The sequence below is a fragment of the Pezoporus wallicus genome, unplaced genomic scaffold (genome assembly GCF_028554395.1).
Source record: "Pezoporus wallicus isolate ANWC-B61680 ecotype Strahan unplaced genomic scaffold, APGP_CSIRO_Pwel_v1 contig_7293, whole genome shotgun sequence".
Taxonomy (NCBI): Eukaryota; Metazoa; Chordata; class Aves; order Psittaciformes; family Psittacidae; genus Pezoporus; species Pezoporus wallicus.
The window spans coordinates 2316025-2460203 of NW_026637242.1; the positions used below are offsets into that span (position 1 = coordinate 2316025).

The following is a 144179-nucleotide window of genomic DNA, read 5'->3' on the forward strand; positions in this document are numbered from 1 at the left end:
ATTTGAGAGCTAGATCTAGCTAGCTATTTATAGAGCGACATCTGAGCACCTTCCAAATCACTGAAAAATCTCCAGGCTGACTCATTTTGTCACTGGAACCAGAGGATGGAATTTCAAAGTACCTGACCATGCAAATCTGCCCCCTTGCATATCCAGCAGGATAGCAAAGGGTAGTGCGTGCCTCTGGGTAGATTCTTTGGGGGCACAAAGGGAAGTAAATCCATCAGAGTCAATGGAGAGGTTCTGATTTATATCAGTGGAAGAGCAGATGCCTTGGGGGAACTTTGCAAATGCTTTACTCACACATTCCAGTTCATCAGGAAATTTCTCTTGCAACGACACTGCAAGATGCATGTGTGTGCATGTGTGAAGATAGCAAAGTTGGTTTTTTTTCTGTCACTGGGTGGGAATAGCTTTTTCCAGGCTGCTTATGGACTGTATGCCAGCTTATTCAAACACTAGGTCTTTCCCCACCTTCCTGTTCCATGCTCTGGTGTCCCCACCTTTCCATGCTCATGATCCTTATTAAGCCTGCACTTACTGGACCCCCACCTTTCTCATTTTTCCATGGCCAATGCATCTTCTTAACCTCGTGTTCTGCACCACCTACATACCACATCTCTGTCATCCAGCACTTGTCCTGGCAAAGTATCAGGCACCACAGCACATGATATGGAACAAAAACTTAATGCCACAGCTGCCCACATTGGAGGTCAGCAGCTTCTCTGTCATTGCTGTAAGCTGGGAAATATTCAGGAGGTGTCCTTTCACTGCATTGTTCTTTCTCTTATTGTAAAACTCTCTCAGTAGTACTCAGGGATTTATTGTTTTTATTCAGTCCTCCTGGAGATCATTTGACAGAGCTCATAATCTTTTTGTGCACCATCACAGAGTATAGCAGGAGGTAAATGCTGACCAGCATGGGTGAGAAAGGAGATGCTGACAAAATTTCTGGGTGTTTGTGCAGTCTCCTTGACTGAGAGGAACAGGACACAGACATGCAGTTGAGCAAGGTATGTGAGGGAGCATTACAGTTCTGGGCATTATGTGATCCTCATCACTTCCGGAACAAAGGAAACATCTGCATAACAAGAAAGAGTATTTAAGAAGACCAAGTCCACTGACTGTTGAAAACTGTTCATTGCCCTTGGTTATATCCCTGGCAAGGCACAGAGGAAGGAAAAAACTCCAGTTTTCAGGCAGGAGGTGGTGGTAGGAGACAACTGCTGTGGAATGCTTACATGACTTATAAGGCACGCTCCAGCTCTCTGACACCTTGGTATTTTTCTGCAGGATAGTGTGAAGTGCATGCACTTCTTCAGGATCCGGTGTTTGTGTGACTCCCTGGTACACTCTGGGCTTCAGAAGGTAAGAAACTGAGCCTAGTGAGGTCATGGAAAAACACCAGGGAAACGATGCCTGACATGCTCTGCCTTTCCTCAGCCTGTGCTGTTTCTGTAATCCTGACCTCATCCATTTCTCTGGTGTCCAGCCTGGATCCAGAGATGGTAACAGAAGCTTGTCATCTCAGTTTGCCTGTCACTTTACCAAGCTTCAGAGAAGTTGCCAGTGTGAAGGCACTGACTCCCTGCTTCCTCTGCTCATGTGGCTGAAACACCATCAACTTTAATGCTTCCTTCTCCCTGAGCCTCTGCTCCAGGTCCACAGCAATGAAATAATACGACTTTACTCCCTCCTATTTCCTCTGCTCCCATTAGACATCCACACTCTCTGTACTACCTCTAATAGAAATTGGAGAACGTGGATTCCTACTGAAGAGCATCTGTTTCTCTTTAATTAAGTCTCCAGTTGTTAAAGGGTATCAAGTGTGCCCTGCGCTGAGAGAGGCAGATTTGTGGGACTTGATGAAACAGGAATGCACAAAACTGGAGAGGTCTGTTAGGTTGGGGAGAGGCAAGAGTACCACCACGAAGCAGGGACTGTCAGAGGACCTGCTTAGATAAGACTCCCTGCTCCCTCTGCGGCTATGCTACACGCTGCAGGCTGTGGCACCTACAGGAGGGGAGAGCAGAATTTAGGGTCGTATTTGTCACACACACAAGGCAAAATGTGATCAGACTCTGCCAGCCTGTGTTGCCCCTCCTCATTGCTCCCCACAAAGGGGGGCAGAAGCCTCTACCGCCAGGCAGTGGGAAGAAACTGGAAGTCCACAAGCAATCCAAGAACGGGTGCCAAATCCCAGGGGAAGAGCAGTACCAGCTCTGCGGCAGGTCAGAGCCATTGCTCCCCACCCAGGACGTTGCCAGCGCAGGCAGCTGGTGTGATATGCCTCACACCCACAGAGCAAATTGCTGGGACCCCTCCTAATCCTTCATCACCTTGAGATCCTCCTTTGGTTCCTCATACATGCTGACAAAGAGTTGGAACCATCAAAAAGGTGACGGAGCCCTCCCAGAGAGGAGAAAGGAAATAGTGTGTTTAGGTAAAAAACTAAAATCTTCCATTTCAAATGGAACTATCAGCAGCTTATTGCCTACAAGCAAAGGCCTTCCCTTTCAGGACTTCCAACAACTTAAACCAATTGTTTTGACTCACAAGGAGATTCCAGCCAGAACAATGCTCTCGAATGGTAGGTTTTGCATTTGTTGAATCAGCATCTCATAGCAGAAAACTTTGCCTTTGGAAAGTTTCCAACCACCTCTGCTTTGAAAACAGTGCTTTAGGGCAAATCACACTGCCACATCAACACTGAATCATAGTTCAGATGGAGATAGAAACCTAGAGGATTTCCAGAGTAAGTTGTTTCACCACACCCTTGCTGAAAAATCTTTTTTCCACTTCCAGTTCTTGCAAAGGGCGACCAGCATTGTTTTAAGTGTTTACATGGTTGCTCTCTGTGAAATTAACATGATCATTCTCACCACCATAGGAGCTTATAGGCAATGCAAATAACTCGCAAGGGAGAGTTTTAGAAGCACTAAAAGCAACCAGGATAAATGGTTAAATTTAGCTATAACCCCAATGACAAACTCTATTCTAACAAACAAGCTTAAACTGTAGATTTTGTGGAAACACCAGAATATCAGATATTTCCAAGTTTTGTAAAAGCAAGTTGCTTTGAGCACATATTCCGTTGCTCTTTGCTCTTTCATGCATCATTCTACGGTCTCTGTTCTATCAGAAGGTAGGTACTGAGAAGTAAGCAAAGAACTACCTAAAATTGTGAACCAGGCTTATACAGGGCATTTGATGATCATCTGCTTTTCAAAAGTCACCCTTTGCCAGCCTTGAACTTCCAAAGGAATTCACTTTCACCATATCCCTGCTCCATAGGATAGCATTGTCTCCACTGACTTCACTGTGAACCATGGTGCGGTACAGAAGACTGAGCACAGTTCATCAGAATCTCAACCCCCAAACCTGAACTTTAAGACTATTTTCTCTCTTTCAGTTGTGTGCAGCAAGTCTCAATATGTCATTGTCAGTGGGAAATATGTAACCGCACTGAGGGAGGAAAATAATGGGAGACATGAAAATAACTGAGACAATGCAGAACTGCCAGAACCATGGCTGCTGCTCAGGACAACTTTAAGGTTTGACATTATGCACAGACAGGTAAATTTTCATTTCTATATGCATTTTCATTTGGGCACAAGAAGTAGCTCAAATACACACGCCACTCTTTTTATTATCATATTGTGGAGAAAGTGTGAAAACTGCATTTCACTAGTGACTGTTTCTGGAAGAGGAAGAAAACTGAAGTCCCCACCAAACTCTCTAAAATGGGTTAAATGAAGACACTCCGTCAAAAATATTGAATACACCATGATAATATAGGGAATTACACAAACCCTTAGCCTGCTGGAACCTCTTTTAAATTAGGTTTTTCAAACTTTTCTAAAAGCTTCTGTAGGCTTTCAACAAAAATAACAGAAGCCTAGACACAAAGTATTTTTTTTTTTTCTCCATGCTGAAGAGTTTAAGGAAAAAACAAAACCAAAAATGAGACAAAATGGGGGAAGCAGTTTGAGGACCAAGGCTCTACCTGTTTCTGGGCAGCTAGCTCCTCATGCTCGTGCTTGGCCTGAGAGCCTCAGGGCTTCAGCAAAACTTTGGATCAGGCCTTAAACTCTGTCAAACAGGTTCTTGGCTGGTCTCAACCCATGCTCCTTTGTTAAGTCTTCAGCACCCTGTAGGAGAAAGAACTTTGCCTGTTGCCTTGTGCTGAGTGACTTCCTACCGCTTAGTTCAAGCTGGAGCAGCAAAGCCCTGAGCCTCTGCTGAAATACACAAAGCTGCCTAAGGGACTGAGTTTCCCAAGTCTTGTTAAAATCAATGTCTCAATATTCTCCAGGCTGCCTGAAAGGTTTTGGCGAAGCTTCATCAGTAACATAGGATGAAATATACCATTTTGCAATGGAAATATTAATTAGTTACTATTTCTGAAGTGGAAATCTTTCATGTTACTGTATCTCTGTCTTTTCTTATCTGCAGTATGGGCTTTCTGGCCCTCCTATCTACTCCAACCAATATTTAACATAAACCTGGAGTGCAAAGCCGGCACTGACATCTCAGAGGATGAGCCAAGTGACTATCATTCAAATATTTATTTCATGAGAAGTCAGAACATTTTGCACTTTCCTCCACAACTCTTTCAAAAGCAGCTCATTTCTTCTTCCTGGAAGAGTGCCCATTGTTCATTTGACGCTAAAGATAGGGCTTTGCTGTTTTCTTTTAAGTCAGCGATTGGAGGGTGGAGAGCAAAGAGGGAGTTAAGCTTTATTATGCTGCCTTGTCAAAAGGATACAACATTATGCAAAAGGAATGATGTGGAACAAAAAATTACTTTCTTTTCCATGCATTCTTGCTGGCATACAGATTTCAAACCATATTCTTCCTTTGCTTTGCCCGGTAGATTGGATTTCAGATGGCTGTGTCAATTAAATGGTAGGCACTTTGTGTGCCTTGCTGCCTCAGTCATTTAAGAAGCAGCAATCAGTTTTCTGTTGCCCTCAAAATTTCCAAATTAATGAGGCAGGAGGGTGGTGCTGTTTGTCTGATTTTAAATCTATCTTGAATATGCATTTCATCTCTTTGGTGTTGGAGTCTGGAATGAACAATATTCCCTCAGAGTAAAGACATGCAGAGTGTTACATCCACAGAAGGGTAAGTGGGGCACAGAGGCACTGAGTGATTTGCCTGAGGTCACACTGTGATTGCATGAAGAAACAGGGAGTCAGGCTTACAGCTTCCTTATCTTTGAACTGGAGGCAAACACAGAGGGACTGTGTGATCTACCAAGAAAAAAGAGGACAGCTGTTTGCTTTTCTCTGTGGCTTCATAGGATAAACCAGAAGGCACTGAGTGATGCCCCTCCTGATTTGTGTTTTTCTTTTTTACAGAGTGTCCCTACCTCCCAGCTGCTTGCCTCACTGCAGCACATTGTGCAGTGAAAGTTCTGAAGCACAAGTCTTATTGATAAGTGGCTGAGGGATATAGGGGTGTTTAGTCTGGACAAGAGAAGGCTCAGGGGGGACCTTATCGCTGTCTACAACAACCTCAAAGGAGGTTGTAGTGAGCTGGGGATCGGTCTCCTCTCACAAGTACCAAGCCATCGAACAAGAGGTAATGGCCCCCGGCTGCACGAGAGGAGGTTTAGATTGGATATTAGGAACAATTGCTTCAGTGAAAACACTGGAACAGGCTGCCCAGGGAAGTGATGGAGTCACCATCCCTGAAGGTATTTAAAGGATGTGTAGATGATATGGCTTAGTGGTGGACCTGTCAGTGCTAGCTATACAATTGATGGTCTTCTCCAATCTAAATGATCCTATGGGTCTATAATAGCAAATAAAGTGTTTCCTTCTGTGTTTTCATCATCCTTCAAAGTGGAATCCCTTATGGCTGAACAAAGCTTGCACGGTGCACAGTGGGGAATGCATGGCAGACTCCTAGTGAATTCCAGAGCTGAACATGATTAGTTTCCATGTAGCTCTGAGGAATTGTACCAGGAAATTACTAACACTGTAAATTGTCTCAAATATGCACTTACTAAAGCCTTTAAAGAGCAATTACTGTATGTTAACTGAACACCCATCAACTGTAAAAACAGCAGTTATGTGGGTTTAATAAGTATATAAAGGAGAAAATCTCACCGCCCTGCAATTAATTTTAAATCACATTCAAAGTGTAACTTGTACACTTATTGCTTATCAATACATAAAACATGTACAGCATGTTAAAACATTTAATTAGCATTTACACAGGCTAAAAGTTAAGTACCAAATTATCACTAAAATACTGTTGAGCTCTTCATTAAACATGTGAAACAACCCCCCCCAACAAGCAATGTTCAAGTCGTTCCAGCAAGTAGGTGCTTTCAGCTACTCTTCAATGATTTTATATCAGCAGTGTCCCATGCTCTATCTTTAACATTCATCTATTATCCAGTTTCCCTGTCTCCAGAATCACCTTTCTTGTAATACAGGACATTCCCAAGAAAGCCAGAAGGAAAAGAAAGGATAGAAGGATGAGATGCTCCTGAGCAAGGTCTTCGGCTCTCACCTCTGTTAAGCTGTATTTAAAATCTAACCAGTAAAAGCTATGTTTATAGCGATTCACAATGCGGAGGACTTCATCAGTAGCTATAAGCAGATCAGGAGAGAGAGGAGAGTAAATCTGCCGTGAAGGTCTGCACCTGAAAGAGAAGATTAGTGTAAATGACACCATGAGGCAGGCCTGTGCCAGAGGCTAAGAAGAGGGGAGCTGAAACTGGAGAGCTGGAGGCCAGCACTGAAAGGAGGAAACCGAGTGACTAGATATCACCAGGATAAGAGTTTGAAGAAGTACAAAAAGGAGCTGAGGGGACACCTTAGAATTGCAGTTAATATGGATCCTTACTAAGGATCCCAGAGGGAAGGAAAATAATTGCCAATATATGCCACTGGGAACTTCATCCAATCACCCAGTCTGTTGACAGAAGGAAACCACAACACAGAATTACCCTTTGTTTAGTTTAAATCAGCTGCCAGAATGCACATACACCACATGAAAGGCGAAACCTGAACATGTTCCCAGAATGTCTTCCTTAAAAAACCATCTGCTGCCCAAGCTAATGTTACCGTCCTCCCCATCACAATTAGTTTTGAAAGGATAAATTCCATTTTCCACGCAAGATAACATCCTCACCTCAGCAACTTGGCAGCCTTAAGCAGCATAGCTTAAGGCTGTCAAGTGCAGTCAAGAAACAGTTTTCTTCGCAGACGCTCTCAACTGTGCATACAGAGTCACAGAAGAAGCACAGGTATAGAAGGGGTTTGCAGGCATCTAGCATGTCCCATCACTCTTCTGAGTCTGTGAAAGGTCATGGACTTGTACCACTGACCCACAGAAAAGTAGGGATTGCTAATGGTCATCACAGAGCTGCCAGCAAGCTGGATGGGTTGTTGGAGAAAGACCTGTGCTGTTGTGCTTCTCCACTTGCAGAACGACGTGGTAGAGAAAGGACATCCACCCAGCCACCTGACTTCTATGGGACAGGTGTGTAAGTGCCTAGTAGAGGTGAAGATCCAACAAGAGAGGGTCATGTCTTGGCCTCATACACACAAATGCATGGCTGCTTCTCACTAGAGTGGATAGAAAAACCTCTCTTTCCTCAGAAGTGTCTTTTAACAGACCCCAAGGAGGTTGGCAGATCTCTTCCCCCTCAGAAAAAGGGTGTCTAGTCACTAATTTTTCCTGAATTCTTTGACTGCATTTGATTGCATTTTTACTCACCTTGATAGTAAACATGAATTTATGATACCCCACCAGCTTCAAAGATGATCATACAAAATCCAAAAAATTGTGTGCCTTTCATGCACAGAGGTTTAACTTAACACACTTCCCCCCCCGATATAACGATACCTGTGCACTTTCTAACAATTCAGATTTAAATATGAGCAGTTGTGGGACCAAAAGGTGGGTAGCTCCTTGCAATGGGTTGACCTTGGCTAGTGACCCAGCTGCTCAATTGCTACCCCTGCTCAAAAGGACAGGGGGAGAAAATATGTCAGAGCTCATGGATCAATGTAAGTATAGGGAGATCACTTTCTGTCATGGGCAAAATGGACTCGTCTTGAGGAAATTCACTGGGGTCCCACCCATGGGAGACAGTCCTCTACAATCTTCTCCAGCATGGGTCCTTCCCAAGGGGTGCAGTCCTTCACAAAGAAACTTATCCAGCATGAGTCCCGCACAGGGTCCTAGGTCCTGCCAGAAAACCTCCTCTCCATTGACCTCAGTACCTGTCAGGAGCTTGCTCAAGCATGGACTCCTTTCCATGGGCTGGAGCTTCCTTCATGGCACATCTCCCTGCTCTGGCATGGGGTCCTCCCTAAGCACAGCCTGCATCACTCTGGCCTGCATCATGGGCTGCAGGGGAATCTCTGCTCCAGCGTCTGGAGCACCTCCTGCCATACTTCTGCACCGACCTGGGGGTCTGCAGGGCTATTTCTCTCACATGCTCTTATTCCTTTCTCACAGCTGCTGTTGCACAGCATTGCTTACCTTTCCTTAAATGCTATCACAGGGGCACTGTCAATATCACTGATGGGCTCAGCTTTGGCCAGCAGCTTCCATCTTGCAGCCAGCTGGAGCTGGCTCTGTCTGACATGGAGACAGCTTCTTGTGTCTTCTTACAGAAGCTACACCCTCCACTACCCAGGCCTTGGCACATAAACCCAATACACTCCCAATCCCTGGAAAATGATTCATGTCTTCAGTAACCATCAGCAAAAGCACCAGCAATTCTGATAAAATTCATGTCTTCAATAACCAGCAGCAAAAGTACCAACAATTCTGATAAAATCTAACTTGAAACATAACTAATTTGTGTCCTTACCAAGTGTTTGGACAATACAAAACTGCTCAAAGGAAACAAATAGTTTGGGTAAGGAATGCACTTCTCCTCTCTCCTGGATCTTGAAAGTCATTGGAGAAAAATCATACAATCACTGAACCATAGAACTGTTTGGGTTGGAAGGGACCTTAAAGCTCATTCAGTTCCAACCCCTTGCTATGGACAGCGACACCTTCCACTAGACCAGGTTGCTCGAAGCCCCATCCAGCCTGGCCTTGAACACTGCCAGGGGTGGATGGAATTTTTAGTCTATGACACAGCAAGTCAGGTCTACATTCATTGTTCAGGGAGTGTTATTCTTGCCCTGGCATGTGTTGCCAAGTTCTGAGGTGGGTTTAATGTCCTTCTATGCACAAGAGCAGATGTTCAGTGCGTTTTTCAGGGCTGCACCAGTTTTACAGTTAGCTTCATCTGGCATGATCTAGCTCCATCATGCAGACAGTCCCTTCTGGTTCTACATTCTTATGTGAAGGAGAAGGGAAGGTCTTCAGGCTAAGATCATGGACAAGGATCCTACTTCCCAGAATTCCCAGTTATGATAGGCCTCCCCAAGACAAAATAATTTCCCTTTCTTCCTATACGAGCTCTTCATCTAGAAAATGAAGATATTAAAACCTCCTTCTGCTCTGCCAGTAAGCCACCACTCGTTTGTCCTTTAGATGGTAAGAAGGTAAAGAGTGAAGTGTTTGTGCTCTGTTCATACTGCAAGCTCTTCAGGCACTACAAAAATACTTGTGTGACATGATTTCTTTATGCTGTTGTCATGTACAAAAGATTAGTGCCTTGTTCCATTTTTTTATTCCATCCTCTAACTCTAAATTACTCTTTTTGAGAGAGCGTTAGTGACAAAGGATACTAGCACAAAATACTTACAGGCTCTTGCTCAAATTATGACTACCATTAGTGAAAAGAAACATAAGAATTAAAATAATTGAGATACTTCATTAACAACAGAAGCTTTCCTAGAGCTATGGATCCTAGCACAAAATACTTATGGGCTCTTCCTCAAATTATGACTGCCATTAGTGAAAAGAAACATTAGAATTAAAATAATTGAGGTACTTCATTAACAACAGAAGCCTTCCTAGTGCTATGTATCCTCCATGAAGGGGACCTTGAAATGGTTGTAAGAGACATTTATTTTATTAAGCCTTTGTCCATCACTGGCATATAAACAAGAATTAAGGTTTAGGAATTTTGAGTGGAAGTTTCTACAACTCTTCCTGCTTTGAGAGGACTCAAAATGTAAATATTATAGATATAATGAATGTTATTTGTGACACAGAAAAGTTAGTCAAGAGAGGACTATCACTACCTTTAAAAGAAAGAAATCCCAGCCTGAAATTGGACACAACTGGGACTAACTAATGCTGTGCTGAAAATCTGTTGTTGAAGAAGCAAACAGGATTCCTCTCTGCTCTGAAGCAGCTAAAGATGTCTAGAAAACTAAACAGAACAAAGCAGGACAGCAATAAAACAGCTGCAGAGAGAGGTTATTTAGGAATCATCAATTTAGATGTTCAGATTAGAGATGGATGTGAGCCACAAAATTTTGATCAGGATTCAGACATGGTGTAAGTAAGTTTTCAGTCTGACACGACCTACCAGGGCTGGGCAGTATTCAGCTGCTGACTTTTCCAAAACTTATTTACAGTTCGGATCTGAGAGGATAGCTTGCACCAAGCTCCAGCTCCAGGAGATCAGACATGTCAGTACTGAAAAAAAATACTTGCCTTGTACCTCACTTCATCCTCTGCTTTGAGGTTTGTGAGAAAAAGCCGTATGTCAGTATGGATGGTAGTAACAGATAACCCCATGGACAAGAAAAAAAAGGAAGAAATCATATACCCTGACTCTCTGGTTTTGCATTTTCTGATTTAGATCATCAGCTTTCAGATGACAATAAAGATCTGGAAAAGATAAGCATAATGGCCAACTTTGAGATACTTCAGTCATCTTGATAAAAAGACAAACCAACTACATGTGCATTAGAACCAGCCATGAAATTGAGAAAGAATGACTAAACCACAGTAAACTCTCATAAAGCAGAAACTCAGCTAAGTGCTGGAGAACAGCTCATCTGTATGACATCCTTGTGGTTTCATTTACAGCCTTTGCTAGTGTTCATATCAGGATGGAGCTCTCTGAAATTGAACCTGAACATTTTAATTGAGAAATCCTGAAGGCTCATCTTAATCAAAGTTCCCCTTTTGCATGAAAATAGAAACTATTGGCTCTTTCCTGAACAGATTAACCACTGTGAGTACAGCACTTTGCGTTCTTGACTGATGGTGGTACCTGATCATGCTTCTACTTGAATGCAGTGTGTAATCACAGAGTTTGCTCTCAAGGATGAAACTGAGAAGAATGTCTACTTTTTTTCCTAGGCAAAGACCAAAAGATCTGCAGCAGGTGACTGAAGTTCTCTGTTGCAGGTGAATGAAGACATCCCATGAGACTTTTCCACGTCTGAGATTAGAAAGAAATGCCAGGAGATTCTGTTGGTCACCAGCACACCTATAATAATAACTCCAATATTAAGTCCTAAATCCATACCTTGTGCAATAGAAAGCATGATTTTCAGATGTTCTCAAAAACACTGAGGTGCTAAAGGGTGCCAGTGGGCCCCCTGAGACTTCCAAAAATCCCACACTGCCATTATGATTGTTGAAAGGCAAGGAGGCCGCCAAGGAATTAATGTGTTTTCTTACTTTTGCCACTATGTGTGTAAATACCATATTAGTTTGGAGAATTTTATCCTTTTTCCCTCTTCTATATCTCACTCTAATGCTTTGCCAAACTGCACAGTGTCCTTGTGAACAGCCCACTCACTCAGGGACAACATTCATTTGATATAAATTAATGAGAAAAGTGAATCTTTTAGTCAGCTTTCTGATAATTACATGGAAAGAAATCTAAGTTGCAGCATGAATCCCTGCAGAATAAGGTCCTAATTGCTAAACATGTACGTTGAATGGATTAAATAACAACATACACTTAATCTGATGATAAAAACGTAATTATACTTTTGTTGCTGTTGTTAGTTGAGTTAATTATATGGGATATGATATCTACATCTGATAGCCTGTCCTTCCTGCTTTTGGTGAACAAGACAGAAGACCAACCAGTTCCTCAGAGAAGGGTCAGGAACATTTCAAGCTTTTTTCTGTGACTGAGCAAAAGAAATACACATCCATTTTACGCCTCCCTTCCAGAATAGATCATAAGAACTGATGAAGGCAAGCACAAAGATACTGTTTTGATCGCCAGACAGATTATGTCTTGTCCCAACCAAAGCCTAGCAGACAGCTCTGTTTTCTTGACTTGCTGTGTGGTCTTCTCTTCCAGGAAGGGACAGGCTCAATCTTGCATGTACATAAGCCTGAGCTTCCTCTAGCACCAACAACCATGATATTGTTCTCAGTCTACTAAACACAATAGCCCAACCCCTACCAGATCCAGCATGGCCAGAGTTTTTCATCTGGTTACTGCAAGTAATCCTACAAAGGAAGGTGGAAGAGGTGATTACAGGAGCAGCTAAGGAATAGGGGAAGCAAACATCAGTTTCTAACATGTTTTCCAGAAGGAGACTCCTATAGTAATAATAGCAAGAAATACACCACAGCTGCAGCAAAGTTTCTCAAAGACCTTACTTCTTTGTGCAGGCAGCATGCTTTTAGTGCTGTATATTTATTGACCTATGAGAAACCAGATCTTTTCTATTTTTGAATGACTATTTTTACCTGAATGATGCGGTTTCAAAAATCACATACCTGAGGTCCTGAAGAGTCTAAGCAGAGGAAAACATTTTCTCTGGGAACAACAGATCAAAGACTCATTGCTTCATGGAGCTTGCCTTCTAATTGTCTACTGGTTCATACAGATCAAATCTGCCACTCTTTTTACCACAGCATCTCTGATAGGAGTCTTTGGTGACTTAGGTCCAAATGATTCCACAAAGACTGAAGCATCTTTGGCCCAGTGGCTTAAAATGATTTTCTTCAATTGCAGGGAAATTTAAAATTTCAGTCCAACATTTTCAACACAAGCTAAATTAATTTGAGGCATGGCTGGTAAATACATTTCTCTCTTTAAACACTACTGAGAGCACAACAGAACAGCTGCAAAGAGACACATTTCACTTAGATTTGGAAGTCATGCATGTACAGTTGGCTAGACTGAACTAAGCTCTTCATTAATAAAAGTGTAAACTCAATAGAGAATTCAAGAATCAAGCTGAGGCATATTTGCTTTTACACCAACTATTCAAAGAAGCAAATTATTTGAGAAGAGAAACATGTCTTTTCCCATTCCAGAAGCTGACTTCATTTTTTCCTAATCATCGTAGCTGAAATGAGTCAATTTGAAATCTCGACAGATTATTTTATATACATAAAAATGTGTTTTACAAACAACATCAGAATTAGAGAGATCATGCAAATAACTGTTGAGAAGCATTTTTTTGAAGGATAATAAAATATCAGCTTTTTTTTAACACAAATATATTTTACCTTCCAGTTCTCTTCAGAGAAACTGAGAGTTCAGCAAAATTTAAAATAGAATCAGTAGCAAAAGTGCTGTAACTTACATTACTATAACACAAAATGAATGTGAAAGAGGTAGGATTTATTCTGCTTCTGTGCATAAAGCTGTTGTCAAAACAGATTGAGACTTTCAATAGGGACAGAGTATTCTCTCTCTGCTCATCATGGGATTTCCTTTTTGCTTCAGGAGTCAAGACATTGAAGTAGATAGGGAACAGACCTGATCTGATCAATTCCAACATTCTGCTAGAACAAAATGGATCTCACAGTAGAAGAAAAACAAATAGTGCTACCTGCCATTTGGTTACATACTCCATCTGTTGCTACACAATGGAGTGCATTTCATAAGAAGTTATTTAATTTTGCTTACTTTCTGTGCTGTTTTCCTCATTTATTTCCATGTTGACAGAACTTTGGATTGGATTCCACCAGTTGTAACAAGCTAGAATATTGGCTCAATCACAAAAGCAAAACAAAACCAAAACCCCACCACACTGACACTATTCTGTTGGGTATTTCACTTGATTTGTAGCATATTGTGGGAGTACTGGAGAAAAGGAATTGTAGGATTCAAGTAATAACTAATTAAATAGTTTGGGCCAAGATAAAATGCAGAAATACAGATCAGTATCTTCCCTTACATGATAGTTATTTTCTACATCTAAGAGCTGCTTGGTGCAGTCCTCTGCTAATGGTGCATATAAACCCATAAAGAAAGTCTGGTAAAACTTGCTTTGATCCTGCTAAGAGATCATTGCTTTAGGAACATTATGTCACTGAGCACACGTTTAGATGGAAGGCATGCCTCTTGGTCAAAAATGATTTGACATAGGACAGACAGAAATGCTGCTCAGGGAAGAGTCTATGAGTCAGTGAGCACTTAAAGTGCTTACGGTAACTCATACTTTACCAAAAACATGGGCTAGCACAAAGTCAGAGGCAAGTTGGAGAAACTGAAAGTTAAGAGAACACCAAAGAAATAACAAAATAGGAAACTGAAATAGGAAATGGGCCTGGGAGGGAGTTCTGGACATCTCTGGTCCAATCACTTGCCAGAAGCAGGATTATTGCCCACAGTAGGCAAGGTCAGTCATGTATGCATGTATACTTTGTCTCTATGAGTCAAAAAACCCACCAGCAGTGAAGATATCATACAGTCATGGGTTGACCTGCCCAGTGCTGCACCATGCTTCAAGTAAAAAAAAGCTGTCCTTTAGTATCCTTTCCAGTAGAAAAGTTATCCTACTCAGGTTGTTCTACCTGAATGCTTTTTTCCTTTACAGCCTTATATGCCTATGTCCTGATGTCTGATATATCAGGCTTCCTTCTCTCCCTCTACCCTTACATTCCCACAGACAGGAAAATACTGCAAATGCAGCAGGAAAGACAATGCCTTCAGCTAGGCTCCCCGGACGCCAGTTGATTCCAATAGGCATCAGCCTTCTACACCAAGACTTTGGCCGGGATGACTCTTTGAGTTATACCACCCAGCCCCACCTTTGGTTCAGAGGGTATCTGCACCCACTCGTTTATTTGAGGACAGTTTGGTATGTGACAGATGAGAAGACAATAAAAAGTTTACAAATGGCATCCTGGAAAGACTGTAGCCTTCAAGGCTAAACTTTGTACTACAGACTGCTCAAACTGAAATCCCTGTTTCCAGCAGTGGTTGGTGTGTGGGCATGGAACTAACTGTGCTACAAGCAGAGATTTCTCTAAGATCTTAAGCCTATCTTGGACTAAAACATTCCCTTTTCCAAAACCTTCTGACCCAGAATCTTTCCTATATCAGTAATCTTTTTGCTTTGGAGCCAGACTGCTGGCTTTCATGGTGTAAAAGTCCTGTATTATCAGAAAAATACTGAAGAAAGACTTCAGGGTGAGGAAGAGTGAAGAAACTTGGGGCAGTTTTCATTGAAATGTGCTGAACATCTGCAGTGGTATTTAGATATTTTCTTGGAGACTGGAGACTGACTTCTGCTGTTTAAGCTCACATTAAGTCTTTTGTGTGACGCCAGTTTCCAAGATAACTGGGCCACAAGTATCAATGTTTCACCTAGTCCCTACCACTTCACAATGTGAAGACTTTCCACTGGAAACCCTACAGTTTCAGACCTACAATTCTTACTTACTGTGACCCTGCCAATCCTTGGTGTTTGTCCCCAAGTCACAGGGTAACCCCAACTGCTCAGCTCTTCTCCAGGGAAGCTGGGTGTTTGCAAGGGAGGGAGACAGCAGTTTCCCTTCCCATAGCAACTCCTGCAAAGCCTTTGCACCAGTGTGAATACGAAGGCAAAATCTTTGCATGGGGAGCATTCAGGCAATGCGCTTCTAGGCCAAAAGAAAATGCCAGCAGTCAGCTAGCAATAATGTGGCAAACATTTACCCAGACTTCTTAAGAAAAGGAAGGATAATGACCCTGGGAATACAGTGTGTGCAAAACACCAGTCGTCCCACGGCACAAATGCTTCATGTGGTGCCCGGGGCTCCCAGTTACGAGAAAGGGAATTGACTGGCAAGGCAGAGAAGTCATGTGAGTAAAGGATCACGTCAGCAACTATTTCCTTTGCCTCTTCCCTTCCACCCCCTTGTATTTCAATTCAGCACAGGAATATCAAGGCAGATGGTCCAGTCTCAGTCTGAAACCAAAAACTGAGGTGAATGGGGTAATGCAACTGTAATGCTCCACAAATCATCCCAAGGTCTTTCATTATATCAGTTACATAATTCCTGTTAGTGATGTACCACTGAGCAACCCTTTCTCTTTTTAAATTGGTGGAAGTGCAGGTTAGCTCTGGGCTATAACATATGACGCGCAAATGATTTTTAGGCCTCTCTTATGAGCAAGTATTTCCAGAGACCACTGAAAAAGGGCAACATCTAACATCCTAAATCACATTCTTTTTTTCCTCTGTAAACACAGGATAAAGAATTGAGTATTTTAACAGAGAAATATTTTGACTCCTATGGTGCAAAGTGGAAGCATGTAAAGCTATCAGGTGATCAAAGCTTTCATGCTGTTTAACATCATACACATTCAGTTGAGATCCAGTTCCAGTACAACCAAAAAACTACTTAAACTGGAAACAGGATCTGATTAAAACATACCCAGAAAAGCACCTCTGACATCTTCTGAATGAGCATTTATAAATATATTTAACAAATAAAGATACCAAGACAGCACCATAAACACCATTTTAAATTTTCAATTGAGAGAAAGTAAAAAAATAATGCCTTGTGCTCCATCTTACTGGACGTATGTTTGACTCCGGTTAACAACTGGATGTATGTTCGACTCCACCAACAACCGGATCCTGCACAACCCCAGTGCAGGATCCAGCAAGCCATCAGACATTGAAGTATACAGTATCCCTACTCATGAAGTGACTTAAGAGTTGATAATCCAAGTATCAGCCTGTCTCCATCTATTTTGATCTTTCAAGACAGCCTGCAAAATTCCTTCATTTCTATGTCTGGGTTCAGAAGGAGTCAGCAGACCTTGGCAGTATGCCCTTGACCTCTAATGGATGTTGGGCTGGTGGATATTCAAGGCATTCTTTTGTAGACCTGAGACCTATGTGAGCTAAAGGAATTCACTCCTTCCACTCCACTGCCCCCTTTTACTCTCCCTGCCTCGTAAATCTGAAATTCCTTGTAAAATAGGGGAGGAAAGGGTGCAGAATAGAAAATGTGCGCTTTGCTCCCTCCCAGAGCTGCTGATTGCAGCACCCGACACTTGTACAAAACTACCATCAGAGCACCCAATACAAAACCACACACACATGAGCGCACACTCTTAAAAAGTTTTTATTAATTTTCATTGTTTTTTTTTTTTTTAAAAAAACAAACCCGTCAGTGCAACAGTTCAGTATCCCCTTCCTATCCCCCATCAGTAAGCAGTAATTTTAAAATGAGGAAATACCGAGTGCTGAAGCCAATGGGTTAGCATTTTGCTATTATTTCCTTCTGTCAAACTCTGAAAAAGTCCTCTGTATAAATTAAACAATGAAAAAAAAATGTTATTTTCAATTCTATGTCATTACAGTCAACAGAATCATAACAATGCATCTAAAATGTGTGACCACAATATATCAGGTATACATTTTTGGGAAAAGAAAAAAGGAAAAAAAAAAATATGACATTCTAGACTTGTTAAAATGATAATGGTCCCATATTTTTTATTAACAGGTTAGCAAAACAAAATCCAATGGATTACAATATTTACATGTTATTTGAAAAATTAAGTAGTGATAAAAGCATGTCACAATCATTATTTCTTTTTTTTTTTTTTTTTTTTTTTTTCTTTTTTTTTTTTTTCCCATTTTTGGTAACCATTACAACCAACCAATCCAGGTATGGAACTGTTTAAATACATTTGAAATGAGGCCAATTAAAAAACAAATACAGACACAAAATGTGTATTTATACTTGCCCCTCCAATGTTTTTCCATGACCTTCCCTCCCTACTTTGAAAAATAAAACAAAAAAACCCCAACAAAAAAAATTCAAAAGTATCCCCCTAACACACAACTGATGAATCCCCAAAAGCAAAACACCATGCTTCTCAAGTAGCACTTATTCCACAAATGCAACATTTTTGCCATCAATTTTATGTGAAGCTCTCTAGGACACCCATTCCTCAGCAGCTTCCTATTTTCCCCCCTCCCCCTCCCCCAGATCCCCCCAAAACAAAAAAAACAAACAAAGACACATGCATTTCTAAAACTAGGTTTCAGTCAAGTACTTTCTACTTTTTGGAAAGAAACTCTTTTTTTTTTGTTTTTTTTTTGTTTTTTTTTTTTTTTTTTTTTTTTTTTTTGTTTTTTTTTTTGTTTTTGTTTTTGTTCACAACCAGAACATACCACAGGCACCAGATCCTGTATTCATTGCTCAGGCAAAATTCCTGTTAAGCTTGGTAGGCTTTCCACCCAAGAAGTGGTGCAGGATCCGCCATTTAGGTATGCAGGTACCTATCCATTCTACGCTGCTCCCCTCACGCTAAAAGCTAAGGAGGAGGGGAAAAACTTAGCAACTCCATCTTGAATTGAGTAAAAGTAGTTCTTCAGGCTCAATGTCATATGTAACTATTTCACCTCCGCTTGCAAAAAGATGTGTTAACAGACACCCCTCCCTCCCACCACATCAGAACAAAAAGAAAACACACACACCACAGACGGAAGAAAAAAAGGCAGCCAATCTTAACGAAAAGTTACTGGTGTGAGACTGATAGATGTTAATATGACAAGCAACAGAATGGTTATGAGGACCTATGTGTTTGGCCCGCGAGCTGCATAGCTGTGCCGTAAGTTTGGTTCTTTAGTTTTTTTAAAAAAAAGTTAAAACTTCTTTGTTATTTCCATGTTTAAAATTAACAACAACACAACAACAACAACAAAAAGTTCTATTCGCAAGATCTAGTCTCCTTTCCCTGTCCCCCCCCTCAAAAAAGAAATACTTGTTTTACATGAGAAACTTAATTGTGCTGTATTTGTAACACCTCAAAGACTGATAGAAAATAAACGTGGCAAACAAAACTGCACAATCAGTCACATGAAATCTATCAAATCCTAAAATTATAACTGAATACTAACAAACAGCTTACCTGGAATAAAGGATGACAATTCACAAACAGTTATCTAGGAATTAAAGTCTCTCTTTTTTTTTTGTTTTTTTTTTTACTAAAATAATTAAAAAAATCACAGTATTTTAAGAAATAAAACCCACACTGGGATTTTAAGCACAATTTGTTTTGCTTTCTTTAAAACTTTTTTTCTTCCTCCATTCACCAACTTGCCCAGCAGTCTCTCTACATTTAACCACAACAACAACAGGTAGTACTGACAAATGCAGAGATCTCCCTTGGTTAATTCTGAGGTACTAGGAAACAGGTGACTGTTTTAAGCAAAGCAGTTTCTGTTTTGTTTTTGTTCTCTTTTTTTTTTTTTTTCTTTTTTTTTTTTTTTTTTTTTCTTTTCTAAAGCAGTTGCATTTCAGTCTGGAAAAGCGTTATGTATTAAAACTAGAAAAACGCACACAAATTTGTGCGTTGAAGAGTTGTCCCCCTCCCACTTCTTCCATGCTCACGACGCTTCCATTCACAAACAATCCAAGTCTCCACTGCAAAGCATGATGTGTAATGTAGGAATACCGGGAGTTGCTTCATTAGTCCAAGATGAATGTAACTTCCCATCGTCATAATCCAGGAGAAGAGATGCAGTGATGTAATGGAGCCACTTATTCCATCACTTAAATAACTTTAATATACACACACTCACACGGGTACCAGTGCTTTGAAAATAGATCATTCAGTCCTAAAAGCAGCTTTATTTCTTCCTTCTGCCCACCCCACCCACCCACCTCACCCCATTCATCACTGTTCAAGTACGTTGAATAGAATCACACCAAATGCTTATTCGTTTTTGGCCTCTGAGTTGTCTTGGAGAGGTTTGTCAGCAGCTACCATGCTGACTGCTGTTTCACTGTTGTGGGAATAGTCCACCACCATTTTCTCAATGCCTTCTTTCTCTTCTGGCAGTGTGCTAACAGTTTCTTCTATGTCCTCCTTTGGCTGGCTGTCCTCACTGGTCCTGTGCTTGTTTTCGTTTAGTGCCCTGGAAAGCCGAATGGCAGAAAACAAACACTTACAGTCAAAGTGGAGAACAGCAAAGCCAATCTGTGCATATCACACACGGGAGAAAAACAGCTCACTTCCTAAAAACGTAGATGCAAGCAGCCCCACCATTGCCACCTCACTCAAAAAGGAGAGGCAGTTGAATGCAAGTACCAGTGGGACCTATAATATCCTAGCTTTGAAATCAAATCTTTGCTTGTTCTATAATGGGACTGATATGAGATAAGAGGGAAGAACCCCAACTGTGACTTTTAAAAATGCATTCCCCTTTCCCCAGTCCCTTGTAACCAATCAAAGGCACAGGAAGAGAGTACTTTTCCCAAAGAGTTAGTAATCCAATAGAATATTGTATAAGTTGAAACATTTCAAGCAGTCATATTAGGAAAACAAGATTAAGGAAAATATAAGTAGTATTTCCCATCCCATCACAGTTGTATTTGACTGCCTTCCACAGGTCAGGAACCTTAAATGAAATCTACTCTTTGAAGAACAACCCTGGCCAGCAAAAAAGATCTCTGCTACCAATGAGATCTTCATTAAAAAAGGAAAATTATTTCTTCAGAGATGTCTATCTTATCTGTGACGCGTAGCATCCCACACTACAAACTTCTATACAAAGGCAAAGATTTTCTCTATAAAGATGAACTAGTGAAGTTCACTATGCACATTTTAGGAGGAGTGCATTTTTTTTCGTCCCTTGAAGATTTTCTTCCCTTGATGACATTTCTCTGCACATAATTCTTTTCACTGTTATGCGAGTTTAGGTGCGAGCACGAGATATAACAATAAAGGGGGAAAAAAAACCCAAACAGTTCCTTCCTAGAACATCCCATGTAATTTTCTGCCATTTTTATGCTGCTCTGCTGGCTGGCAGAGACACTTAGGTAAAAGTTAATCCTGGCCAAGTGGTATTAACCTTGGGACGATCTCAAGTTTTAGAATCAGTTAAACCCTACAGTCTACAGTTACCCCAGGCAGCAGTGCTAAAAAGGATGAATAGGAACTTCCCATGCAGAAACATCTGATGACTGTGTCCACACCTGTGATAACAGAATTGTTCTTTATAGAATTGTGTTTGCCTTCATCACAGGGCTTTTTGGGAGGTAAGGAATAGGGTGGGGAGAATGCAGAGTGATCTACTGTTACCTTTGGTTGTCTTTCAAAGGAATGCAAGCCAACTTACATGCCATGTCTCAGCACATGTCGCTCCCACTCAGAGCCTTCTGTAAATGATCGGCCACAGAACTCACACGGGAAGCGTTTCTCTGGAGCACCACTCTCAGGAAACATCATGGGATCTGGAAAAAAAGACAACATAGCCCATGAATCCAGAAGAGGCAGGGCAAGAAGGAACCACTATGATCCTACTCTGATCCCCTCTGCTGCACCTTCTCATCCCTGAGAAACAAAAGGACTTACCTATCAAATAACTGTGTAAAAACATAACTCCCCCAAAGCAAAGCAACAGAACAAGTAACAAATCACAGGATCATAGAATCACAGACTGGTTTGGGTTGGAAGGAACCTTAAAGTTCACCCAGTTGCAACCCCTGCCACGGGCAGGGACACCTCTCACTAGGCCTGGTTGCTCAAAGCCCCCTCCAACCTGGCCTTGAACACTGCCAGGGATGGGGCAGCCACAGCTTCTCTGGGCAACCTGTGCCAGTGCCTCACGACCATCTCAGTAAAGAATTTCTTCCTAATGTCTAACCTAAATCTACCCTCCTTCATTTTAAAGCTATTCCTCCTTGCCCTATCATTACTTGCTCTTACAAAAAGTTCTTCCCCACCTTTCTTGTAGGCCCCCTTTCTGAAGTCTTAAAACATATCTGCAAATAAGGGTAACAAGTTTCTACTCCCTGTTTCTGTATTTCAACAAATGGCGTGATTGTGGAGTTTTAATTCATCAAACCTGGTAAGTTTAGGGCTAAAATGCCTTGAAAGCAAAATAAAAACACCAAGCCTTTCTATAATTTTTAAATTGGCAGTAAAATTTTAGGAAACAAAGTCTTCCTATATTTAACATGTGTTCCTTATAATAAACAGATATTCCTTCATCACAGTCTCATGGGTTAAGTTCTAAATCTTAACTGCATAGGTGTTTCAACCCGTCCTAATCTTTTATACAAAGTGCTTGGGGCCTCACTTGTAGAAGTCTCAAGCACCTAGTAATACAAGTGAAGTCACTGACAGCTCTGGGAGCGGTATTTCTGAAAGCCAAGCTCTATGTGAATGCAGCCAGCTTTAACAAAAGATGAAACATTTTCTCACAAATTAAGAAGATCACCACACAAGCCATTAAAAATAATTGCATGGACTATCTCACTTGATTCTTTTGCTGGAAATGAGACAGCACCATCTGCTCAGAGCATTAATTCCTTAGCAGGGATTATCTTGAGCAAGAAATCAACAGAATGTCTTTCTGACTCCTCCCAAACTACATAATAAAAGGGATTTTGCTTCATTTTGGTTTTGATCTCCACTCACTTGATTTCTTCACTCTCAGATGTAATCTGTTCAAGATCAGCCTATGAGCTTAAAATGCCCACACATTCCCTATTATCTGTATGAAAGTGCTGAAAATGTATTTTTGGGACACACTTCTCGTTAGTTAACCTTTACTAATGTTCTATATGAAATGATTCTTATAATGTTTTCTTTGCCTCTTCCCCCTGAAAGAAAAAGGAAAAACAACCCTTTGTATTTCTTTCTATCAGTGATTTATTATGTGGTTATCACAAAGCAAGGTGCTGTGTCAAGAAGACCAGAAAGTAAGTTCAGTTTACATATGCATTTTAATACCTTATGTGTGATGTAAATTTATAAACACACTGCAACACACAGACTAGTCATGGTACGGGGACAAATATTTATGGAGGGTAAAAGTTTTAAAGGCAAATGCTGTTGTTCTGTATAAGAATAGTATGGTAAACAATAAAAAGTTTATTCTGGATCTCTGTAGGAAGTTGATACGCAACACAGAAGCTGCTCTGCTCAAACAGGCAGCTGGGGTTGGTCAGCCTGAAGAAGAGAAGGCTCTGGGGAGACCTTGTTGTGGCCTTTCAGTTCTAAGAGGGGCTTCTAGGAAAGATAGACTTTTTATCAGAGTCTCTAGTGACAGGACAAGGGCTAATGGTTTTAAAGTGAAAGAGAGTAGATTTAGATTGGACACAGTGAAGAAATTTTCTACTATGAGGGTGCTGAGGTACTGGAACAGGTTCCACAGATAATGTGTGGATGTCCCATCAATAGATAGTCAGATTGGATGAGTCTTTCAGCAACTGGATCTAGTGAAAGATGGCTTTGCCCATGTCAGGGGGATTGATCTTTAAAGGCCACTTCCAACCAAAACCAGTCCCTGATTTATACTTGCAATTCCCATTAAGATTAGCAAGTGCTACTCTAGTAAATCCATCTCTTCAGAAAACACTGTTCACCCTACTTCCCAATCAGTGTTCATAGAATCATAGAATGCTTTGGGTTGGAAAGGACCTTAAGATCATCTAGTTCCAACCCCACTGCCATGGGAAGGGATGCCTCACACTCGACCATGTCGCCCAAGGCTCTGTGCAACCTGGCCTTGAACACTGCCAGGGATGGAGCACTTACCACTTCCTTGGGCAACCTGTTCCAGTGTCTCACCACCATCACAGTAGAGAACTTCTTCCTTACATCCAGTCTGAACTTCCCCTGTTTAAGTTTAAAAACAGTGTTTTAGTTTTGTTTCTAGGGATGTGAATTTCTGCTGCTTCTCTGGAGGACTATCAGAACTGCTCTTCTCTGGAGCACGCAGAAGAGAGGTAACAGATTGCTCAGACACCTAACCTCTCTGCAGTTTTCCTGCATCACACACACAAGCACTCATGGACATTTATTTTTGTCTACTATGGAAAAACACCTCTCGATTCCACTTTCTGCCAAGACCAAGACATAAAGGTCAGTAAAGACAAACAGTCCCTCTAGGCTGCAGTTCTACCAGGAAGAGCTGTTCTTTCCATGCTGTATGCCAGACACTCTCTTTCCCCTCCCCCCCCCCCATCTTCTTCCACCCTAGTCAATATATTTTCTACTATCCTTTATTAACAGACAACAATTCCCTTCCTTTCCCATCCAAGACAGCAGTTCAGCTCTGCTGAACTCTGTTGTTCACATGGGCAACAGCCCTTCTTTGGTTCACTGTCCAACAGCCCATTTGGAGAAGCAATACATTCTTCTTTGCACCTTCAGTACTGCACATACCAGCCTGAAGTCAAAGTGCAGAATCTAGGCAGCTGCTTGACTCACGGGAAGAAATCCTGGTTCTGACAGTCACAGACTTCAGAGAGGTCAGACAGTATTTGCTTCCAAATACTCAGAGCACACAGAGGCACTCTCAGCAAATCCCACTTCCTGCTAACACCACAAAGGCTAGAATTGCCAAAAGCACCCAAGTGGCATACAGGATTACACATTTTGATGTGGTTTGAAAGCTGTGAAAGCATTAGCCACTGTGACAGGCTATATTTAAAACCATAGTTCTGGTCCTCTGCTAACAGGGCAAACCATTTCTGTGTTAAATCCATCTTCCTAAAATCCACAGGGAGACGTCAGCATACAAATCAGCATTCAGCAACAACCACACCTTCAGTTCCTGTCTCACTGGGACATTGTTTGAAAGTGTACCTTGCATCTTGCACCTTTAGTAGTAATCCATAATTTCTCTAGAAAAATACAGTCAATACATCTGGATATTTTCTAAATATTCTTATTGTAGCAGAGAGAAAGGCTTTCTGTGTTTTCTACCTATTTTAGTGCAATGTATTGCACATGGTAACAAATTAAAAGGGATTAAAAGTAACAGTCGTGAAACACTGACCCTACAGGCCAGTCAGGCAAGAGTATCTGCAGATCAATATGGAAATACACATGATTTTTTTAGGCTGATTATTAGAACAAGCATGCAGAAATCATTTTAGCCAGTTACAGATCAAAAAAGCACAGACACAGGTGGAAGAAGTACAAAATAAAAATTAGCATTAAGACACTATCCCTTCCTTAATTATTGACCATATGAAACGGGGATAACCATTAGCTATTATCCTTGCAAATTTAAATGTCTAGCATAGAAAGTGGTATTTTTATTATTTCACAGTGTAACCTAAAGGAAATTTAAACACCGAACTTCACCTTGGGCTGTCCCACTCCCCATGGTGCATTTTACAGGGATTTGCAAGGCTTGGCAGATAGCACCTTCTTCCCCTTGATCTAGATACCATGGCTTCCAAGGTCACTTCAGCACCTGTGCTTGTATGTAATGCTAAGGTAATCCTCACAAGGACAGCCTGACTCTTCATCCCCTGCTAGCTGTGGGTCTATACAAAACATTAATCAGCCTGATACACCTGCAGCTAAGGTCCTTTAGTCATACCATTACACAATCACTGTTCAGATCATGAAGCAATGGGGGCCAAAGCTGTCCCTGAACAGACACCCAAGAATTTTTCCACAAGAGTTACTAATGTTGAACTTTGAAATGTGTATAGAATAAACATTCCTTTAGGTCTTTCTCTGATTTTTCTACTGTTCACCTAAGATCTTGTGAAGGATATTTTTCATAGAAACATAAACTGTTGCCTACCCAACTCACTTCCTTTCTTATTTAAGTAAAAGCTATCACTAACCACCCTTGAAGTCAAGTGCTAGTGATAAGTGCAGATTGAATTCATGCCACAGGGATGCTAAACAAAAGCCAAGATGCTGGGGTCTTGCTATTAAAAGGGAAGAAGCATGACCTGATCCCCTCCTATTCTGTAAACAAGCTGTGAATTCAGAAATGTCAATTCTTCAACATCTGAAAAGACGTAGGGAGATAAATTTTCTTTTGTCAGCTTGAAAGCTGAAAATTCAGGAGGAAAAAGATAAACACGGTAGAATACCTTTAGTTAAAATACATAGAACATGGCTAACTGCGTGCATCAGAATCGAGAGAGTGAGTGACTCCAGTAACCTGACATTCAGACATCACAGGGCTAAAGATGTTAAAGACTTGTGAGCACGTTGCATTTAACTGATGAACTGTGTTTAACTGATGAATTGTGCACTAGAGCAGGCTAGAAAACACACAGTTTATAACAGATACTGCAATAACCTGGTTTTCAAGGCGGAAGGTTGTTGGAAAGGGAAATCAAGAAACCCTTAGTTCAAAAAGATTCAATTTACAGAGAACTTTTCCCCTGCTAATCCAACTTTGACCAAACCAAAAGCATTAGCAAGCACATAGTCTACCCTTGCTGAAGTCAGTGTGATTAGTCTTAGGTATGAACTTAGGCACATATTTGAACACACAACGGTACAGGGCATGCAAGGAAGTGCCCTGGCTCCAGATCTGCTAACTGCAGCAACTGCAACAGGACTGACTCTGTCTGACAAGGAATGCTGGGCACAGTTAATAACAGCCCATAAAAAAGTTTGGCATTACCCCTTCCAAACTTCACTTGAACAATGCTGAGTGAAAACCTGACAATTTGTTACCAAAACAGAAAATCTGACAGACCAGTAAAATACTCCACTTTCGTAGTTTTCCAGGCTCTTAATCTGCATGGGCAGATAAATCACAGATGCTATCTGTGTTTTCTCATAGTACATATTTTCTTAAGAGACAGATAACTTGTAATAAGGATTAGAAACATGAGAGGAGCAGTGTCTTCACAAAAGCCCCATTCTCCTCCTGCTGCCATGCCTGCATGGCTCTACAGGAATGTGTTGTAGAGTCAACAGCTGACCTTGCTTGGTGAGACTGGTAGGGCATGTTGAAGTGAAAAAAAAAAAAAAGCCAAACCAAAAAAAGGTGCACTGACCTCTCTCTTCAGTCTTGGGGCTTAACTCTTCTTCTTCTTTTTCTTCTTCATCACTGCTGGAGCTCTCTATTTTCCCCTTCATTTGTTCCAACTGGTCCAAGTTAACACGTCCAACCAGCTCAAAATTACGACTCACCTTTGAAAGATACACTTTTTTCAGCAATCAGCACAATCCTCAGCTATTCAGAAAAATCACCACATATGTAAAACAAAACAGAGTACACCCCAAAGCCTGCTCAGTTAGGGGTGACATGCAGTCACCTGCTCAAATTAACATTCTTTTTTTTATTCTTCTTCTTTTGCTGCTGCTTATTCTGCATTTCTCATTTTTGGTTTTCAAAAATCAATGACATTCAGCAAACACCCCCCCCCCCCCCCATTTTTTCCTGGTTGCGATGCATTAAAACAAAATAAAATTCAAGAAATGCAAAACACTTTTAAGTGTCACCCCTTTTTATGGCATCATTCAACCACTGTGATCAAACACTACTATTGTACATCCACACTGAAGGGGAATTCTTTGTGACTGGTTCATTCAGCTTCATTCATGAGAAAGATGGGTCTTTTACTAAGCGCATGGCTGCTGTGTGCCACATACACTTTCACTCATTAATAACAGATTAATTTTCGTTACGAAGGGCTGCAAAGTGCTTTGCGAACTGATACACAGGCTATAATGGGAACACTTCACCCAGCAGTCAAATTCAGCTAACCCTAGGGTGAAACGCATCAGCTACTTAACAGCTCACAGCAGCAGCATGAAAGGAGCAGCTTAGGGCTCGGAAGTCAGGAACTCCACCACATCCAAGAGAAACAGCAGAGGAGCAGTCGAGATTTACAGCAGAGGCAGAGAGCATGGAGCATGACCAGGACACTAGGGCTAATAATTGTTGGATGACAAGCGCCCTCTGAGCTCATTGATCACTGCTGGGAAGGATTTTGGATTCATGTTTCATGCAAAGAGACAGCACTCCAGCAGCACAGGCACTGAGCCACAGAGGCAGACAGGATGGAAATGGAGTGCAGTACAACACCTCTTGCAAGATGCTGAATGAAGTATCAACACTCACTGCCCATTTTTTATCCCTCTGTGGGAAAGCGAATGTGAATGAACATAAGGACCATGTGAATCAGACTGTAGTATTTCTCCAAACAGCAAACTATCCTGGTGTGCAGATTCCTAGTACTACTCCATACAGGCAGCTGTGATGAGGTTCTCTTGACTTACAACATTACCCACTGAGATATAAACAAACAAGACCACATGCAAGGCACTTAATTCAAACCAGCTCATCCACAGGAACTCTTTAAAGTGCAATATATCACTTGGGTATCTAAGCCCAGAATTAGTGTGATATAAATTACCAAAGAGAAATGGGGAAAAGATATCCTGAACTACAAAACTCCATCACTGCACATTCAGATTGGAAGGGAGAGCCAAGTAAGGGAATAATTTTCCTAGCCTGATGTACTGTGTCAAAAGAATGAGGAATAGTGCCTCCTGGATATGCCAGGTGCCTTACTGTGGTGACTAGGAGGCGTGGAACATCTCATGTTAATTGCAGAAGACTCTCCAGAAGTAGTAAAGATGAGGGCAGATAAGGACAGCAGGTCAACATAAGTTTACAGAGTTCATTTTTATAAGACAGCCAAATACTTTTTAAGCATTACAAGTTTTGCTGGGAATTCTGATGCTAATTATGCCAATATAAATGTATTTGGCTGTGTCATTCAAATCAATGAAATAGGAGTGAGTTTTTAGGGAGGACCTGGGCAGCTCAGCTCCCTCCAACAGGTGGAAATATGACAAGGAAGCAATCTAACAAATACTCCAAAACACATTTCAGTTCTATAATTTAAGTGTTTCTCAGCTAAACAGCTCACAGCTACAGAAATTAAAAGCTAACAATCTGTGGAAAGCCTCTAAGGACTTCTCACACTGTACCAGGTTTGAATTCAGGCACCCCACAAAAACTCCAAAGCAGCCTTGACTTAGGACCTGGTTTTACTTGCTGTTTATCTTTCCCTTGTTAAATGTAAACAGGGATGTATTCACCTCTTTGTTATTAAAATATGCATGGCATGTCACTGCTGCTGCAGTTGCCAGAGCAATCTTATGTTTGGAATCTCCTGCCTTTTAGAGAGGCTGAATCACACAGCCATAATACTGTTTCACAACCTTTTTTTTTTTCCCTCTTTAAATAAACGTAGCATACACAAGAGCCTTTTCCAGATAATCATACTCTGCATACAACACTCTGCTAATTCTGATCAATCTGAACAGCTTTAGAAATCCTGAATTTTGAGTTTCTAAAGAAAAAGAAAGAAATAATAGAAAACAGAGGAAGTGAAGCCCAACATGGAATTAGTTTCCAGATTTAGGGAGCTATAAGGAAAAAAATGCAGTGTCAAGTTGGCTACTCAAAAGTTTACATGCAAGTAAACTAACAGAGCATTTGCAAAGAGACTGCTAGAAGTGAAAACTATCTGGATGTTACCTTGTGCTCATCTCGAAGATGAGCATCCAGCTCCTCTGTGTGTTTGGTCTCATAGTAGCAGAGTTGGCATTTGTAAGGTTTCAGTTCATTGTGCTTCTCTATGTGCTGCTGCAAGCTCTCATCACTGGAGCAGGTAAAAGTACACTTGTCACAGCGGAAAACAACTCCCTGCAAGTACTTCGACAGTTTGGAACGGCAGACTTCAATGGGAACAACCCGCTCTTCTGTAGGGACAGGACAACATTCACTTAACAAACCTCATGAAATACCACCTGTCAACAGTTTGGCAACTACCACCAACCCAAAGAGGAAGATCTGCTGTATGGATATGCAAGACATCTACAAAGGAATGGCAACTAAGCTGGATCAACACAAAAAAAACAAAATACAACAATTCTTTCTTCAATGACAAAGGTAATCCTCCAAGGCTACAGATGCAGGTATCATAAATGTAACTGCTTATGGGGTGAAGAGGTTAGGAATGCAGTTCTGGGGGCAAATGAGGCTCCATCTGTGAGTCAGAGTAGCAAAGCCTGGGAATACAAAACCAGTCATAAATCAGCCAGACTAAAAGTCCATTTTGGTTCAGTACTTGACAGCAGCAAGGAATGGCTGCTAGAAATGTAATAAACAGGGAAGCTGCAGGATGCTTCCCAATGCATCACCCTGCTGGCTCTATAAAAATCAAAGCTGGTATCCTCACCATCACACCTAAATCACCTCTGAAGTCTCTGAGGAAAGAGAAGGTAAGCAAGGCAGCACCTTTTCCTGGAAGAGGCTGTGCAGTTCAGGCACGGGCAGAAACCTCCCTACACACCCACAGCTTTCAGAAGGCTCTGATTCAAAATTGGCAGGCATGATGCACTGAAAAAGCTCTTGCTGAGTTTTCAAACTCCCCACTTCTCAAACAAAGCACTGACACTTAACAGAGCACCAATTAACTTCAGTCATTTGATAGAGCCAGAATCTGATGTGCATAACACTTACACACTACAGTTCCCCCAGCTGTATGCACAAGAGAAACCCCAAATTTGATCCTTCAGCTAAGGGTCACCAGAAAATCCTCATTTATGGCCTTCTGTTACTCAACTGACCTTTTGAACTAGAACACTGAAATTTAGTATTGTTGCTCCTTACGGACTGCAGATTAAAGGAGGAGTTTGATCCCCCTCATGCAGGTTCATCCCTAACAGCAGATTAAAACAAACAAATGAAAAAAACAGGCCTGAATCCCAGACATGGAGGCTAGTGGAACGTGAGACACAGCAATCCACATATGGATCTGAGTCAATGGGCTCTCATCTTTAGTGAGGAGGGTAGTATCATATCTAAGGACAACTACAGAAATGCAAACTTCTTTAGGGTTTCTAGAAGGTGGTAAAAGCTCCATTGTTCATTCACTTTCGGCCAATTCACCTGTCACCACTGCTCACAAGACTTTTACTACAGCCGAACAAAATAGTCCATCTTGCTCAACTTCTCCTGAACACAAAAGCTGTCCTATCTTGTAACTTCCTCCTTGGCTGCTTCAAAAAGTGGAATTTTTCCCCCAAAGCTATGCCTTTGAAAAAAACTGTGGAGTTGTAATTCTTTTCTAAACCAACAACAGTTTCTCTAGCCATAAAGACACCAAGTTGTGGCTGTTCAGGGTGGTAAAACAGGAGGGGAGAATACGGTCTAAGAGACAACAGAATTTAAAGCTATTATTCTGAGGTCATAAGGAGACTTTTTGCGAGGTTTTTGCAGCTGTGTGCTTTTGAACTCACTGAAATAAGTGACACGCTGGCTTCAAAAGTGAAAAACTCAAGTGAAGTTTTCAAAAAGAGAAATACTAATTAATATATTTGAAAATTCACTTTTCCTCTAGCACCTGGCACTGATTAAAAAACCTAAAACATGAGAAAGTACAAACCTTTTTATCTACCAGTCTGGAGTAATGCAACATTCCTTAATTCAGATTACCAAAACCTATTATCTCACACTCACACCAACACTCCCCAAATCAAAGGCAGCACAATAACACAAGAAAAGCAAAGTAAACATAACAAAAAATTCTAACCTGACGGTGGCTTCTGTAGCCACTTATTAAGAGGGAAATATATACTCTCCATTTCAAGCACATGCTGTTTCACCAAGGGTTAGGGGTGTAACAACTTGGAAGTAATGTAAGAGTCACATATCCGTAAACATGTCTTTTTACATAGGAGGAACGTTAACTATGAATGGATCAAATCCTTCACTATTTTACACACTGCATCACTCCATCTATGTCAAAACTAATGTTCCTGGACAACAGCTCAGGGCTCTGCCCTTGTTTTACCAATGTAATGGCTATAAAAAAAGGCAGGCTATCTCAGACTACATTCACCATCCCACAGTGTTTCTTTCAGTGTATGTTAAATCTTGCCAAAATTGTCTGCTTCAGCTGTCACACACTTAAACACAATGGTAGAGCGGTTTTTAGCTGGATATATGCACTAGAAAGGACTTTGAGGATGGACCCTATTTCTTTTATTACCTGGAAGCTTGATGCCAGAGAAAATCGTTGTCCTTCCCGCAGTTACCTTTGAGATTATCAGCTTTACATTAAAACCTCTTTTACTCTGTTTTACCTCTCCATTATGTCCTTTGCTATCAGCTTTGTTTCAGCAGTACAAAGGCTTGAGATTTGGTTTGTGCAACTGAAGCAACAGCTCTACAAAAGAACAGATCCACAGTTTCACTTACCCAGGAGGTTAAGCACCTCCTTGAAATTGGTCAGAAACATCTCTGTACAGGCAGTACAGTTGCCTGAGCTCATGAAGTGGTCTTCACTTCTGCAACTGGACATTTCCAAAGTCAATTCTAGGCATGATGGAAAAGACCCATACTAGGCCCATCCAGTTCTCCCTCAGCCTGTCTATACGTATTTTAAAGGTCTGTCAGTTTCCACAGGAGCCCTGGCACAGCCACAAAACAGAGCACACCTCAGCAGCACTTGGAACTGCATGGTCCCCTGCACAGGGGTTAACTAAATCCTCCACTCCTCTGAAGTGAGCTAATTCTGGAGTATTAGTCTGAAGCTGGGCAAAACTGACACAGCAACACCTTCAAAGACAGGAAGCAAAAGCTAAAGCATCTGCCAAACTCTTACAACCAAATAAGGCAGCTTTGTAATGTGCTTTCTGAATCACTGACAGGTCATTTTTCCCAGATGTTCCCTCAGAATAGCCCTGCTAGCAGATAGAAACTTAGATGATCTCTGCCAACCTCACTGCTTTGGTACATGAAGGACTTTAAGCTACCAACACTGGAAAGCGGTATGTTACATGGAATTATGATAGTGCTTGTCACACCAGGATCTCCTCCAGGAAAAAGATGGCATGCAAAACTTGTGTTTGCTCACCACCAATACCCTACTGTGAAACTCTGCCCAACCTGCGAGCAGGCAGAGTGCCATCCCAACACATGGGTTTGGATTTCGGCAGCCAACAGACCATCTACAAGCATCAAGTGTGATAGCTATGGGCAGGAATCCCAGCCCAGAGAGACCAAACAGCTGTCTCTTCTGAGCTAGCAAGCCTGCAGTTAATAGAACATAGAAATTCCTAATCCTACTTCTAGCTGTCTTTAAAATCAAGACAGGAAAGGTAAAGATAGAAAAGGTGTCTTAAAGGAAAACAAAAATATTTTAATTCTTGTTTTGACCCTAAGAATACTAAAGAGAAAAAATTCAAGCAAGTAATCAAGGGATATTTTGAGGCCTCTATGTTTAGTGATATAAATTGTCACAGAGTTTATGATAGCAAGGCCTTTACTATAACAAGAACATAAGCAGGAAACAACTCTGCACTAATTCAGAGCTGCAGCTTTGGGCAACTTTTGCTAAACAGGTGTTTGATGACTTCTCTAGAGAAAAAGCTTAAAAACCATTTTCAAGCTGCTCTGTTTCAGCACTGAATTTTACAGTAAATAAATAAGATGCATCATTTAGAAATTAAACAAAAGATACTCAAGGGCTGATGACTTATTCAACATACTTGTCCTTGTGTACAGAGAGATGAAAATTTAGTCTGAAAGACAAAGGTGTTGTTCAGCAGTCCCCTCATCAGATACAGACACATACGCAGATATTGTTACCTCTGTGCAGTACTATATGGTCAATCATGTTGCGTTTGTATTTGGTGTGATATAGGCAAAGAGGACAGCGAAGGTCTTTGGGTCCTTCCTCAGGAACTGCTGAATGCCCAGCTTCCACGTGCATAGTAAAAGCAGATCTGTGAAACAGGAGGGAGAGATGGAAGCAGTCAGAGGAGGTGTGCAGGGAACGATGAAGTGTCATAGCTCTATAAAGGACGTGTTGTGTAAAATGGTACAGATAGCACTCAGCCTTATCTTCACAGTGCCACATGGTATTTCAGTGGGGCTACTCACATGAGTAACACATGAGCAGAGGTATTTGCAGGCTTGTATCCTCAAGTAACAAACACTGATTCTGACAAGATATTCTTTTGCATGAGTTGCTCTATAGTCACATTGCTATGGTTAAGATAGCAAAAGAATTCCCATCTTTCATGCTCATTATTACTCTTCAGGCTGAAATATTCAGTGTACTTTCTCTGGCAAAGATTAAATTTTTAGCAAGTTGAACAAAACCTATCAACTATTCTGGACTTGCATGGGAGAGGACAGACTTATTTCTGGAGGCAGGTAACATCCTCAACCACCTCTGTCTTTGTAGAAAAAGTCCAAAATCAGTTAAAATGTTAAAATCCAGGTTACAAAACAGACTTAGGTTCACAGTAAGTTTGGCTCTGAGTAGTTAAGTTTTAAAGCATCACCTATAAGGATCTGAAAACCCAAGACTAAGAATACTGTACTTATTAATGTGGAGGAATGAATGAATACTCCATAGTATTTTTACACATGCAAAAAAAATCATGCTGGCATTACACTGGCTTCACACTTAAAAGCTTCAAGAGACATGCAAACAGAGGAAATTAACTGTACACCTATAACCACAAGCTCAACAGTGAAAGGAGAGGTGTCTGTGACTTGGTCATTTTTTTTCTAAAGCAGTGGTAAAGCTTGCAAAAGCTAAGGACCTCACCACAATGAACTAGAGTAGTTAGTCTCTTTGAAGTTCTTCAAGGCTCTTAGCTTGAACACAAAGCACTTACTAACACAACTGGCTTTGGGCCCAACCCAATGATCACTGAATTCTACAGGTGTATTTCTACCAACTTCAGTGAATCCTTCCATGCATTTAAGTTTCTATGGTGAGTTGAAGAGGGGATTGGTATGTGGCTTTTTGCTCCCCTCCCCCTTCTTAAAGACAGAAAACATACTGTGCTTCTCTAAAAAAAACAAGACTTAATTCCTGAATGAAACATCACCTGAAAGAACACTTCTCCCTTATGCAACTATGAATGCTTTTAAATATTGCTTAAGATTATTTTATTTCATCAAGGTAGAAGAAAACGGCATTTGCCAGATACGAACAGATTAAATGGACCTGGCAATTTCTAGATAAATAGCAACCACGACTGTCTTGGGTTCAGCAGCAGCAGTCATTTTACTGTTACAATAGCAAATTTTACCATTAAGGTAGCAAGGTAGCAAGAGAGGCTAGAGAAATATAACTACAGGTTCCTCTTCTGTAGATTCTCTTAGTTTGTGCTCAACATTCTGTTCAACAGAACCACTCCCCTTTATCCAGCCTTACTGCTTACCATCACCAGTCTCCTAAAAACTTAGAGACCTCAAATGTCAGCTGAGGGTGTTGTGCCTGGGGGTCCAGCATATCAGGAGGAAATGAGGAACAGCACAGGTGCATATTTTTCCCTTACTGAACAGCAGCTAAAAACATGCACACACACAAACACAGCACTGTTTTTAAACTTTGCACATCCAACTGAATTTTCTGAAACGTCTCTATATGTCATCAAATATGCCAGAGAATACTTTGCATTTAACCTAGATAGTTAGTGGGAGAAATAAAATTACATAAGAGAGGTTTCTTCAGAGAGGTGATGTAAACTCTCCTGTCTCCCTAGAACACCTGATTATCCCATGCTTCACACTGGTTGCACCAGGAAATGACCTTATTTTTGCAGAGAAATTTTCACACTTGAGGATAAGGACAGCACTCTTACTGTGTCCGGTGAGGAAAAAGTACTACCTATACCATTTCCTTCAGCAAGTAACTTGGTGCCCTGCTGGACCTGCTGTTCACAAACAGAGATGGACTTGGGTGATGTGATGGTTGGAAGCTGTCTGGGGCACAGCGGTCATGAAATGATTGGTGTTCAGTTCTGGGGGAAGTAAGGAGAGGGATCAGCAGAACTCTTGCTTTGGGACTTCCAGAGGGCAGACTTTGGCCTGCTCAGGAGACTGGCTGACAGAGTTCTTTGGGACGCAGCCCTGAAGCACAAAGGAGTCTGGGAAGGCTGGACATTCCTCAAGAAGGAATGCTTAAAAGCACAGCAGCAGGCATCCCCATGTGCCAAAAGATGAGCCAGCAGGAAAAAGACCAGCCTGCCTGAACAGGGACCTTTGGTTGGGACTCAGGGAGAAAAAACAGGGTTTGTGACCTTTGGAACAAGGAGCGGGAAACTCAGGAGGGCTACAAGGATGTTGTGAGGTTATGCAGGGGGAAAATTAGACAGGTCAAAGCCCAACTAGAACTAAATGTGCTTACTGCCATAAAACACAATAGAAATGTTTCTATAAATGTATTAGAAAAAAAAGGACTAAGGAGAACGTCCATCCTTCACTTGACACAGGTAGAAATACAGTGATATGGATGAGGAAAAGGCTGAGGTATTTAACACCTTCTTTGCCCCAGTCTTCAATAGGAAGACTAGCTGTTTTCTGTGTACCCGGCCCCTGAGCTGGTAGACAGGAATGGGAAGGAGAATGAAGGCCCCATAATCCAAGGCAAAATGGTCAGTGACCTTCTACACCCTAAACACACACAAGTATAAGGGATCAAATGGGATCCACCCAAAAGTACTGAGGGGACTTTGCACCATTTATCAGCTGTGCTGGCTAAACAGGGAGGTCCCAGTTGACTGGTGCCAGAAAAGGTTATAGAGCAGATCATCTGGAGTACCAACATGCAGCACATCCAGGACAACCAGCTGATCAGGCCCAGTCAGCATGGGTTTGAGAAAGGCAGGTCCTGCTTGACCAACCTGATCTCCGTCTATGACAAAGTGACCTGATTAGCAGATGAGGGAAAGGCTGTGGATATTGTCTATCCAGACCTTAGAAAAGCCTCTGACACCTGCAGCATTTTCCTGGAGAAACTGGCTGCTCATGGCTTGGACAGGTGTGCTGTTTGCTGAGTAAAAAACAGGAACCAGTGGATGCTGGGGCCCAGAAAGTGGTGGTGAATGGAGTTAAATCCATTTGGCAGATGGGCACAAGTGGTGTTCCCCAGGACCCAGTACTGGGGCCAGTTCTGTTTAGTGTCTTTGATAATGATCTGAAAGAAGAGATCAAGTGCACCCTCAGTCAGTTTGCACACAACACCAAGCTGGGTGGGAGTGCTGATCTGCTGCAGAGTAGGAAGGCTCTGCAGAGGGATCTGGACTGGCTGGATCCATGGGCTAAAGCCATTTGTGTGAGTTGTTTCAACAAGTCAAAGTGCTGGGTCCTATGTTTGGGGCATTAGTAATTCCATGCAATTCTACAGGCTTGTTCGGTTGATATGCTGGAAGGAAGGGATGCCATCCAGAGGGATCCTTACACGCTTGTGAGGTGGGCTGATACCAACCTTATGAAGTTTAACCATGCCAAGTGCAAGGTCCTACACTTGGGTGGGAGCAATCCCAGGCACAGCTACAGGTTGGGCAGAGAAGAGATTCAGAGCAGCCCTGCAGAGAAGGACTTGGGGGTGTTGGTTGATGAGAAAATGAACATGAGCCACCTTCAGTGTGCGCTCCCAGCCCAGAAAGCCAACCGTATCCTGGGTTGCATCAAAAGAAGCGTGACCAGCAGGTCAAAGGAAGTGATCCTGCCCCTCTACTCTGCTCTCGTGAGACCTCACTTGGAGCATTGTGTGCAGTTCTGGTGTCCTCAACATAAAAAGGACATGTTGGAACTGTTAGAACAAGTCCAGAGAAGGGCCACGAGGATGATCAGGGGACTGGAGCACCTCCCATATGAAGACAGGCTGAGAAAGTTGGTGCTGTTCATCCTGGAGAAGAGAAGGCTGCATGGAGACCTCCTAGCAGCCTTCCAGTACTTGAAGGGGGCCTACAAGGATGCTGGGGAGGGACTCTTCATTAGGGACTGTAGTGATAGGACAAGGGGTAATGGGTTAAAACTTAAACAGGGGAAGTTTACATTGGATATAAGGAAGAAATTCTTTCCTGTAAGGATGGTGAGGCACTGGAATGGGTTGCCCAGGGAAGCTGTGAATGCTCCATCCCTGGTGGTGTTCAAGGCCAGGTTGGACAGAACCTTAGCTTAGTGTGAGGTGTCCCTGCCCATGGCAGGGGGGTTGGAACTGGATGATCTAAAGTTGCTTTCCAACCCTAAATATTCTAAGATTCTGTTCTGTGATTCTAACAGTGGCTGTAAAGCTGCCCAGTGGAAAAGAACCCAGGGTGCTGATTGATGGAGCTGAACATGAGCCAGCTTGTGCCCAGGCAGCCAAGAAGGCCAATGGCATCCTGGCCTGTATTAGAAATAGTGTGGCCAGCAGGGCCAAGGCAGTGATCATCCCCCTGTACTTGCACTGGTGAGGCTGCACCTTGAATCCTGTGTGCAGTTCTGGGCCCCTCACTACAAGAGAGACATTGAGGAGCTGGAGTCTGTCCAGGAAAGAGCAACAAAGCTGGTGAAGGGTCTGGAACGCAAGTGTGATGAAGATCAGCTGAGGGAACTGAGGTTGTTTAGTCTGGAGGAAAGGAGGATCAGTGAAGACCTTATGAGCTCTCTGCAGCTACCTGAGAGGACGTTGCAGTGAGGTGGGGGTCAGTCTCTTCTCCCAAGTAACAAGAGATATTATGAAATAAAATGGCCTCAAGCTGCACCAGAGAAGATTTGAGATTGAATATTAGGAAAAATTTCTTCACCAAAAGGATTGTCATGCATTGGAACAGGTTGCCCAGGAAAGTGGTTGAGTCACCATCCCTGGAGGTATTTAAAAGATATGTAGATGTGGTGCTTAGGGACATAGACTTGGCAATGATACGCTAACAGTTGGAGTTTACGATCTTAAAGGTCTTTTTCAACCTGAATGATTCTATTTCAGTGATTCTAAATCCTACTGCAAGGACTTACTCTGCTTTCGTCTGCAGCAGATGGTACCAGCTGTTGTAGGAGAGAGGAAAATGGATTACATGGATGCTGCTGTGATCTGGCATGGCATTTCCTATGTTTCTCTCCCTGGTCTGCAGTGGCCATGTTACTGTTACAGCTATAGCCAGCTCTCAAAGACCTCAGAAGTCTTTTCAAGTGCTAAAAAACCCTTTCGAGTTCAGTTTATCTGTTTTGCACAGTACTTACTTAAAGCCTGTATAAAAGGAACAATCCTTGCACTTGAAGAGTTTTTTCCCTCCATGCTTGTCACGGTAGTGACGCCGAATGCTCTGTATATAACCCGAGGAGAATTCACAAAATTCACAGTTAAGGATGGCTTCTGTTTTGTCCAATCCTGCAGCACTCCCAGAAAGTGGGATTGGGCTGATGTTGTTGTTCCTGGCCAAAGCTGCAGACTGGTAGTGGTTCAACTGCTGCTGAACATCAGGAGGCTCAGAATATGAAGAGTCTGTAGAGAAACAGAAGGAATTTGTTATTCCAGGTGGATCAACAAAACTAAAAAGATTTAAGGCCTGCTCCAGCACCTACTGGCTTTTAGAAGGAGTTGATGAAGACGCTGGTTATTAAATCTGCCAAAAGCTTTCTGAAGGGATTAAGAAAAAGAGGAGTGGCACTCCTTAATCTTATCTGATCTGTATTCTACAATTTAAATTGTGATGAGTATAAATTATGCTTTTTAGATCTGATTTGGAGAGGAAAGGAATGACAGACCTAAATTAAGAGTCTAAAAAGAAGTCTGGGTTTAAGACACTTTTAATTTGTGAAGGTAAAGCATGTTAATCATGCTGCCAGGTATTTATGTGTTTGGTACATAAATTAGACCAGAGATAAAAAAAAAAAGGTACTCTTCCCTACTCATTCATGCAATTATTTAAGAATCCCACATCAAAAATTAACTTTAGAGAAATTATACAATTTTACTGTATCACATTTGAAGAACCTACAAAAGGCAAATTCAAGTTCTACTAACTGATGATGTTTGAAATGAAGTCATTATTGGGAAAAAAATATTTAATCATAAAATCCCATAAAGCAAACTTCTAAACCACATTTCCCTAGAAGATGCTAATTTTTGCCATACTGAGAATGAGATCCCTTTACATAGATGTGTCTGTATAGATGTACCCCTTCTACAATCCAGCAAAACTGTCACACCACTTTAATGGCATGTAGAGAAGCACACACCAGGGATGTCTCAGTACTAAAACTGAAAGCTATTATATTTAAGTTGGATCCCCCCCCCTAAAAAGAAGGAGGGGGGAGGGTGGTGTTGAACCTTTCCCAACACATTGCTTGAATGTGGAGGTTAGGAATTCATCTGCTTTGTCCTATAAAACCCACAGCTGCCGATGAATGGCACAAATGAAAGCAGACAAATAAAGCACAGATAAATTTCAGTGTAACTTTCCTGAAAAGAAGACAAAAGGCTCTTTTCTTAAGCTTTCTGGAAGAAAGTGGGGGGTGGGTGGAACAAGGGGAGTTTGGGGGAGTTGGGATACAAACTGTACAAGCCACCTCCTGCTTTGATGGGTACTACATTTTCCAAAGCTTAATTCCCCAAGGCTAGATATGTAGGAATTCTCTAGCAGACATACTTATGGGAACTTAACACCATCCATTCTAACCAATTAGTACAGAGACACAAAAGGCAACCAGGGCTATATAACAGTCAGTGTGGGGACTTCTCCACCTGTCTTCATGAGTAAAATACTTTCATTCTTTTCTCACCACCACAGAAGGGGGCTATACATGACTGAAAAATGGAAAACAAACTAAAAACAACAACAACAAAAAAAAAAAACAAAACCAAACATATAAACAAAACTCAGGCAGGAGATAAATGTCTCTGGGCTCCCCTGGCTTTATCACCTGGTGCGGTGAAGCAAAGACAAAGGCAGAGACATGAAAGATTTTGATAAAATAAATGAAATAGATTTTGTTTTTTCCTATAAACTGAGGCTGGATTACAATGCAGCATTTATCACCTCTTGTGCATCACTCCAGCAGCAGGTTTGCTCACCATGAGGGCTCACAGTGAGCTCCACCTATTCAAATGTCAAAGCTTTCTTTGCCTTGTGTTTGAAACAAGACCCCCACTTACTTTACTTTGGCACTGGACAGGCCTGAGGAGATGCAGAAGTCTCTTCTCCCTCTAAGGCAGCAACTGTGCATTCACCCTCTTTTAGAACAGGACCTTGAAGCCTAAATGATGCATGGTTCGGAGCAGATTTGCTGACATGTATGTCTGTAGCCTGATGTCTGGGCTACCAGGTTCCATGCTTCTAAAAGCTCAAAACACTGTCAGATTTCCTGACAAGGACAGGACAACCTAAAAGAAGCTCATAGCAACAGAAACAGTATGTTTTGTATATGTACTAGTAAAATTTCTTTGGGGCACTGATTAAAGTTTACTTTGTAGCTGTTTGTTTTCTTAGGAAGAAGGGATCAAAAATTTCCATCATATCATCAAGGTTCCTAGCCAAAACTTCAGTGATGTCCATTGCTAAGAAAGTTACAGGTCTAAAAATTGTTATTTTCAGAACAAGTAGGTTTACCTGCTGTTTGGAAGATCTACTATACTTCAGGTTTTCTCACTTTTCCTGTTACCTGGTGTTTATTATTCCAGCTTTCAAACATTCAGATATTTACACACCTCTATGGAAACAATATGTGAAAATTGCAAAAGGAGATAGCTACATGCCTATTCCCACAGACAAAAACAAAACACACAAAGTAGCTTTCCTTGTCATCAGGAATAGACAGAAGCAAATTCTACCTTTAATATTTGAACTCTTACCTTCTTTCAACCAGGATTCATGCTGGTTACCTTAGAATTTTTAGTACATTTCTCCATTACAATTAAGATAGTTAAATTTGAAAAGCCATCTGAAGAGCTTATACAGAAAGTCTTACACTCAAACAATGGTTGCATGCATGTCCCTACTTCTGCCTGTGTATTCTTCCCCTTTTCCTCTGCCAAATGCTTTCATTATTTTGCAATCCTTCTGGAGTGCAAGATTTAGCACTTCCTGAAGAAAACCACCCGGGATTAACACATGTGTATAGGGCTTCTGTTGGTTTCTGGGAATCAGTTTGCCAGACAGTTATCCTAATACGCAGGTGAAACCCAGCTTCACCAGGAATACTTCGGACAGAATCCAAAGCTGACTAAAGGCATAGGAGGTTTTCCACCGACTTCTGTGAACCACACTTTTTCATGCCCCCTCTAAAACCAGTGAAGGCAGTGGAAAGATAGCTACTGACTTGAGTTTGCGTCCAAATGTGCATTTCAGCACACAGCACAGAATGCGCTGCCAGCAAATAAGAAACAGATGATGGGGTTGACATTTTGGAGTTTTTATTTTTCAAAAGCAGTACCTAAGAGAAGGACTAGAGAGACAAATCCACAGCCAAGGAGCAACAGTGCTGCCTTAAACTGGCAGAGTACTTCTACATGGGCACTTCTCTGTTCTGTTGAAAGAGCAGGCTGAAGTTTCAAATGGCTCTGCACATACTTCAGTGCTAGGCTGAGTTTGTATGTTGCTGTTGACTGAGTATTTTAAGAGCCTTGGCACTTATGGAAACCTTGAGCTGCTGTGCACCAAACTGCTGAACACCTTTTGGTGGTGCTGCTGTTAACAAGAGGATACCTGAATGTAAGAGTAGAAAAGGAGGATGAAGAGAGCAGACCTTTCCGCTCAGAACTGATCAACAACTGAGTCACGGCTGTACACAATGCAAGTTCTAGCTCAGTCTTTTTCCTGCACCCCAAGCACAGACAGTTGGGAGCATTCTAGGAAAGTGTCAGCAACCTTGGCCTGGAGTAGGAATGGGGTCTAACTCTCCATGTCTGAAAAATGTAAAATGGCCTTAGAAGCCTACTTCAAAATAAGAAATCAGAAGAAAGACTTTAAAATAAGCAAAGGGAAGAGTTAAGAGAATTTATGTCAAGTAATGTAAAACAAGAAAACACCAAGGTGAAGAAAATTAAGAAAAAAACGAAACACCAGGAAGTACTGATTACATGTTAAAAAAAAAAAATTGCATTTTTTTAACAGTCTTAAGATACCACAAGAAAAAAAAGGATGTTCATAAATGCAATGCAAGTAAAAAAATCAGAATACTTATCCCTGACTGATTTAAAACAAAACAACAGCAAAAAAAAAAACAAAAAGAAAAGCCCACACCAAAAAGACCAAGATCCAGTTTTAGAAGTAATTTTATCCAAAATGAATGGAAAGACTTTGCTGTTCAAAAGCAAGGTAATAAATGATCTCATACAAGAGGTAGGACACCTACAGTCATGCTAAGAGGCAAAAATTAACAGTAACTGTTGTAGTAAAGCCTGGAATAACAGCATCGATGCTGCAAATCTCAATTTTGGGATTTCACATGAAATGTCTACCTACAGACTACCTGCAGAGGAAGAATAACAAGGCTAGCAATTAGTAATATCTGCCATCACCTATGGATCTAAAAAAACCACAGAATCTATGCTCAATATACAACAGCATTCTCATATCCAAAGTCAGGAATGGAGATGCTTGGCTCCTAAGATTAGAAGAAAACAAAGATAATATAAAAATAAAATAATAACAAAAAACCAAAGCTTAAAAATGCCTTGGTGGGGGGAAGGGAATATAGTAACCGTACAGGCCTAAGACATTATGAATCTGTGAGAAAAAGAGGAGACTAGTTAAGAAAATATTTGGAATTATATTTAATTTTCTCCTAATTCATTCACATAAAGAGAAGATTTATATAAAGAATGACAGAAAATTTCCAAGGAATTAAGAAAAGAAGCAGATAAATTGTTTCCTCTGGAGAGAAACAAATTTGTAAAACCAAATCAAGATGCACTACTATACTAAAAAATATCATCAAACACAAAATATATGGCCAAAACCACAGAGGAATGTACTAATAATTATTATTATTTTTAAAGACGTAAGATAAGACTAAGAGTGGAATCTATGATATCTAGGAACATAATCGCTTCTCAAATTCAATGGGACTCAAAATTATCAGCTCACTGAGTTTAGGATAGCATACAGTCATGAATGGCAACAGCTTGAAAAGTGGGAAGGTGGCAAAGCAGGGTGTCATACAAAGATTGTCAAGACTATACACATTTGTTCACTTTATGCCATGCAGCACTGACCTGGAAGGAAGATATTATGTGGGAGGGTGAAATGTTCTGGCAATAAATTAAGCTGAGGGGAGGGGAAGACAGAATAAGCTAGGATTCAGAGGGAAGAAACAAAACGCTCATGAAGAAGCTTAGGGAAAGACACAGTACAAGGAAGTTTTATTTGTTGCATGTTTAAAAACAGAATATGAACCTACTCCTCTACTTAAATTCTGATTTCTACTTACATTGCTAGGACATCGTGAATAAGATGCAACTGAAATAAACTTTGTGCCCTTGTTCACACACTCCAAAAGACAAAAGAGTAATCACAGAAGAAATAAAGTCCTAGAATAAAACTGCCATTTAAAGGATCAACCAACCAACTAACCAACCAATCAATCCCAAAATCTAAAAACCTTGCTGGAGGAATTTATTTCAGCATTATCTGTAAAGGCCACTTTTTAGATCATTTTAGACTAGCTTTCGTAAGACAAATGTTACATATATGCCTAAGGCTCAGCAGAGGGCAACCAGAAAGATATATGGATTATGCAATCTTGTTTATTCAAAAGAGGTGAGAAACTATATCCATGTTTTTTAATAACTTTGAATTCCCTTTTGAGTTATGTGCACACCTACCTCTGAATGGAACTGACACAGGATGTCATTTCCACTGTGCAGCTTTTTCATAGAATCATAGAACGGTTTGGGTTTGAAGGGATGTTAAAAATCATCTAGTTTCACCCCTCCTGCCATGGACAGGAACACCTCATACTAGACAAGGTTGCTCAAATCCCTGTCCAACCTGGCTTTGAACAATGCCAGGGATGGGACAGCCACAGCTTCTCTGGGCAGCCTGTGCCAGTGCCTCACCACTCTCACAGCACTAAGTACTTAGTACTTTCATACTAGTATCAACACTAATTTCAAAGCTACATAAATTTCATTGAAGAAGAAAATAATAATTAATTTTATCATCTTAATTCCATTACACAGAGAAAGTCTCATACTGATGCCTACTGAAGAATCTTCACAGCTGAGATCAAGGAGTGGCTATAATACTCTGTAAGATGATGCAAAGGAAATCAGTATGAATTGTATAAGACTTAGGAAGAAGTGACATAACTGGTGAAATAAGTTATACTATATTATCTCTATCAGAAGTATCAGTCCAAGAGCTTCCCATCCCTTCCTGGTTTTGAGTATCTAACACTACCAGGAATTTTTATTAGCATTAGCTTTCAAGACAGGAAAACATGGTCATGAACACTGCCCAATTACCCTGCTCTGCTAATACTGTGATTTGGAAGTGTTGGTTTTTTAGGGTCGAGAAACACTACATCAATAGCCATTTAATTTTTAGTTACCCCTTCTTTTCATCTGTCCTCCCCACAATAAATTTTTTGCCTGCCTTAAACTCAATTTAGCTTTCCTGATTTTCTTTAGGTGACTGGGCCACTTATTAGTCATGTTTAGACTGCACACAACCCTCACAGTACAAACTAGGCTCTTCCAGTAGCTGCTCTACAACTTGCAGCCTTTGCAACATCAATGCCAAGCCACCAAAGGTTTCTAACCCCACAGGTTGCTTTGCCCATTGCTGTTTTTCCTTACAATACAGAGATGATGCATGGAAGTGCATCATGGTCCCCTGGCTCTGGCATTCACGTTATTTCACCTCTGTTTACCCACTGCCTTCTGTGACATTGCAAGCTGTTAATCTGCTGCCATGCTCCCTGATTTCCTTCACATTTTTAAGGGCAGTTAATTTTTCGGGAGCACTCCACATTTCTTTCTCTATTGCTCCAGCCTTTGACATATTTTGTATTAATGAACACACAGAGCCACAAATACGCTGCTGTCACTGAAATGCTCACTTGCCTTTAAGCTTGAAATGAATAGGGGAAATAAATACAGCTTTTATCAAGTGCTACGTTTTTGCATTCTGCTTCAAAACTGGCCCTAAAATTTCAGTGACGATATGGGTACTGAGGATCCATTCTAATCATAGAGCTCAGGAACCTGCAGTTTGTTCTGGAGATATCCAGCATTCACCTTGACATCATCCTTCTCTTCCTTCTCCTTTTCCTTCTTCTTATTACCACTGACAACAGAAAGACCTCATCTCTATTGCCAGCTCTGAACTCAGATCAATTTGGGCAGTATTTTTAAGCACTGGTACCAAAATGTAGTAACAATGTCCCTTAAAGAAGAAATAAAACCGGCTACTTAAACATCAAACTTTGGGTCATCAACTATGATGATGACGTATGTCCATTTCAACAGGGCTAAAATGAGCAAAGAAATTTTACCTCTTCATCAAGCACCAAATCCCTCTAGCAGGTTTTAGATCAGTAGAAAGTAACTGGAGTCTCAGGGGACAGGGAGAATATCAGTTAGCTGACATAAGAAGGCTACTGACATGTGGGAACGATAGCCTGTAGAAATGCTCTCTTGCACAACACTGGTCAAGCCCTACTGTGTATCCCTTTACAGCAACAGAATCCTTTTTATCTGTATAGAGTGATCACAAATTCCAGGGACAGCAGTAGTATGTGACAGCTAAGAGAGCATCACTACCACTTCAACCCCTATACTGCACACAAAAATTAGAGCCCAAAGTAAACACCTCAGGTAAAAAATCAACAGGAATCTAGATATGCTTCTTTCTTTCCCCTGTGGATGCAATCAGATCATTCCCATCTGTCCAGGAGGAATCCAGAAGGTGTTTCTTCCTTCATTTATTACTTGATCTACCAAACAACTTATCCTGTCTTCTCTCCACCCTAGGCAAGTCTTTCAGTATCACAGCAATCCCATCAGAGCAGGCTGGCCAAATCCATACAAAGACTGACAGCAACCCTCTCCCAGCTGCATGAGTTCCTGTCTCCATCCTGCTGAACCTCAATTTTGCGTTTACCCATTCAGTTCAAGCACAAAGAACTCGGGGGCAGAAGAAAGCACAATGAACAGCAAGCTGACACCCCCCTCCACCCCTCCCCACCCATCTCCTTCTGTTCCACTAGCCACAAAACTCTTCTCAACTTGCTGCAGGAAAAGGCCAGAAGCCAAACAAGTATACACCAGTGGAAGACTGCTGCAGAGAACAAGGTCATTCCCAGTGCCCTAGGTCCTTGAAACAGTGGGGAGTTTGTTCAGTAAACTTGGAGGTGAACAAGCCCTGCACTTGTTCCACCAGTCCCTGCCAATCTGATGCAGGAGAAAAGTTCCCATCTGATCCAACATCTGATAATTAGCTTAACACTGACCACAAGAAGTAAGACACAGCAGCAAATACCGGAGAGTTTTAAACAACCACTGGCAGGCAGTCTGGCCACTGTGATAAGGAAAGATTGGCAAAATCTGAGGGAAAAGCAGAAACTTGGTCTAGGTTAAAGAAAGAAGGCACACAGGTGGGGGAAAAAAAAAGCAGCCTGCAAGGAAGAAGGGTTAATCTGATGCTTCAAAGTGAGCATGCAGCATTTCTACTATGGGGCACAAAAACAGGAAAACAGGCAGGACAAGTAGACAGCTTTTGCAGGCTGACTATAACTACAAAAGCAGAAGCATCTTTTGTTCTTCAGTATGCAGATCACAGTTTTGCATCCTTCCAACTCACCTTGCAATTAAAGCAACTAGTGACTGAAGGTTTGCCTGAATTTGCCCTGCAGTCGCTACTTTGCCTCCCCAATTAGAAACCAGCCAAACAAAAGGGTCTCAAACTTCAGAAGAGTGGGGTCCAAACCCCATTCCCTGAAAAAAGCTCAAACCCCAAACTAAATATATTCTGCTCCAATGCAAGATTTCTGAACTGTGAGGATTTTGACCCCTGTGGTCTTCCCCAAACATTAGCAGTCGTAACACACTAAGACACAGTAGCAATAGTAAGAGAGAACCAGCACCAAAGGTGGAGAGGACAGCCTTAGGAATTTTCTGCCCTGATTAGGTGGTTAGAAACATATCCCTTAATCAAGAACAACAGTGTAGATGAACAGAAATAAACAATTCAGCCACAAACTATGGTATGGATTAAAAATAAATAAATCAGGGGTAGTGTGTCTGAGCATATGGAAAGCTTGATTCTCTTCTGAAAGGCAGAAGGAAGAGGGAGATGTGTGGATCACTTTAAAAATCCTGCCTCATTGGCATCAGCTGAGAAGATTTTGTTGAAAAGGCTCATTACATCTCTCTGTTCTCATCTCATTCTGCTACTACATGGAATTGCTTTAGCAACCCTGCTAAAGGCCCCCTGTACCCCTCAGAATTTCATCTGTCAAGCAGTACAGAAGACACACATTCCGATTATGCATTATCCACTTTGAAAAAGTGTACAGAAATGGGAAGGGATTTACAGTTCTTCAACAACAGTCCCAGAAAACAAGACTTAATCAAGCAGTTTTGTACCCAGCCTGACTCTGGCAAAGCAAGCAGATATATTTATATTTCAGTCTCTACATGAGGCAAAGTTCTTTTCCACTGGCAAAGGCTAAAGTTCAGAAAAAGCTGGAACAGGGCAATGGGTGTTTCACTTAGCAGTTTTCAAAACACTTGTTGCTGCAAGTAATTAAATTTAATGAGGATGTTGACATACCATGTACAGGGAAACTCAAGAAATCTTCTAGTTCTGACCCTGCATGTGTTTTGTGATGTGTGCTGGTATTAATAATAGATCCCATTTGGTTTGCACAACAGTGAAAAGCATTATTGAGCTTCAAGGGCACACACAAAGTGTGCTGCTTTCTACATTTCAGGAACTGGTTACCACTAAAAAGAAATGAACTTGTACAATAGCAGCATGACTGAGAAGGCATTAAAAGCCACATCCAGGTCTGTCTAATCTATCACTCGCACTTTACTGTTTTGACAATTCAATAATCTTAATCAGTAACATTAAAAAACTATTATTATGAATTACTGCACACAGTCATGATCAAACAGTTTTATGAGGCTTCAAATCTGCCAGCCATATGACTAAAGAATAGTACTTTGCTCTACAATACAGTTAGGCCAAAGGGATTACTTTCACAAAATAAAAAGTGACTCAAAAAAAAGCAGTAGTACTAGCCATAGTAGTTTAGGGCAAGTATTTTACACACTTCCAAGATGTTTTTGCTAAGGGTGAATTCATAATGTTAAACAGTTAATCTACTGTTCCGCTTCATGGTCTATATGATGACAGGCTGCACTCATAGATTTCTAAGTTTACAAGAGGAAGGCAGTCCACCACCTCCACAGGCCTTGAATACAAGCAAACATGTAACACCAGGAATTACGCAAACACAGTGTCTGTGGCCATGTGCTTTCTCCTTAGCTGATTACTTTGCAGGTAATGACTGTTTCTTCTATTCCTGTTTTCTAGTGTTCAGTCACGTAAGTTTTGTGTCTTCACTTTGCTTCCAACTCCTCCTTGCTGGAAGAGACAGTAGTCTTCTTATGTTATGCCCAGACAATGGATTGTGGGATTCCACTGCCTTGCACTCAAGTCATCAGGAACAGAGCTGACCCTGCACAGCCCAACACTGGAAACCCTTATCTGTGACACATACTGGCCCACAGAATGATAGTATCATCAGTAAATCCATAAAGCCTTTCTGGGCAGAGATTAACATGAATATAAGTTCTGATTCTCATAAAGACTGTGAAAGGACATCTTGTTAAGGGATTCACCCAATCCTTCTAGCAGTTTGTGATATTTCAATTTACACTGTATTTTTACTGTATAAGTAAATTACCAAAAGTGTTAAGCCACATTTCAATGTAAAGGGAAAATAAGTAAGTAAATCCAAACAGACAAACAAGCCAACCACACAAATGTTAATAAACAGTCAAACCACCATCTTTTTCTTGCAAGAAGAAAAATACCTGCAAGCTATTGGGACAGAAAAAGAACATTTTCCACAATGACAGCCTTCTCATTTCAACAGTTGAACACCACAAAACATTCAGTGCCTTGTGATATGCAAAACAGAGAAAAGTTGCATTTGTGATTAACATTCACTGGTTTATGTGGCTGTTTGTAAAACACCCCCCAAAAAAGACATCATTATCACCCCCTCAAAAAACAAGTGCTTTGCCTCTAATTATGTTAGGATACAGGCCCCTAATTACATCAGGATACTGAAATTGGGTTCCTTACTTGCCAAATATCACCTAACATTCAAAGAGAGGTATGATACAAAAAACAGCATTTTCCAATGATGTCTCTGGAAGAAGGCTTTCTCTGCTGACTCACAGAGACCGACACAAATACCTTACACTACTGTGCTGACAGAGTATCGTGGTGAACCCAGGACAGAGAGGCATACATACAAGCACTGAAGTAGGTATGTTGCTTTCTAACAACAATGTAGGTGCCAGGGATAGGCCCACCTAAATGCTCAGCACCCACTCCTCTTTAACTTCACTTCCATGAAAAGTATATCAAGCAATCAAAACATCTCCAGGATACACGGTTGAAAACTTCAGATATGCTTGCTGCTACCAACACAGAATGAAAAGAGATGACTCACAGAAATTTAAATGTATTCACATCTTTTAACAAATGGATCAATCTAAAAGAACAAAAGAAATATTCTAAGAAAGGCCCCTTAGGAAACATTTTCTGCAGGAAAAAAAAGCATCAGCAGACATTCCACTGGGCTGTTGTGCCAGAACAGTTCTATTCAGACATTCACTCCCTATTACAATTCAGTACACTTTTCTCTTTTCTCCCTTTTTACAGGGCTCGACAATTGGCAAGATGAGTTCTAGCTCCTCAAAACTCCCCCAAGTCATCCTGCTCTATTTCCTCCTCCAACCACAATATTCATCCACAGACAAGAACAGAACCCCTGTGCAACCATTTCAGTTACACTAGCCTGCTGCATACTTACCAACCTAAAAATCAAATTCAGAACAATATAACACCACCATTTGTCTGTTTTTCACCACAGCCCTAATTCAATTTTGCATCCCCAGTGAATTAACTTGATCACAGTCCTTGCTGAAGGTTATCTGTACACACCAACACATGCAAAAACCAACCACACTACATCGTGAGCTCCACTTATTATTGCCTCCAGGCTAGACATAATAGTGCTCATCACACAAACCTGCATTTTCTGTTATTGAGACCAGTTTTTTATCTAGTCCTACACATCACCTGTACTTGCACACCTAAGCCACAGAGACATTGATTTATTCCCTTCTAAAACCCAAAAATAAGTAATGTCACAAGAGCACCAATCATTAACTTCACTTACGGCCAACTTCCTAATGTAAAATAATTACTTAAAAAAGGTTATTACTTCCTTAAGTAAGGCTGAAAATGTTAACACAATTATCATAACACCTGTACTCTTCTGACTAGCTCCCCAGTGGGTGGCTTCTATTATTGTCGAAGTGACTTAACCATTAACCCTGTTTAAAGATGATCAAGCTAACTGGGACAATTTCTGCCTTGGTTTCTTGGTTGCAATACAGATCTAGGTAACAGAGTCAATCTCATAAAATGTTTTTGTTAACAGGCATTATTTTATGTATTTTTAGGAAGAGTTCCTTAAAGGCTGTAAAATTATCTTCTATAGAGATCTGCACTTGAATTTTAACTCTATTAACCATGACTTTGAGCTTCTGGGATAACCAAAAGAAAAAAAAAAAAGTACCTTTTAACAAATTATTGGTGTTAAAAGATTGCCAACACTCAGAAAGACTAGGACAGCCCTTGAGAATTATTCTCTACTTCTGAGCCAATAATGGAGTGTTTTTTAAAGAAAAAAAGCCATTAAAAAAAGCAGCAAAACACATCACAAGAGGTACTGTGCTTGCTGGATTAGTTAAAGCTAGCATTAGCAAAAATAAAAGCTCAGTTAGTAAGTCTTCATTGTACTGTTCCAGACAACCCTTTGACAAAAGGTGATGTGAGAGCAGCTGGTCAAAATCTTTTCATAAGATTCTAATTCTGACCCCAGAAATGACTTGCTAAACCACAAAATTATTATTCACGTCTCTTTTTCTTCAATAAAGTATTTCTATGCTGACTTTTTTTCCTTTAAATTCCTTCCTGCTATTTTCTAAACTTATTTCTTATCTTTCACTCTTTCTCAATTCACACATTTTCTGGTGAGAAGGGAAAGAAAGGAAGATGAGAGACCAAAAATGCTACAAAATGATTACTGATAGTTTTTACCTCCCCCATTCTCAGTTTGCCAGTACCCTAAGCAAAATAGCAGCAATAAAAAAACTTAAGAACCTTCCAAAGTTCAAGGAAAAAGGTATTTCTTTTCCTTCTTGTAATATGTCCTCCATCCATCCCAGTGTCTTGAACATCTGCAGGTCGGAACCTTTTATTTATAGTCACCTACATTCTCCTCCTATGTCACTGCAACTCATCCAGGAAGTTTCTTCCCCAAAGACTAGCTCTTTTCTTAACTGGCAGAAAACACCACCTAAAATATGTCTAATAAGTTACCACTTAAAAATGCTTAAAGCTTGCTGTGATACCATGCAACACCTTTTCTATGAGTCTGCATTTTCACTGTTAACAGTGTCCCTTCCTCCTGCTGTGTTCCAAGTATCTTCTGCATAACCCACCAGAACAAGGAGATTAACAGCTTTCAAAGAAAGCATGGAAAAGAAAATGGTTTTGAGATTCTCCTTCCTGCAGATGCAGCTTAATATCTGAAGGCACTTTTGGTGTCCTCTGTGGCAAGGACAAGGAGAATGATTACTTTTACTGTCATTACAGGTTAACATTTTTAGCTTAATCATGTGGTTTCATTGAAGTACTCTACTAACAAAATAAAGGGGTGTTTTTCAGGAACATGGACGGAATTAGATGATCCCTTTCCCACTGGCTATTCTGCCTTTGAAAATTTTCTATAATTTAAATCTCTGCCAAGAAGCAGAGCCAGCACTGATATATTTCAAAGTCAACTGGTGACAGGCCAAGCTGACAAGCAGAATGAACTGGTGAGTTTCTAAAGCAGGTCACTTCCTACAATACCATGTTTACTCTTGGTTTTGATGCAACTTCTCTTTTTTCTTGATGATCAAATTAATTTGTTTTTTTCAGCAAGCTGCCTGCTGCATTATTTTTTTTTTTTTTTTGGTAATAAAAGTATTAAGTGGCACCTTAGACAATTAAATTCTTGCTTTGAGGCACCTCTTACCATTAGAGTCCTCCACTTCTTCAGCTGGAGTGTGGTTCTTGGAGGAGTGATGGGCGTGTGAGGCTGCAAGGTTGACAATGCGGGGTCTTGGAAGGGTCAGTGCTTTCCCATGCACTTTCAAGGAGTGCTCTTTCAGCTGGCTGATTGTCATGGTGGAAAATGAGCAGGAGGAACATTTGTAGGCATGTTCACCTGGGTGAGCGAAATACAGGCAAGTCATCAGCTCACAAAAGAAACAAAATGGGGCCCCCATACTTCTCTTACTGAGCTTGGCAGTAAAATTCCCATGGATTCTTCAGCAAAAGATTGAAACCAAAGAGAACAAGCTATGCGCATTTCCTTGTTCCACCATTCTGGAGTACATGGGTAGACACCTGCTTTGGACTGAAGTATCACTTTCTGACAGCTGCATATCCTTGTAAAGTGACTGATGCCAAAAAACAGAGGCCAGATTCTTAGCATGACTGCATTGAATGGTATGAGGAGAAAACAGACTTTGGGATGAAAATGGAGTCACTTAACTATAGCACTTCCAAATTTCTTTGGGAGCATAGCAACTAGAGGGGGTGAAGTCATCAGTTTCTGCATGCAGCACATCCAACGTCATAATTAATGAAGCATGGACACTACAAAATGCTAACAAAGGTCCCTACGAAAAAAAAAGGGGGGGGGGGGGTGGTGGTGCTGAAATTTACATTTGGGTAGGTTGCATTTTCCTAATGAAAAAACTGACATTAGGCAGCAGCAATCTTAGCAGTAATCTTCAAAAAACTGGTAGTCAAGTCAAGGTTGGTTTACTACAAGAAGTAAACACGCAATACCAAGAACAGTGCATATCTGTAAGGCTATTTGAAAGTGTGTTATGAAAAAGCACTAAAGGAAGTGAAAGAACAGAAGTAATGAAAAGTAGTGAACTTAATTTTGAACACATTCAGAGCCAGAGACAGCAAACGAGAGGAAACAAATCCTGAGACAAGATTTGTTTTGTGTTAAGCATGGAGGCAACTGGAACATCAAGTGAAACCATCCCAACACAAACAGTGTGATATTATACAGGTGCCAAGTTATTGTTTTGGAAGTGCCACTTCCATGGACAAGAGTAACACTGGCCACGTATGAGTCATACGTAAAGCCCCAAAACTAATACAGGAGTGAAATATTCATGAGTAGTAACAGAAGAACAAGAGTTCTGGTAGTGAATGAGGCAGAACATGTTTTCCATGTCTCAACAAATTCAACAAGTTTCTCGAACAGCATTGTTTTCCAACACCAGAAATAAGTGAACAAAAAGAGAATGTGAAAATACATGTATTGTAGCAAGTCAGAGTAAGCATACCTGAAAAGATTAACTATCTAATTGCAATCCTTCATAAAAGTAACTCCTGCCCCTTCTTCCAAAAAAACTGTACCAATAAAGGAGACAAAATACAATCTCTTAAAAACCTTCTTTTGCTACATTTGAAAAAGTACAGGTCAGTTAATCTGAAACGATGAAACAAGAAATTGACCCGTGTTCTTTCAATGGCATTCCTCACCTGCATATCAGTTATATATTAACTTTTTACAAATAGAAAGAAAACATTTTTTGTATATAACACAAGTTGCTCAATGGGACAGGATTATTAAGGACAAAAGAAACTCCAAAGTATAAGATACCCATGAGATACAGATCTAGACAAACCGTCATGGTTTGTCAGTACAAGAGTACTGGTGTCTACAACAGTAGACACCAACTGTTAACTTTAAAGCACCATAAGACATTAGAGCAAATAGAGGATGATTACATTTTAAGCAGTCTACATACAACTAATAAATATGCCCACTATTCAGCCATAACAGTTTAGGTGGACATCGTCATGACAAGATGTGTTTGATTGCAGACGAAAGGCTACAGTTTGGCTTAACAGAAGCCTTCTGTGCTTTTTTGACTGTTAGTTTTGCATTTTATAGAATGGTTAAATAAAAACATATAAATAAATCTATATAAAAACATATAAATAAATCTAAAAAATTGTACGTAGTTATGTCTCAACACCCAATATGTACTCAAAGCATTATGTTCCAGATTACACAGAAACAGAGCAGGGCTCTGTTTTTACAGTCATCCATTTGTGCATGCAGTGAATCACAGAATCATAGAATAGTGAGGGTTGGAAAGGACCTTAAGATCATCTAGTTCCAACTTCCTTGCCATGGGCAAGGACACCTCACACTAAACCATATCACCCAAGGCTCTATCCAACCTGGCCTTGAACACAGCCAGAGATGGAACATTCACAACTTCCCTGGGCAACCCATTCCAGTGCCTCACCACCCTCACAGTAAAGAACTCCTTCCTTATATCCAATCTAAACTTCCCCTGGTTAACTTTTAACCCATTACCCCTTCTCCTATCACTACAGTCCCTAATGAAGAGTCCCTCCCCAGCACCCCTATAGGCCCCCTTCAGATACTGGAAGGCTGCTATGAGGTCTCCACGCAGCCTTCTCTTCTCCAGGCTGAACAGCCCCAACTTCCTCAGCCTATCTTTATACAGGAGGTGCTCCAGTCCCCTGATCATCCTTGTGGCCCTTCTCTAGACTTGTTCCAACAGTTCCATGTCCTTTTTATGTTGAGGACACCAGAACTGCACACAATACACCAAGTGAGGTCTCACGAGAGCAGAGTAGAGGGGCAGGATCACCTCCTTCAACCTGCTGGTCATGCTCCTTTTGATGCAGCCCAGGATACGGTTGGCTTTCTGGGCTGCAAGTGCACACTGAAGCCAGCACATGTTCAGTTTCTCATCAACCAACACCCCCAAGTCCTTCTCTGCTCTGAATCTGTTCTCTGCCCAACCTGTAGCTGTGCCTGGGATTGCTCTGACCCAAGTGTAGGACCTTGCACTTGGCTTAGTTGGACTTGGGCATTGGCCCATCTCACAAGCGTGTTAAGGTCCCTCTGGATGGCATTCCTTCCCTCCAGTGTATCAACCAAACCACACAGCTTGGTGCCATCGGCAAACTTGCTGAGGGCGCACTCAATCCCACTGCCCATGTCAAAGACAAAGATGATGAATAAGACTGGTCCCAACAGCGATCCCCGAGGGACACCACTCGTTACTGGTCTCCAGCTGGATACTGAGCTGTTGACCACAACTCTTTTGTGTGCGGCCATCCAGACAGTTCTTTATCCACCGAGTGGTCCACCTATCAAATTGATGTCTCTCCAATTTAGAGACAAGGATGTCATGTGGGACAGTGTCAAACACTTTGCATAAATCCAGGTAGATGACGTCAACAGCTCTACCCCTGTTCATCAGTTCTGTAGCCTCATTATAGAAGGCCACCAAATCGATTAGGCAGGATTTCCCCTTAGTGAAGCCATGCCACCAACCACTTCACTGTTTTTCATGTGCCTTAGCATGCTTTCAGTGCATCCAGTGTCATTACTAATGAAGCAAGGATACTAGAAAATCCTATCAAAAGTCCTGTGAAATATATATATATATATATATATATATATATATATATATAAAATAAGAAAAAAAAAGGTAAAAAATTTTAGATTAAAACAACATGTAGCCCATTTAGAGATACTGTAAACCCTTCTGATTCATGCCAAAGGAGATGGCACATACTGGATGAAAAACAAATGCCAGAAACACTGAGTAGTACCAGCTGTTAAGCAAGAATGCATTTTACAGTATACTGAATTTTCATCCATCCCCAGAAAATAAGGGAAAGGCAGACTGAGTGAAGTATTTCAGGATTCTGTATTTTACTGAATTTTATAGATCTCCTGGAGATTTCAGAAAAATTCTACTTTAAAATAAACTGATAATCAGATGATTGACAAGAGACCAAAAATTGGTCACAAAAGAGGTTCAGAGAATCACTGTTATTGAAAAACTGGGGAGGCTGAGGTAAAGTCTTCATAACATGTTTATTCACTAGTATGTATTTCTGAAGGAGTGATTTGAAACACAGCAAAGCAAAGCTTTGCCTGAAAAATACACAAGCAACTTGTCTGTGATGTGAAATGGTAGAAATGGACTGAGGCAGAAACAGGTCATAAGCCTTCAGAAAACTTGTTACACAACTAATTGTGCAAGCACTATCTAGAAAACCATTGTGTTCTTGCACATTGCAAAACATGGTCCCTTGAGGAATGTCCAATAATCAAGTTCAAGAGCATGAATTCATAATAAATAAATCAAAGACTTACATGAAGAGGAGTGTGAAGTAAATATTAGCTGCATGCTAACTTGACTCTAAAATTCTGGAAGGTTCAAACAAGGTAACACGAAGTAGCCCAACTGCACATTAGCATAAAGAAAACATTATCTTATGGTTGTCAAAGATAAAGAACCATGTCACCTCTGTAGAGGATGTGGAACTGTAAACTGGAACTGCTGCATACAGTTGGATTTCCTAGAAGGGATAGAAAGCCATGGGCCCCAGTACAACAGGAGACTGGCAAAAATTAAGCTAATCCAAAATACCCATCTAAGTACAGAAAAGGGTCCTGGCACAATCTCTGTGAAATCTGAAATCAGTACAGGAAACAAAGTACAAGCCAGCATCAATCCTCAATCCCTCCTACATTTTTGTATATTAGAAGTGCCTTTGGATCAATGGTGACAATTACTTTTCTTCTTTTTCGGGTTTTTTTTTTTATTCCCCACAGCAGACACACATAAATTCTGCTGCCTTTTCTCTCCATTTTCCCATCTTCCTTCTCCACCCCAACCTGTGTATATGACGTAGTGTAAACAAATAATAAACAAAGGAACATACTTCTAGCCCTTTTGTCATCTGTTCCAGGAGTTTCTCTGTGCAACTTTTTAACTACCCGTCTAGTTTGCAGGTGTTTAGATAGGTCAATATTCTGTTATTTGCATCAGAGTTCATGTTCTGCCTGTGGTCTGAGGGCTGGTTTTTTTTGTCCTTTTAACCACAAAGATGGAACTGTGTCAGCTGCATCTTTGTGGAGCCAATGACTCAATCTTCTGATAACCTTTCAACGCATGATGCATGATAATGCCAAGAGCCTAGGGCCATGGAATAAAGCTGAGGAAATTCTGATTCCTGCGCTTTTTAATAAAAATCAAAGGTGCAACACTTTGAGACAATCTGTCCTGTATGACAGATCACCCTCCCAATTCTGTTTAGTAGAAGCATGTCTATTTGTCTTGCAATACAGACATTTACAAGACAAATTTCCGTGTACGATAATGGAATCATGCCATTCTCAGTCTGCTGCAGACAGACCTGACCCCCAAAGTTTGCAGTGTTTGGTTTTAACATGAAAGCTAGAGTAAGACTCTACCAAAACCAAGGTGTAATCCACAATCCTTTCCCCAGAGTCACCTAAAGCACAAACATAAAACCAAACATAATGGAGCAAAGCTCACTACCAATCTGTTGAGACACCGATGGTACAAGCAAATGGATTAAATTCTTTTGGAAACAAGCCAAAATAATAAGAAAAAAAAATCCACGTTCACATGGAAGAAAATAGAAAAATTAAGTTCTTGAAGTACTCATCACCATTTTAAATTCTTGTCCTTCCAAAAACATTATCCAAACTGCCACTGATTCCAACAGGTGAGTAGGCTGGCCAATAACTGACTTGACTTTGGAAAGCTTACCCAACTTCGGTGACAAAACACGTGGCTGAAATCAGCATCTCTGACAAGCAACAAGAATACATGGGCCATTTCAGCTGCTGCTCTGCAAAACTGACAGATAAAACTTACCAGCATGAGCCTTGAGTATATGCGTTTTCAGGCGACTATTGTAAGATGACTTGAATGGGCACAATTTACAACGGAACGGCTTATGGTGTCCATGATGGGTCTGCATATGACGATCCAGACTTGAAAAGAGAAACACAGAAAAAGGGAAACACAAAAGAGTAAATAATTTCAACTATTCCTTCAGATGCAAAGCAAAACACTTAACAGCAATAATAAATTAAATAAGAGGCAGACCAGAGTCAACTATCATTTCTCATACTCTATCTTAAAATTTAATAGGTCTGCTTACAGAATAAAGTAGAATCTAATCTGAGGAAAAGGAGCAGAGTTGACACCAATTCTGTTATGCATAAAACAAGCCACTTAAATAAACTTAAAGCATAAGAATAGTATCAGTTAAATTGTACTTGATCCAGACTCAAAGGACCAGTTGAAGAAACAAGAAACAGTCAAGAACAGTAAAAATGTCATTACAGAAATCTTCTCCTGGCAAACATTTTTATAAAAATAGATCCCCTTTTGTCCTGTTGATGGGGCGGGGGAAGAGTATTTTTGACCAGCTTTAGTGAGGAAGCCTTCTTTGGGTTACAGCAGCAAAAGCAGATTAGAGATCATGCTCTGGGGAGGGTGCCAACAGGCTGCAGTTGATGAGTTCCAGAATTAAAAGGCAGCAGAGTTTCAGAAGTAACAGTGTGGGAGATTCTGCATGAATCTCAACAAGAGATGGAGAAGTGGCAAAGACCAGACTCCACTTTCTTCAGGGAAAATGGAAGCTACCAACAGCCTGAATACTGGGGATAATCAGAACCTGCTCTCTCTCTTGTCACAGCTCAGTAAAGTTTGGAAGGGAAAAACGGATATTTTTCACATTTGCTAACAGAAGATCAAATTCATTCTGAGCGAGTCCTGCAGAGCTCTGCTGTCCCTACACTATGGCTGACAGCCATGAATTCAGAGTCTCCAGGTGGCAGGCAGGTAGTTGTAAACATTTCCAGTACAGCCTCTTCTTCAAGATCTAGTATTAGTTTGAGTAATCTTGAACATGGTGATGGAACAAAAGCAGGAGAGATACAGCATAGTGGAGGAGTGGCAGTTTGCCAAAACAACCCCCCACCTGACACCTTAATTCCAGATGCATTTCATGCATATTTCCTTTTATTTTCCCTAAATTGTCCTGTTCTTTTTTTACTGAATTTCAGCACGTAGATCAAGTGGCAATTGTTCCAGCCCTCTCATACTACAAAAGATACTCATGGGATCTTTAGTCCCACACTGACAAAAGCTTGAGCCAGAAAACACTTGTTTATGAGAGCTAATACTGAAGTCTGTGTATTTAAAGATCCAATGACAGAAAAATAATAAAAAAATATTTTGCAGCACCTCACAGGGCCACTTCATACAAATACAATTTAATAGAGACCTGGGATGGAGTTTGTGGCAAGGTCAAATGTACAGCTTTTTGAGATATATGAGATAAAAGGTCCCCTAAATAAGTAAGACTTTGAACATTTGTAGTGAATACTTCACAGAACAAAACCTATGAAAAAGCTGAGAAAGCGTGCGCTTACTTAGGAATTAAAGCAGACTGCTAAAGATGTATATAATACATATCAAGCTATTCTAATATATACCTTAAGGTATTCTACACGATAACAATGAAAACTATATTCACATCCACATACTTTGCCAGAAAAATTCTTCCAAAGGCAGGTTTTAAAGTCTTGTTCAGATGCAGGAGAACAGTGTGCTACTTAAATATTTGGTTTTGTTTCTTTCACAGACTTTACTTTCCAAAGAGTAATTGCATCGGACACAAACACAAAATATGAAGCAGACAATTTCAGCAAGTAACAACATCTATTATCAAGTTAGGTGATACCTCTAGAGTTCTTCCTTGCAATCCACCACTTTCTGACTTACCCATCCTTCTACCTGCAGGATATGACTTTATTCACTTCCTAAGTAGGAAATAGAGTGACTAGGGACCAAACTTAATGGCAAGTCTGATTTTGGAAGCATTTACTAGGCAAGTAGAAGGTTTGTAAGCTATGAGAGGGAGGGACATCCTCAACTGTCAGACTTGCTAAAGGGTGGGATACTCCCAGTAGTGCCAGTCCTTCTTCCAGTCCCTTTCTTAGTGTTGGCTGCTTAACTCCATTGTCCTTTTCAACAAGTCAGACCAAGCTGTGGCATCAATTTGCAATGATGCTGCAAAAATCAGCAGGAATCTCACTTCTTAATACGAGTAAAACATGCCTTTTACCATGCTTTCTCTCCCACATGCCTTTGACTGCAATCCAGTGACATCTTCACCAAATTTAGGAGAGCTACTGAGAGTGCTATGAATGCCTACATAAAATGAGCACCTGGATCTCTCTTTTATTAAAACAGTAAATAAGATGTTCTCTCCCCACAGAATCAGAAAAAACAATATAATATGCTAATAGAAAGTATCCCACAAACTCTATTTGGGATGGGGGGGGGGGGGGAGGGGATGCCATATATATGATTATGATTTAAATAATTTTTAAAACTACCAATCTTAAGGCAAAGCCAGTCTTGAGACAACAAACCACAAAAAAAAACAACCATTCATGATGACTGTGTATTTTCCATGTGCTATATCAGACAAGAAAACAGGCTTAGGGAGTCGTCATCCCTGGCAGTGTTCAAGACCAGGTTGGACAAGGCCTTGGGTGATATGATTTAGCGTAAGGTGTCCCTGCCCATGGCAAGGGGGTTGGAACTAGATGATCTTAAGGTCCTTTCCAACCCTAACTATTCTACGATTCTATGATTAGTATACCACACTGCTGTGAACTTCAAATATTTGGAGACTGAAATTGCACATCATAGTTAAGAAATTTTTATTAAAAAAATCTAATTTTAAGGTAAGTTTATGACAGTTACTTAATATTAGAAATGAAACCTCAATCATCAAAGAGTTACAGTAATTATAAACAAGGTAGTTATGTGCAGCAGAAGTTCCTTAAACATGAAAGATTAAGAAGAAAAATACTTTCCTCTTCTTCTTAAAAACTTGTTAAGTCTCATACATTTGACAAGGTTGTATAAGTGGTGGGCTTCACTGTTTGCCTACTGAAAGGGGTCTTACTCTTTTGCTCGCATGCTTTTACCCTACACGCAAAAAAAAAAAAAACAAAAAAACAACGGCTTAAATAAATTCAAGAAGATACAAAGATGCAACCTTTTATAAACAGCCACTCATAATGGCCAAAGATTTTGCAGCATGGAAAATACCTAAATGCTGAGAAAAGTGCTGCTCAAGATCAAGTTGACTGCTCTCTTCTTCAGTGTCAACCTGCAAAACAGCAGCGCTAGTTTGTACTTCTTCTGAAAAGAAAATTAAAACAACTTACTTGTGCCTGAAAGCAGAGACAAAGGAGCAATACTGGCAGCTGTACTTGTCTTCCCGGGTAAACATGGCCAGAGCCAAGTGACTCCTCTCGTGAGATCGTAGACCCTGCATAGACATCAAAACCCGGTCACACTGGCTGCAGTGGTAGCCCCCAGGCCTGGTTTCATCTTCCAAGGATGCTCCAAATTCAGCTTCTGTAAATTCCATAATGCCAGGGTCTTTGGCTCCCTCAAAACCCTCCATCAAAGTTGTGTTTGAAGAATCTTCAGCTTCCTGCTAAAAAACACATACCCCCCCAAAGCCATCAATTCTCTCTCCCTTCTTCCCCTCGGTCTTTTCCTATGTGTTCACTATAATGCCTAGCTTTCCCACTGCATTATTTTTCTAACTATATCCCTACACAAACTCCACACCAATGGCTTTCTGGAAAAAAAGTTTACTTTTGGGAGAGAAAAATGTTATTATATCTACTATATACACACATGCAGATGTAAACAAAAAAAGTCTCACTCGATCAAATTTGAGTCAGGTTATGAAAAAATACAAGAAACTGAATCAACTTTCAATAGTCCTGATACAAACCTTCTAAACTTGAACAGATAAACATCAGTAAGGTATAGAGCAAGTTAATTTTAGTTTATTTTGCTCTAGCTTACAGTGTAGGTACTCTGCAGACTAATACTGTAGTTTACAGTAGACTTTGTCTATCAGTGTCAAACAATAAAAACGTCAGTACTCTAAGACCGTAGTTTCTCTTTAAAAATAAAAAGCAAACAGAACAAGTCTGTTTTTTACTGGTTTTCCTAAGTTTCCTTCCCTTTTCTAACCTGAACATACATTTTTGCAGCAACTTTAACAGCCTACAAGAGTATTTCCATCATACTCTTTTAGCCATGGATTTCAGCTTCTGTTTCCTGCTGCAAAACTATTTACTCAAAAGAATGCATTGACCCTACGTAAACTTCACTTGAGACGCAAGAAGTGTAAATCGTCTGTTAGGAGAGAAGTGTCTGAATCTGTCAGTAGTACTGGGTAAAGTAAAGAAAGGTCAGTGACAGGGCAATAGGTTTCTCAGGTAGGAGAAGTAAAGCCATGAAGGACTTGGCTTCCTCACAACAAGCAGACGCTGTTGCTAAAGAAGCACTTTTTAGTCAGGCAGCAGGAGTCTTTGCCAAGAGCCCACTGCAGAATGAGGAGGAACATACAGCTAGTTCTGACAGCCTTGTTGCACTTTCACTACCCCTGCTAATATCCCGGAAAGAAGGCTGTGGAGAATGGCCTGTCCTTGAGATCTCCTAGAAGTCATTCCCTTCCACATGGAGAAAAGAACAACACACGTACACCAGATCACCTGAATAGGACCACTGGCTCAGCTGACCACTGAATGTTTTGTTTGAAGCCAGTGTGCAAATTTCATGTGGAAAGGTGTACTGTAAGCAACTCCACACATTTCCATATACACACTTCCCACGCTTCCAAAAGTTGCCCAGCATAGATGAAAGAGAGAAAGCCTCCTGCTCATAAAGCAAGTCTTTCGGTCATCAACGACATCAACTCCTTTGTGGCTGAGAAGAAAAGAGAATTAAATAGTCTTCATTCCCCTGGATCAAGAGTGGAAAAAAGTTAAAACATCTTTAAATAAACCAAATGCACTTCAGAAACTTAGTGTTGAATTAAAACATCATGCTGAACTGGAATACCCAGTTCAAAACTCATTTAACTCACAAGAGCCCTTCGCAGGTTTTCAACAAACCCATTATTTTAACAGTACAAGAAGCTGCAGTCACCTTCAGTCACCTTTTTACAATTCTTACCTTTACCGTAGCTGACACAGAAGAGACATTCCCATACTGGACATGCTTGCGGAGGTGATTACAGATAGCTCGAAGTGTTGGATGGACTTCCACACAGAATTTGCATTTGTAGCCAACCACCTTCCTCTCCTTAAGTTTTGAAACCTCTTCCAAGTGTCCAAAAGCCTGTTTGAGGACACAAGCATAAGTCACTGAAGCGTGCTTTGCTACCTCATTTTTAGGAACACAAGCCAGGTTTTACACCTGAAGGGATATTACACTTAATGTACATATGCCCTGTTTTCCAGAACTGCAAAGGCTGATTTTTGTTGACATCTTTAAATGCCTCCAAAATAAACACACAGTTTCTGCCTAACAGTGGTCCCCTAGAAACTGCTCACTTTAACTCGAAACTGCTCTTCTATTACCCTACAACTTCCCCAACAGCTCTGCAGAGCTTTTCTACAGCAAGCATACTTCAAACTGAAGCAGAAACAGGTAAGCAGGCAAGAAAAAGAGCACAATTTGGTCCTCTGCTTATGAGGCACCTGCCCAAATTTTCAGTCACCAGATAGATTCATGTCAATATTGAGTGCTTAATCAGAGAAACTACTGAGAGATGACTGAGAAGGCAACTGATGCATTTTTCAGAAGCATGCTGAAGAGGGGAAAGCCACATTTTGCAAAGAATTTGCAACAAAATACACAGCAGCCTTCCCACAAAAGAACAAGTTAACTGTCTGATACAGATGGCCTTCCAGAAGGCTGGGAGGAAGGAAAGAAGGTAAAGAAAATACTGAAGGAAGCAGCAGGACAGAACCTAAGGAAATGAGGAGGATGAATAAGGAAATTAAGGCAGAATGTGTAATTGACTTATGGAGCTCACTGGCATGCTGAGTCATTCATTAGCTTGTGGTCATTTGGCTGTCAAAAAGAACATGCAAGTGGGCAGTAGTGAGCTCCCTGGCAGAGAGCTGGGAGCAGGGAAAGAGACCAGACACATAGATCCTTACCCTTTCTTGTTTAAAATCTGCAAAAGCACCATCTGCATATTTCTGCTTGCTCAAAAGCTGCTTCCTCCTCTCCTGACGTTTGGCACGCTTCTGGAATTCCTCGTTGTGACCATTCAAGTGTGTGGTCAGCTCTGCCGTGCTATGCAACTTCATATCACAGTGCTTGCACTGGTAGACAGGGTTCTGGGAGCGTGTGCCACCTCCCAGTATGGTAAAGTCCCTCTTCAAATCCTTGCTGTGGTGGTCAGTGTAATGCATGCACAGCAACTCCGCTGTGCTGAAGGACAGCTTGAAACATTTTATGCACCTGAAGGGAAGCCACTCAATTTCCTGAGCCTCAGTCTCCACCTCGGGCTTTTCAAAGTCACTCCTCTCCTCAATTGGGGTTGGCTTTTCATGCTCATCGGCATAGACAGCAGTGAAGTAACCCCCCAGCTTGCTCGCATGCTGCTTCTTAGGGAAGACACCTGGGTGACGCTTCATGTAGTGGGACACAATACCTTTTTTGCTGAAGGACTGGAAGGAACAAAGTGAGCATTTCTTCTTCTCTACAGCCCTCCTCAGCTCCTCACTTAACTGAGGAGTGTCATCCTTGGGAGGAGATGGAATGATCACTTTATTGGGTTTGTCACTAACTGTCCTGGAGGCTGCTAAGCAGTGAGTGTAGTAAGCATCAATGTCATGTCTTTTCTGGTAGTGTGCTGCAAGCCCTTTGCGGATAGGGTTGGTGTACGAACATAAGGCACATTTGAAGAGGTTGTTTTTGCCCTCTGGCTGTGCCCGGACATTGTTATGTTTAATGCGGTAGTGCCTAGCTATCCCCTTTCTGGTAGAACAGAAGTATTTGCAGAGCTGACACCGAAAAACTGTGTGAGACACCAAATGAGAACTGGAGAAATGAGGTCCTGACATAGATACTTCTCCAAGATCCTCAGCAGCAATTTCTGGAGAGGCCTTGATTTCAGTCACCAGGTCTGGCTCCACTGAGGCAGACACCTTTGGTGGTGACTGCGCAAAAACATCAAACTCAGGCTGATTGTGGTATTTCTCATAGTGAATTTTCAGCTTCTCAAGTGTTCCATGGGTGTAAGGGCAGAGTTTGCATCGATAAGCACCATAGCCTTGCTTGAAAATCCTACTTGTCTCTTCCACATCATTCTGAGCAATATCAGTTGACTGTTCCACATCATGCACAAAGTCTTCAGCAGTGACCTTTATTGATGGATGTCGTTTCTGGTAGTGTGTGAGAACGCCATGAATACGTGTATTGATGTATGGGCAATGTCTGCATTTATATACAGCCCCTGGGTTAATGTCTATATCCTGAGCAAAGTCCGCAGCTTTCACTTTCATGCCAGGATGCTTTTTGCCATAATGTGTCAGGAGGCCATGCAAGTTGTTGTACTCAGACTGGCAAACTGTACACTGATACGGAGTGGAGGAGATAGCAGGGTTTGCAGAAGCCAGCTGGACAGTTTTTTCCTGGGAAAGGCTGGGATCCTCTGCACACTCTGCATCCTGATCAATCTGTGATGCTGTTATCTGGTCTTCAGCATCCATCCTGACCCCGCCTTCGTCAAGCTGTGGGATGCATTTCTCAGCAGCATCTTTCTCCTTAATGATATCCAACAACACAGATTCATCTCCATTCATGGCCCAAGGGTGAAATGCTTGGTAGTGATTAGTAATATCCCAAATGGAAGATGCTTCAAAAATGCAGTCTCTGCATTTATAGGTCTTTATCTCTGTTGGCATCACTAGAGCAGGAGGAGAAGGATCAGGACCTGCCCAGAGTTTAGTTGCCATATATGTATAGTCAACATAATGCTCGGGATGTCTCCTTTGGTAATGCACAAGTAAGCCACTTGGCTCTGTGTGTGAATAAATGCACCATTCACAGTGATAACCAGCTTCTATCAAGCCATCTAAAAATGCCCATCTCAGAATGGATGTGACTGTGGCCTTCAGAGTCGGGTGGTCTTTCTTAATATGCTTCCTCAGTGCGTAGAAGTAAGGTGTTGTGTAGCTACACTGCCTGCATTTGAGGGCTCTCAGCTTTGACTTGTCCCGTTCAGTGCTGGAGGTGTGAGCAGGCACACTGCCAGGTGATTTCTTCTGGCTGCGATCGCAAAGGCTTCTTATGGTGGCTGTATGCTGCCTAATCACGTCTGCATTAGCTTTGAAGTCACGGTGCTTCTTTTGGTAATGAATGAGCACGCCTTTCACTGTCCGATTTCCATAATCACAGTGCTGGCAAAAGAACATTTCATTCTCAGGAGGATTCACAGAGGTCTCAGTTCCACCCCGGCTCAACTGTTGCATTGACATAGGTGGCCTCTGAATACCAGGGGGCAATTCACCAGCCCTCATCATGGCTGCAGTGGGGGGTGCCTGCCTGATATATTTGGCAGTGACCTTTATCTCTGGGTGCCTTTTCTGGTAGTGGACAAGAACCCCTACAACTGAACGGTTGCTGTATGAACAGTGTTTGCAATAGTAGAGTTCAGTAGAGAGGTCTGGCGGTGGTGGTGGAGAACCCAAGTTGGACAATTTTGGGGAAATGGGTGTTCCCAGCTCAAAAGACATCTGAGCCAGGGCAGAGCCCCTCTCAACAGAGACTACACGCATAGTCTTCTGAATTCTGAAATATGATGCTTTTTCTTCAGGGTGCTTTTTCTGGTAATGCACCAGAACTGAATGCATGTTAGGGCTTGCAAATGAACACACGTCACAGTCATAAACAACCACGCTATTGACTGAAAGTTCCTTCTGGTTTTCACATTCAGGACTAAAACTCTTGGTGGCACTTTTGTTAAAACCAGCTGGCACACCAGCCCCGCGAGCCACGGGGGTGGAAGTTGCCATAGTTTTTGGAGCAGAATTCAAGATTTCCCTCAGTGTCTGAGACTCTGTGTTCAGCCCCTCTTGCTGCTCAACAACGTAGCTTGAAAATATCATTGCATTGTTAATTTTCACTGTGGGATGCATTCTTTGGTAATGTGGCATCAGGCTTCTAACATTGGGGCTTGTATAAGAGCAGAAGCGGCACCGGTAGATCAGATCAGAATGATCAAAGTTCAGTACATTCATAGCTTCAGGATGATGCTCTCCATAATGCTGCTGCAGATCTTCAAAATTTGTGTAGTCAATGTAGCACTCAAGACACCGGTATACTGCGCTGTGATCATTGGGATCCAGGATATACCTAAAGCTGAATTTAATATAGGGATGCATTCGCTGGTAGTGAGTGCTAACACTCCTGGCAGATTTGTTGCTGAAATCACAGTGTTTACAATAGTAAAGTCTGCCAGAGTCATTAAACTCTGAATTCTCATTGTTCTGATCAGTACCATATATGTTCGACTGGCTCCCCAGAACAGAGGCATTAGGGCTCTGATGGTCCTTCATGCTGACAGAAGAGTAATAGTCTTCCTCATCTTCAGATAAAGTGAGCTCAATCTCTGCTCCATTGGTGGAATTGTAGTCATGTTGCATGGTTCTAAAGTTTGTTTCCTTCTGGGAATCATTAGCCTCTCTGCCCCACATTTGTTGGGGTGCATAAGTACTGGAAACATCTACCATTGGTTCTGTTTGTTCTTCTTCTCTGTCTAACTCCACTTCTATCTCCACCTCATTGTCCTCCTCCTCTTCCTCATCATCCTCTACATTAATCACAGCATCTTCTTGCTGTTTGTTTTGGCTGATTTTGCTCTGCAGGTTGCTCGCTATTTCATCGATTCTAGTTCTCTTTTTCACTGGTGAGAGATCTAAAGGGAAGTCATTTGACACTTTCCGCGGGGCTTTTGCCACAAAGTTATTTTTAGATGAGAGACCAAGGATGGAGGTCTGGCTCTTCTTCACTGTGCTGGCAGAGGGGTGAGCATCTGCCTCACTTTCTTGTGGTGTATTTGATGGCGGCCCATCATATTTTGGCAAGTTGTCACAGAATGAATGCTTGTGCTGCTGATGAACTCTGAGGCCTTTCAAAGTCGTGGTGGAATAGTTGCACATTGTGCACTTGTATGGATGCTGTGAATGGGGCTGGGGTGATTGCTGTTGTTGCTGTTGCTGCTGTGGCTGCACTGGTTCCATCATCCCGGCTGACTTCCTGCCATTTATATTTCCACTCTCGTAAGACACTGTGCTGTCGTTCAAAGAAGAGGTGATGCTGTCAGCCTGAGAGTTCATAGTGTCCCAGTCTGATGTTGTTCCTGTGTGACACTGCTTGTGGGCACCAAGCTTTAATGAACTCTTGCAGGTGAAAGGGCATTCATCACACTTGTACACAGCTGTCTTACCAGACAGGTGGATATTCTCAATGTGACGGGATATGCTGCGGCGGTGCATCGTCAGGAAAGGGCAAAAAGGACACTGGAACCTGTTCATATACCTTCTAAAGGGAATTCCCTTTGTTTCCAATAGTTTATTGCCATCAGATCCCATCAGCTGCTCTGCAGACATTCCTGAGGTCTGGTGATCCATGGAGTTCAAGCCATTCTCACTGTCCATTTCATTTAGTTCTTCATCCGAGCTGGAGTCATTCAGCATACTGCTTGTTTCCAGGTCAGCAGAAGAATTTGTCATATCAGCAATTCCATAGCGGGATCTGTCAGATAAATTAACCATGCCCGAGTTGTGAGGTGACTTCGGCTTCATTTGAGGGTAAGACACAGAAGAAAACTTAGAAGATGTAGAAGAGTTGGGCCTGATAAGGGAATTGCCCATAGAGCTCCTGAAGTTTGAGACACTGGCATTCAACATCTCACGTCCTGTTGTATTCATGGACATATAATTAGAGTTTGGGGAGGCATTCTGGGCACTCTTACTCTGCACGTCAGGTGCACTGGTTCCATCTTGTTGCTGCCTCAGGCTTGATAGTATTTTTACCATGCTACGATGCTTCTTCATCATGTGGTCACACCAGCGCTCCCTTCGAGGTGTCTGGTAGCTGCACCATTCACAGCAAAAGTTGCCCCTAGACTTTGTCAGGGGCTTAACCATGGATTCCAAAATGCTCCGCTCCACCACTTCTGCAGGCAGCTCCTTGCAGGGTTCCTGCACTGGCACAGAAGCAGATGTTGATTCAGACACAGCAGCAGCAGCAGCAGGAGGAGTTGAAGTCTCTTTCAGGTTGTTTTTGTGATACATTTTCTGGTGTTTAATAATCCTCGCACGCCTGGGTGACTTGTAGGTACAGAACTGGCAACTGAAAACTTTGCCAAACCCTTCATGCATCATGATGCTGTAATTTAGGGAACTAGCCGTTGGTGGGCCTGCTGAGCTCCCCCCAGCCTGTGCTCCATGAACCTTGCGTGTGTGCTCTATGAGGAGATTTTTGGAACGGAAGTAACGCACACAGAACTTGCACTGGAAAAACTTGTTGGTTGGTTTAGGATTTGGAGCCACATGCTGACCATAATAAGTCTGGCTCTGGCTATAGTAACTTCCAGTCCCCATCTGACTTGCTGCATTTTGCCCTAAAATGAGAATTAAGGTATGTATGTTAATAAACTAAACCAAGAAATAAGGTTTCTTCTCCGCCCACCCTGTATGCGTAAGAATGCAACTACATCCTCAATAGATGATAATTACACTAGCATTCCCTCACTTACTTATGGTGAGATCTACATATTTGGCAATGATCATAAAAATTATTATTATGCATAATTTGTACATATACATGACTGAGGTATATAGTTTGATACAGATAATTTCCAAAACAATCTTCTTGAGGAAAAAATAAACCCAGTACACTAATAAACCTGAAAATTTTGAGGTGTTTCACAGTAATGAAGAACAACCCAAAACTCTGAAAACAAAAAGCAGTATTAAGAACTACATGAAAAGCAGCTGGGAAATAAAACCATCCTCCATGCTTGCATTTATAGAAAAAGCCACGGTCAGAACCAATATGGCTCTGAAGCTAGACATCTGTTTTGCTGATATAGCAATAAAGATGAGTTTTTCAAACTAAACTAAGACATACTGAAATAAGACACACGTAAAATAAATAGTTAGAGTTGAGATCTTAACAGTTGATGTCAGTCTTTGAGTTGAGACTTACCTGCCATTTCATCTGCGATTGCAAATTCATCCTTTACAGAAGAAAATTCAACCTCAGTCTGGTTGCTAGCATTCATGGAACCAGACCTTGGCTGGCTAGGACTTTCCTCAGAGACATCAGTTGGCTGCAGAAAGGCAGTGTGAACATCCTGAATGTGAGCTTTTAGGTCTTCATAAGATGGAGCTCGAAAATCGCAGCCATCACACTGCAGCACCTCCATGGTTCAGCGATGATCTTTTACATTAGAAAATCCTGCAAAAAAAAACAGGGAAAGAAGAAGGAGATATATTCTACACCAATGCCGTTACAAGAAATCCTGAAAATAGGTAATACGGTAATACCAAACCTATAATGAGACTGTCATTTCCAGAGATTCCGCAAATACTGTGGTGTAAAACTCAACCTTTACTTACCATATTAAGAGACATAAATTCAGATTCACATGAAGTCCTGCCTAGGTAGCTCACAAGTTGCTGACTCAACTCTAGAATCAACTTTCTGACAAGTGGCTATTGATTTCAGTCTTTGCCCTCTTGGCTTTTCCATTAGAGAGGATATGTCTGTTGTTCAGAATTTTGTGTCATTTAAGACCATAACCCATATGCTACAGAAGGAGCCCATTACTCCCAGCCATACACTGAAATTGACAACCTTATGAGACCAACCCAGCCCTCCTGGAAGTTGACAAGTCCTGCCTGGTTTACTACCATAGACCAACTGCCTTTACAGGAAGAAGCCTGCCTTTCTTCTCAACACCCTATCAGTCCTGATGTTGGTGGAAAACCTACACTTAACAGCAGGGTGAGATGCAGGTACACAAGACCAAGGTAGAATGCTTTGCTCTGCCCTACTTTCCCCAAGCTTTGTAGGGGCATTTCTATTCATTGTTAAAATGTTTACAATTTCATTTTATTCTGGGGAAACGACCTCAGCAGTCTGGGGGACAGAGAGGGCCGAAGGAAGAAAAAGACAGCAATGAGAACAGGAATGCTGAAAAAGTACAATGAAAACAGGAGTTATAAAGACTTAGGAGACATCATGACTTCTTCGATTTATCCCACAGCCTTGCATACCTTGAAGAACAAAGCAACATAAGATATGGTAAGATGAACTGTGGTGGTGTGTTTATGCACTGCCACGAAGAAGAGGAGAAACAAAGCACAAGCAAGAAAAAAGACTTTGACACCCTTGCACTGTGCACTATTTAGGCATGAGAGCAACCTTCCTATGTTATTACAAGATTACTTCGTTAAGATTCCATGTGCTGTGCTGGGAAAGGATGACAAACTGAACATTCAGACTTCCAAGACAAAAGGGCAGCCTAAAATACCGAAAAAAAAAAAAATTCATGTGTTTATTGTACGTGGAGTATGAACCTACTTCCACATCAAGGAGAATGCTCCAAAACCTTAGGGCACTGAAGCGAGACAGGGTAATACATCAGGATTTTTATATGAAAGAATGCTTCTTCAGATAGCCTGCTAAAATAAACTTCCAGCAGGTCAAATTCTGGACAGTTTGAGCACAGAGGCTCTCCACATATTTACCTACATTACTTTGCAGGCTGCACTACGTCCTTTCTCTCCCACCAACAATCAAGAAGATGAATGCTGCAGAAGCTCTTTTCAGCTACCAAAGTTATAATAATCGAGATACTCCAGCTTTTATGTGCAAGCACCAGACCAAATTGTGTGGAAGAGGTTGCTATCTGCTCTGGATCAAATTACAGCAGTGAGTGAAGCCCCACCCCACGTCTCCTTTAGCACAGTCCATTAGACCTGAAAACAAATTTTTCCATGGAGCAGACGACTCCTACATTTAGAGCACTTCACAGAAAAGCAGATCATCCAGTTTTCACTACCCATCCCCCAAGCTTAGTCCTTTCATCTCAGCCAAACAAGCCACAGCTCTGCTGAATGTGTTTATCACACTTTCAAGAGATATGAGCCCCTGCGTCACTGAAGCTTTAAGACTCACTAAGCTGCCCTAGTCCTCTGAGCTTTGGGAGCAGCCATTTTAGCTCAGACAACTGCACTCCGAGGCTCAGAGCTTCTTGCCTGTGCACAACATGGCCTCACTCATCTCAGCTTCATCTCAAGCACACCAGCCTTTTCCTTCTTCCCCCCCCCCCCCCCTTTTTCTCGTCCTCCTCCTTCATGGGTGATGTTTGAAAAATCAGCATCCCTAGAACACATCTCCACTTCTCCTGCATGACTTGTCCCCCAGATTGTGTCCCCCTGCACTGCCCAAGCAGCACCTTCTTTCCCTGAGCACATCGCCTGCAACCATCTCCTCGGGTTGGCTCCCCTGTCCCATGGATGACAGATGTGATGGTTTGTTCCAGAAACACAGCATTACAGCATCAAGACACTGGCCCAAGCTGTCCTACAGACAGAGGCAAACACACAGCTGAGCCTCCCAGAAGGAGGGGAGGGGGGAGTGGTAGGCGGGGGGGCCTCCCGCCTGCCCTGTCCCTGGAGAGCCCTTCTGCTTGGCGCAGAAGACACACCACCCCACTCCCCTGCCAGATTCCAAAGTCTAATGACCTTTGTTAATCACCAGCCAGCCTGTCTGCATCAGCAAACCCTGCCAGCAGACACACCCTTCACACAAAGGCTGTAGCTATGCCTTTTAAGAGACGTTCTCTGAAAGCTCCATTGTGTAGAAGAGAGGAAAAACAACACACGCACAAATCTGCTCTTCCCCCCTTACGCTCCACCCCACCCCCCCGGGAAACTTCAGACCCTTTAGAAACACCACCGCAAAATGCTTTCAGCCCTGTCCCTTTTGGAAACTTGAGGCCAGCTTACAAAGTAGAAAACCAGGAGGAAGAGCAAACCTGAGGTTCTGAACGAAGATAATCCTGGCAGCTTCAAGAGCTGCCAGGATTATCAACTACCAGCATCACCATCTCCAGCAGTCATGATACACTCATGCTTGGAGAAGGTATCTCAAAGATACTGGACACTGTCTAGACAACCTTAAACCAATAGTACCCTTCTGCTACAGATCAGAAGGAAGAGTTGAAAGATCATTAATAGCTGCTGATTACAAAAACTGATGGAGACTTTCTAGTGGGTTCCAGCTTGAATATCAGCAGGGTCTGTATCACAAAGGCAGCAGTAAGTCAGAAAAGAGGTTAATTTTACTGCAGCTATGAGGAACAAACATCAGGTACAGCTGAATGGTCTTCAATTAGATGTTTTCACCATGCATTACATTGAAAACAGGATGAGGCATACTGCAAAGAATTCTGCTTTACCATTTCCACATTTTTCTTTAAAATTTAGGCATTGGACAAAGGCAGAGAAAAGCAAACTGCCATTCTGAGCTCAAATACAAACTAATACAAACAAAAACCAAATAAATAAAAATCCCCACCAACCAACCAACCACACAAAACCTCTGAAACACAATGTATGTCTTCCTTCTTTTTGGTCTGCATGGTACACAAAACAAGAGAGACCCACCTACCCAGCAGGAAAGAGCATTTAGAGTGCAGATGTTAACACACTGGGAAGAAACACACCCCAAGCACAGAAGACAATTTGCACGTTTCCATCATGACCAGCTAAGACAGCACATTCTCAAGCTCTCTGCTACAAGCTCAGGTGTTGCATCCCAACTAGAAGGAAGTGCAGCAGGAGGGCCAGGAGACCTCCTTGGATGGATAAGGAGCTCCTGAGGAAAATTCAATTGAAAAAAAGAGGCTTATAATAAGTGGAAGCAAGGACAGGTGGCATGGGAAGAGTACAGGGATGTTGTCCGAGAAGCTAGGGACCAGGTTAGGAAAGCTAAGGCTCAGTTAGAATTAAACTTCGCTAGAGATATTAAAGATAACAGGAAGGGATTCTACAAGTACATAGCAAATAAAAAACAGGCTAGGGAGAATGTAGGCCCCTTCAGGAAGCTCTCAGGAGAACTGGCTACACAGGATTTGGAGAAGGCTGAGGTTCTGAATGACTTCTTTGCCTCTGTCTTCACTGGCAAAGGCTCTGACCAAACCACCCAAGTCTTGGAAGGCAGACACAGGGCTGTGAGAATGAAGACCTTGCATCCACTGTAGGAGAGGAACTGGTTCAAGACCATCTTAAAAATCTGAACATGCACAAGTCCATGGGTCCTGATGAAATCCATCCGTGGGTCCTGAAGGAGCTGGCAAATGAAGTTGTGAAGCCACTGGCCATCATATTTGAGAAATCATGGCAATCAGGTGAAGTTCCTGACGACTGGAAAAAGGGAAATATAACCCCCATTTTCAAGAAGGGGAAATTGGATGACCCAGGGAACTACAGACCAGTCAGTCTCACCTCTGTGCCTGACAAAATCTTGGAGCAGATTCTCCTGGAAGGCATGCTAAGGCACATGAAAATCAACAAGGTGCTTGGTGACAGCCAGCATGGCTTCACTAAGGGGAAATCCTGCCTGACCAATTTGGTGGCCTTCTATGATGGGGCTACGGAACCTATGGACAGGGGTAGAGCAGTTGATGTCATCTACCTGGACTTGTGTAAAGCGTTCGACACCATCCCGCACAACATCCTTGTCTCTAAATTGGAGAGACATCAATTTGATGGATGGACCACTCGGTGGATAAAGAACTGGCTGGATGGCCGCACACAAAGAGTTGTCATCAACGGCTCAGTGTCCGGCTGGAGACCAGTAACGAGTGGTGTCCCTCAGGGATTGCTGTTGGGACCGGTCTTGTTGAACATCTTTGTTGGTGACATGGACAGTGGGATTGAGTGCACCCTCAGCAAGTTTGCCGATGACACCAAGCTGGTTGATACCCTGGAGGGAAGGAATGCCATCCAGAGGGACCTTGACATGCTTGTGAGGTGGGCTGATGCCAACCTCATGAAGTTTAACCATGCCAAGTGCAAGGTCCTACACCTGGGTCGGAGCAATCCCAGGCACAGCTACAGGTTGGGCAGAGAAGAGATTCAGAGCAGCCCTGTGGAGAAGGACTTGGGGGTGTTGGTTGATGAGAAAATGAACATGAGCCAGCTTCAGTGTGCGCTCCCAGCCCAGAAAGCCAACCGTATCCTGGGCTGCATCAAAAGGAGCATGACCAGCAGGTCGAAGGAGGTGATCCTGCCCCTCTACTCTGCTCTCGTGAGACCTCACTTGGAGTATTGTGTGCAGTTCTGGTGTCCTCAACATAAAAAGGACATGTTGGAACTGTTGGAACAAGTCCAGAGAAGGGCCATGAGGATGATCAGGGGGCTGGAGCACCTCCCGTATGAAGACAGGCTGAGAAAGTTGGGGCTGTTCAGCCTGGAGAAGAGAAGGCTGCGTGGAGACCTCCTAGCAGCCTTCCAGTACTTGAAGGGGGCCTACAAGGATGCTGGGGAGGGACTCTTCATTAGGGACTGTAGTGATAGGACAAGGGGTAATGGGTTAAAACTTAAACAGGGGAAGTTTACATTGGATATAAGGAAGAAATTCTTTCCTGTAAGGATGGTGAGGCACTAGAATGGGTTGCCCAGGGAAGCTGTGAATGCTCCATCACTGGTGGTGTTCAAGGCCAGGTTGGACGAGGCCTTGGGTGATATGATTTAGCGTAAGGTGTCCCTGCCCATGGCAGGGGAGTTGGAACTAGATGATCTTAAGGTCCTTTCCAACCCTAACTATTCTATGATTCTATGATTCCATAATCCTTCAAAATGTCAAACAACACAATAAGCAAATTTAGAGGAGAATGGAGGTGGAGTGAGAGTTACCAAATCCACCAACTCAACAGCAGAACAGGAAGTCTGGAGGAAAAAAAAAAGAAAAAAAAAAACAGGCAAAAAAAACAAAACAACCACCATGAAATGTATCCATAAATCCCACAAGCTCTTTAACATACTTGCAATCAATCTTTTGAGACCGCATTGCCTACAGATGATGTGGCTTCTGAAACACCCTTACTAATGGGATGCTAACCTCACCAAACAGATTATTAAAATGCCATTGTCTGACTAATTTGCATTTACAACCTCTGTTTAAAAGATACGGTTTTCATGTTTAATATGGATGTATTCTTGTTTTAATTTGAGCAGAAAGCTTCCAAAATGGTGGGTAAAAGAGATTCTCAAAGCCACAGTTTTAAAGACCCAAGGTGAAATCTAAAATTGTATTTGACATCCTCTTCTACACTCATAAATGCATGAGAACATCAGATACACAGTTGCATTAGATTTCTAGGTTTTTAAAAATCCAAAACAAAAGATAATTATGCTTGTTGAACAACAGTCATTACAGGACTTGGCAGCAGTCAAAGTAGTACAAATCATTATGTTTAAGTTTGGTTTTAAAGCTTCAAAATACACAATTAATTGTGAAGCCCAAGGCAGTGACCTCAAAATTGAGCTTCTGTGGTTTGACTACCCATCCGTTATACTTTGAGATGGAGTCAGCAGAGCTTCTAGAAGTTAAGAATATGCACATGCACAACCACAACTGAAAAGGTCAGTCAGACCACACACAGTATGTGAGCTTCCAGATTAGTATTAGTAACATTGTAAAACAAAGAAATCACTACCTCTGAAAGCCTTCCTCTGGTCACATGATCAGAGGCATCCTCAACCCTGCCTCATACACACAGGCTGCGCACACAGCTTTCATTTTACTCTGCCCCAAGGTGGAGCTGAAAGAAGTTTCTTCACTGAAAGAGTTATCAAGCACTAGAACAGGTTGCCTGGGGAAGTGGTTGAGTCACCATACCTGGAGGCATTTAAAAGATGAGATGTAAATATGGCAGTTAGGCACATGGTTAGCGGTGGACTTGGCAGTGGTTAGGTTTATGGTTGGACTCCCTCTTCCTGAATGGCCCTCCTGGGGCTACCCCATAGCCCAGGACACCATTTCACCCCTTGGCACCGTCAGACCCTACCCAGTGCTGCCAGCCTGACCAGGGCTGTGCTGAGCCATATTCATGGCCCGGATGGTGCCCAGGGAGGTTCCCAGTGCCTGCGGCTGAAGCTGTCCCTTGGCCTGCCCTGCTCCCTGCTAGGGCTGTGGGATGGTCCCAGGCTGCCAGGCCCTTACCTCCCTCTTCATGGGGAGCCTGGGCAGCTCCTACATAGCATGTTGGGTCAAAGCAGATCAGCATGAACAAAATGTCTTAGCAGAGGCTGGCATCGTGCACCACAGTCATCTTTTTCCTTCAAAGCATGCAGGAAGCTTCATTATTGGTCTGGTCTCCCCAGTACCCTTGCTGTTGGGAGATCAAGCTACCAGAAATAAACTACCGAACACTACCACAATGTGATGCACAAGCAACTCATTACAGACACGTGAGGTTTTCAAAATTCCCATGAGTAACACCACAGGCATTTTTCCCTGTCAGAGAAACCTGGGGTTTACAGGACACCAGTGCCTACAGCTGCAGTGAAGACCTTCCAGACATGCCGTGTGGGCTCCTGATTAGGTTCAGCTCACATATGACAGAGATGCTGGAAGCTCCTCTCACAACAGGGAGAACAAGGACTAACAAGTAAAATAATGAGTAAAATCATGGGAACAGTGCACAGATTCGTACATTTTGAGAAACTGGAAACCTGATGACTATTCTAACTGGAGGAAGCCAGCCTCATCTTTCATTAATGAAACAAAGCTTAATTAATGAGGAATTCAAAGAGTAAGTTCAGCTCTCAACTACAGTCAGGCAAATCTACTCAACCCTGGGTCTTTCCCAATGACCAAATTCCAGTCAAGCTACTGGGAATCTTGGTCCTTTGAAGGCTGTCTTTGGAGTTACTCCTCCAAGATGGTATCAAAACAAACTAAAATGAAATACCATTTCTTTTTTCACTTTTTATTTTAAATTCATAGAACTGGATTTTGATAGAACTCCATGGGTTGGGTGGCAACTGTCCACTCCCATATACTTATTTTGTGGTTCGTATTTTCACGGAAAGGACTTGTGGTAAAATGTTATCACCCATAACAGCTTTTATGATCAAGATCTCCGTATTAATGTCCAGTTTTGGGTCATGCATTACATTTTGATACTCAACAGTTACGCCCATGCTGGTACCTGTGATCCTGTCACCCATTTCTTTCAGTAAATATTTCTGTTGACCTACCTGGAAATATGCATTACAATATTTATATTCAGGAAAGAATGTGTATTAGAAATGCTTTACAGCTCAACAGTAAAAAAACAATTATCTAAATAGAGCAGAGACAGACACATTTTTTTCCTAAAATGTACTTTTCCAGCCATCTGAAAAGCAGTTTGAACCTGAAGTGGGCTCCAGGTCTGATTCCACAACAGGAGGTCTTCCTACTACACATTCATTGTACATTAGATTCCAAACTTTCCAGAAATCTCCCAGTCACAGAAAACAGGATGACCAACTTTCTTGATCCCTATACAGTTACTATTTACTTATGCTCCTGAATACATGCATTCATTTAACATACCTGATACCATACTATGTATCACTGTAAAGTACCGCATAGCTAGCAAAATCTTCTACATTTTAAAGGCAATATAAACCACATTACTCTTAAAGCTTGTGGAAGAGAGACTACAAGAGGCATAGGTGGGTTTTTCAGTTCAAGAGGAGAATTAAGGATTCACAGAACCTCTGGTTATTTTTCTTTTGGGGAACTTAAAACAAAAACACATAACTGACCTGAAATGAGTCCAAATAATGAATACTGCTATAGGCTCAACTGGTTCTCCAAGACTATGACTTTTCAAAAAATGGAAAAAAAACCCAACCAAACAATAACACTGCAACAAACACACAACTCTCCCACCTCCCCAAAAAACCCAACCAACCGATCAAATCAAACAAAACAAAACTAAACTAACCCTCCCCCCCCCCAAATAATAAACAAAAAGACAACAAACATGGGTACTTAACATAAATTCCTGTTAGCCACCTCACTGTAAGACCCTAGCAGAAAAAAAAACCACAGATTTTACAAGCAAGTATGAAAGAAAGGAGCTTCACAGATAAGAGCACAATGTCATATTCTGAGAGCTACCTTGAGGAAAAGACTGCAGTCCGCAGCTTCAAGCAAGCTATAATAGTTGTCTCACTGCAGAAAACACAAACTTACTAGCAAGAAAAAAGTCCAAGGTAGAATACTTCATCTTACACCCAAGTGATATTTGCAAGGAAATCAAATCAACAAAGACAATTCAGATATAAGTAACCAAACTACAAAGAGCATCAGGCTGGGGCTTTACTGATTCAAGCAACCGGAATGTTGATCACTCTTCTTCTAGTTCTCACAAATTATGTCTTTTCTGCTTTCTTTGGGCTTCTGGTGTCTTTAAAAAAATAAATAAATAAAATAAATAAATAAATAAATGAAAAACCAAACATGAAGAGATTATCCAAATGCCTGAAGGATACTTTCAAACTTCAAACTTTTAAAATAAAACCAAGGGGGGCGGGGGGGGGGGAAGCACCACAACTTAATTAGAACACAAATTGAGAGTTGCCATTCTGACATTTTTTTTCTCTTTCATTCCTGAAGGTTAGCTGTGAGGCATTACATGGTACAAAGCATGGGCAACTGAGTCTTCGAATAAAGAGCTTCACCTATGAGAATGCTCTCGAATATTAAATACTCTTGCTCCAAGCAAGACTAGGATGGGTTTTTCTGATCTTCTGAATTACTTTCTTGGCAAGTTATTAATCCCTAAAGGATTCAAAAAGACACTAAATGTGTGTAAGAATCTGAACAAGTAAATGGTCAGCGTAGGACTTCTTCCCATATTAAGTATGTCAGGTATTTAATGCACAAAAGTAGTTGTGGAGGTGCAAATACAGACATACAGACAATTTTGTCAAGTTCTCCTGTAGTTCACCAGAGTCAATGAACAGAATACTGCCTCAGCCATGTGTAAGAAGATGCAACAATAATTCTACTACAAAGCGGGGAATTTTGATCAGATCTTCACCCATTCTTATAGAATAAACTTAGTTTCCTTTCCTACCAGGTGAAGAAGAGAAAGAAAACACAGATTAAAAGCATTAAATCAGTTTTCAAGTCAAAACACCTTCAAATAAAATACATCTAAATCCTCCCAAGATTTAAGAGGAAGATGTTACAGCAGAGGGCAAAACTCTAGAGTAGAAATGTGGTCTTCTTCTTGGTTTCTCTACTACATAGTCACATGAAATGTGCAAGTTATTCACCTCACTGACACAGCTCAACCTCTCAACACCCTCTGGAATAGACATACATGTTCAAGAGGCAAGTGGGCTGATCCAACCTAGGAAAACAGATACCAGAGCCAAGCAACTTCACTTTTGTACCCTGCTCCTTAGTGTTCTCTATATGGCATAATGCAACTGAAAGCAGTGGGTCTGAGGTTTCTAATTTCCAGCCAAAAGGATTTTATTAATTACTCAAGAAGTCCAGTTTCTGTGAGTTAAGAGAAGTGCACTGCCCCTTGTACATGGACGTGGGAGAGGAAGATGTCAGCAGGTGGTGCTGAAGAGCACGACTGCACTCTGCCCGGGTGCTCCAGAAACAACACAATTCCTTCTCATGCATTGCAAATAACAACTTCTGGAGGCTCTTTACACAAAGGATGAATTACCAGCCTCATCCTGGAAGGAGCAGGGGGAGGGGCAGGCTCCTCAGCCTGGCGTAATTCCAGAAAAGATCTTTTTCTTGCCAAGAAAAGTCAGAGCTGTTATAAAGGGGGTCCTGCCAGTAACGAATTGGGTATGACAAACTCAGTTACATACCCTGCTAGACCATGAACTGAAGCGGGAAAGAGCAAAGCCGTGACTGAAGACAGGAAAGGTTATGTCCTGATGGCCATCTGCCCTTAAAACAGCCAGTGCCTCTAGATAATCTTACCTTCAGAAGGAATCAACTCAGAAGTACATGATCCATTCCATTCCATGGTCATTTGCAGTGATGTAGCTGCTGAATTGCAAAGATGCTTTAGAGAAGACCAATGTTAGCTTGCAAGGAGCACTGTGTTTTTGCAGAGGCTAAATACAGCTTATAAACTGTGGTGGCAGCCAAACCATGGGGACCCATAAACTGCTGCAATATTCTAGGGACCACAGAATCTTCATTTTAAGAGATCCAAGATTATACCAGTTAACACAGCTAGTTTAAAACACAAGGAGGGACTCCCAGTGTAGTAACAGAGGTGGAAATCAAGTCACTAGCACTCAGAAACCACAAATATGAAGCTCCCAGTTTGGTAGACATTCGAGATTCTCCAAGTAAGAGACATTCACTGGGTGTTTGAGAACCAACAAAATGTTGTGTGGATCAAATCCAAGTGAGCCAAAGCCAATCACCTGCCTTTCACACCATAAGAGCTCAGCTTTATAAGGACCCTAGGGATGATGTAGCTCTCTCCTGCAGCCCATCCTGAGATCTTACATGCACCAGAGCTACTTCTTTAAAGGGTTAACCCTGTGCAGAGAGCATGTGGAGAGGATGAAAAAGGGCATTCAGAGGAACGGGTTTAACCCTATAAAACCAAAGCATCAGAAGTCATGTTCTGTAACAGCAAGCAAAGCTGAGTAGAACAGCACATCACCTCATGCAGACCCGTGCTTCATGCACAGCTCTATAAAGAAGCACGATCTGTGGCTGAAACCCTATTGGAGGACAAGAAAACACTGATGAACAGTGTCTAAAGATCATTCTACTTTCCCAATCTACTCCTCAGAAACACTTCATTTGAGGAGCTCCACTGACATTCTAGCTATTTTAACGCTGCCTTTGTCTCCAGCTATCCCTCTCCTTCCCCCAAGCTTCCTGCTATATTTGACATTTGCTGGGCAGTAAGCAGAAGCCTCTCTCTCAGCCAGTTCATTTCCTCAGGTAATACACATCCATCACTGACCCATTTATAATGCCAGGCAGCATACACTTTTATTTGCCCACTGCCTCATTTGCAGTATGGCAGGCAGCATCTAAGCCCCAGGTAGAAGAATATATACTTTTTCAGTATCTTGACAGATCTCAGACTAGCGATTACTACATGGCTGCCACCCTTCTGACAACCCCCCCTAAAGATCTTCTCCACCTGTGCAAGTGAAGATCCTCTGTCTTTTGGGGCTGGTGGCAGCAAGATGTCAGTCCTATCACTGATATGATACTACTGAAGAGGAGGAACAAATTGCAGCTAACACCCAGGAGAACCTTGCTTCTGTTACTCCCCCATCAACATCCATCTCCATCCACTTGGTCCTTCCAGGATGGAAATTTTTGCAGTTGGTGTAATATATAAAGCCCAAGTACAAAATAATTAAAATAGCATACTGGCTCAATTTATGGTGATACACAGCAGACAGTCTCTAGACTAAGTGGAACATCTACAGTGCATTCCAGAGTGAGAGAGGTGGTGCAGAAAAATTCTGAGTGATCCTAGGACTATGGATCACAGTATCTATGAATTAATAAGTAAGTTTAATGGAAGTTCTCCAGGCAGGAAGTGTTTGGGTCAAAAAGGCATTAGAAACTATTACATTAAACCAGGAGAAAGGTGATATTCCCTGACTATAAAGAGAAACATACTTTGTTATGCAGATAATAAAGAATGATCTCCCTACAAAAAGAAAAAAAACAACTCCTTTTTAGCCTTATTTCTCATTTTTCCAGTAATAAGCAGTCCTTTCCCCTGACTACTTTGTACACACTCAAATTAAGGAGAAAACTATTATTAAAACTGAGTTGAATCAAAAGTGATAAGATGATGAAGCTCCTAATGGAGTTCTTCTGTCCTAGTTTAATCCATTTTGCTTTAAGTAAGGTGTTTGAGGGTCAGACGCTAAGACCCAATTTCTTTTTCTTCCTCGTAGGAAATACCCAAACAGGAAATGGACTATAAAGAACAAAAAATAACGAAGCCTTTCTTTGTAATAAGGCCCATGGCTGAGAAGGGCTGAGATTATAACCAAACGCTACAATCCTTGCAAGCATGTAGACATTGCAGAACTATTGTGGCTTTTTTCTTTTCTGCAAGTCTATTACACAACACCTTGTTTTTTTCTCCTGTTGTAAATGCTTTACATTTAATCATTTAAAACTGAAAAATTATCAAGCATTTTAAATAACAAGGAAGGTAACAAAATTCAATTTTAGAGTAAGATAATCAGTTCTTATTCTCATAAGATTACTCTCATTTTGAAGAAAATGAAACTATTCTTTCTTTACCCTAAAGGTAGAGGTAAGAGCTGATAAAAAAGAAACTTGTTGCCAAAACTTTATCCCAGAGTATCTAAACAATTCTTAAATTACATATAAAATATGTCTCTTGTCGTAAGGACAGTTTAGTTCAAGACCAGTTCATCAACATAAAAAGTATCTCTTTGGAAAAGAAAAAAAGGAGACCATGAACACCCTGTTCTTGTATTTTCCAGCCACCCAATTTAACCCAGTGAATAAAACTAACAGCTTCTCTTAATTTAGAAATAGTTCATTAGAGATTTTAGCTACCTCAGGTTATTACAAATTTGAAACTTGGCCACCATGTTTTATTCAAACACTCTGAAAGAAGATGGCATATCTTCATTATGGAATAAGGTAACAGTCCACTCCAGAGAGAAGGGATAAATTAGTTTCCTTAACCTTTGAAAATATGTGTAACCTGTAAACTGAACCCAAATGCTTGATTTCTGTAAGAGGCTGGACACAGAAATCTCAACACGTCTCCAAAGAGCACTCTGTCTAAAGCAAGATAAAGATTGGAAGAGATTTTCAATTTTCCTGGCCTAAAAGAAGAGACTTCTTGGGTAAAATCAAAGCAGAAGGATTTTTTAAGAAGTCCTCATGTGTATGCCTAGTCAAACATGGGGCCTTCTCCAAATAGGAAAAAATACCCTGATTGCAAATGCAGGCATGTAATTGAAAATTCAGGGGACAGTGGCTCTTCAGGACAGATACTCCTTTTGGCTACATGCTTTTGGCTACAACCAGAAGCCCATCCACACTTGGCTCTTGGAAACCAGTCTGGCCAAGAGTGGTACACTTAGCCATTGGTACACTTAGCCATTGCTTTGCCTGCAGAGAGCGTAACTCCTCCAGGGAATATGAGCTCTCTGGAATGGAGGGGACAGACCAACTTGACTGCCAACAGATCCACAAACAAAACAGAAATACAATCAGGTCATTGTGTATCTGCATATGGAGCAGATCCATTTTATTCTGAAGGCCCCTCTTAGTGTTACAGTTCTCACAAGAAAGCCCTCTGCAACTGACCTTAGCATGTCTTCCTACGAACACTTTCATCAAGCCTCCTGGTCATCCTGCGTGTCACACACCAAGCTGTGTGTGTGAGAAGAACCAGAAGTGAGGGTGCACCCACACTTGGGATGTGCTTTTGGACTTAAGGAAGGTTCTCTGAAAATGCAGTACCTCTGTTTAAAGTAACTGTATGGGTAGAAAAACCTGGACATTTACTCTGCATGGAAAGTAGATGCAAGTGGATAAGAACATTTTTAGTTAACATTTTTTGTGAATTAAAAAAAATATGCAAAAGAACACAAGAAGATTCAACCCCTGGTGGTTGAAAACACCCAACAGAATTTTCAACCTGATGAGATGCACATGCTGTTTTCTACAGCTCCAAAGCAAAGGAGTACATAATTGCAATTGGTTTTACTAATGATTATAGAACCACTTAAAAAAGGAACCAAAGTTTGACTTAAAGGGAAGAAACTTACAAACTTCCCAACTTACTGCTTTTCCAGGAGGTATACGTAAATACTTTCAGCAGATCAAGTGTCATTGAATCCTCCAGCTCAGGAGGTTTTAAAATAAACCAGGATTACTTCAAAGCAGAACCATATAAAGAAATTTTTCTTTTTTCTTCTTCTTACTAAAGTAACAAAGATGGAAACAAGCAAGAGGGGAAGAAAAAAAAAAACAAAAACAAAAAAAAACACAAAAAACAAAACCACAACCCGAAAAAAAACCAAACAAAACAAAAAGACCCACAAAGTCGATAGATGCAACTGTTATAAAATTGTGTGTCCTCAGATTTGTCCTGGTTGAAAGGACAGGATGCATCTTTTCAACTACTCATGGAGAAGAGACATAAAAAATACGTCTCTTTTTAGTATGGGACCAGGTAAGTGAACAGTCCTTCAGACAGAGGATTCAGCAAGACCACTTGTCAGTCAGGTGAATCTTCTCCCTTTTTTCTTCATCCCCAAAAGAGGCATACATGAACCTTATGAGTCCAAAACCATACTGACAGTGTTTTGAGATACTTCATTTATGTTTGCAAACATCATGTTATGCTATGGAAGAGGAAAAAAAAAGCAAAAATGGAATGTGGTTTGTAATCCACTGTAGAATTTGTTTTCCTTTAAAACTTATTTGAATAAAGGGCATTTGTACTTTTTTATTCGTTTCTTGCACAAGCATTCAAGCGTGGGTTCTTGTTTGCAGGAATGTACGCAGAGTGGAAGTTTCACATTAATTTAGGACTTCATTGACAAAAGAGTCTATGCCAAAAGTATACAACCCATCCTGCAGAAAATTCATTTTTCCTTTTGCTGTTTATGGAACACCAAAGCAAGACAAAAAATAATATATATTTCAGGTTTCCATGTATTTAACAAGTCATTTAACTGCGCAGAAGTGACTTGCTCTCAGGGAGAGAAAAGACTGAATTATTCCCCTGGTTTTCAAACAGGTTCAAATCATTGACAAAAATCTGAAGATTCACAACCTCTAGGTAACATGTAAGGAACAAAAAGACACAAGTACATCAAGTAATGCTGACACTCAATTCCATGCAGTTACCACCTATTTATGTGACTCATGCAACCTCAGACCACACAACATTGTTGTAGGCTCCCTGTGTGTGAAAACCAAGGTTAGTGAGTCTGCACCATGGAGAACCTTCTTCCTTTACCTGGTAATGGAGCAGCACAGGGAAGTGAAGTAGCCTGGTTCCAGGTCACACAGCTAGTCTATGGCACAGCCAACAGCAGAAAGTGGGTTTCCAGACTCCAGCCCTTCCCCGTTACACCACATTACCTTTCTGTGCCACTGTCCCTGAAATCCCACTGCTAACTTCCCACAACTACAAATGGAAGGTTCTCCAGTACACCAGAAGTTCAAACTTCAGAAGCAGGGGTAAATCATACACCACACACAAGGATATAAATAACTGATGCTCTTTATTTATCTCTTTATTTACTTCTTAACTGGAGTTTCCATTTCCAGCTTTCTGCACAGAATCGAGGCTTTTTGCTGAAGAATTTAGGTCACCTCAGCAAAATGTCTGCACAGTTGAGGAGCAGAATCCCAGGGGAAACAGAGATTAGGGATGGTGTACATGTTCTAGCCCTCATATTACTTGATATCACAGTGGAAGGAGGGACATGGAAAAAAGGGTGTCATCCAAAAAGGGACCTTTTTGTGGGGGTGAGGAAGGATTTTTTTTTTTTTTTTTTTTTTTGAAGGATTGACAGAAAAACTGAAATTCTTATAAAAGTCTGAGAGGCTTTCTTCTTAATAAGATCTTGCCCAAACTGCTGAATCCTTCTACTATCTTCCCAAACTCTTGTAAATAACAGGTGACAATTCTTTTGTCTAGCAAATATCTGGGAAAAAAACTGTCAAAACTTACTGGAAGTCATCATACACAATCTTCTGAATGGCACACCTTTCTAAAAATACCTGCAAAAAGGTACACTCTAGGTCTTCCTGAATGTCTTCTGTAAGCATTCTTCATGACCAAAAAAGAGGAAGTTTGATTTAATCAAACCTCTCTTTCACAGATGCTAGCTGGAGCCACAAAGGATGTGCACATTTCCACTCCAGTGGCTAACAAAATTTATGAGAACAAACCAAGCAATTAGTTTTCACATGCTGACAGTTGCACCTACCCTTCATTGTTAGGACATCACCACAAACAAGACCCAGATATTGTACAGATTTTTTAAAAGGTGTTTGGATTGCAAAGAATCAAGCCTACAAAACCTTTAAGCTACAGCATCACCTTCAGTGGACATTCAACCAGTATGCAATGCTAGGATGTGTCTTCTGAAAAGCTTCAATAAAGTAAGTGTTCCATTTTGAGAGACTGGCTGTCTAAGAAAACCTAACTTTCCAAAAAAGGTGATCAGTCTGCGCTCAGAGCCATGCACAGCCTACCAAAGACTCCTGATTCCATTTAATGTGAACCCAAACTCTGCAGAAGGAGCTCACAGACACAGAGCAGTCTGTGTAGTAATCCAAAATACTGCTGGCATTCCTGCTGAAGGAAGCATACTGAACATGCTTCATCCTATGTCTGTAGAGCAGAACCAGCCTGAGCTCTGCCAAAAGCCTAGTCTGTCATGGGCAGCTGTGACTGTTACTTCGCTTGGGCAGAGATATGAAGTGGTAACACCTCTTCTTTGTTTTCTGGTGTTGTTTGTTTCTTTTTTCCCTGTAGCTGTCAAAGGAGATATAAAACATGTTTGCTGCAGCTGGAAGAAGCCTAGCCAAAAACCCAGTTTACCTTTGCTATGGAGTACACCCATGGATTGAGGTGGGTGGGTTCTGGAAACTACATCTGCCCACTCCATGCAGTCAGAAGTGTAGGCTCCAGGTTTTTAGCACACTAGCTTGAGGCAGCATACAAGCAGATAAGACTGCACAGCTTCTACCTGCACAGTTTCTGTCACATCACCTGAAAGAAGCACACTCCCTGCTGTTTCACACTGGGCCACTGAAGAAACCCTGACTTCCTACCCTTGTCAGCCCAGATCACAATCATCAAGCAAAGTTGATACGACATCAGCCTTTTCGAGAAGCAGGCAAAAAAAAAGTTAAAAAACTTTCACATTCTTCATCCCTCTCTATGTTCATAAGTGATCAAGAACTGTATCTTTCACTTTTCTTTGACTAAGTAATGTCGCCTTTTCTTTCAAAAGATACTCCTTTCTAACATAATTTACCTCACCTGCTAAGCTGTATTCCTGTCATTAAACACTAATTTTTGGCTTTTCTGCTGTAAATAATTCTTCCTTGTCTATCTATTACCTCCTCTGTAAGCCTGTCCTTCTCCAGGTCTTTTAGCTATCATCTGCTATTTCCACAGCCTAACATAGAATGATGCTCATGATGTGTATCTTTAAGGTAGCTCTGAAGACAAAGGAGTCAGTCTTTCATTTCTTCTGAAGATGTCTGGTGTGCTAGTCACTCAGCACTCAGTATGAAATAAAAACCACTGGTTTTATCTCTTAAGAAGAAAAGAAATGGTCAAAAAAGACCACTCTGCCCAGAACCATTACTCAGTAGGGCAGAGAAAATGAGGAAGAGGAAACGTAAGGCTGGAAAGGGACTACAGCAGACACTACCAGGAATGACTTGACAGTCATCTGGTCTTACAGTCTCTCAACCCTGCTGCTCATGAGGTTCCCATGCACTCCAGAAACTGGTATTTGAGGCTGCAGAGGTCTTGCATTTCTTCCTCTTTCTTTTTGAGGAACAAGTCTGTCCTTTTGGTTGTCATTGTCTGTTGCTCTGAGCTCAGTAACCGATATAACTCAGTAACTGATGGTCAGTCAAGACATTGTGTATGTGTGTGCGTGTATGTATGCTATGTCTGGATCCTCAGGAAGGCAGCCTGGTATTTTATTTTTAAACTTTGGCTCTTGTTGCACAGGCCCACATATAATGGCTCCACTCCTGAAGGTTGGACAGTCTTCTGCTATCAGTTTTCAAAGAAAAACAAAGCCAGGCAAGCCAATACCACCAAGAGAACAGGAGGAAAGTCCTCTCCTAAAGGTTTTCATTCTCAAAAAGAAAAAAACAAAACAAAACAAAAAAAGAAACAAAACAAAAAAACAAAACAGGAGATCACAGAAAGATTAAGCCCTCAGGGTCATTCCAACTTCCTGCTGCTGTATTTTTACAAGCTGCAAAATATTGTGTAAGTCCCAGTAACTGCTGTGGGTTTAGAGATGTCTCCATATTTTTATTTCTATAAATTTGCTAAAGTTCTGCAAATTTTCCTCAGCTGAGGACCAGACCTTTATGTGGATCACTGCCTTTTATTATATGAAGTGGCGGGTCAAAATACGACTAAGTTTTCCTTCACCTGGAAACAGAACCTGCAATGGATCTTCAGGGTCTCAGAAGCTGAAGGAGGCAGAGCCAGACTTACTAATCATAGGACTGGTGCTATGATTCACCCTTCCTGAAGACCCTGCACTTTAGATGTGTTGCAAAGCTGACAAACTAACTTACATCATATACCTCTACCCACCTGCAGTACAAGATCATTTTGGCAGGGAAGCATCACTGTCAAAAAAAAAAACAACCCAAAAACGAGTGCTTCCTTTTCAGCTGAGCACACAGGGGCTTTATCTGTAGGTCTGATTACTAGAAGAAAAGAAATGTTCAAGTTAAAGACAAGAAGACTCCTTTGCACCTATCTCTGGGAGAAAAGATTTTACTCAGAATATGGGAGAGAGATGAAGAGGGAACAGGTTGCCAAAAAGAAGTGATTTTCTTATCTTTACTTGCATTTTATGATGGAAGACAGCCACTAATCTCATCATTACTTACAGGTTAAAATAATCACTCATTCCAAAACCAAGAAACAGAGGAAACAGCTCAGACCTCTTTCTCCTTCATTCCTGAACTCCTTTGTTTTCCCATTGTCTTCTAACACCTCCAGAGAGACTACTACATTAGAAAGTTCTGAATCTTGAAAGCAGTCTTCAAAAAGTGAAACTACAAATTAAGAACTGAAAACAATTTGTCAATTAGGAAATCAAAACTGTCCTTCATCCTACTGTAGTAACTGGTTTATAAGGTTAAAAAAAGCATTTACAGTGAGGCCTCAACTGCAGCATGATCTTCAAAACCAAGCTTATGTACCATTTTTCACAGAAACTGACTTGTTGTGCCTTAATTATCAAGATGATCTAATGATAGTGCTTATTCTTAAAACCTTTGATTAGCACAGAAGACAAAAAGAGTTAGTTTCTAAGTTTCCTAAATTTGTCATCCGTAACAAATTCAAAGTCTAAGATTTTGAGAGGTATCTAATAAAAAAGTGAAACACATTACTCCTGAAAGGGTAATCTACTGAATCTACAGAAATGCTTTCATAACTGATGGGATATCTCTAATAGGTTACTACAGGAAACTGACGTTAACAAATCCAGACTGGGTTTTCATGCCACAACCACGTCTGTGGTAACTACAGGACCAAAGTCTCTAGTTCCTGTCTGTAAAACCAGGACTAAGGTTCTGGATGACTGAAGTGCTGGGTTGAGAGTCCACAGGAAACCAAAGGTCTTCTCTCTGGGGAATTTACTGATCTTTTCGAAACCATGATGTGAAAGTCTATAGTAGCTCTGTCAGGACTACAGAAAGCATGTTCCATTTCTTTTCTACTGAGACAGCAAAAACATACATCAAATTTTTTAGAGGATGGCAGCTTCCACCAACTTTGTGCATAGATTCCACTTCAAGAACAAAATGCAAGTAGTTTGTCCACAGTTTTAAACCTAGAATTCAGAAATGGACGAAAACCTGCTACAGATAATCAAGCCTAAACTGACAACTAAAAATCTGCAGCCAGCCTAATTGTTTCACTTAATTTGGTTATTTGCTTCCCATTTCTTTGCCTGGTGAGAAAGAGTCTTCTTGCACCTTCTGGTAAAACTCAAAGCTCCTCTTTAGACTCCCTACATCTCCAAGTTATAGCATTCCCATCAGCTGTTCTTTAAGACAATTAATCTCCAACCTGAGATAATGGAAGCAGGAGTCCTCTTGCTGAAAGTTGGCCTTTTACAACTAGACAGTTGTCCACATCCAACAAAATGGTAACAGTCTAAAGCCTGTCTCTCACTACAGCACCAGAAGAGAAACTACACTTAGACCTGACGTATTAGGACTTTCTTCAGAGTCCATTAGTTATCCCAACAGCTCTTTTTTCCACTATTATATTAGAAATAAAGAACTATTTATGTAGCAAACATTTTTAGTCTTACATTCCAATAACTGCATCTTGTTACAGCTTGGTACAGGTTCCAGATTCCTATAATATTTGACATAGCCTGTCAAATGAACTGCTTTAGTCCTCTAAATGTCATTTTGAAAGGGAAGAATGGACTACCTGAAAGCAGTCACTGTGAAGCACAGTTTTCCAGACTTCAAATCATGACTGTGCCCGCTATTTTCACACTCATCTTTACAGGCATGCCAACATCAGGAATGGATTCAGTATTCCAAGAGTGGTACTTGCCGCAGATCAACGAAGAGATGACAGTGTCTCCTGTGTGTAATACATCTAAATACCATCCTAGTCCACTTAGCTATTCTTACTATTTTGAATGGTATCTGCTACTTTTCAGGATCACTCTTTTCTCATTCAAAAGACAGGACTCTTAAAATCCACATAGGCTACAAAGCCGAGACATTTCTTGAGTGAGTCACAGAGCATTTCCTATTCCACGTTTTCTATCCATTGCAGATATAAACTGAATGAGGAGCTTTTAGGTTTGATGTATTTTTAAATATAAATTATTGGTGTAGAGAACAGAAGGAAAAAGGAAAAGACTCTTTAAATCCTGTCAGACACCCTTCTTGTCTAACCCGTGGGATGCTTGTTTGCAATGGAATGGGTCCAAAATGAAAAGGAAAACTCTTGCTTTTCTCCTTGGGATCAAGGGCTCTCAAAGACACAGCGCTGGTGTTACTTGTTTGATATATCAAAGCAAGGTCATTATTTGCTTTGGTCATAGAAAGCCCCAATAGTCTTTTCTGATACACTAGAAAAGCCAATGGCCAATGAGACCTATAATTCTTCTGCTCTTTCTGCATCAGGTTTTCTCATCCCACAGTCCTGTTCTCCCAGAGCTGCAAAAGCAGGTGGATGATCACTGAGGAACTAAACCAATTCTCAACCCCTTTTACTTGGAAAAAATAAAGCACAGAAGGTGTCAGACTTAGATCTAAAGACTGTGCATATAGATGTTTTGATGATTTCCCTCTTCAGCCTGACTGCTTTGAGAACATTGAACTACAGCCCAAAAATTTGCTGTTGCCTTTTAAGAATAATGGGCAAATTTAAAAATTCAGCATTTGGCCACAGGAATTTCTAACATCCACCTTGCTTGATCTGATGGATGACTAAGAAATGAAGCACAATTACTCTTGTTCAAAGTTTCAGGCCAGCTAACCTTTCATGGTTCCTCTTTTATCTAGGCCACAATATAGCCTTTTTTTTTTGTGAGACAGTGCGCTGACTTTTCTGAAAACAGTGATTGGTCCAACTGTCTTGTATCTCAAGAAGTTCTATTATTAAGAAAATAATAAAAACATCCCACAACACAAAGATAAGATCTGCTTAATAAAAAGTTGGGAAATACAATAGCTTCAAAGGATGCTTTTCTGAAGATCTCCAAAACTAGACAAGATCCTCTGTTGTGCCTCCCATTTCCTGAAGAGGTGAGAAAGCAGAAGATAATAAGAAATTCTTTTGCAGCCTTATCTCTCCTTTAGCACCAGAGAGCACTCGCTTTCAGACCCAAATCTTTATGACCTGGAAGACTGCTCCTTGATCTACTTGTGAGATTTATGTCCAACCTGGAGATTTTTCTTCTTGTCCTCACTCTCAGGTATTGTTTGAAAGCTCACTGAACTCTTTTCCATTAGACATTTTTAGAGTATATGCATTTTTTATCACCCTGTCTAAGTAACAGAGATTTAGCTTAGAGACACGGTGTAACTGTGGTTGAATAAAGGAGACAAAGCAGCTCTTATCACTATTTCCTCTCCCCAACAGTACTTCCTCCAGGTCAAAGCAGCTGCAAACCCATACTGAAGGTTCTGTTGGGTCAAATTCAGCATCGCACATTCTCTGGGAAGGGTTTTAACCCTCTCCTAAGAATTTCGCAATTTCTTTTGGACACTAAACATGCAGTCATGGCACCCCAGTCATCACATATTTAAAAGTTTTAACACAGACTCAAGGAGTCTGATGACTGCGTGATGTGCTTTTTTAAGTGGGCTCCTAAAGCAGCATCTTCATCCCCACTGGCAGTCTAGTGATAGACTGCCAGCATCCTGTGGAACTAAATGCTTCTCTTTTGAATTCACGTGACCTTCTAGACAATATATGGGAGAACAAATGGTGAAAGGGATCTCATGGATCACCAAGACTGGTTCTGTTATCACAAACATAAATTTAACCTCCATTAACTTGAAAAAATAAAGATAGCATGCTTGCTGAAGAAATGACAGCTACAGGACCCTGAGTCAAGACAAGTTTCAGTTTAAAGAAACTAAGTACCATATGAAAATCTCCTGATCATGAAAAGCCTAACTGATAGCAATTTTGAGTCTCAGTGACCATGCAAACAGTAATACAGAGAGATCTAACCAGTTCTGATACTGTTAGAACTTCTACACCCCTACCTCTAAAGGATTCATTTCTCAATTGAAATCCCTCTTGAGGCTGGAAGTAAATATTATCGTTCTAAAATGTGAAATAACCTTCTGTTCTGCACAGCTTTTCAAAAATCCCTGTCCTGCTCCACCTCCTCTCACATTTCCTTGGCCTCATTATACCTTTAAAAGAGGTGCTTGCCACTAAAATCACATTTAGGTTAATTTGGCTCTGACAGCTTGACAGCTGGAGCAAGAGAAACAGAAGGATTCTCCCAAGCAGAAGATCCTGATTGTCCCCCTAACTTGATTAGCCCAGCTCTTTCTATGTAAAAATCACATCAGGAACATAACTGAGAGGTATCCCAAAAGACACAGATGAGTTATTCAGGGGAGACAGGAGTATAAAAAGGGAAAAAGGAAAAGAGAGAAGAAAAAAAAAGGTAGGGAGAAAAGAGAAAAAGGGAGAAGAAAAAAGGAAAACAGAAAAAAAAAGAGTAAAAAAGGAAAAGAGAAAAACTAAGTGAAAAAAATTATTTCCTCATGTACAGAAAAAGTCTTAAATCATTCTTCACTAGGAGGTCAGAGTTAATTTGATTTATACCCACTGAGCTTCCTTCAAGGTAGTCTTGGTACCGTATTCTGGTGTGGAACATTTCATCAGCTTCCTGATAATGGTTATGTTTTCTAGGCAGGCTACAGAAGAGAAAGTAGTCTTTCAATACCAGTAGTGCATTGCCACACTTTCCAATCACAAGCTTGTCAGCCTGCCAATGCAGAGAATTTCTAGAACTCCTGCTTGCTCTCTTCCCACAGAACACAAAGCAGCATATTCCTTCAGAAGCTCTATTCAACCTCCCTTTCTTCTCTATGAGCCTGCATCTTTGAGACAATGGATAAGAGGAGGCGGACCACTTCTTCCATTCATTTGCTTAGCCTGCTGAAAAGTCAGATCTGTCTGATCTTGCAGCAGAAGCATTATCCTTTGTTCTGATCAGGTTGCACAAATAGCTGTGCTTGTGTCTGTCCCCAGAGCAGAGATTTTTTTCATGACCAGTATGATTACAGCTCACACAACACACTGTGTCCTACTAAAAATGTTGCAGCTTGTTTTCCACCAGATCCAGTTCTCCTACAAATATACACAGTAAGGAAGAAGGGGGAAACGTGCAATGCTGTCTCTACACGTACCCTAGCCAAAAAAAGCCAAAATATTCGTAGCCTCACTAAATAAGCCCAAAGTCATGAGAACATGAAGGGCCTTGAGTTGAATGAGTTACATGGGTACAAGGTGTTTATGATTCCCAAGATATCCCACTACTTCTCTGTAGGTTAGGCGCTCCCCATGCTGATCAGCAACAGCTGCCTTTACAGGTCCTGACAGTTTACTTCTTCCCACACAGACAAACTGGCCTGGCCCCAGCCACCCCCACCACTGTGGTGACATACCTTTGCCCAGAATTCTCACCTGGACTGCTTGCAAGCCATCTGCAACTGAAGAGACACAGGTTAGCCACTGCCAGATCTTATGAATATTCAAAGCGGTATGTCTGGTAAGCAGTTCAGTTTCCCACACTGACAGAAGAATAATAAATCACCCCATCTGATGATAAGAGTCATGAGCTCCCAAAAGATTACAAAGCATGGCTTTAATTTTCCCTTCCCCCTGTTCTACCATAATACATACTACTTATAAAATCAGTTGTTATCGCACATCCTTCCTTTTCCTAGGGCAGAAAATCAAATTAGCCAGAAAACACAGCCTATAGGTTCTTCAGAACTTCAGCTTGTCGGAAAGCACTCACTCAGGTTGGAAGTTGAACTTTATCTAGTACTTTCAAATTTCTTACATTTTTGCCTAAGTGTAAGTATGTATGCCATGTCATCTCTCATACCAGGTAAAAGCTTGAATCCCCATTTCTGGCTTCTAGCCAGGATTTAAAGAGTAAAAAAGAATTGCTAATCCATGGTTTGCAATGAAACAAACACCTACCATGGGGGAAAAATCATCCTGCCTTTAGCCAACTCTAATCTAATCTTTCCTCACAACTATAATATCACTGAATACTTCACTCCCTAACTTCAGCTTCACATACGGAGCACAGGGAATTACTGATACAAACCTTTAGTACAAGGCCAGTCTGAAAAAAATATGTAAGGGGGTCTGATTAACGCTCCTGAGTTTGCAATCAGAAATCAATACAATTCTATGAAGATAATGCCATTTTTAGTAACTAAAATACCCTCAAAAATGCAACAGCATCATATGATTTCTGTTTCATAGAGACTTTGACTTTCCTTCTATTATCCTTGTCTTGCTTTAGCACATATTTTATATTAGAATGCATTCCAGGAGGCATATGGCAATAGAACTAGGTCAACCATTAACCAAATAACAGGAAGCTGCTCTGCAGAGCACACCCTTCAAAGCTTACTTAATGAGCTAGCTCTTCAGAATGTGTCCTTCAGTAAGGTTGAAACTAACAGTTCCACAGGATTTTCTTTAAAGCCACATGGTCACCCACATTAGGCAGCCTCTGGACATGACATACGCTGAAGAGCCATCCCAAAGTGTTAAGGCATCTAGGTCAGATGTTATGAGATGAAGAACACTCCACAATCATACATGGGTCACTGAACATCAGGAACCAGTTCAATTTCAATTTCTTCATCTTATCTGCAAGCAGAACCTATCCCATCATTAATCTACTCCCACAATTTCAGCAAGGAACAAAGGAATTTACCTTTGTAGAGCCTGTGGGGAAGGATACTGTCACTAGATAAAGAGTTACCATCTCTCTGCCTCTTTACGTGTTTTCACTTCAGAGGATGGCAAATTACTTTGCCAATGAATGTCAACTCCAAACACTTTTGGATTTTGAAAAAAAAGAGCTGATATTAAGGTTTGCAAGGCAGTGTCTGACGACATTCTTCATTTCCCCCTTGATCTTGTTGAGATACATACAAGATTTAACATGATCTGCCAAATCAGGGAGAAAAGAATTCCAACACCATTCTTGATACTTTCATTTGCAGCACCTCAAACTTACCAATTGTTTCCACTAAATATTTTAGGCAACCATAAATGCGCAGGCTTGAAATATAAGTTATTAGGATTCTGATAAGCATCAGGTGCCAACAAACAATATACAAGTAACACGGAGGTTAGAAAAAGTTCTGATTCATATTACACATTAACAAAGCAGTAGAGATGGCCTGATCAAACTGTTTCTAAACAAATAAACATGAACACTTGCCAGCACTCTACTTGAAGTTTGCATATAACAGCCACTGATAGCTATCGCACAACAGTTGCAATAACATGGTAACTCAGCAGCCATGTACCACAAAGCGGTATCAACATTTCAAACTCAAAAAAGTCACCATCAAGCTATATGACTACAGTCACATCTTGACACTAAGCATATATTAATTATTAGTTTATTATTAGTTTATTCATATTAGTTTTTTCACTACCCCCAGAAAAATGGATACAGCCTCTTATTTCTTTATCACAGTCTTTCTTTTGGATGGTATTTCTACAAAACAAAGCATCCAGATATCTTGAAGTCATTATTTACCCCAAGAATGCCAACACCAAAAAAAAAATCCTCTCTACACCACCACCACTTAATGTTTCTCTATAATCTCATAATAGGAGATTGTGCTGTAACTATGCATCTCTCAAGAGTTTCCCAGTAGCTCACATCTATCCTTGTGACATCAAAAATAAAACAACAAAAAAAACAAAGCGATGTCCAACAGACATTCTTCTAGTGCCTTCGTAACTGAGAGCTATCCTGTAACCTGATGTTTATGAGATATGAACTCAAGCCCATCTTTCTGGTGCTAGGTCCTGCTGGTCTACCAGACAATAATTCCAATTCCCAATTATCAGACACAGGAAATGATGAGGCATCCATGATGACAGAGAAAACAGTCAGTATGTGTGATCATATGTCCCTGCAGATTGCTTTGTATCTTAAGCGACAGCTCCTTGCTGAAACAGGCTAATTCAGTGGAAGACTGCCAAGCATGCTGTGGTGAGATTATCATCTTAGTAGTTATTTATAATAAACTATCTAAAGCAAGTATCACCTTTTTTGGAAGGAAAAGTCAAGGACAATGTATTTTCTTTGCAGTATAGAGATGTTCTATGAAAAAAGGTACAGACAAAAATCTAGAAGCATTATTCATTTGCATATGCAGAAACACTTCTGATAAATGTTCTCCAGTATTGCGTTCCAAGAACTGTTCAACATCACTAGAAAAAAGCCCCTACAAAATTAAAGCATCTAAAAAATACAACCTATAGGGGAAATCGTGTGGACAGACACGACAGAGAGACCATACCTCAGAAAAAGTCTCTCGATTTGCCTACATCCTTAATACTTCTGATGCTTAGCACAACATGTTCTAAACATGTTCTGTACTTAGCACAACATGGACTTATCTATGGAACCAAGAAAAAGTTCTGCCCCGAGAGATGGCGTTTGAGTTTCACACAATTCTGCAGTGCCATTTCTTTGCAAGTGCCCCATGCAAAAGTGCTAGACTCCCATAACTTCCACCAAAAAATCTCCTGAATGGGGCCAAAGGAACAAGGAGGATGAAGTTACTGCAGAACTGAACAAACAGTCTTCACACACAAGCCATGTTTTATATGCACCCCCTCCTCCCATCACCAAATTGCAACTGGGAAAACATACCTGTGGGTTGACTACTCCCACACTCCCACTCCAGTTCTTAGGAACATATGAAAAAAGTTGTAAGTTTGCAGGGCTACCACAGAACAGCATCTAAGACAAGGATTCATTCAAGGGGAGCTGTAATACTATTCTCTGAAAATCCTGCTGAACAGGCAATAGAAATCATGAGAATTCTGTTTATGGAGTTCAGCTCTGCCATGCCCATCAGGAAGCAAGCTCTGATATTCTAGAGCTTCCCAGGCTGCAGCTGCAAGAAATCATCTTCAAATGTTTTTTTGGGAAAACCCAACAATAAAAAACCCAAACCAGCTGTCCAGTTTGTGACTGAGCTGACAGCAGACATATCACTAGATATGTCTACATATATGATACTAGATATGTCTACATTATGATACTAGATATGTCTACATATATATCTACACTAGATATGTATACGTATCTAGTAAGTCCTAATTTTTGTAAGTCCACAGAAAGCTTAGCAAGCTTACTTAGAAATTATTTTTCTGAAGATTTAGATGGTCATATAACAGCATCTGGCTCTTAAAATAGAAAAAAAAAAAAAAAAGAAAAAAAAAGAAAGAAAAAAAAGGAAAAGGTAACATGGCAATTTGCCACGAGCTTTAACCAAATCAGAAATTCTAATAGGACATTCTTGATACAAAGAAAGCAGAAGCAATTACTATAGCTTTCTACAGCTTCTTAATAATTACAGAGTTTTAAAGTCTACACAGTATCACTTGCAGTATTTCATACCTTTCTGTATTTTGCAGCTGCAGTACAATGTTCTCAAATGTTACAGCTTTGAACAAACTGTCTTTGCACTGAAGCCGAAAGGATCTACAATGAAACTTCATCTGAAGCTCAGGACTTTCACATGACTGAGCTCTTGTCTTTCTCCAGATCTGCTTAGCCCTTCAGCCTCCCCCCAGCCTCTTTTGTAATCCATCAGAAATGCTTTTGGAGTGCACTTCACTTGTTTTTTAAAAAAAAAAAAAAAAAATGGAAAAGAAAACCAGCAAACAGGTTCAAAAAACAGAAAGAAATGAAGCCCTGCTGGGATGAAGTTTTCAGATGACAAAGCAGAAGGTAATCTTTTAATACCAAGCATGAAAACAGCATAAAAGGACAAGATGCAGAGGGGAAAAAAAAAAAATCTATTTAGGCTTCCTGCACTGGCATGAAATGGCTGCTTTCCTTCTTACTGCCAGCTCCCATGCTTCATGTTGACATTACACATCCTGTACTGTAGATCCACCCCCATGCTGATGCTTGCCCAACAGAATTATCTCCTGCGTCACAGCAGTGGTAACAGAACTGCTGGCTCTGCAAATCTGAAAGCACCATTTCAATGCTTGATACATGCAGCAACTGGACACACTACCAGCTATCCTGGGTTGGTTTGTGGCACTGTATTACTTGGTCTAACCTTCTGTTAACCAGATGGTCTGTTCTCCCCTTGGGACCAAACCATTAAACTTCATTTTATTAATTTCTACCAAAACGCAGGGACAATTTACAGCACTTGTGTCTGGTTTATCTCCAACAGGGCTGCTAAGATGAAAATGACCTAAAAATAACTGGAAATTTGCTTCACACCAACAGAGAACAAGGTCTTTTGGAGTAAATATTTAAATGATCTGCCAGATGAATTGCCATGGCAGTATGAACCACATGGATAGTAACTTGTATTATTTACATATATGCAAAGGTTCACCCTTCTGTCATCATAAAAGAGCCTAGGTTGCATTTTCCCTGATTCAAAGCACCTCTCTTTTGAACAGACAATTACCATATTAGTATCTACTCAAACCAATCCCTTTATCCCAAAAATAAAAAGGAAGTGTGAAAAAAAAATGGCTTCCAAACCCACCACAGTTAGTGATGGGACTCCAGAAGGCATGAACATCACCTACAGACAGCATAGTAATATGAATGTTGTGACTAGAACACACTAAAGCTCATATGAAGTCTTATTTTAGGGACATGCCACCATTAGTTGAAGTCAAAGTTGAGTATTTATAACATATGTCTTCCCCCTGCCAAAATACAAAGTGAGAATGAAAGGAAAGGAGCATATGAACGAAAGTGAAAGAATTATCTAATGAATAAGCTCCTGCTGGCTCTTGCAAATCAGCTAAAACCAGGCCCTCACATGCAACCACAAATGAACATCTCATGTATGTAGGCAGTAGTTGTTACAAAGCAACATAAGCTAAGGGCATCTTCTATTCAAGATGTATATTTCCTATACCTCCCTGAAAACTCCACAAGAATTTGTCTGTGCAGCTGAGGATTTGATCTTCAAATATTTACTCACATGAGTAGCTGCAATGAAATTCAAAATCAGATCGCCTCAACAATTCACATGAATAGGCTTTTACAATACAAGGGTTTTAGCCCCTGTCTTCTATTATCTGCCAAATGTACTACAGTATCAAGAAAATGCAATGGTGGCTGAGGTCTGACTGATTAAAAAAGCCTTTGTTAATGTTCCTAACAGTAGCAGTGAGGATTTATTAAATAAATAAATAAAGTGTACATGACTGCACACAAAACAAAATCCTAGGAATGCTAGGATTTTGCAAAATGCAAAATCCTGTAAAAGTTGCAGTTTTACTGCCTTCCAAAGAAAATAGGAAGCCAATCCACATTAAATCTAACCATAATAAAACACTAAAATTTGTTCCTTATGGCTACCACTACAGTGCAGTGCTTCCAAAGTAAGGCTGGATTCATTCTTCAGATTGCTGCATGCATGCAATTTATATGGGGCAGTCTTCTCAACCTAAAGCTCCAATTCTGTGCAGGCTGGGGTGTCAAGTATGTTTACATAGGACATCACTGCTATTATCCAGCTTCCCACATGTGACTAACTTCTGATATGGAAGATCACAAATCATCTTCTTCACACCCCCTGGGCAACCAAAACACTCTTTTGGTCACCCATTACTAAAATTCTTACTCAGACATGAATAAGCCTCCAATCTGGATGTCAACAGATCAGTAGGCATTGCCTTCAGCTCTTAAGCAGACTGCTTATTTCACCTGTAAAGAGGATTAGATGTCTTCAGGACATCAAGGAAACAAGCATGAGAACAGAGCGTGTGGCATTTTAGCTCCATCTATCTTTAAAATTTATCCAAAGAGTAACATTTTTTTTTTCAATGTCCCATTTAAGTTACTAACTCATCATCATATGACTGGCCTCCATTGCCATGACATACAAAACTTCAGTATATGGTGACAGGCCCCCCAGAAACTCATTCCACAACCTGAAACATCATCTACCCTTCAAACACACTAAAAATAGATTCCTCACCCCCTTCAGGTCTCAGCAGCCCATCTGATATTACAGTACTGTATTAACAAACCTATGTAGACATGAATTCTTAAAATAAATATCTTCAGAGATAAGACCAGAATACCAGCAGCAAATTCTAGTCCTGTACACCACTGAAGTAACATGGGTGAACTTGTGGAAGCACTGAAGAACCATGGAGGGCAATGAGCATTTCATATTCATTTTGCAAGAGCACACCACATGCAACCTTTGGTCAACCTCTCTGTCACCTTGCCAAGCAACTTCTGACTGAAGGCTTTTGGTCTGCAAGACATTTTCTGAGTGCGACCTCAGCAGTTTTCATGTGGTTTCTTGGGACACCAACACACCGAAAATCTTGCGTTCCCCTCTCGGCTCCACAGTGGAAGGAAGGCAGCACATTTATAGAGGGCGTGGAGTGGAAAATTCATTGTAGTATATTATCACCTCTGCAATCTGATAATTTAAAAATAATTCAGGTTTACTCATTTATTCATGCAGCTGGGAGACCCAAATATATTGACTCACTCTCTTTCAGCAGCTCCAGTGAGTAATACAGTTATTACCTTGGAGCCAGGGATTTCAGAAGGTCTCACACATGTATGAATAACTAGCAGGAGAAATCTGCATGTTCTTGACAAACAACAGTTTCTTTCAACCTACCAGGTGGAAATACACCAGGAGCCAGCACCACCAAAGAGTTAAATATACAAATGCTGCAAGCCTCAGTTCAGAGTCATCATATATACTGATTCACAACATGGCCTTCAGTCATATCTACCTCCAGAAGGTCAGATAAAGTCCTCTTCTACAGAGTCCTGGTACACAGTCGCACACTGGGCTGGTTTTACACCACATGCTTGATCACAGACAAGAGAACTTGACCTCTATATGACCTGACATAGCTGAAAACTGATATTCTTTCTCCCCACTGCCCTCCCCCAAAGAAGATAAAAGGTCATTTAGACCAAAAGGAACCAGTCCACAAGGACTTCAAGTTACATGAATTCAACTTCTGGGATGCACTCCTGGCCAGGAACCCAAACCCTTTCTCACAGAGCTGCAAGCCACAGCCATGAGAGGGCAGGAACAATTCAGCAGTCAAGAAGCTAATTAACCAGGTTGAGCGCTGTCTGGCTGCTCTCAATTTTCCATCAGCCATTTGTTAACATTTTTACACTTGTCAAGTTATTTAGCTGAGCATGACAGAAGCACAGTTTCAGAGCCCACCAGTGCTGGAGGTTCTAAATCCTGCAGCCAGAGCCACCCAGATGTAGACAAGGAAGGGAAAAACTAAAAAGCTTCAGAGCTTCCAATTGAATAAGGAAAGAAATCATTCCAAGTTTGTTCATATTGACATTTATTTATTTTTCTGACAGTTGCACTTGTCACACAACACAGAAGAAAACACGATGACTCCTTATGGCCACTGCCTTCCAAACTTTGTTTCATTACCAACTAAACTAATTAGATATAGTATATGTATCTAGTATACGTAGTTATTCTATACTCACCACAAGCAGCAATGCACCTGAGAACACATTATCAGTCAGAATGGCTGCAGTGACAGAAACAAAGTGGCAGGTAGCTCTAGTTCACATATCTCAAGTGCTTGCAAACAGCAGAGCAAGTCTGCTCCAGTCTCACGCATCAGCACTACTCCCAAAAGGAGGTTTTTCTTTTCTTATCTACATACTAGTTTATTTCAACACATGCAACACCAGAATCCAGCACCAAAATCTTGTTTTCCCATATCCTGCTAAATTCCAATTATGTCTGTTTTACTGGGTTAGAGGGATGGATCCTTGAAGGAGTTTTAAAAAAATAAGACAAAGATTTCAAAGGCTGAACACTAATTCTTTGGTCTCTTCAGTTTTTTGTCAGAGGCCTAAAACTCCAAGAATCCAGGTCTGTGTTAAATAAATATTACAGGGCCTTCTTAAGTTTTCTCTAGAAGCAGTTTTCTCACTAGAGATGAACAATCATGCCTTATTCACTGCATCCACTTCTAGAGCAACACTCCTCCATGCTGCCTCACATGTTTAGTCCAGACTGGAGAGTGCACTGGGAAGTGAAGGGAAGGAGCACAGAAGGGAAGGGAAGAGGAAGGAAGGAACACGGAAGGGAAGGAAAGAGAAGAGAAGAGAAGGGGAAGGGAAAGGGAGGAGAAAAGGAGAATGGAAGGGAAGAGAAGGGAAGGAGCATGGAAGGGAAAAGGGAAGGGAAGGAGCACAGAAGGGAAAGGGAAGGAACACAGAAGGGAAAGTTTGTTAAGTAAACATCACCAGCATAAGCCACCTTGAACAATCACTCTAGAACTTCTAATCTAGGATCTATTCAAACTGTCAATTTAAGATCAACGACACAGAGGCAGAAAGGAAAAAAAAAAAAAACAAACAACAAAACACTTTTCAGCATCATTAGACAGCTAAATTCTGTCATTTGGACCATAGCAAGGCCTTTATTGATGATCCCTTTCCCAGCTAGACACTAAATTAAAGTCTTCAGCAAGGCAACATCATTAGAAGTTAAATGCACCACCCTGCACGTCACACTCATGCTGGACCAAAATCTTCCAGCATACGTAGATGTTTATTTGACAAATATTTCTTACCCTGTTTAGTTGATAAATAAGTATAGGCTGCTGGAGCACAGGATCTCTGTGTCACAATTCCCCATTCTGCTCTTTTCTTTGCCAGCAATGAAAGAGGTCTAGGGACAACATGTGGAGGAATGTGTTTGCCTGGCTCCTATGATAAGTAGCTTTTGTATTTTCAATCCATTTACATGACAAAAGTCCAATGCAGTATGATCAATCTTCTTTCCCAAAGGAACATCCTGTGATGCAGTCTTTCCACAGCTACCGATACCTCCCTGAAGCAGTACTATTTGAACCTTAAGAGCTGCAGGCGGGAAGGAAGAGTTTGCTAATTCACCCAGTGCAAAGAAGCCCCCATTGTCCTACAAGGCCACGGAAATAGTGACCACATGAACATTAGCAGATTCCATTTTTAGCATCTTTCAAAACGAAGTCTTCTCTTTCACGTTATCACAAGCACACCGAATCCCCAGTCTTCCTATATCATTCTCTGCAACGTCTGCTTTGTTTTGTCTTGAAAAATCATTCTCCTGCCTCTCTACCCCACGCAATTGCTCTATTAGCAGCAAGTTTCCACTACACATAATTATGGCATGCCTTAGCCTACTTTTCTGTTTGCTGAATAGCTCTGCCTATTTTCTACTTGTGCTGATGCTACCATTTACTTTTCCTGACACTCTAATCCTTGTATCCTTTGAAGGCCTGACTTCCTCACCACGACAGCAGCTGGGGTTCTCAGGCCCCTTTCCAGAGCTTTTTAATAGAACAGTAATGCCATCACTGAACATCCCACTTCTTAATCTTCAGGTCAGCATAAGTCTAGCCTGTACCTGTAACAAGTGGTGTAAATACGATACATTGTCCAGTGCTGCTGACCAACCATTATGACTAGTAAATAATTAATTGCATATTCCTGGCATTGAAAGAAGAAAAAGCACAAGCACACCATGCAAACACTTAGCTTCTTCTCCCAAAGGCATGAAGTATCTCTCTATTTTTCTGCTTAATCCAAATTTGATTATTTTATCTTCCACCAAGAAGTAACAGGAAACATGCTTTAACAACTGAATTCTTATTTTAACTAGTTCAAAATTAATAGAGCAGTCCAGTGAATCAAATGTTTTCTCAGAATTATTTGTCTTCAACACACTGGCCTTGCAATGATTGCTACCCTGATAAGCTCTCAGTAAGTCCTTCCTAATCACTCCTGACATTGATGCTGTGCCTACCGCTCTTTATGCTGACATTATTAAACATGTATTCTTAAAGAGACTGTATTTGACTCCATTCAAGAATGATCACACCACCTGAGATGTCTCATCTCCATTTTCTTTAAATTACCAAATAAACATAAACTGATTGCTTTTCTTGAGGGATCTTTCCACCTACTACCCAAAAAGCTGCTTTTAGCAAAAGCCAAAAACCTACTGTATTCTCTCTAGACAGCTGCTGTGGAGGTCCATAATTGTATCACAAAGTCTAGCCAAAACCAAAGAGACTTTCAGATCAACTGGAAATAAAATGCATAGCACTGTTATTAGGTCTGGGACTGATGTTCTGATAACTTATGTGTTTCAAAAGTGACTACAAAGCAATCACAACCAGTACTGAGTGAAGGTTCTTTTCCAGACACTGCTTAAAGAAAAGTTCCTTCCATTAGTGAGTGATCAGGCAAGCATATTTTGAGTTACTGCAGTAACATATCCTGCCTCAAGCTGAACAAAACAACTGTAGCAAGATCTTCAGCTCCTGAGGAGCTGAAGAGTACACACACACACACACACAAATTGTACATAAGACCCTGTGTTTCAAATATAAGACACCAGAAGTAGACTCCCCTTTTCCCATCTGAACCCCCCTTTCAAATCTCTTCAGAATTGTGTTTGTACTGCAACATCTGGCACAGCCTCATAAAACTCGAGATGAGGAGCAGACTTCAGATCTTTGGTATTGTTTTAAAGTTAAAAGAACAAGATGGAACAAAACCCAAAACAACCTCATGTGACTTTTTATTTACCTATGAGTTCAATTTCCCAAACACAAGTTGAAAGCAGAAGAATACTTCCAAAACTCAGGACACAAATGAAGACTGCAGTCTATTAAATCTAGTGCCCTCATTTGGAAACTTCTACTAAAGCCTTTTCACTACAACCAACAAGACAATTATCATAAGTTGAGCTATCTCCCTTCCTCCCCCCTTTTCTTCTTTCAGCACTGGCATATAAACCATGCTATTTTAACTTCTTTCCTGTTCTCCCAGTTCTTCTGGAACATTTTATTTTCAACAGTCAACTCATTTGGAGAAGTGCCATGCTGAAGTTCAACCGTTTACAATGTTAACTGTGTCTCTGCCAGCAGCTGAAGACTTGCATCACACCACCTTCTCCAGCACCTCTTGATTAAATAATTGAAGTTCCTCTCTCTGAAAGGTTAGCAGATGTTTAAGCAACCTTCATTCTCATCATACTCTTTGTTTTCCTTCAAAGCTATTCTTACTCTTTTTAGAGTAACATGGAATTTCTCATGCCCTCCTCAATCAACATTTCACAAACCTCCTGTTCACCTCCTATGGGCCCATGCTCTATTTTAACTCTACCTGTATTAAAGATTTCCATTAAACGCACTCCTTTGGATAGACTATTTAGTACCTTAGAAGAAACAACTGTTCAAAAACTCTAGAATGAGACAGCTGTTTGAAAAGCAAACAAGCATTTAGACCGATGAAGTTCAGCATTTTTAGTGGAGCCAGCAATTAGAAGCTCACACTTGATCACATTTTGATCAGGTATACAAGTTAAGCAAATCATAAATTTCTGGCACTAGCAGCAGACTCTTTTCATCCAGAACAAGTTCACAAAATACATTATTTAATTTTGAAATAGAGAAATATTAGTGAAGAGAGCACTTATATTATTTTACAATGGATTGGAAGTACAACAACGAGTGAGGGAACAAAATACCTGAAAAGACACAATGACATACTGGCCTTCATAGGCTTTTCCTGATCTGTCAAAACAGGATCTCCTTTGTGTATCAACATGCTTCTTCAAATCATTCCTTTTTTCACTATTTCACTGGAGGTTTGGGGATACTACAGGTTTTGTCCCTAAGTTAGCTTCATAGGAGGGCAGTGTTGGTTAATTAATACTACACAGCTGTTCACCAGTTTCACTCTTTTAAGTCCTTTTTATGCAGTTTTTTACAACAAAGCAGTGTTCTTCTGCTCAATCTAAGAAATCATACACAGCACCACACAGAGAAAGTGTTACATCAAACTGGAGCGATCTCAATTTACATTGTAACTCTTCATATGTTGTTTAGAATAATTGGAAAACTCAATAGGAAAAATTCATTTAGACATGTTTCTGGGAGTACCAAATTTCAAGAGACATCTTTGGGCTTTTCTGAAGTAACTTTCCTCAGACTGTAAGTTGTACTATTATAAGACTTTAGTTCTTCCCATTTCCTTTTTAAGTCTAAAATTAAACTTGTCCATTCCTTGGGGCCCAGAGTAACATCTGCCAGATGTCCAGACATGCATGTTGAACACAGTTCTTCTCCAACAATTATCAACTTATCAACTCTCTTTTCAGTCACTCATGTCTTTATAGTCAATCCTCCTTCAAGTCAAAGTTCACAACACTAAAGAATTTGTTATAAACTTTACTGAATTGATCCTTTTCTTTTTTCCCCTTCTTCTACTTGCATTTGTTCTACTTTCCATTTCCAGCATCAATTATGCACTCATGTTCTTCACAGTCTAAGCATATACAACATATTTTAGGTTTCCTCTTGTAACAAAATAATTCTTTAAAATTATGGAAGGAAATTATAAACATGACATTTTAAATTTCTCAACAATGTAATCCACTATGAACCTAGTAAAACTGCATGCATAGCAAAATCAAACCATTGCTTAAACCTATTTAAAGCAGTGGTCCATAGGCTGCATCTAATGGGGTTGAGAGAAGTCATTAAAAACCCCAAGTTTATATACTGAAGAATAAGCCATGAATGCAGTTTCTGTTAGAGCTTGCACCCTGAGGAAGTTCTGGGTGCCCACAAATCAAAAGCAATTGAAAGCCATAGTCCAAATGAAGAAACTTGTGCCTGACTACAAGAAACATTCAAGTCACCAGCATCTCCTGAATTAAGATTTTGTTTCTAGACCTTTAAAAATCAGTTTTGGTTTGTAGGGAGAGGTGCTGTTGTGGTGGTGTTTGGTTGGTTCTATTTCTTTTGTTCATTGGTTTGTTTTTGGGTTGATTGGTTGGATGGGTTTTACTGGCTTTGTTTTTAAAAATGAAGTAAGTTCCCCTTACTAAGTAAGCTAGTACTTTAACAGCAAGGTAAACTTCAGTCTGTCTGGGCAGAGCTACAGCAAGAAACATCATTGAAAAGAATATCATTCTCTAAAGTTGGTTTTGTCTTACAGTAAAGAAACTCCCCATACAAACAGCACCATTCAAACTATTGCAATGATGTTTGGTTTTCTAGGGCAAGAAAGGGGCAAGAGGCCCTCCCATAAGGATCCTCATCTTAAATCTTCTCAAACTTGTTCTTGGATTGCACATGCTATGTTTGAGAACAATGTATCTGCAGGGCACACTGTAGTGCAAGCACTGAGTTGACCTCTCAAGGAGTAAGAGGAGATTCACAGTTCTGAACTGTGAAATACAAGCAGATACCCAAGAAGACTGCATACAGTCATCTCACATGGGTATGGATATTTAGGATCTGACCCAAACAAATAAAGGTCAGTGGAGACTTGTTCTGTTTCTTCAGTGGCTGTTCATTTAGATCAGTGCAGAGATCACAAAATGCATCAGAGAACATCACCTCAGGCGAAAAAAAAAACAAACCAAACCCATACAAAAACACCACCCAAAACCCAAATCAAGACAGTTATCCTGCCTCTTTGTCAAAATGTCAGATTAAACATACCTGAAATAGTATGTTCCATGGCCCAGTTTGAAAGATGGAGACAACCACAGTATCTCAGTACTTTGGGTGACATATCAGAAACCAGAACTCAAGAAATGCACAGCTGATAATGCTATATCCTTCCCAAGTATATTAGATTACATATTAAACCATTTCTTCCATAGCAAAAATTCAGCAAGGGCACTGATGTTAACTGTGCAACCGCTGGATCTCAAGTTCATCCCCAGTCACTGCAATCCTCAAATCTTTCTGTTCTTTTTGCACATCTGGGAGCGTGTTCCAACTCAGATTCACTGGTTCCCTAACTCATCACTAACACCTCCCGCATGTAACACATTCCTTCTTAAACTCTTCAGAGTAACTTATGCATGAACAGTATTGATACAACTTTATGGAGCTGTGTCTTCAAGCTCAGTAGCACTGAACTTCAGTATACCCCTCATGTGTTTCAGCATTTAGCTTGAATTTTTTGAGGAGCTGCATCTACTATGCAACCAATGTGCAAATTTAGGTTGGTGGAAAAAGAGTGGAGTCTGTTTTGAGTCTACTAAAAATGAATTCAGATTAAAAGGTGGGTTAGAAAAAAAGTACACAGATTCCTGTCCAACTCCTATCTCACTTTAAAGATCTTAGGTTTCCATAATGACATTAAAATTATAACAAGAATGTTGACATAAGTTTTCAGTGAAAAGATAATTTAAAGACACCAAAAAGACAGCTGTAAAAATTGTTTGGGTTTTTTCCCCGAGAGAAATTAGGTGTTATGATGCTCTGAGGAACCTACTAAAAGCTTGCCAATATCATTTTAATGCAACCTTGTGAGTAGGGAGAAATATTCCATCTTAATTTAAAATACATCCAAAAGAAGGAATGCTCTTGAAAATCAGATGTTAAAAATCCCCAAAATCAGGCATCACCATCATCACCTAGAAAAAAAAATGACATTTCATGATGTTCTGTGGAAGAACCTGAACAGCCTCAAGCTGTGAGCACTTACCTCCAAATGCTTTTAAACATCTACTAATACATGCATATATACACTATTTCTTTAGCCAACTGATCAACCTTCTAAATTCTGTGGTCTTTAACCAAAGAAAAATATCTATAAAGGTGACCTCCGCATGGAAGTATAAGCAAAAAGCCTGAGGATGTGTTTCTCTGTGTGAAGGAGAATCTGAGCAATTTCCTCCAATCCTCATTTCCTGATAGCATGAAGTCAGAGAGAAGACCCATCACAATCTTGTACATTGAAAAAACTGAAAGAAACCTTAGGGGAAAAAAATCATGATTAAGCCAGCTACTGCCAGCAAAGCTTCAAAACATGGAGAGACATCCACGATGTTAGGAGCACTTCCCATCTCAGCTTTGTCTACTCTCTCTCTCCTCCATTTTCTGGTGGAGCTAGAGAACATGACATGGCTTACCTGACTCAGATCACAGCTCTCTGCCAAACTAGTCACTTCCTCTTAGACATGCAAGCAGCTTCATGAGACAAATAGACCCCCACAGACACACACACAAAAGCAGCACCAGAAAGCACTCAAAAACTTGATGGTCTCTCTCCTTCCAAACACCAGAAAAACGAATAAAACTTTTTCCTTTTCTCCCCCAAAAGAGGGGGGGGAGAGAAATCCTATCACATCACAACTACATGAACCTCCAGGAGGATCTGTGTGGAGAATAGAAACCACAATGCTAAGAGGAGCGGCGGGGGGGTTGGGGGAGGGAGAAGAAGGTTACTCCAGAAGACATAAAGAGCCTGTAGACTCTGTGTGTGCATGTGTGCGAGAGCGAGGAGAAGCTTTGTGTTGTGGAGCCTGGACTGGAACCAAAGCAGACAGCTTGCAAATGGAGGACAGGGAGATAAAGAAAGGGAAAGAAGGGGAGAGATAGAGAGCAAGCTACTCCGGGTGCCTGAGAAAGGGGCACGGGAGAAAGCGCCTTCTCCCTCGCCTGGTTTAAAGGTAGGGACATCGGGGAACTGAGCAAGAAGAAGTGGGCTCCTTCCCTCTCCTTTCTTCCCTTCTCACACTCTTTTTCTCAAAGGAGAGCACAAGCGTGTGTAATGGCTCCTGCTCTCCAGCTGAACGCTGTCCTCCTCCAAGCAACCTCCTGCGGGCACCACCAGCCCCCCCAGCCCCGACGCTGCTGGGGACCCCCGCATCCCAACTCCAGGAGAGGCGCGGTGGGGGCACCACCAACCGGGGTGAGGGACCAGCCTCACCAACGGAGAGGAGAAGGAGGGCAGCGAGGGGATGAGGAGAAAGAGAAGGAAAGGGGGAGAGAGAGGAAGAAAGAAAGAAGGAAAGAAAGAAAGAAAACGAAAGAACGAAAGAAAGGAAGAAAGAGGTCACCCGATTGCCTGGGTCGTGCCAGCACGGAGCTTTTCTCTTCTCCGTGTCTCTCCCGTATCTGATCCAAGTCCACACGCACAGCACCATCCAGACCTCGCGCACACACACATATCCTCCCGGGCACCCCCCACCCCGAAAGCTCGGCTGATATCTCACTTATCTCCCCATATCCCCCCCCCCCCCCCCCCCGCCTTAATGCAACAACAAAAAATTAATTAACCGCCTTCCTCCTCCTCCCACCACCACCACCACCACCACCAGCACCTCCTCCTCTTCTCCTCCTCCATGCAAGACTTCTCCCTCAAACAAAACACCCCGCTCTTGCTCCCCTCTCTTCCCCCCCCCCCCCTTTTTTTTTTCCTTCCTTTCTTTCCTCCTCCTTCCTCCGTTGACCGAATGAATGGATTCAGGGGAAGGTGGTGGGAAGAAAGAAAGACAGAAAAGACCAAACAAATAAATATATATGCACACACACACACGAGAGATGATCTCTCCAATGCCAAAGCGGAGATGGGTTTTAATTGCAAGAACTTACGGGAGCGTCCCGGCGCTGCTGCTCTTGCTGCTGCCTCCTCTCCTCTTCCTCTCTGCCTAGCTCTTCTTCTTGTTATTGTTGTGGAAGTTGTTTTGTGAGTCTCATGTGCTCCTTGCCAGGTCTCAGCAATGGAGGATCGCCATCTTTCCCTGCTTTTCCCCCCCTCTCCCTCTCTCCCTCTCCCTCTCTCTCTCTCCTTCACTGGTTTGCTGCAGCTGCAGATGACCTGAGATATCCGTCTCTCTCTCTCTCTCTCTCACTCACCCTCTGTGTCTCTCTCTGAATAATGAGCAACCAGAGGGAGAGAGAGAAAGAAGACAATCTCCTTTCCTACCACACAAAACGCAAGAGCACCAGGGGGTGCAAGAATCCTTTCTAACAACAACAACAACGTGTAGGGGAAGAGGAGGAAAAAGAGAAAGAAAAGAGAAGAAAAGAAAGGAGGAAAAGGCAAGAAGAAAGAGGGAGGGAGGTGGAAGAGGAGGGGGAAAAGCAAGCAAACAACAGAGAGATCCAGGAGGCAGACAGATGGAGGAGAAGATGGTAGTGATAGAGGAGGAGGTGTTGAAGATGAAGGAGATTAAGATAGGAAGGTGGTAACAAAAAGTTAAGGTTTGGGACACCGAATCACTCACTGGCCAGGGAGGAGGAGAAGAAGGGGTAAAGATCTGAAGAGCTTCCCCTTCCAAGCTGTTGCCTTCACAAAGCTTCCTGTGCAGGATCGCTCAGCAGCTCCTGCGATGCTCGGGCAGCCGCTGGGATAGAGTGCTCTGTTAGGTCATAGCTCTCCTCCAGTCATGGCAAAAACCGGTTTCTGCATGCAGATCTGCCCCTGAGGTGATCCCTCAGACACATCCATCTAGAGGCTAATCTTCCCTGAGCAGGGTAAAGAACATAAATGGAGCTGGAGGTTGCAAAGTATAAAACCAGATCTACCACGTGGTTGGTTTTTAATCCCCCTTCCAGCTCTCATTTGATGTGGAGAAAGGACACTCGAATTGTCCATTTCTGGCACGTATTTTGAAGTCTACTCCCGGAAATAAAGACAGTCATCTCCACGTTTTTTATTTCTCACAAGCATTTAAGAGAAAAGAGAGCTTCTACTACTGATCACCAAAAGCACTTCCTATGTTGGTGAAACGTTTTTGGCTACAAAATAAAATAAAGATTTCTACTTAAAATAACTTTTATGCCTTCCAACACCTAGTTGTTTGCTCCTTTGTGACTGATTATTTAAACCATGGAAACTAACGATCAAGGCTCACAAAGAAAGGTATCTTGGTGATGGAGGCAAGCAGGCAAAGACAAAGCAGCTGTAGCCTGCATTTTTATTTGGTCTCGTTTTTATTAAGCACTGTGCTCAGCTACTTCTTTTGCTCCATACACCACCCCCTCTCTTCAGTCTTCCTACAGCACCAGGTCAGATTCTTTCTAGGGTTATGTCTCGCACTGAAAGGGGGAGGAGGGGGGAAGTGGGAGAGGAGGATTAGGGGTTACGTGCAGACTCAGTAAATCAATACATGGGAGTGAGGCAAAATCAGTTTGAGCACAAGGGCATGACAGGTATTGGAACATCACTGGGCTTTCCTGAGCCCTCAAGCAGTTTGCATGGGTGGAAGAGAGACTAGAACCACAAAGTCTGTGGTTCAGATGAAGGGGGAGATCCGTCCCATGATCTGAGGAAGTTTTATGTGAGCAGTGAAGCTGAGATGCTCTTCTTAAAAGAGTCCAGGTTTAGTGGCTCTGGGAGAGGTTAGGCATGTTAGAACTTCATTGTCTGAACTCTCCCAGCCCAGCTGAAGACCAAATGCAGAAATGTTAACAACAGCAATGGAATAAAATGACCAAAATTGGTTGCCCAGGTACTAGTCAAATGTTAAAGCCATGCATTCTCTGATATTCCCATCCACAGGACTGCTGCGAGTACAAAGCATGCAGACAGGATTTCTCCCATTAAATCTTCTCTTTCTTTGAGCTGTGCAAGTTAATCACTAAATAGGAGAAAGATCTTCTCCCTCCTCTCTCCCCTTTTTTCGCTCCCCCCCTCCTCGCCCCAAACAAGTGCTGTGAGAAACAGGAGGAAGAATAAAATCTGTGCAGGAGCACTGTTGGATTTAGAGAATCCTTCTTAAGGAAAAGGGGAAAAAACATCAGAATTGGGGATTCCTACTAAGACTACTAGTTTCATGCAGACAAACGAAGCGGACACCTAAGAAGCTGATAAAAGAACATTAAGGAAAAGGGAGGGACTGTCTTTACGGCTGCCAGAATGTGCATGTGTTCTGCCTGCAATTTTCTATAAATCATCCTCTTCGCAGGAAGAGAGCGCCTAGGCTTTGCGATCTTTGACATACCATCAACGCCAAGGCAGATAATTTACCTCTTTGTCTCTCAGCATTACTTTGATACAGGGGGTATCAAACCTTGAGGGGTGGGGAGAGAGATAGAAAGCAAGAAAGGGAAAGAAAAGCAAGAAAGAAAGGGATAGAAAGAAAGAAGGAAAAAAGAAGGAATTAGGGAAGCGGAAGGGAAGGGAAGGGAAGGGAAGGGAAGGGAAGGGAAGGGAAGGGAAGGGAAGGGAAGGGAAGGGAAGGGAAGGGAAGAAAAAAGAAGAGAGGGGAGGAGAGGAGAGGAGAGGAGAGGAGAGGAGAGGAGAGGAGAGGAGAGGAGAGGAGAGGAGAGGAGAGGAGAGGAGAGGAGAGGAGAGGAGAGGAGAGGAGAGGAGAGGAGAGGAGAGGAGAGGAGAGGAGAGGAGAGGAATAAAGAGAATGAAAAGAAAAGAGAAACAAATGAAAGAAAAATAAATTAAAAGTAAAATAAAAGAATAAGAAAGAAAAAAAGAAAAAAAACAAAAAGGAAGGAAGAAAAAGAAAGAGGAAAGGGAAAAAGACAAAAGAAAAGAAAAAGAAATAAAAAGAAAAAACAAAAAAGAGAAGAAAAGAAAAGTAAAGAAAAGAAAAGAGAATGAAAAGAAAAAGGGAAAGAGAAAGAAAAGAATAAAAGGAAAAGAAAAATAAAAAGAGAAAAAATAAAAGAAGGTAATAAAAAAGAAGGAAAAAGAGGAAAAATTTAAAAAATTAAAGAAAAATAAGAAAAAAGAAAAAAGTAAGAAAAAAGGAAAGAAAATATGAAAAAAAGAAAAGTAAAGAAAATAAAAGAAAGAAAAAAAAAAGAAGAAAAAGAAAAGAATAAAGAAAAAGTTACAAAAAAGAAAATGGAAGAAAAAAGAAAAAGAAAAGCAATAAGGTCAAAGAAAAAGGAAAAAAAGAAAAAGGAAAAAGCAAAGAGAGGGGAAGGGAAAGGAAGAGTAAGGGAGGGGAGGGGAGGGAGGGAAGGAAGGAAGGGAAGGAGGGAGAGAGGATAGGGAAGGACGGGAGGACGGAAGGAAGGGAGGAGGGAGGGAGGGAGGGAAAGAAGGAGGGAGGATAGGGAAGGCTAAGGGAGGAGGGAAGGAAGGGAGGAGGGATGAAAGGGAGGGAGGGAGGGAGGAAAGGAAGGAGGGAAGGAAGGAAGGAAGGGAGGGAGGAAGGGAGGGAGGAAAGGAAGGAGGGAAGGAAGGGAGGGAGGAAGGAGGGAGGAAAGGAAGGAGGGAAGGAAGGGAGGAAGGAAGGAGGGAAGGAAGGAAGGAGGGAAGGAAGGAAGGAGGGAAGGAAGGAAGGCAGGAAGGAAGGGAGGAAGGAAGGAGGGAAGAAAGGGAGGGAGGAAGGAAGGGAGGGAGCAAGGAAGGGAGGGAGAGAAGGAAGGATGAAAGGAAGGAGGGAAGGAGGGAGGAAAGAAGGAGGGAAGGAAGGGAGGGAGGAAGGAGGGAAGGAAGGGAGGGAGGGAGGAAGGAAGGAAGGATGAAAGGAAGAGGGAAGGATGGAAGGAAGAAGGAGGGGGAGGGAAGGAGGAGGGAAGGAGGGAGGAAGGAGGGAGGAGGGAGGAAGGAAGGAGGAGGAAGGAAGGAGGGAAGGAAGGAGGAAGAAGAGGGAGGAAGGAAGGGAGGGAGCAAGGAAGGGAGGAAGGAAGATTGAAAGGAAGGAGGGAAGGAAGGAGGAAGAAGAGGGAGGAAGGAAGGAGGGAGCAAGGAAGGAGGAAGGAAGGAGGGAGCAAGGAAGGGAGGAAGGAAGATTGAAAGGAAGGAGGGAAGGAGGGAGGGAGGAAGGAAGGAAGGAAGGAAGGAAAGATGAAAGGAAGGAGGGAAGGAAGGGAGGGAGGAAGGAAGGAGGGAGGAAGGAAGGAGGGAAGTAAGGGAAGGAGGAAGGAAGTAAGGGAAGGAGGAAGGAAGGAAGGGAAGGAAGGATGAAAGGAAGGAGGGAAGGGAGGAAGGAAGGAAGGGAAGGAGGGATGAAAGGAAGGAGGGAAGGAAGGGAGGAAGGAAGGAAGGGAGGGAGCAGGGAAGGAAGGGAGGGAGGGAGGAAGGAAGGAAGGATGAAAGGAAGGAGGGAAGGAAGGGAGGAAGGAAGGAAGGAAGGGAGGGAGCAAGGAAGGGAGGGAGCAAGGAAGGGAGGGAGCAAGGAAGGGAGGGAGAGAAGGAAGATTGAAAGGAAGGAGGGAAGGGAGGGAGGAAGGAAGGAAGGGAAGGGAGGGAGGAAGGAAGGAAGGAGGGAAGGAAGGGGGGAAGGAAGGGAGGGAAAGGAGAGAGGGAGGGAGGAAGGAAGCATAAGGAAGGAAGTATAGGGAAGGATAAGGAAGGATAGGGAAGGAAGGATAGGAAAGGATAAGGAAGGATAGGGAAGGAAGGAAAGATAAGGAAGGATAGGAAAGGATAGGGAAGGAAGGAAAGATAAGGATAGGAAAAGATAGGGAAGATAAGGAAGTATAGGAAAGGATAAGGAAGGATAGGGAAGGAAGGAAAGATAAGGAAGGATAAGGAAGGAAGGATAGGAAAGGATAAGGAAAGTTAGGGAAGGAAGGATAGGGAAGGATAAGGAAAGATAAGGAAGGAAGGAAAGATAAGGAAGCAAAGATAAGGAAGGAAGGATAGGGAAGGATAACGAAGGAAAGATAAGGGTAAGGAAGCTAGGATAGGGAAGGAAGGAAAGATAAGGAAGAAAGGATAGGGAAGGAAGAATAAGCAAGGAAGGATAAGGAAGAAACAGAAAAAAGAAAATAAATTAAAAAAAAAAAGAGAAAAAGAAAAAAATCTCCATAAAAGTAACCTGAAGATGTTTTTTCACCCTGTCCCTCTTTCTTTGGCGCATAGAGGCCGAGGGGAAGCTTGTCCCTTGGGGTATCCCCGTTTTCCCCTGGGGAGCGCCGGTGTCCGGCTGGTGCCGGGGCAGATGCCGGGCGTACAGAGGCACCCCGGCGCTGGAGAGCAGCGCGGGGGCCCAGATCTGGAGCCTTGTCCAGCCGCGGCGAGCAGGGCAGGTCCGGGGGAGGTGGTGGCCGCCGGGGGAGGGCTTTCGCTACCTTGCCCAGCAGTAAAAGGGTTAGCTGAAAGGGTTAGCAGTGCTGACAGACCCCTGGTTCTAATTACCCCGGCATGTTAATGGCCCCATTAAGGCCAATGAACATAGTTTGCACCTCTCTGAGTGCTGGCATTTGGGTCGGCGGGGAAGCTGGAGTGTAGACAAAGGCTCCTATACCGTCTCTGTCCTGGCAGCCCGCCTGCGGGACGGCAGTGGGGAAGATGGCCAGAGCTTACGGTGACTCTCTTAACTCCCCGATCGCCACCCAGAGTTGGCGGGGTACAGGGAGGTGGGGCGCGGAGAGAGGGGATTTCGGATTCTGCCCATCTTCCCAGCAGCGGTTGTGTCCCACCGCGGCGTTGGCTGAAGGCACAGGAACGGGATGTTCTTGGTTTTAAATGAAAACCCGAATACTTCCCCGTCGACCATGGGTAGACGAACGATTTTCCACCAGGTAGGCTGCGGAAGGAGGGGATGGGGTGAGGGAAAACACATTTTCTAGTCTTTTGCACTGGTTACACCTGGGCCCAAGTATTTCATCCCCAGGCCAGATCTTTGCTTATACGCAGTGATAACAGCTTTGCATGGCCCTGGCTGACACCTGCATCCTGCTCCTGTAGCCACTGGAAGTCCAGTGGTGGGCTGCACGGTGCGCCCCATGGCAGCAAGGCCAGAGGCAGAGGGGTGAGCAAACTGCAGAAAGCTCAAGATGGTGCAATTCTGCCTTCCCATTTTTTTTTTATTTTTTTTTTTCCGGCCAAACCCATTTCTCCATGACCTCTAATTATCTAATTCTCAGGATAGGAAACTGATACATTTAGCATGGGTAGTGAACACAGCCTTAGTTAGCAGGAGACATGAGGAAAGCAATGTGGAAAATAAGATACTGAAAGCACACTTCTTTATACACAATTAACAGTGAGGCAGTGTTTTTAATGGCCTCTCACTGAAAGAAAGTGGCTTCTTTTATTCCTTCCCAGATTTGGAGGAGTTTCTTCCTTTTCGTGCAACAAGTGAGAATGAACTTGTTATTTATTCTCCACATCTTTGTGGTTATTTTATCCTACCAGAGCAAGGTTTCGCAGACCTTATGCAAGAGGAAGCTTTGCATCAGGTCACTGAAGATCTAAATATCACTCTTTCTCTAGAATATTATTGTCTGCAGCTATTGAAAGAATTTCACTTTCCTATCTAAGAAGATTAGAATTGTGCTGTTCTGACCTTTACCCTGGCAACTCACTTATTTCTTTAACCTCCAAGGATTTCCTTGTTGTGGAGGACTTTGAGGAGAAACTAGTTGGTTGGAAGCAGAATGTAGTGCACATGTTGCAGACCCATAGAAAGATAAATTTTTATGTTGTTTTTAGAAGAAGTATACTGGTGAGGACCAGTTTGGGTGCTGGAAATCACTTCCTTATCTGACAGATGTATAGGTTTCAGCTGTTAGAAATTGTTTGATTCTTCAGCACTCAGTTATTTGGGTAAACTCATGGTTATGTTGTATACCTGTCCCCAGGATTCCTCAGAAACTCTACACCAGGATCAGGAGTCAAGAAGTCACTTTACAAAGAGAAGTAGTCCTGCTCCAAAACCTTTTAATTTGTGTGTGAATCAAAAGTAACAGATACACGGTGTTGGAAGGCTGTGGTACACTTCAGGGTTGATTTGGTGAATATCACAGGTCATTACTTCTCTAACCTAAGAACACGTCTATGAAGTGCAGGCAGCAGAAAACCTAGTGTTAGAGCCCAGTCAAACTCCCAGTAGAATGAACAGAAAAAAGAAATGACTGGGCTGGAAGTGAACAGAGCACATCCATAGTAACTGAAACATGAAGCAGAAATGTCCCTAGATCTTTAACGAGTAATTCATCGTATATATCCTCTTTTCAATGATCAACTAGATTCAACAAAAGAGCAAGATGTAGTCTAGTCAAAGGGGTGTTTTATCCATCATCAGAAGGCAGATAACAAACTGATCTTGGGAAAATCCATAATTGCCACAACAAGGGTTTGTTAAGCAACTAAAGGCGCATCCTGACTTCACACCTTACTGTTAACAAACAGTGACCATGCAGCTTAATTAAATTCAGTTTGCACTTTTGAAATCTTTAGAAGCAAAATATTCTTTGCAGTAAGTGCAAATTAAGTTTTATGAAATTCAGTCCTTCCAAAGACAGCTGGATTTCATTTAACCTCTGTGTGGTTTTAGATGAAGTCAATGAGGTTGAAACTGCAGTCACTTTACAACATCTGACCTTCTGGATCATGACAACCGTTTGCTGGTTAATACAGGAACATTATATTCCAACATTATATTGTACTTGCTACTAAGAAGACACCAAGAGAGAAACAGTTTGATTTTGTCTTCAGAAGAGATAGGTACTGAGTGATTTGTGAAATAGTTTTGAATTTATTGGTCAGATACGAATTGTTTCTGGCTATATTTACTGGTCATTTTTCAGTAGTTGTTGTGTCATGTATCCCCCCCCCCCATTTTACTAGATTTATGCAATTCAATGCAAAGCTATCCTTACATGTAACCTTTGAAAAATGTATCTTTTCCTTTTTTTTTTTTTTTTTTTTTTTTTTTAAGGCTCTAATGCAACACTTGCATCTCTTCATCTCTCTCCCCAGCACTCCAGGGTTTTTTTGAAACTTAAGCTTTCAAATGCCAGTCAAATAATTTTGATTCTGTATGTCCTAATCGACCCATGTAATATACAGCCTCTGATAGATTTCAGTTCTATTCCTAGCCAGTTTTTCTGGTATCTAATTTTTCTACACCCACCATAAAATTGAACAAGGCCATCTCTGGCTTTGTAGGGAAGTGCCTGGTAGTGCTGAATAATCTGTCTGGTATATGCAGTTTGATGACATTTTTATTGATACATCACAAATTTAGCCCAAGTTTCATTTTTTGAAGCAAATCCAGTAGGTATTTTCATTTCCCGTGGAAGCATTTCAGGCATAGCTGATTTCCCATCTTGCATGTCTTTGAAGATATAAAAAGGAAACAATGCATTTTATCTCCTATTTTTGAACTACTTCAGCTTACAGTTTATTTCCTAATGAAGTTGTTTCTTCTTCAGCTTTTGGTGAAGTCCCACTTGTATATGTGGGTCAATTTCAGTTCAGTTTCCCTGTGAGCATTGGGGTGCTCACTGCAGAAAGTTGAACACTGCTGAAGCGCATGCCAAACACTATTCTCCTAATAATGTCATTTGTTTTGGGCACCTTTCCTATCTGTGAGCTTTTCGCTGTGCTGATAATCTGGAGATGTTTGAACAAATACTGTCGAAGACTTTTCTCACGATCTTAAGTTTGTGACCAACACAAAGCTAAGGTCTTCACCATTCATCTGCTGTCCATTTATCTCCTTTTAAAGACTGATTTTTTAGTTTTTCTTTTTCTGCTCCTGTGTAGTTACGGCACTTTTTTTTTTTTTCCTTCTTTTTTTTTTCTTCCTTTTTTTTTTTTTCTTTTTACATTCTAGGTCTCTACATGATCATCCAAAACCTCAGCTGACGTAATTTGGCGGGCTTCATTGACTCCAATGGATATACTGCTAATTTAAACCTTCTGCCAGGCTCATTCTTTCATCTAATTGGGTTAATAATCTTTGCCAATTACTTTCAGTAGTTTAGATAGTTCTCTTTTTACTTGTAGGTGTTAGGTATTGAAATCATGTGGTTTTCTCCATTGATGTTCTCACTATGATACATTGATCTCTTAATGTGTTACTCTGTTTTTTAAATTTACATTTGTTTTCTGCTACCCTTTCTTATCTCCTCAAAGTTATTCAGTTTCCTAATGCCCACCTTGATTCCCTGCTTTTTAAATTGTAGGATTTTGCTGAGTTTCTCTCTTGATTAATTTATTTCAATGTGCTGTATTTGAAATGACCCTTTCTTCTGTAATCTCACTAATACATTGTTTCCAGGTTTCAATTTACAGCTAGCCCTTGTGTTCCCTAGAGTTGAAGAGACATGATTTGTAATGTGAATTCCTATTTACAATGCCCATTAGATACTGATCTAGTCAGAGGTGGGCAGTGATATTGTCATGAAAGATAACTGCATATATAAGAAGGCAGGCACTATAGTGTAGACTTCAAAATATAGTTCATAACCTATGGCCATTCTTATCTGACTTGATATTGTTCCTAATGAAGTTTCTAACACATGGAAACGGCTTGGTGTGCTTTGCTTCCTTTTTGGCAGCACCATTTCAGTATTTTCAGAATTTCCAAGTTCTTTTATGGAAATCCAGGATACATTTCAGCCTTCAAGGTGACTGGGTGGATCCTGCTAACAGGTAGAAGGTAGGACAAAAGGAAGATGCAAAGAAGAATACAAAAGGAAGTCCGTAAATACTACCTGTACACTTGGAAAAAATCCTCACCTATAATTACGGAAACGTTTCAGTATCCCATTCTGTCTTCATAAAGGTAACAATTATTTATACATATCAGTCTCTATGTAAATGCCACCTGTCCAATCAATATATTAATATTCGAATTAGTTTCAAAAGAAGATGGCAGAAAAAAAAGCCATCATTTCCTCAGTAATGAACTAATTTATCTGAAAATCCGACAACTGCAAGTGGGTGGTACTCTTTTTTGTGTAGTCTTACAAAAGGTATTGCTGCAATCAAGCTGGTACTTACTATTCTAATAGTAAAACATGATGAGCATCAAAACTTGACACGGAATGTAATAAGAAGTGATATGATTGAGCAGAGATTTAACAGATATGCTGCTTATATTATGTTAGCATGCTTTCTGCTCTCAGTCTTGAAATCCTTCACACACACACAAACACACAACAAACACATGAGTGAGATGATGATGAGTAAGACAATTTCTTGTGGAAAGTGTGCCTTAATGAAAGGCTTGGAAGATAAAAGAAAGAAAATACAGTGAATGTAGAGAGAATGTTCTGATTTTAAGTAGCCACATAGAAGAGTCTGACATATATACAGTGCCCAGTTCTACAGGATTCAGTTACACTTTGCTGGCCCTTCTGGTAATGTACTGCAAGCAATAGTGAGGAGTTCACCAATGTCATCCAGTCCTTAAAAATAAGGGAGGGGAATCATACAACTGCCAAAAAAAAAGCAAGGTGCTATTTAAAGGGGAAGAGGAAAGGGAAGGGGAAGAGGAAAAGGAAGAAAAAGGGAAAAGGGAAGAGTAAGGCAAAGGGAAAAGTAGACAGGAAAAGGAAGGGGAAGAGAAAGGGAAAAGGGAAGAGTAAGGGGAAAGAGAAAGGGAAGAGTAAGGCAAAGGGAAAAGTAGACAGGAAAAGGAAAAGAAGGGAAAGGAAGGAGAAAGGGAAAATGGAAGAATAAGGGGAAGAGTAAAGGGAAGGGAAAGGGGAAAGGAGAAAGGGGGAGGAAGAGAAGGAAAGGGGAGGAGAAAAGGAAGGAGAACAGAAAGGAAGGAGAATGGAAGGGAAGTGAAGAGAATAGAAGGAGCACAGAAGGGAAGGAGAAGGAGAGAAGGAGGGGAAGAAAAGGGAAAGGAGAAGTTAAGCAACCACCACCAGCTCTTCAATATATTAAAAAAAAAGTGGATTACATATGCAGGGAATATAATTAGGTTTATGGTGCGGCCAGTTAGATCCATTTCAGTTGAATTTGCACTCAGAGTTGCTCCCTGACTCTATGTTGGACCATAACACCTGTCACTCCTTGCCTGTTCTCTTCTCAGGTGGTGATTTGTGCTGCAGGTGCTGTTGTCTATGGAAGCTTCTCTCTGATGCCCAGTTGTTCTCCAAGGTCCAAGTGTGCATGTTGTGAAATGTATTTCAAGTCATTGTGACTGCAAAGGAAATTCTGATAAATGTACCTCAAACACCAGCTGATGCTGGCACTTCTGAGTCTGCAGAGAGCCCGGAGCAATAGCTCCAAGAGGTCTGAATCTTCTCATTCATCTCAATATGTTCTTAAATTGTCATTCTTCACCTTCTAACTTAATCATCAGCTTTAGAGCTGGCCCCACATGTTTAACTGTTTCTCTTTTGATCATTTCACAGAAGCCCTCTGAAGTTTTTATTTCCTAATTTCAAAGCGTTTCTTGTGCCCTCCGGGTGAGAAATTCTAGAGCTGCAATTTTCACTCTTGACAACTTCCAAGCTGCAGATGGGGATTGCCAGTGCAAGAACCCATGGCATACTAGAAAAAACATAGGGACTCCCATAAATTAATTGGTTTTCCTACCTACTTAATTGTCCCTGGGATTAATGTACTGAATGATTAAATGCCTTCATAGCCAGTTAATCACGGATTTCAATATCTTCAGTGTAAAATCAAGCTGCCGTATAATTTCACAGCAAAAAAAAAATCCTTTGGCATACCAATTCAGGTGTGGTTTGATAGTGAGAAGGAATGGAGCTCTAAATCTCTTTCTCAGTCTTGGCCTTACGCTGTCTGGTTTAGAGGGCTGGTGTTAACCATTTTTGTCCCATTGAATGCTACTTAATTGCACTGACCAAACACCAATTCACATAACTTTAGTATTCTACGAATTTATTCGAACTCTCCTCTCCCTTTAAGTTAAATAATTGCTCTTCATCCCTTGGCCATGGGGACTGGAGAACACAAGAGGAAGTATAAGTCATAGGAGATGGACACCACCATTCCTGTGAAATATGCAGCTCTTGTCTCTGTATTCACAACGAGGACTCAATTTTCCTAGCTAACATGTCCATCTGTCAGAAGTGGCTTTCCTTGGTCTTCTCTAACAAACAGGACTGAAAGCCATCTTTGGCTAACCAGCTCTGAGATAGCCACAGTTTAGACTGATGGATAAATCTATCCAACCTTGTGCCTTTCCTCTCTGATAATGATTTCTTTGCCTTGCTAAGGACTTGTTTACACTGGGAAACAGACCAGCCAGCTGTAGCAGAATCATTATTTCAATGAAACCAGTCCATTTCCTGTGTAGACAAACTCTTAGACTAATCTTCTTGCCTGACCCATGGCCCCAGTTGCGGAGATCTTGGAACATGTTTTGGAGTCTTATTCCACTCCTAGATTATGAAGCCTGCCAAACCTTTTAATTTTGTTCAAGGCTTTCTGCCATTTCGGCCCTCTAACCCATCTGATTCGAGATGTTTTGCCCATCAGCCAAGACTCTTCAGCCAAGCCACGTACATCCTGCCACCAGGATGCTTCTGGTTTTGCCAAGCTCAAAATCCTTCTTTGTTCTTCTGTCCATGGGCTAACCTTGTTCAAACATGAACAAACAGATCAACAGACAGCTTGAGGCCAGAATGCATATTTGAACAGGTCTATTCCTTTCCCTCATTGCTAGCTTTCAAATAGATGAACGTAGAGGTCTCTGTTCCTGACAGAGTTGAGTAATAGAAAGTCATCAATAACTCCACTGTCTCTAATGTTACCTGTGAAAACAAGAAATTCCATCATTCCTCTTCAATTTTTCTCATAGTTTAGGCACCAGACACTGATTTCATTGACTTACCTCTGTGAAAACAGCAAAGATGACATTATTTTTACTGCACTTTATTCCATGGTTTTCTACATCACATGATTTTTTCTTTAGGCTATTTTGCACATTATCACATTACATTTAAAAAAACCCACCAAAACCACCATAATACCTACCAGATTTGCAGTGATGCAGGTAGATGTGTTTTATGAAGACACCTAAATGCAAGTACACATCACAGAGTGAGTGGCCTTTTATTTTCATTGGCATAGTGTAATTCTAAGTTTTAGTTAATCTCACACAGTATCCCTAATTTTTACTTTTTCTTATTAGATTCACAGGCAGAATAGCAAGAGCAAGCTTAATGGAGATGTTAGCATTTTGGACATGCATTATATAAAGAAGATTGTAATAGACACATAAGCTCCACTGTATACTAGTAATTCTTCTTGCTGTGCAAAATTCATCAGAGAAAGCAACTGCTTAAATTCTGCCAGGTAGTAAGTGTAGTAACTCCTGCAACCTGCTAGGCTGCCCTTTCAGTGCATAAAAAGTATAGCCACATCAAGATCACAGCCCATGCTATTTTCCTTACAATTTCAATCTTATTTCTACCAAGAAATACAAAGCTATAGTATTGTCATGGCCTTTCACTACATTCCCAAAGGTGGTCTAAAGCTCCACCATTGACTACCACCAGAATTACACCTGCCAGCCAGATTTTTCCTCTCTCATTTCTGCCAGGCTCTGGCGACCATACTAACAAGCAGCATCCACTTGTCCTTCATAAGCATCTCTTTTTAAACAGGGTTCACTAGCCCCACAGCCTGAGAGGGGCCCACTTACTCTCCATTTAACGTCAAGAAAGGGATGTCTCCTTACTTCCAATGATGTCTTTCATCCTGCTAAGCTATCTATTCTTTGGCCTTCTTCTCTGGTCTTGGGAACATAAATTATTCTCTGTTCTTTCCTTAGAAACACAAGACAGCAAGATGCAATGGCTTTCCATTGATCTTCTTGAGAACAATTGGTACATTGGATCACTTCAGCCATACAATGAAACCGAATTAAGGATACTCTAAAGGCTAGAAAAACAACACAAAAGGCCACCAATGAATTTTGGTACTTCTTAGTTCAGGTTTCCTTTCTTAAATCATAGAAGAGTAGAATACCAGGTTGGAAGGGACCTCAAGGATCACCTGGTCCAACCTTTCTTGGCAAAGCACAGTCTAGATAAGATGTCCCAACACCCTGTCCAGCTGAATCTTAAAAGTGTCCAATGCTGGAGAATCCACTGCTTCCCTGGGCAAGTGATTCCAATGTCTGATTGTTCTTGTCATGAAAAATTTTCCTTTGGTGTCAATCAGAATCTCCTCAGGAGCTGACTTGTGCCCAGTTCCCCTCATCTTTTCCATGAAACTCCTTGTAAAAAGGAAGTCTTCGTCTTCTTTGTAGCCACCCTTTAAATACAGGAACATTATGATAACGTCTCCTTAAGCCTTCTTCTAGGTATATTATGTTTAATAAACATTAAATAAAGTTGGCCAGAAAACACACTTTTGTTTTCACAAGTGCTTAGGTATTTTGAAATTGGTCTTGGGTTTATTCAGAAGAACAAGTAAAAAAATCTAATTAATATTTCAGCACATTTAATTTTAATGATTCATTTTCTGATTAAAAATAACCAAAATTATGACATAACATTTTGGTAAAATTGTATTTTCTAAAGAAAACTGCTTACTCAAAAGTAATTTAAATAATTCTTGTATGCATCTATGCGAGTGTCTAGCGGTAAATGATAAACTAATTCCAGCTGATACAGTTTTAAAAGTAGTTCATTAGCAACATATAAATTGAATCTAAATAACTTGCTGATAGCCACATAGGTTTTAAAATAGCCCAGCTTGGTCTTCTCTAATAGAGGTTAGAGGATGGAATAATAGTTGTATTGAAATACCTTAACCTTTCATAAAATTTTTGTGAATGTAGAGGTGGCAATTTTAAGAGTTTTAAAACATGGACTGAATATTTTCATACCACTTCAGAAGTTATTAACTTCCCAGTTTATTAAAGAGATTCATCTCCTAGTATATAAATCTGGGAAAATTATAACCACCATAATAGAGATTTATGTAACATTTAAAGTGGAATTCGTATTTCATTGATCATAGAAAATTTGGTAGAAGTATTTGTATAACAGTCATATAAACAACTTCAGCATAAAAATGAAGTAAGCATCTTAAAAGATTGGATAGGCATGGCAGATACTGAAGACTAATGCTCGTTGAAGTAAAGTTTTTCAGGCAAAAATTAAGTTGCTTATCAGTATATTCAAAATAATGAGCAGAGAGAAGTAAAACAGGAAGGTGAACTAACCAAAGTTTGAATGACTACAGCTGAATTATAATAAGGATGAAACAACATGAAAGCTAAACTCAACTTTTCAAAACCAGTGTTGCCTGAGAAAGCATGCAGTTATCAGGAAAAGAGTGTCTGTTCTCAATTTAAGGCATAGGTGGATTTGGCTGAGTAAGCAAATAAAAAAGGAAAGGAATAGTCACTAGTTATTCCACCTCTGCCATCTGCAAGCACTTTACTTTTACTATGTGTAGCAAGGAGTGGCACAAGCTATCCTTGATCTGCATACTGCTAATGCTTTTTGCACAAGTTTGTAAAGCATCAGTATCTACTGCTGCCTCTGATGTGTGAGCAGTCCTGGTTAATTCCGTGAGTACCTACAAGTCCTGTCCTTTAGCAACTTGTTGGATTGGGTGGAGGATGCTTGCTGGATATTAGATTGCTAAATATAGAAAACAATTTGTGGGAAAATGAATCTCAGTCCAATTTGATCAGTCTGGAAGCCACTTTTCATAAATGAAAGAGTCCTCACCTGCACTCCTGTCCTCCATCCACTCAGTGTTTTTCAGCCCTGCCATTTTGTCAGTCATGTTTGGTTGAAAAAGTGAAGTGCGTGTAATAACAGAAACTATGCTTTTCAGGGGGATGTATCTGCTGCACTGTATATATACTCCATGTTGGTGAAAGCAAAGCAAGATTTTTCTTCAAGATCAAAGGCTTCCTCTAGTGCAATCTGTGTCTAAAAAAGATTTCATACGCATCATGAGCTTGCACCTTCCTGATTCATTCCTGTCTTAGAAACTGCTCAATCACTACCATCTAAACAATATATGTCATGAATCATTCATTTATTTCACTCAAATAAATGGAAAGCTTTCCATCAACAACAATGGGTTTGACTTAAACCTCGATGGCCTGATGCATCTGCTTTCTTGGACTGAGTGATACTGTGGTACTTCACTTTGCATGTAGTTCCACTGTCCTCTCTAGCAGCCTCTGCCACGCCTCCCTCAGCTCACTCACTGGCTCATTTCTCCTTCAGCCATGTGGACTGGAAGCACTGCCTGCTTTAGTAGTGGAGTGGGGAGGTGGAACTTCCTTACTGGTTTTCAGTATGGCCCCCTTTGGCCTTAACTTTACAAGCTGCGACAGGATGCTTCCTCTCTGTCCTCCTCCATGACCCTGTTTCATGTCTCACAAGTCATCAAATGCTTCAGCACAAAAACCAGCAGGATGAGCAGATCTTATGGGCTGCCTTTTCCACTCACTTGTTACGGTTTTGTTTGCATTATCAGATGGCTCTTTCTAAAAGATTAGCTCCTTCCTCTCACACCTCTAAACCTATTGAGGAAAAAAAAAAAAAGTGTTTACCTCTAGTACCACTTGGTTCTTTTATAAAAGAACCCACCAATCCCTTAGTTCAGAAAGGATTTTAATCTGGGGAGCAATGTCTCATGGACTCCAATCAGCTTTTCCTCTGTTTCCCAAGGTAAGGACTTCCCTTCATTCCTGTAGCAGAGTGGATCCCCACAATACAAAGGCCACGCTTGCTGAACAGAACAGAGCATCTTGTCAGGGCTTGAGTCCATGCTAAGAAATGGCCTTGTGAAGACAATTGCAAACTGCACCACTGTTTAAAGGGGAAACTGTAATTCTTTGAAATTGTTTTGTCGAATACGTGAATATGTGAAAGCTGTATGTATGCAAACATCTGTAACTATGTAAGCAGTATACCTGCAAGCCCAAACAACCTGTTGAAAGAGGATAAGAAACAAGGGACATGCAACACACCTCCGTCAGCTTGCTTAATGCTCTACTGTGTATATACAGACACCCAAGTGACGCTTATGCAATATAAACCTCAAGCAGAAACAGCAAAAAGCTCTTCAACCAGGCAAAGTAAGTTGATTTTGGCTGGGCTACCAAAAAACATTTGATAAAATCAAAGTTTTGGCAATCTCCAGGCTTCTCAGTCCAAGCTCGACATAGTGTGGATTATCCCAAGATCAACATAGTGTGGATTATCCCATAGAAATGAAGGGATTGTCCACTTTATTTTGGCCAAATAGTTCACAGAGTTGAGTATTAGTAACACACAGGTTTAAGAGTGACTGCCGTTCTCAGTGTTAACTCCCTGAGGCCCATAGTTTCCTCTTGGGTTTAGATCTTCCACTTCACAGTAAGTAGTCTGAGCCCATGTGGCTTTTGCTTCTGTTGTTCAGATGTGTGTTTTGTCTCATTCCCAAGGAATGAGACACCAAGGAGGTGGCAATGTTCGAGCTTCCTGAGGTGAATATAATCAGCCTACCCTGAGCTGAAAATCTGAGCTGTGTTCAAGGAAAGGTGAATAACTTGAGAAGGTGTTATTCTCTGATACCACATTCAAAGGCTTCAGTTTTAAAATGCCGTTCTGGGGTGCAGCAAGTCAGATATTTTTTGTTGTATTTTTGTCCTGTAAGCCAGCTGTTGTTCAAAGTTTGAGGCTGAAGTAAATTGACTGAAAGTCCATTCTAGCCAATCATGCATGATGCTAAATATATGGGCACACGCAAATATACAACACACAATTCTCACAGCATATAGTAATATATTTGTTTTTTTTAAAGGCTTGCCTTCATGATTCCTTTCGGAATCTGTACTAGGGAAATACGGCTCTGTAGCTGTTCTGGCCTGATATTATTTCCTCAAGAATCTGCTATTGGTCATTGTCAGAGACAGGACCAATCTGACCTAATCTGACAAATCTTGCATACCTTAAGTTATTGAATATATTCATTTTTTGCTTGACCATTCTGATGAATGGTCAAACAAGAGAGAATCGTGATATTGCCTGGTGCTGTTAAAAGAAATAGTATTAGTAAAGGAAAAGGGAACAGATTAAATTCCAGCGTCAGGCCACTACGACCTCCCTATGGCATGATTTTCTGCATTAAGAACACAGCTGCCATAAAAACCTGATCTATATGTTCAGCTAAGCCAATGTAGGCTCCAACTTTTCAGCAGAAGTTACACAGGTTTTCTGATGACTTTCTATTGATTTAATTAGGGGTGCTTATGTTTCAGATTAAATGCATTGTTATTAAACTCTTTGAATTGACAAACATATTCTTTTGTACAGAAAAACATGTTCTTTTGTACAGAAAGACATGTTCTTTACCTTTAGATAAGGCTGAGATACAGGTTAGTAAGAGTAGCTTTATGGGTTTTTATTTTACCAGGCAGCTAACAAGCCAGGCATCCTTTCAGAGAAGGAATTCAAGGCATCCTTGTGATAGAAACATGAGCCACCTATGTTTGTTGTGGGCACACTGGCAGTCTGTGGGGATCTGTGTTTATATTCCCACATCCTTGGTCAGTATTTTAAGTGTGGTGACATTGGCTTCAACAAAGCTGGGTTAATTGCAGTGGTTAACAAAGTGCCCATTCCACTGCAGAAATCCAGACACGTGCACACAGTCATGCCAGCAACATATGATAATTTGTAATTCCAGAAAATTCTGTGCAATGAAGGCCATATTTGCATACCTTCCCTATTGATCAGACATGAAGCTCTAGATGCTGAGGACTGAAGATCTAACCTCTTTGCTTCTCTCACAGAAGTCCTGTGATGAACTCCCATTTTATTATAGACCTTGTTCAGCATTTGATAAATTTATGGTGTCAGATATTAACTACTAGACCATCATTTTCCCTCATGACTTTTTAATAAAATCATGGAAATTCTACAAGATGGACTCGTTTGCATGAAGGAACTACTTAAATATAAACTTGTCAGTCTTTGTTAGCTATATTCCAAACCTTCTCTATTTTTAATGAAAAGTTAACAATTTTTTTCAAAACAAGTGGAATATATTGCCTGTGATTGTTTTTTTTCATGAGAAGAGAAAGACTGTTATGAACAGTTATACTATGAACATGTTTAAATTTCAGAATGTAAATATTCAGAAAAAAAGATTTCAGCTTTTCATTAGCATGAATACCAGAGAGCTAAATAAGAATATCCCTGTGCTTCCCACTTGATTTAACCTCCTATTACCTAATTTGATAGTGGAGTATAAAAATGTGAAGCGTATATTTTGCATCTCATGTATAAAGAGAGGCATTTCATGTATCATCAAGAAGTTCTGTGTATCTTTAAAAGAACCAGTTCTGGGGAGAGATGGTGTGGTAAGAGGCAGAATGGAAAGACTGAAAAATAAATTGCAAGTGCTGTAAGTGGAAAAATAGGTAGATGGAGTGGTAAAAGGATATCAAAGCAGAACTCTAAACCAGAAGAAAAGGATTTTAAAGCTCTCCTGTGTCCTCAAGATATTTCGCTTAATGAAGAAAAAGTCCTCCATGAGTGGCAGAAATAATGAATTTTCTTTTTCAGCATCTCTTTTCAATGTTTTTTTTTCACTTCTATAATAAAGGGTGAGGTTATTAGCCACTCTCAGGGAGAGAAAAGGGAAACATCTTACAATCGGTAATACGAATGGCTTCTCACTGGAAAAAAAGGGCTGAAGCTATTGTAAAGCCTATAGAAGTAGAGTGGAGCCAAGGCTAAGAACACCCAGGAACCAAATAAAACATCCCTGGCAAAATTAAGACCTATTGATGTGAATGGCAAAAATTTCACTGACTTTCCAATGTTGAGCTTACATCCCTATTTTTAATTATCTGCTTAAGGTAAATGGCTCTTGTTCTTTTTTGTCAGGGTAAGATATGAAATGTTTAATAGCTTGCTGGTTCTTGATTAGCCAAGATTTCCAAGCTGCCTGGGGATGAGTTAAAATAATCCAAAATTAAAAATTGCCCCAGCTATGTGGCTGGGCAAAGACATTAGCTTTATCTCAGGGTGAAATATCAGAAGGCTGCAATGCTGGAGGAGAGGCTTAACACATCGACTTTTCTGTTAGAAAAAATAGTACTTCTGATGATGCAGTGATAAAGCTAACATGGTTATGAACGCAAGTGACTACAGACTTTCCAAGCTTAAGGATTAAGGTTTTAGGTTAAGCAATCCTTCTGGACAGAAAGGGGGAAGGATTAAAAATCAGAAGGAAGATCAACTGTCTCTGTTCATAATATGGGTGATAGGTAAATTGGAAAAAGCACTGTTAAAATATTTTGCAGGTGGAACATCCGGGTAAAAGGACATGCAGGACCACACAGCAAAGAGTGAGTCCTTATACATTAAATCTCAGCTGTGTAATAAGGAGTTTTTACATGGCATGGGGCTAATCTGTTTACAGCAGTGTTGCAGATGATCTCATGGATTGTTTACTTTTGCTTTTGTTTTGTTTTTCTTTGGGGAATGAACTGGCATAATCCATAGATCTGAATCTGCAGAACAAAAATTAAAAATCTCCTTCTGCTTCTCAATCCTACAGGCATATTCAGAGTCCTCTCTGAGCTCTCAGCAAGAAAGAAATGTTTCTTCAGAAGAGAAAGTGATGGAAATCTGCCTCATTATTAATGCCTCCAAATTTTTCAGTGGCCAAAAAGTGGACAATACAAGAATTTTTGTGGTATGGGTGATTAGCCATACTTCTTTGTTCTGCTGCAGACACAGATACAACTTCCATCTTTTTCTTCTACACTAGGTTTGCAGACATGTAAAATTTTAACAGAAACTTGGGGTTTTTTGCTAGAATTTTAAAAGCACGTGAAATATTTTTATACTTCACATGCTTTCTTGCTGCACAAAAGTTGTCATAAAATTGAGGGGAAAAGAGGATGAGGGAAATCTTTCCTAACATCTCAAATATTTACAGGGCTAGAAAAATCAATATAATTTTCAAAGAGTTATAGGAAAAAAAAAGAAGAAACAGAACCATTTAAATTTCTGTTACAAGACAGAGTGAACAAACTACAACTTTTGTGGAAAAATAGAATGCTACAAAGGCTGATTTATAATCAGCTCAGCAGAGGTCATAGCAGGTTGATCCAACAGCCATCCTCATTGAGGGCCCAGTTCCACACAGCATTTATATGCATGCTTAATTTTAATCACATACATAAGTCCTGCATGACCTTAATGTTAAGCACGTGCTTGAGTGCATTGCTGAAGTGAGGATGGAGAAATGGTTTCATGAGTGCTGGAAACAAGAAGAAAGATCCCCTTACGGTAGATCTCATTTACAGGGCTCACTGCAGAATCAAAGGTGGTAGCATTAGCTCTGAAGCAGGAAATGTTCACATAATGCTGTGAGGCAGAAAACAAGGGTAAGTAATTTGTAAGGGAAGGTGTACTAGGAACTGCAAAACATGTCCCAGAGGTTGGTTGTGCGCTTTTCTTCTCCCTGGGCTGTATTCAATCCTATGATGCTCATCCTTCAAGGGCTTTGGCAAATGCTTACGTCAGTAACCGATGACTTCAATGGGAAAGTTAACCATGGTCAAAATTCAGCTCATGCTCTGCTTTTACAGGGTAACAGTCTAAATATACTGCTCATTGTTATAGGGTTGAATTTTACTGTCTGCTTCCTTTTCTTCAAACTTTGCTGTCATTCTTTTGATTTTAAGTAAGTTTTCCTTCTGATACAAATGAAACCCCTTATCCTCTTAATTCAGTGTAAAAGATGGGGAGAATTTTCCTGGTAAGTTCCTTAGACTGATATACCAATAGTAGTCAGGTTATTCAATCATATTCACTTGCCAGTGGTGCTGAACTACTAAAAGTATCTTGCAGCTTATACCCAGATTCTTGCAGCTCTGCTGCTACTGGCAAAGCTGTGTTCCAGAATAGGAATGGTCACTTCCCCTTATTTACTTTCATCATTCTGACAATTAAACTGAACTCTAGGTAGACAAACAAAGCAGGTTAAAGGTCATAATACCAGCATTGTATTCATTTGGCCAAATTCTCTTCTACTTGTATCACCAACCCATCAGTGAGATTTCAGCAGAGTTTACTCTACTTTTTTAAATGGGGAAACAACTGGATCAAAGAGCCCCAAAAATCAAAACACTGTGTAAGAGAACCACCCTAGGCAAAGATGTGAGCTCTTCCAATGCAGTGCCCAGACAGGTAACTAGGCCAGTGTTGCCTCTCTGAAATTCACCAGTCTTCTGCACAAATAGCTTTGCTTTTCCAGCCATACGATGGGGAAAGAAGGACTCTCCTTGCCTTACTCTTAAAAGTCAGCAGGGTAAGGACTATGGTGAGCCCCATAGAATTATTTTTTATCTAGTGTTCTGCTGAGGGTGAAGGAGGAGCTAGTGCATTTCACTGTTTGCCACCATTTTGCTGTAACTCTGGACAATAAAGTTGGCAGCACATGGACATCTTTAGCAGTCCTGCTCTTCGGCCTCAGACAGAAAGTGTGTTCATGATTTGAGCAGATGTTTCTGCTTTTAGGAATCAATTGTTTCCTGTTTTCCAGAAGCACATGCCAGCACAGTCAATATCTGGAAACCTGCTGCTTCACAGTAGGTCCAGAGTCTAAACTGGTACTTTACCAGAAAATGGTAATAAAGCAGTTTGAATTGCTTTTCATCCTTCATGCTCTTAACTGCTTTCAGGTTCATATGAGACCAATCAATTAATCCTCCTTCAGACCTAGAGGAATGGGATGTTTCTTACCCTCTGAACAGGAAAGAAGCCATAACAAAGATTACCAGTCTACTTATTAAGACTTATGTCAGTAGTATAGTCTAACAGAGCCTCCAGCTGGGGTTGGGACTACAGATTTGCAATATTGTATAAGCCTAATGTTCACTAGTCATATGCTAATTAATTGCTAAATCACAAAAGGCAAATCATAATTATTGTTTCAGGTTAGCAATTTTCCCTGACCTGATTGCATGCTTACTGTTCTGAAGAATTAAGGAAAGAGGTTTGTTTAGGAACGTTTACCTGTATAATCTATGCTTCTGGTTCTGCTTGTTCTTGTGCTAAGGTGCTGGAAAGATAGGTACCTTCAATTTGAACAAATCTTGGACAGATTCTGCTACCCTTCATTATCCTGGGAGATTAGTCAAGAAGCAGGATAGTAAGAATGAGAGTAAAAGCACATGGAGTTGAAGAAATTATAGCTCTGGTGCTGCAAAGATTTCCAGTGGACTGAATATGTGGCCATCTACACTCAGCAAAATTTGTGGAGACTGGGGTACTTGTTTCCCTTTTCAAGGTCTTTTTCTCGAGGCAACTGAGCCATTTGTACAGCAAACCCATACTGTTCTAGCTTATTTCTTTGCCTGATGTAGTGCTAGCCCTTAGTAAAAAGGTTTCTGTTGTACTTGTAATTGGTGGATGGGAACATAGAAATTATTAAATCCTCCTCCAAAAAGTCCACTTAGATCAGAAGCAAAGCTCCTATTGATCTCAGTCATACAAAGTCAAGCTTTTATCTAATAATTGGTAATGGCATATTTGAAAACTCCAGATCAAAATAAAGTTTCCCCAGTTCTTCTGTCACCTGGTCGTGTGCACCCAAGACCCCCCAAAGTGAGGTCAATGGGACATCAGGAAGCCTCCCAGCTCACTGTCTAGCATATTCACATATTAGGGCTGGCTGACATGGTTGAAGTCATGAGGATGAGGAGGAAACTGCTTTGGCTTGGAAAGCACTTACTCAACTTGCTGTCTAAACTGTCCCTACCTTTCAAGCCTAGTGTGTTTAGATCTCTTCCTATCATTATCTGTTAGTTGTGTGGTGAGAAGGTTGAAATGACAGTCCAGAATTCGGAGTAATTTACTTGATGGGATTAAGGTAGTTCTGGAAATCCTGAAAAGAACTGCATATGAGACATGAGTCTGTTGCATAAATCCCTAGTCTGAAGTTATCTCACCAATAAGCAGACATTGATCTGCCACCATTACTTGTCAAAGTCAAATCTGGAAGATTTTGATGGCTGCACTGGGCCAGCCAAATATCAAGACTGCTGCTCCCTGCTGTTAAGTGGGTTTTGGTGTTAAACTGGGACTGCAGAGGAGCAACCCCTGGCAAAGACAGCTGCATGGGTTCTTGGAGGATAAAAAGAAAACTAGCATAAAAAGACTGCTGCAGCTCCTGGGTAGTAGATGACTTAGGAACACTGGGGGAATTTTCTAGCAAGCAAGAAGCTGCTGCAGATGAAGAAGCATTTGCGTTCAGTTCCCTCTACCCTGCTGTAACTCTAGCCAGCCAGCGAATCAACACAGCAGACATTCAGTGGTGCTGGCCCCAGCCCAAGTCTCTGTGCCAGACTCCTAGCACACCTGTTAAACAGATTCCTTTCACCCAGCTTTCAGCTAACATTTCAGCTGTAGCTGGTGATATGCCTGGCCTGCTACAGTACTATGGCTGCTAGTCATCCCTCATCAAACTTCAGTGCTCACCATGGCACTGGCATGTCAAAACCAGGCACAGAGCAGTGTCGCTCTGAACCATAAGGAATAATCCACCCAAGTAGTGTAATATTAATTGTACAGGGAATGTGTAGTTGTGTTAATTTTTGCCAGTGCTAAGGAAGGGTGATGGCAAGCCCCTCAGTGTGCTGGAATGCAACCTCTACAGGTTGTGCCTTCTGCTTGTTATGCTCCTTCTGTCCAGGAGCGCAAACCTCTCTGCTGTGCCGTCCCACCTGAGGACAGTAAGAACTTCATGTCCTGGGTGAAAGCTAGAGACAAGGATGCTGCCTGGTGCTGGCACTGCTCTGCCCTTCTGAATGCTCAGGAAGGGCACCTTGCAATCCACTCTTTTAAATTACTACCAGAAACACTTAGAGGGTCATCTTGCCAGAAGATGCAGAGCTGCAAGTAGGGGAAGTGAGTGCGAGGGGCAAGGCTTCAAAGGGAAAGTATGGCTGACCTGCACCTCCCTTGCTGCTGAGCTGAGTTGTTTTGAAGTTTAAGTTTAGAGCCTGGACATAGGAGTTTTTTAAGTTTATGATGAGTTTCTTAAGAAAGGAGGGGAAAGGAGTTACAGGGAGCATAGGAGACGTAGCAGCAGATGCTTGAAAAGACAACACAACCTTCAGCTGCCTTTTGAGAAGTTCATGGTTTGTTTTAATTAGTCTTGGTCCAATGTTGTGATACCAAGAGGATTAAACTAGCTTCTCCAAAGATCTTGGGTGGTGGCTGTGCACTGCTGGAAAGCCCACTGGGGAGTTGCAGTAGAAAGTTCTCACAGATACAGCAATGAACGTTTTCATGTGAACTTCTGGCTTAGAATAAGTAGTTTTTGAAATCTTAAGGAGAAAGAAAAAGTGCAGAGAGGAAGACTTCACACAAAAAGGTAGGATGATTTATTCCATCTTTATAGGCAGTTACATATGTCAGTGTTTGTAAATAATTTTTTCTAGTACTGTTCCTGAAGCCAAAGTTGGTCTTGTTTTTCACGAACATAGAGATAAAGCCACAATACCCACAGTACAAGATAATTCACACATGGTGATGGGTGAGATTCAGAACTACTTAATTTCAGGTATCCCCATCTGAAAACACACAGGAGGCAGAAGTTTCAGAGGTTCAGTCTCCAGGAAGCTACAGAGAAGGCATTATCCAGAGTAATTATGAAGCAGCCTTAGACTTCTTTCCTGATCGTGATCCAGCTGACTTCTTGATTCTGCTCCAAGTTAGCAGGGCTGGAACTGGCTCTAAAATGTTTGGTTTGAATGCTCCTTTCTTGCATTAGGACCCTTTCTCTCTCTCTGTGGCTGGTTAGCACAGTGGCTGTTCGCTCACATGGAGAATGCATTGCTTGTGTAGGCTTCACTGTGGTAAAATGGAGGTCTTATTCTTTTAGTTAGCAAAGTCATGTGTGAGATGTTTACTCTTAGAAATGCTCAAGGGCAGTGCTAATTTATTTTTGTAACAGTCTTTTTTAGACAGAGAAGTTGGTGACAGCCATAATTTATTCATGGTGCTATGCAGCATTGCATAGCATGTCATACTGGCCTGCAGCAACTGGATGTAGTTATTTTCTTAGGAAAGTGTAGAGACCAAAACTGATAACACACAGTGACGTACAGGAATCTGCTTATGTTTAGAGAAGATAATGCACATCAGCAGTGGGAGCTGAAGATGGCTAAGAGTTCATGTTTTCCTCATGGCTTGTCCTGTTTCACGGCTCTCCTGGTGTGGGTGTGTTTGATTTCATAAGAAGATGTTTACAGCAAGTAGAAATCATTTTCATACATTCATGTTGGTGTTCACAGTTAATACAATCATAGAAATTTGTGTTTAAGAGCCTTCTTCATGATTCCTAAGAAAAGATGTGATGATATAACCCATGTCTGCTCTTTAGGGATGAAAGCTCAAAGTCACATCTGCTCTCATTAGGTTGAAATTTGGCTATGCTGAACACATGCCATCATCAGTATCATTTCCATGGTAACACATTGCAACATTATACTATTCAAGTCATGTGACAGAAGGTCAGGGTGAAAAGAAACCTGGGCTGGGAGAAATGAAGCATTTGTGTCTTCAGTGGTATTAATAAACAAAACAGCTACCAGCAAAGTAAATTGGCTTTTGTATAAATATTCCCTTCCTCAAGCTTGCCTGAATGAAAAACCTGCTCTCTAGGGATTTGTCTGTTGGTTTGGTCTGATTAGGGCTATAGGCTGCTTATTCTTCTCTTACATTCTCTCTACAGCTGGACTGCTGGGTTCCCACAGAATTGTTGGGGGGGATCTAGTTTCATTTCACACAATTTCCATCAAATTAGAGAAAGAAAGTATCTTGAGGAACCAGGCAGTTAGCTTCATGCAATATATGAGAGTTAACTTCTCTGTTCAGCTGATGGAATTGACATCAATTATGTGCTTTATTTTCTTATAAAGTCCGTTCTTCTATTCAAAGGGGGGGGGGGGAAACCAAAGCTTTACACATAGGTTAAACAAAAATTAATCGGAAAGATAAGAAATTCAAAATTAAGATTGTTGTTCTTGCTCATGAGGACCTGAAGTCAGTAAATGTCCTTCTTCTGATTTCAATGGGCTTTAGCAAGACTTCCAACAATACTGTCCTGAGTCTTCACTGTTACAGACAAGAAAAACAATGAATATCATGATTTTTTGCATCCAATTTCTCAGTGTATGCAAGCTGGGGATTTATTATACCACAATATACAAAAAAGTTTTGGAAAATTTATCTAACAACATTAGCATGCTAGTTTCGACATGGAAATCCAAAAACATCATTTGGTGTCCTGACATTGTAAATGCAGGAAGAATCATTTTCAAAGACAATGCTGGCTCAGTTTCTATTTCAAGAATTAAAGCAAAAGTTAATTAATTAGCATACTTCATCTCCTTGAAGTACAGGTTATACTAAAATTAACCAGAGAGAGCAAAATATGCAATGGCATAAAGGGGAAGTTAAGATATCAAAAACAAGTTTTGGGTCTTTAAAATCCTACCTCTTCCCATAATTTCAAGGGAAATCTTTCACTTCTACTACCATTTCTTCCTGAAAGAAGGGTGCATGGGAAATTATGGAAAAAGCAGTAATTAAAATGCATAAAAACCCCCAGAGATGCCCAACAGCCACTGAGACACAACGTCCAAAAATATTTGATTTGCAAACCACAGATGTCAAGAAGGCCTCCCTTTGATTTCAGTAGTGATTGGTCTCATAGTGTCCCACTATGAAATGTGATGCCAATCAAGATAAAAGAGTTAATGCTTCTGTATTTCAAACTGGAAAAAAAAGATAAAGAAAGTGCAGAAGATCTTTCTTAAATATGTTGGTAGAAAACCACACTTACCCTTTATCAGCCTGCATTTTTTATGAGATGGAGTTAACATTCATCTTTAGAGAAAACTTCATTAATGCGGAGTCAGGAGAAAAGTCTGTTTATTCATTCATTTGTGCAGTCTGTTGTAATTTTTTTAATATTACTATGCTCTATAAAAGCTTACCAGACTAAATATGTGAGATAACCAGATGTAAATTGATTAAATAATTTGGGTTGGAAGAGATCTCTGGAAGTCATCTGGTATTTCAGCATTCTACTCATATCAGTTAGGTCAAATTGTTACAGGTCTTGACCAGTTGAGTTTTTAAGATCGAGGGGAGAGATCCCATAACATCTCTGGGCCTCCATTCCCGCTGTTCCAGCGTTTGACTACCCACACTGTAATTTATTTATTTTTTTTTAACTTCTTAATAGGTAAGCAGAACTTAGCTTGCTGCAGTTTGCATCTATTGTATCACCCCGTTGCTGTGCAAGCCCAAGAAAAGTCTGGCTCTACCCTCTCCATATGTTCCTCATGGCCTGAAAACTGCCATAAGGTTCCTTCTTAGCCCTCTTGTTCAAACACACTGCAAACATAAGACTGAGAAGAGCAACTCATATGAGATCTCTGGTAGGAAAAGTTTATGCAAAAGATACCTAATATGACATCTACTCAGCATTATTTGCACAGGAGAAAGACCAGTTTGGAGCAAAGTGTCTCCGTGCCTGGCACTGAGGAGGAACTATAGCCACCTGCACACAAATGTTTTGCAGCAACAGACAGACAATAAACAGACCAGAGGGGAAATAAGGTACAAGGGAATGGAGCTGTGACCCCATTAACACCTCGTGAATTCACTGAGGAGCAAGATGGTGGCAGATGATCTTACAAGTCATTGTTTTCCTCCTGAAATATTGAATCTGGTTGCCAGGGCTACAAATGCTGTACCCAAGGGAAAAATAGAGGGGCTCTATACACACACAGATATCAGCTGACCCTTCTACCTATATGCCAGAGGTATTATTCACAAGATACATTACTAACATGTCTTGGCTTAAATGTGACTAAACTACTCTGGGTAGCTCTACACTGTTAGAGCACTTGCAAACAAATCTGAGTAGCCTCCTATTTGAATTGGGCTGTCCACAATAAGGGGGCTTGTAATAAAACTGCCAGTGTAACCAGAATTATTAAAAGTGTCAGGTTGTTTCTGTTTGGTTTGTTATTTTTTTAACTCTCACATTGGGAAAAATCAAAGGGAATTAGTGTCTCGTATCCACAGTCAGACACATTAGACAGTTAAACCTACATGGAAGATGGAGAAGAATGCTTTTAGCTGAGATCATGAGGGGATAGCCTGTGTCAGACCTTGGGTTCTATTTGCTCCAGCAACTTTTGCAATAATTTAAGGAACATCTCTGGTCAGCAATATAGAGAAGGAGAGCTGCTGTCAGCTGTATGCTGTCAGCATCATACATTCAGTAGCTATGTGCTTCACAGCTAGCTACAGGGAGAACTGGTTCCTTAGTGCCAAATCAGAGTTCTCCTCCTGAATTGCAGTTTCTCCCTGTGTACAAATTCTTTTTTGGATCTGAGTCCAAACAGGAGACGAAACTATGTGCATCTGAGGCTGACAAACAAAACCCTGTTAGCTGAAGGACAGACAGTAGGTGAGAAGAAGTTCTCTTTCCTCTGGATGTTTGCACATGACTGTCTTTTTGCAGCACTAAATACTAAGAAGGATTGCCATGAAGAGAGTTGCTGAGCTTAAAGTCAAAAAATCTCTTGAGAGAGTTTTTTAGTCATTATAGATCTCATCTTCATGGAATTAAAGAAAGAAAAGGTGAAGAATTAGACCTTGTTCTCCTGCCTCCCTTCACTCCCACCTAGAGATTTTTCTCCTTCATCTCAAGGTTTCTCTTTTTAGCTCAACTATTTCTGGAGAACCTTTTTGCAACTCTTATCTCCACTTTTTTTTTAAAGCACATTTGCTGAAGTGGACACGTTTCTCTGTGCATTGAGCTTGCTTCTTCCCACTACAAAGAGATTTTTCTACATATACTGAAAGTAGATTATTTCCTGCTTTGGTCCTGTTTCCAAAGATCACTAGTACCAGAAACCCAATCTGCTGATAAGAGCTAGGTCCACAGTTCATTGATGTAATAGACTTCAAAAATTGAGTGCAATAACTTTTGAATACAACTTATGAAGGAACATATAATGAATATACTCCATGAGCCTCTCTTCATTTTGATGCTAATCACAACCGACACAGAGAAAGTAATTAGTTGAATAGATGCGGGAGAGTTTAGTTAACTTTCTGATCATTGAAGACACTGATCAATGAAGCCCAGCTGGAATCTCCAGGAGTGGATACTTCATTAAGCTGCTTAGCTAGGGCTCATAGAATTGCCTGACTTTTGTTCTTATAAAATTCCAATGGTCTAAGCTACAACATCCTCCTTTGCCCCCTTTGCTTTGCGCAGCACTGAAACTCTCCATATGTCATCTCTCCATAAAAACGGAAGAAACAATCCATCCAGCCTGGAGCCCTGAAGCAATGCTGGTCATCCTGGCTTCTCAGCATGTGGCACTTTTCAGAACCAGAGATAACAGGACAGTGAGATACATCTCCTCTCTAGGAGTTATGTGCCACTGTTCCAGCACTTTATCTCAGGATAAATACAGCTTTAGAGATATTACAGCTTTAGACCATATTGATTCCATTGTCTCACTCTTCTTGTTCCTTTTTGGCCCGAGGCATCTATTAAGGAGTTCAGGCTGTTCCCTCCTCCACATAAGTCCTCCTCTGAATAGTGGAGCAACTTCTCTGGACCCAAGCTATTTTCCTTCTCCCTTGGCTCCAAGTCAACAAAACCGACCTGCCAAGTAACTACATCCTGCTCAGGGGTCCTCTTCTTAGAGCTTCCTCTCCAGCATCTCACCCCTTACGTTAACAGAATCACAGAATGATTTGGATTAGAAAGAACCTTAAGATCATCCAGTTCCAACCCCCCTGCCATGTTTTAGAGAGCTGCATTGATACCTGGCTCCTTTGTTCTGGTTCTGGGAAAATTCCACTCCCTGGAGACTGCCCTCAGCATGGACTCATGGCCCCAGCCTTCCCATTGCATTACCGATGCTTTCACATAAATGGAAGATGTTTAAGTTAATGACCTTCCATTGTTAACCATGTGTCACCCCCCCATGCGCAATTTCAGTTCAAAATGGTGGTAAAAACGTGGCCAGGAGGGATAACTGCTTACTTTCAAAGCAGGGTTTCCAGTCTGCCAAAGAAAATCCTGCATTGTCAAGCAGAATTAAGAAGTTTAAGCTGTATCCAAATATGCAGCTGTGGCAGTAGACTCTGGTTCACATTCGATTTCAGAGAAGATTTTCTGAATTGACCAAAGGACACACAATTTAGTTAATAGCTAATAATCTATATATGTAGCTTAAAAGAAGTTTTTAACAAATAGCTAGATGAAGCTGATAAAGCATCTTGAAAGTTAATTAGGTTTCTGTCTTCAAAGCTGACTTTTTTTGTATACTGGTACACCATAGCTGGAAAGTATCTTGAAAACCCT

At 41.1% G+C, this 144179-nt stretch overlaps 1 protein-coding gene across 6 annotated transcripts; it reads right to left on the reverse strand.

The window, feature by feature from the left end:
* Window positions 1-17195: 17195 nt before the first annotated feature.
* ZNF462 (zinc finger protein 462) lies at window positions 17196-113640 on the reverse strand. 6 transcript variants are annotated; one of them, XM_057404410.1, is made up of 14 exons: window positions 112745-113633; window positions 70951-71202; window positions 64887-70363; window positions 63895-64059; window positions 62082-62185; window positions 58702-58820; window positions 52962-53153; window positions 38868-39129; window positions 33489-33625; window positions 29370-29593; window positions 26872-27007; window positions 23645-23725; window positions 21219-21333; window positions 17196-20015 (listed from the first exon to the last, which is right to left on the reverse strand). In XM_057404410.1, the coding sequence occupies exons 2-14, from the start codon at window positions 71168-71170 to the stop codon at window positions 19814-19816; spliced, it is 7434 nt and encodes a 2477-aa protein (XP_057260393.1). In that variant the 5' UTR covers window positions 71171-71202; window positions 112745-113633; the 3' UTR covers window positions 17196-19813. The 6 variants fall into 6 exon arrangements, with proteins under 6 accessions (XP_057260393.1, XP_057260395.1, XP_057260390.1 ...); XM_057404412.1 differs by lacking the exon at window positions 52962-53153 and having other exon boundaries at window positions 112745-113634; XM_057404407.1 differs by lacking the exon at window positions 23645-23725 and having other exon boundaries at window positions 62082-62356.
* Window positions 113641-144179: the final 30539 nt, after the last annotated feature.

Excerpts from the sequence above, each read along its gene's own strand:
- ZNF462 (XM_057404407.1), bottom strand. The coding sequence starts at position 71,170 with ATGGAGGTGCTGCAGTGTGATGGCTGCGATTTTCGAGCTCCATCTTAT. Across the intron at positions 58,821-62,081 it reads GTCTCTGCTTTCAGGCACAA|TCTGGATCGTCATATGCAGA; the intron begins GTAAGTTGTTTT and ends TCTCTTTTCAAG. Across the intron at positions 29,594-33,488 it reads CCATATAGTACTGCACAGAG|AAGAGCGGGTTGTTCCCATT; the intron begins GTAACAATATCT and ends CTGTCCCTACAG.